This window comes from Nymphaea colorata, chromosome 8 (assembly GCF_008831285.2).
Source record: "Nymphaea colorata isolate Beijing-Zhang1983 chromosome 8, ASM883128v2, whole genome shotgun sequence".
Lineage (NCBI taxonomy): Eukaryota > Viridiplantae > Streptophyta > Magnoliopsida > Nymphaeales > Nymphaeaceae > Nymphaea > Nymphaea colorata.
In genome coordinates, this window is record NC_045145.1 from 19,040,386 (window position 1) to 19,178,732 (window position 138,347).

The 138,347-nt window shown below is 40.1% G+C and overlaps 10 protein-coding genes and 1 long non-coding RNA gene across 21 annotated transcripts; 6 read left to right on the forward strand and 5 right to left on the reverse strand.

The window, feature by feature from the left end:
- The first annotated feature begins 15,209 nt into the window (after positions 1-15,209).
- Positions 15,210-28,908, forward strand: LOC116258803 (F-box/LRR-repeat protein 15-like). Of its 2 annotated transcripts, XM_050079128.1 has the most exons (18): positions 16,357-16,498; positions 17,427-17,649; positions 19,731-19,992; positions 20,092-20,224; positions 21,682-21,781; positions 21,886-22,083; positions 22,174-22,444; positions 22,532-22,630; positions 22,740-22,828; positions 22,909-23,008; positions 23,098-23,268; positions 24,861-25,013; positions 25,605-25,765; positions 25,888-26,086; positions 26,792-27,282; positions 27,402-27,465; positions 27,748-27,834; positions 28,599-28,908. In XM_050079128.1, exons 3-18 carry the CDS (start codon positions 19,750-19,752, stop codon positions 28,668-28,670), a joined length of 2,631 nt encoding a protein of 876 aa, XP_049935085.1. In that variant the 5' UTR covers positions 16,357-16,498; positions 17,427-17,649; positions 19,731-19,749; the 3' UTR covers positions 28,671-28,908. The 2 variants fall into 2 exon arrangements, with proteins under 2 accessions (XP_031492065.1, XP_049935085.1); XM_031636205.2 differs by lacking the exon at positions 17,427-17,649 and having other exon boundaries at positions 15,210-16,498.
- Positions 28,909-32,786: 3,878 nt separating this feature from the next.
- Positions 32,787-33,764, forward strand: LOC116258526 (germin-like protein subfamily 3 member 3). Its single transcript, XM_031635701.2, has one exon. The coding sequence runs from the start codon at positions 32,870-32,872 to the stop codon at positions 33,494-33,496; it is 627 nt and encodes a 208-aa protein (XP_031491561.1). The 5' UTR covers positions 32,787-32,869; the 3' UTR covers positions 33,497-33,764.
- A 3,081-nt stretch (positions 33,765-36,845) lies between these two features.
- Positions 36,846-50,547, forward strand: LOC116259120 (MOB kinase activator-like 1A). Of its 4 annotated transcripts, none has more exons than XM_050079292.1 (7): positions 36,846-37,620; positions 39,205-39,253; positions 40,058-40,166; positions 40,370-40,463; positions 41,301-41,434; positions 41,518-41,618; positions 50,275-50,547. In XM_050079292.1, the coding sequence occupies exons 1-7, from the start codon at positions 37,595-37,597 to the stop codon at positions 50,545-50,547; spliced, it is 786 nt and encodes a 261-aa protein (XP_049935249.1). In that variant the 5' UTR covers positions 36,846-37,594. The 4 variants fall into 4 exon arrangements, with proteins under 4 accessions (XP_049935249.1, XP_049935250.1, XP_031492624.1 ...); XM_050079293.1 differs by lacking the exon at positions 50,275-50,547 and adding an exon at positions 48,245-48,765 and having other exon boundaries at positions 36,850-37,620; XM_031636764.2 differs by lacking the exon at positions 50,275-50,547 and adding an exon at positions 48,348-48,765 and having other exon boundaries at positions 36,854-37,620; positions 41,518-41,681.
- Positions 50,548-50,580: 33 nt separating this feature from the next.
- Positions 50,581-55,253, reverse strand: LOC116259025 (O-fucosyltransferase 35-like). Its single transcript, XM_031636619.2, has 9 exons — positions 54,391-55,253; positions 53,636-53,776; positions 53,477-53,549; positions 53,324-53,394; positions 53,154-53,242; positions 52,933-53,065; positions 52,611-52,843; positions 51,831-52,307; positions 50,581-50,785 (listed from the first exon to the last, which is right to left on the reverse strand). The coding sequence occupies exons 1-9, from the start codon at positions 54,883-54,885 to the stop codon at positions 50,581-50,583; spliced, it is 1,917 nt and encodes a 638-aa protein (XP_031492479.1). The 5' UTR covers positions 54,886-55,253.
- Positions 55,254-62,137: 6,884 nt separating this feature from the next.
- Positions 62,138-67,877, forward strand: LOC116258321 (uncharacterized). Of its 4 annotated transcripts, none has more exons than XM_031635411.2 (2): positions 62,138-62,874; positions 67,722-67,877. In XM_031635411.2, exon 1 carries the CDS (start codon positions 62,276-62,278, stop codon positions 62,855-62,857), a length of 582 nt encoding a protein of 193 aa, XP_031491271.1. In that variant the 5' UTR covers positions 62,138-62,275; the 3' UTR covers positions 62,858-62,874; positions 67,722-67,877. The 4 variants fall into 4 exon arrangements, with proteins under 4 accessions (XP_031491271.1, XP_031491272.1, XP_031491270.1 ...); XM_031635412.2 differs by lacking the exon at positions 67,722-67,877 and adding an exon at positions 65,607-66,320; XM_031635410.2 differs by lacking the exon at positions 67,722-67,877 and adding an exon at positions 65,625-66,320.
- A 7,476-nt stretch (positions 67,878-75,353) lies between these two features.
- On the forward strand, positions 75,354-78,365 carry LOC116258885 (protein LATERAL ROOT PRIMORDIUM 1-like). 2 transcript variants are annotated; one of them, XM_031636326.2, is made up of 2 exons: positions 75,354-76,848; positions 77,755-78,365. In XM_031636326.2, exons 1-2 carry the CDS (start codon positions 76,173-76,175, stop codon positions 78,087-78,089), a joined length of 1,011 nt encoding a protein of 336 aa, XP_031492186.1. In that variant the 5' UTR covers positions 75,354-76,172; the 3' UTR covers positions 78,090-78,365. The 2 variants fall into 2 exon arrangements, with proteins under 2 accessions (XP_031492186.1, XP_031492187.1); XM_031636327.2 differs by having other exon boundaries at positions 75,354-76,842.
- Positions 78,366-85,265: 6,900 nt separating this feature from the next.
- On the forward strand, positions 85,266-87,011 carry LOC116258388 (uncharacterized). The gene has a single exon (XM_031635519.2). The coding sequence runs from the start codon at positions 85,266-85,268 to the stop codon at positions 87,009-87,011; it is 1,746 nt and encodes a 581-aa protein (XP_031491379.1).
- A 4,830-nt stretch (positions 87,012-91,841) lies between these two features.
- LOC116259743 (uncharacterized) lies at positions 91,842-96,113 on the reverse strand. 2 transcript variants are annotated; one of them, XM_031637666.2, is made up of 9 exons: positions 95,236-96,113; positions 93,882-94,107; positions 93,723-93,775; positions 93,573-93,609; positions 92,980-93,045; positions 92,693-92,791; positions 92,435-92,585; positions 92,249-92,325; positions 91,842-92,152 (listed from the first exon to the last, which is right to left on the reverse strand). In XM_031637666.2, the coding sequence occupies exons 1-9, from the start codon at positions 95,364-95,366 to the stop codon at positions 92,060-92,062; spliced, it is 933 nt and encodes a 310-aa protein (XP_031493526.1). In that variant the 5' UTR covers positions 95,367-96,113; the 3' UTR covers positions 91,842-92,059. The 2 variants fall into 2 exon arrangements, with proteins under 2 accessions (XP_031493526.1, XP_049935243.1); XM_050079286.1 differs by lacking the exon at positions 95,236-96,113 and adding an exon at positions 94,206-94,406.
- An 813-nt stretch (positions 96,114-96,926) lies between these two features.
- On the reverse strand, positions 96,927-102,946 carry LOC116259283 (protein trichome birefringence-like 4). The gene is made up of 5 exons (XM_031637020.2): positions 101,943-102,946; positions 101,031-101,223; positions 100,656-100,849; positions 97,788-97,946; positions 96,927-97,676 (listed from the first exon to the last, which is right to left on the reverse strand). The coding sequence occupies exons 1-5, from the start codon at positions 102,827-102,829 to the stop codon at positions 97,355-97,357; spliced, it is 1,755 nt and encodes a 584-aa protein (XP_031492880.1). The 5' UTR covers positions 102,830-102,946; the 3' UTR covers positions 96,927-97,354.
- A 6,204-nt stretch (positions 102,947-109,150) lies between these two features.
- On the reverse strand, positions 109,151-112,569 carry LOC116259693 (protein trichome birefringence-like 1). The gene is made up of 5 exons (XM_031637594.2): positions 111,074-112,569; positions 110,535-110,727; positions 110,213-110,406; positions 109,688-109,846; positions 109,151-109,581 (listed from the first exon to the last, which is right to left on the reverse strand). Exons 1-5 carry the CDS (start codon positions 112,429-112,431, stop codon positions 109,257-109,259), a joined length of 2,229 nt encoding a protein of 742 aa, XP_031493454.1. The 5' UTR covers positions 112,432-112,569; the 3' UTR covers positions 109,151-109,256.
- An 18,621-nt stretch (positions 112,570-131,190) lies between these two features.
- LOC116258439 (uncharacterized) lies at positions 131,191-133,238 on the reverse strand. Of its 2 annotated transcripts, XR_007574122.1 has the most exons (6): positions 132,723-133,238; positions 132,353-132,418; positions 132,066-132,164; positions 131,808-131,958; positions 131,622-131,698; positions 131,191-131,525 (listed from the first exon to the last, which is right to left on the reverse strand). It is a non-coding gene; the product is annotated as an uncharacterized LOC116258439 (long non-coding RNA). The 2 variants fall into 2 exon arrangements; XR_004173718.2 differs by lacking the exon at positions 132,723-133,238 and having other exon boundaries at positions 132,353-132,707.
- Positions 133,239-138,347: the final 5,109 nt, after the last annotated feature.

Here is a 138,347-nt window from a genome sequence, read left to right on the forward strand (position 1 = left end):
GTTTGTGTGTGTCACCTAAATATGCAAACTGGGTTTCAAAATTTGAACAAAAAATTAGTTTTTAACAAAACTTGGTTTTTAACAAACGATGTTTTTTTAGGGTGTCGTTCAAGCATTACCTAAAGCATTCGGATTCATGCCAAAATATTCATGAAAATGGTAATATCTAATTTAAATAATTATAAAAAGCTAACTTACTATTCAGTTTTGAAGAAGCGCTGCAGCAGTCGGGATTTGAGACTCCCTCCAATCAATCTCATATCGGACGGGAAACTAAAATGGCCTTAGGGGAAAGAAAAAAAAAATGAGATTATCCAAAATATTTTAGTAAAATCTAAATAACATAGAACATACTCGTATGAATCACTTGATCAGTCTACGTTTGTGCATAGAAGGACTTATATTTATTAGATCGAATCCTACAACCCAAATTGTTCGGACAAGTAACTCTTAATCTCTTTTAGATGGTCATATCCAATAGGAGAGAGTCAATTGACTGAATTGTCTAAGAATATATATATACATATATATATTTATGTTTGATACTTTTAAGATAGGGGGCATGACAACATGGTTAGCACAATAAAATTTTTGAATTATTATTATTGTATATACGTGTGTGTGTGTATATATGACGTTGCTGCATGAGATGTCACGTGCTGTGGCTTTTTCTATGTGCAGTACTGTGCTTTGTGGGCTCTCTCTGGCTAACTCTATGCATGCCGCATGTAAAGTCCATTACATATGCGGCAGAACTTTTCTGGTTTGTTTCCTTCTGCTTTCCGGACAAAAGATAAACAGTCGCCTTCAACGAAATAGTGATGGGGGCTTTTGGATTCTACTGGTAGCTGCATGCCAGAGAGAGTGATGATGACGACGATGAAGATGCCGTGGAGCGTCGCCTGTTGTTGCTGCTTCTCTGGCCCCATCCCTCCCTCCTCCCATCCTTCCATTTATACTGATGACCTCCATGATCTCACTGACACGAAACCTACGTTGTCTTAATTAGCTGCTCTGTCGGATGTCGATCGCCCATGCCAGTTGCGACGGTAGAACTTCACATTTTCTTTATAATTTTGTTCCAGAAATTATAATTTCATGTCAACTTTTTAACTTTTAACCTTGTAGATGTGATCATCATCTACTACAGTAACTAAAATTGAAACTTTTGTATCCGTTTATGTTGCATGCATGGCTGGGACAGATCTTATAACAAAAACTGATTAATATTTTAACTGCCCTAGTCTTGGATTCTTTCATTATCATGACCTCTAATTTTCAATCCTTGTAGCCTGCATGGGGAGGCACTCTTCACAGAGTTTTCATGTTTTAAGAGGCAGTCTTATACACCGCCATAACTAAGTTGACTCAGTCATAATCTACTCATAAAGAAACCTTGAGGGGCCACCCATCGAGCTTCTACACAAGCTAACACAATTATGGACCCTATGGATATGGAGGGCAGAGGGGATCCTTACACAAGCTAACAACAATCCCGGACCTCTCTCTCTCTCTCTCTCTCTCTCTCTCTCTCTTAAGACACTAAGAGCCAAGAAGAAAAGGAAGAAGAAGACACAAGGATTTTAAGTAGTTTAGAGACAACGTTCTCCTACGTCTACGGCCTCACAGAGTTTTTTTCACTATGAAACAAAAAAGTGCCCCTCTTAAACATGGGGATAGAATAAACTCACAAAAGGCAAAAATTATAAAAATGCCCTTACTTATACCTTGGCCCATTCACACATGCGCATGCACACACACACACACACAGAGAGAGAGAGAGAGAGAGAGACCACATTTGCCTCTTGGGTCAATCAAGCTACCACATACACAAGTTTATTCATGATGTACAAGTTTATTCATGTTCGCTTAGCATTTGATCACAATTTTCTAGAACTTGAAATTTTATCATCTGATGATGAATAGGTTTAATTACTTTCAAGCATTGCAGGGTTTTGTTGATTCTTGTGAAAAATCAACGGTTTATACTTCTTGAACGTTAGGTTGCTTGTAATTTAACAATTCATCATATAGGAAGATAATAAACATACTAACCATATTCGAATGAAATTACTCCATGTTGCTGAAAACTAGATTATGAAAACAAGGATCGAGTTCCCTGTTTCTTAGTTCCTTGCCTTAAAAGCTATTGTCTTTGAGACACGAAGTGGAAAATTGTCATCTTCTTGTTCGTATTAGCCTATCCATAAGACAGAACTGGTCATGCTATTAGAAATCTTAATTCTTTAGAGGACATTTAATAACAAGAACACTAATTTACAATCTTGAAACACATTTTCAGAGTAGCATATTCTTGTTCAGAAAAAGAATAGTGTGATTATGGATACTATTCCTACACTCAAATTCCTAACATAGTCATACCGGCCCAATTCTGTAAGAGAAATATGGTGTTCTTGAATGTTCTTGAAACAAGAATTCAACATGTATTTCAGAAACACCCATTTAGTTATATATTATGTACTTTTTCTTTCTTGCCTTGTATTTTCTTTCTCCAAAGCGGTGGTGTGTTTGTGGTAGCATTCAAAGTGATTTCGCCTCTTAATATTAACCTAAGGCGACCGACGTATCCAGCTTTCTTTTATGAGCGGCCACATTATTGGAAGAATTTGCAAAAGGATACAGCATTTTTCAGAATACCTTGATGTATGTATTCAAGGGGTCGTTTGACAACAGTAACACGTTGTGATGACCCATGAATCTACCCAAAAGATAGGAAAAATTCATGAAATACTATAATGTACTATTTCATGAACATGTTCATTCTTTTAGCATATTCATAGGACAGAAACAGTGTATTGTTGTTGCTGAACAGTTCCTAAAACTGTGTGACTGGGCAATCACCATGTCATGCTCGAGTTGATTGACGGAAGGAGATTCTCCAATATCTCATTATATTGGCGCTTATCTACGAAGGTGAAAACATAATTCCCTGTTTGAAATTGATCATAAAAGGCTGTCCAAGTAAAACTTCCGTTAAAATGTTCGGACAGGATGAATCTTTTATGTTTCAGATGGCGAATAAGAAGCCTTGACCCATGTTCTTGGAATATGGATGAGGATGGTTTGTTCGTGTCCAATCTATGAATTGTTGTGAGCATTCTGTTCTTACAGCAAGAAGATTTTGTTAACTTTCGCCTACTTCTGGATTTTAGTTAAGTACTCTTCAAATCTACAGATGGTTGGGCTTAGTCCAGCGACCAGGTGCAGTTTTTTTAATCCTTATTCCTCAACCTGCCCATGTCAAGTGTTAGACTCGGACGGCCACATCAGGCGAATTTTTTAATCACTGAAAGAGCTGCAATTTCTTCATCTGCTCTGCTTAATATGTCTGCGTCTTTATAATTCTCCTCTTGGTGTTGTCAGCAAGTCTATACACTTCTGACAGCAAGAGTATCAGAGCTTGGTAAATATTTCTGTCGGTTATGCTTCCTGACTCAATAACTGAATTTTCATCAAAAGGTTCAATGCATGACTCGATAGCTTGGTCTCCAGTATTAAACTAATGAGAATTTCGAATTTGGTTTTCTGTCTAAAGGTCATTCACTCACTATTGGTATTCTACAACGAGTTTTAGAATGTTGGTTTTGTGTTGGTGGCTCTTGTAGGGCTGCTTTGTGGTACCATGGATGAGAAACCTGAGAATTTTCCTCCTCCCCAGATGAAGCCAGGAACTAAGAAGACACAGTTGAGTACAACAAATGAAACAGAGCAAAAGAAAGGGGGAAAAATTTTGTATAACATTATGATTCAAGGAGTCGTCAATAATTTTGACTTTTCTTCCCACGTGAAAGCGATGACTGAAATCTGAGAACGCTTAGAATACTAGTTATCTTTCGATGCTTGGATGATGTCCTTTGTTTGCTTGGGCGTGAGGAATCTTAGGGCACTCGATTTCCTAAGAATATTTGAAAAGCACTTTAGCTTAGTAACGAATCTTTTTAAGGTACTTTCAAATCACTATTTCCTTTCAGTGTAATAAATGATGTTCTCTTCTCTGGAATCGGAGATGTCTCTCTTTGGGTACCACCAAAAGTAAAATTTTTGGCATTTCTTCCACTGGTTTGGTGGAAAACGAATCAGCGAATGGTACCCAATTTCATGATTTTGCCCTACTGTTTCTTCTCCACCAGAGCATATTAGAATCGTATGTCTTACATATCTTCTGATTTTCTATGATGGCAGCGCACAGAGAATGAATGAGGGAAGAATATTGCAGTGGCATTTCTCTTCGGCTTTACAACACAAATTGGTACATACATGGCTATTCCGAGTTGATGAAGTGAAACTAATAAAGAATGAAGATCACTTCTTGTGAACTGGGAAATGCAAACACGTTGGAAAGAAAAAGGAAAGAAATGCTCTTCATGCATGTTGAAGAGACACATGACCAAGAAACGAGGCGTTTCTAAAGGTCGTCTGAAATGGGAAGGACAAAAATTTCTTCCTCCCCATTGTAGTGGGCCGATATAACTTATGATTTTGGTTCTTCAAGATCTAATCTTAACCCCTGAAAAATGCTTGCCATGTCCTGTTTACTTTCGATGAGTGAAAGTTGACCTGAAGACGATGCTTTAGTCCATTGTCGAGCTACCAGATATGAATTATGAGATTCGATTCGTTTGGTACATTTATTCAAGGTCGACCGTTCCACCTTGATTAAGATTCAAGACGAAAGCTGTCAAGTTTTTCTTTTCGATAGTTTCTTCACCAAATGTTCTAGCTACCCTCTTCTGCTTTATCGATGTGATATGTTCTGTTGGTCTATGTCCTTTCGATGGTCACTAATCGTCAACTTGTCATGATTCTTCCTCATTCGACAAATGGCAAGTTACGAAGACAATGGTGCGTTGGGTTCGTATCTCTGTTCCGTCTTGCAGTAAATTTGCCATCGATTTTACTGGATTTCTCTGAACTCGTCTCAGATCAGAGCATCTTGAGCACGCCAGCCAAAGGAATGTCTATTCAGCTTCGATTGTTCTTGAGCAAATCTTATAAGACCTTTTGAGGCACACAATTGGTTGCAATTGATTCATAAAAGTTGAAATTTCACGTTAGTATCCGTCGCAAGTACTGGTCTAGAGCTATAATTTTCATGAATTTTCCATTAGTTTGCTGCACTGGACTCCTCTTCTGAGCTCCCACTTGAAGAAGTTGTTTACTGTATCGTCATATTTGGCGTACTGGCGGCAAGTATAAAAAGGGTGATTAAAAACTTTACTGCAACGTCGACATGAGAGGTGGGAAAATTGTCCACAACTGCAAGAGCTGATGTAAGCCACCCTTAGACTTTCAAAAATTTAATTTTCATCATCTTTGTTTTGAAAACTCCATTGTCTTTCCTTTCATCCCCTTTCTGATTCCCCTTTTGAAATTGGTCTGTCCGGGATTGACCCGGTATTATTTGTCGGCGGATGGTTTGTTCCCGAGACCTTTCGCGCACACACACACACGTGCCTTAACAGGAGTGGATTGTCAAAAATAGTAAAGGATTTGTAAAATAGATTATTATCTGGTTGATTATTCAGCACACACGTGCCTTAACAGGAGTGGATTGTCAAAAATAGTAAAAGATTTGTAAAATAGATTATTATCTGATTGATTATTTTCGTTCTAACTTTTTTTAAGTTAAAGCCGAAACTGTTAGAGAATGGGTTAGAAGAATCCACCAAACTAAGAGAGTGAATCAAGTCATTATGCACACTATACCAAACAAACACAGTCTTGATAAGCCTTTTTTGCTCGGTATTGGTCCATCATTCCAGTATGAATGTATTTCGTAATTGCAGGAAACGTATGTGCGACTCATCGTGGACAGCTAGTTCAATCTGTTGGGTTTTCTGCCTTATCTGTGAACTGCCGCCGTTCTTATCTATCATTCTAAGTGCTTCCTTTTTTTATTTAATATATGTTAAATTAGGTAGTTCAAGATCTCATGCCTTATATGGGTTGTATCTCTGATGATGGGCTGTTATTTTACATTATAAATGACGAATGTACAGTTTATAGTTTATACATGTTGTGCATGGTCTTGTTACCTGCACATTGATCACCTTGGCTTGCACAAGCCTACAAACTCATATCTGTCGATCGATGCATGGCCTGTGATTTGTCGATGGCCTTATTTGTGAACATCCTTGCAGTTAAACTGTCCATATATACTAGACTTAATAGCCACATCGCTAGCTCTCTGATGGAATTTAATTTCCATTTTAATGGTGTCTTGTCTCTGTTAATTTTCTGAATGTTCCATTTTCCTGTATTAAAATGTCACATCTTCTTCCGCTGTTACTTATATGGTTTTCATCATGCACTTTCATTGCTGACCCATTTGCAGCAAGCCAATAGAACTGTAACTATAATTGCAATCGGCAGCCTTTGCATCATGCCATGATCTTATGTTAAGCTTCTTTTGTTTCTTAGTTTAAGGTGTTTAATCTGCATATTTCATGCTTTGTAGACAAGAATCTATTTTCTCTCCTGGACTAGAATCAGTGTGCTATCTTTCTGTGTTTGTGTGACTCTAAAGGCCATGGACAGAAGTACTGTGCTGGAATATCGTCATTTGTTTCATACAAAATTGTGGTTCTTTTTGCATGAATCTAAATATGACCAATATGAGTTTCTGATCTTATCTCCTTTGCAAACTGCATGGACATTTTAGCAGAGATTTTCCAAAATGAAGCAGCATACAACAACTGTCAGCTTCTCGGGTGAGTTGGCAAATAATTTGTCAATGGGTTTGGCACCGGTTAAGCAATCTGGTGAAGCAAAATTTGGAAATTACGAATCAAAAAGCTAAAATTTGTTGTCTGTCACTGATTTAAAAGACAGTCCATTTAGAACATGATCATATGAGAAACATTTTTGTTATGTTGATCTATTGCAGTTACCATTTTGATGTAGGAACTTTTCCTGAAGACATCCAGGAAAATATGCGAAAAAAGATAACTACCGCAGTTACGGTTTTAGCAGCTATACGAAGGGAGTTTATGTACCAAATCATTGAAGGGTGCTCAGAAGTTCATGGGAGATGGCTTTAGAGATGGCTTTATTTCAGTTTCCTGATTATGGTACTTGTTTACTTGTTTTATTGTTCAGATCCAAGCTATATTACCTTTCATGATGCACCTCCATGTATTAATTGACGCTGTAAAATTTAGTTGACCAAATTTATTGAACCTCAGATGTTTCCAGATGCAATACTTCTTGTATAGATTTTTTTTATTTTTTTTTATGTATCTAATATTTGGCAAAGAAGCATGGTTTAGCAATTGATTTGGCAGTCACTTTGCTAGACATATGGTTTTCTTCTTCATTTCAACCTTACTTTAACTGTCTTGCTTATTTGGCTGTCATCAAAACAAAAACTAGGTTTCAGAAAGTGAAAACTGGGTTTTTCTTGTCACCTAAACATCAAAAGCAAGTTTTTAAAAGCTGGTAAAAATCAGGTTTTCACAAGACCTGGTTTTCTCAAAACCCATTTTTTTAAGAGTGTCGTCCAAACGCCCCCAAAAAATAATGTGCATGGTGCCGATAAGGATCATTCTCCTATCAGCCAAGAAAGATACTTAAAATGTTGAACTATTTTTCATTCAATTTTTATTAACATATCCACCTGCAGAGGCCGATATGTGCCAAACTTGCCTCATATCGACTATTTTTTTAAGGTGCTCCTATCGGTCCCATTAGGGTCGTTAACATATCGGATTTCAAATGGGATGTATCTTTTTATCATATCTGATTTATTGGATCATCATATGTATAGATTTAAATACAATGAAGAAAATTTTATACCATGTCCAGATATGCTTTTAATTTCACGATCTAAATCCAATTTGCATCAAACTTTCATTTTCACATCTAAATCTGACTGAATATGACTTTTGAATACTCAACAGAATCGGAGCCACATTATGATACGTTCAGAAACGATTTTCAAAAATATATGGATATCAGAAGCAAAATATTTTCTAAAATTAAATTTAGGTACCAACATTAATCTAATTGAATATTTATTTGAAACCAAATCCGAATCCAATCTGACATCATTTCTTAAATCAAGATCTTAGTAGGATGTTAAATTTTTTTTTTCTAAATCCAACTGTTTAGAAACGGTTGAATTGAAAATGCAACCTAATTAAATAGGATCCATCCGATATTACGGACGATAGATGACTGTCAGCCGATGAGAGCACTTGCGTTCACGATCAGATGGATTCTACCTTCTACCTTCAATTCAGCAAAAGAAGAATCAAGTTGACAAAAGAAGGAAAGTTTATTCGTCATAATGGACAGCTAAGAAGACCAGCTAATTAACCCGCATTTAGTTCGCCAGCTTAGTTCATGGGGAGGCCGGAGTGTCCTTCCACAGTTGGCGTGGTTGAGTAGGAATATTTAAGCAGAGCAAGCATCAGAGCGTGCGTGCTCGCACCTTCATTATCCTTTCCATGGAGTCCATGACTGGGCAGCAGCCTCCAGACAACGACTGTCCAGTGGGCTCCTGTCGCTACAGAAATGGCACCTTGTCAGGACAGCGAAACCCCTTGCCATGAATGGGCTCACTGTTCACTCTGCAGACTCCCCAAGTCGGTTGACTGCACAGCACACGCTCACAGACGCAAAATAAAATAAATCCCTGCTCGGCCTTTCTTTAATCAAAAGGCGTGGCCACGTTAACCGGCAGAGACTTGAAGGAATGTACTCTTTGAGGCAACGTTGTCAGAATCCCTGTGGATGATGAATCATTAAAGAGAAGGAAGAAGGAAAGCCGGTGTTTCAGTCGATAATAAAAACTTGTTCTGCTGAGGAAGAGGTTAAAACAGACGGACGGTGCAGGGCCGAGCCGGTAGAGTCGACGCTACGAGTTGTAAATGAAGAAAAAGAAAAAGGGATCGGGATTTAATGGCCGAGTTAATGGCCGTGCCATGGCCCGTTCTTTCTGCGTAGAAACCTTAAAAGCCATTGACAGTACGGCGCTTATACGTTTACAGACGATCATCACGAGGGAATGCGAAGCGTCACATCTCTGTCCTGCCATTCAGGAGACCAGATACCATTCAGACATTGCCAAGAGATGCCAGTCTCCCCCTCTCTGGTTCCGTTTCTCTCCCTCGATCCCACCCTCTTGCCACCCCTTTCTTTCATCACTGTCACGCGTAATGATAACGAGCCATCGGCAGGAACAGAGAAAGAGAGAGAATTATGGATCAGAAAAGGGCGATGCTGCTTTTATAAAGTGTCTTTTCCACTTCTCTCTCTCAGTCTGCGCCTGTGGAGTTGCAGGTTCGTCGGTGCAGGAACTCAGGCAGCACATGGCTGCCGTCGCTTGACCGAGACGCACCCTTCTGGCCGACGAGTAGACCGGCGTCCGCTCCTCCTCGTCGGCGACGGTGGGGCCCACACTTTGAGCAAGTGGCTCACAAGAGACCGCATCATGTGCGATGCAGCGGGACAGAAGCGCGTGAATATTACTTCCAGCATATCATATTTTCCTGCGTTTATTTCAACGCTTCAGTGGGATTATATAAATAAGGATCTGAAATTCTTGAAGTTTTATGTGCCATGAAAAGTCTTGACTCTGCTTCGAATTGCTTTCAGAGTGGATTTATAAGTTTTAGATAGTGAAGGAACATAAAATTGAGCCTGTTTTCGGGTATTTTTTTGTGCAAATAGGTCGCAGTAGATCTTATTTTATTTGCATGGTCACTGCATGGAAGTGTGTATCTGCAAGGAAGCATTAATGGAGCAACGCGGGTTTCAGATCACTGTGCTTGACGTTACATGGTTCTAACAAATCAAATTTGATATCTCGATGTTTCACACAAATCTGTGCATTTCAGTTCAGAAAGGAAGATGGTCCGACTTGAGACATGATAAAAACTTGATACGTTAGTGCACATATCTTTCAAAGAAAGGATTTCATACCATTATTATTAGAAACCAAGAATTTGAAATTTTAGATCTCTTCAAAGTCTCATACCACTTCAGATCCTAGATCGCGCTTCCCTAGCCTCCATAAATTGACAGTACCATAGTTTCTTATTGACATTTTGCCTGTAATAATTTCTCATATATTGGACTTTTATACCTTATAGAAAGCTAAAACTGATGCGTTCATCAGAACATTGTGGGGTTGGGAAGGGTTTCTGATGTTACACTTTCTGTTCATCTGGACCATCTCCGTCTCTTTTCGAGAACCGGGAGGGACCGGCGTGTCTAAAAGGTTCGAACAAGATCCGGATCCGGTGGCTTCGCTCAAGCTGTGAGTGGTGGGGAGGGGACCATATTAACCCGATTTGTACCACCAATACACGTGAACGCTGAATGTGACGTTGCCATAACGTGGAAGGTCGCGTACATGTATCTAAGGTGTTCGGGATCCCATTCTCGCCTTTCTATCGTCATCATTTGTACCTAAGTTACGTATATCACAATCTTTTGCTCCTAGTGGGATTCGATCCAGGAACCATTTCAATGGAAGTGGCTGCCGTATGTCTGGTATTTCCCAGCCCGAGATGGAGGTAGGGGGAACGACACCAAGCCCACGACACCCAGCCCTCTCTTCTGGCCAGGTTTCGGATGGGTCTTTGTTACACTAGAATGGGCGGTCTGTTGAGACATCGGAAGTGTAACAACTCGATCCATTTTTGGGCTCGGGCCCCTGGTTTGACGGATTTCAACCTGTCTCTTAGCAGTTTCGACTCATGCAATGTAACAATTCGACTTATTTTTGGGCTCGGGTCACTGGTTTGACGGATTTCAACTTGTCCCTTAACAGTTTCAACTCTAACACGAAAAAAACTAAGAACTGGAACAATCATCTCACTAATGACCTCTTTTATAAGATTTTGAAGATCTCTCACAATCTTTCAATACGAGATTAAATTTTTAAGGTGTTGTAAAAAATACAATGTCATCTCTCCCTCCTGCATGCAGACGCAGCAACAGTGCTGCTGATGTGTGCCGAAAGCAAACATAGGCGTGCGATCGATTCGGTTGTTGGATGTTGCACAAGATTTGCATGCACTGCTGGAGAGTGGGCACGAGGGATTTGCATGCACTGCTGGAGAGTGGCCTGTACTGGCCTGCAGCGTGTGGTTCGGTGGCCCACCCGATCGCCGGAAGGAGGCAACGCGAATATTCCGCTACCATGGGCTTGGTGGATCGGATCCGGAGTCCGGACCCCAACCACATGGACCTAGATCCGCAGCATGCAACGAAAGGACAATCCCGTCATTTCGCTCGGAACATGAGCATGGGATGCGCTGAGGGGCAATAAATGCCGTGCTGGGAGGAAGGAGAGGGAAGGCTGGGGGAGGGGCACCATTGTCTAAATTCCACCTGCTGCCAGATTTTGTTGGCTAAAATATCCCCACCCTCTGTTCCCCTGAACCCTCCGTCGGGGGACGCAGTGTTGGTGCCAGAACAGACACGAGGCACGGTCCGGTTCTCCCTTCGTACCAAGCTGCGCCCCCGCCATCATTCTGCCCCTCTTCTTTATTCATCCCTGTCAACCGGGTCCCTTGATCGGGTCTGCGTTTGGATTTGGCCTCTGACGCCGAATCGCTGCCAGGGGCGGAAGATATTCCGACCGGCGAGATTCGCGGTCGATCTCCGGTGTGGGATTCCGAACTACTCGTCCCAAAGGTTGTTAGCATCAGAGTGGCGCCCGTTTGATGTTGATATATAATGGCTTCATTTATATGCTTTCCTTAGTTCAATAGGGGTTCACGGCACAAGCCAAATTGAAGCAAACATGTTCCAGGTGTGGGCTAGATGCATGCATGTCTCTCATAAGAACAATGAACTTAGTTCAGTAGCTTCAATGGATGTGGACGGAGTTTGTTGTTCAGTGAGGCAGATGTAGATTGGGCACATTGCAAGTTGTATGGTTTTTGCGGAACGCGTGGCTGGCCGGGGGGGTTCGTTCAATGTTCCTTAGTCTGTGGTAGGCCCATTGGGTCTCTGGCCCTGTCATGAGATGTGTGGAAGTGTTGATTTTATTTGAGTGTAACATGTTATTGAAGACTGATTATGGCAAATATCATAATTTCAATATAATGGAAGAGTAACCCAATAAGTAGGGGATACAATAATTGAAGGGAATGAAGGCACACTAGGGACATTTTCTACCAAGCTTTGTGGGCTCTTAGATAGCCTCAATTATTTAACACTGCCAATTGTGTGGACTAAATCTAAATTATTGGGGAGAATATGGATAGATTGTGACTCGGATTTTTTTTTATATAAAAAACGATCAAACATTTTCATGAAAAGACTAATATATACTAAAAAAAAACATTTTTGTGTGAGTATATCTAAACAACGCCTATTAATTGTTCGTCTAATAATTTAAAACAACGTTGCCACTGTTGACATGTTTGAAATGATGATCAGTCATAAAGTAGGTTTAACTACCCGGATCAGGATATGCAATGTGTAAAAACCAAAATTTCTTGAATCTCAATGCTTGAACTGAGTGTATAAAAGAAGGCTGCCAACATGATAACATAGGTTGTGTTTGATTTGAAATACTATAATCTCATATCCATGTATTTAAGGTCCAACCTCTTCTCCCCGATATCTATATTTTATTTTGTTTAAACTGAAGATTTCTCAAGACACACATTTTTATATAACCTTAGATATAAGATTTGAGGCTATCAAACACAATTATAATGTGGCTAAGAATCTTTTTATACAACATTAGATATAAGATTTGAGGCTATCAAACACAACCATCTTGTTAATCTAATCTAAAATCAAGACAATGTTCTCAGAAATCCCTTTTCATTTCCTTTAAAAAATTCGGCTTCCTGCTGAATCAGACTGCGAATACTATCACTTGTCCTAATGTGTTCGTTTTTCGAGAGATTCGTTTTTCTGCTTCTCGTTCACCTATTCTTCTCTCGTTGGTAACTGTAATATCGAGAGTTTTTTTTTTTTTTTTTTTTTTTTTTTTTTTTTTTTTTTACAAGAGAACGACCACTGTCTGGCTAAACAATTAATTCATGGAAGATATTTCCTTGGTCTAGGCGACAAATAAAAGGTACAAACAATAAAAGAAGCCATTAATTGAGGGCGAGAGAATCGTCAAAATGGAGACAAGCACACCATTAAGGGGGCAACTGCAGAGAGGTACAGCACAGTGTTTTGCCTAATGCATGCGTTGAAATCTGTCCTCGGAAGCAAACATGTAAAAGAATTTGCTCTTTGAGTGAAGCTTTCATGTCGCTTCGTGTGAACAAGTTTCTGCACCAGCACGCAAAAAAGTAGGACGTTTGAGTGGGTGAAGTTCGTGCATTGAAGACGTGTAAAGTCCAAGCATCTTGAGATTGAACACAGGAATAGTACTGCTTTTAGTCCTATGCTTAAAGGAGGAAGCAAAAGGGGCTGTGGGTAGTCGGCAAATGCGCGATTGGTTGAACTTTTAACTTTCTTCTACTAAAGGCTATGCTTGTTTACCTCATGTCTAAGAAATGAGGCGATCTAAGATTTCATATTCCAGGATATGAAGTTCTTAGCATATAACGTGGACATGGGTTTTGCAAACTATTGATTCCATATCGGTCAATATTTGAAATGATCAAACATACCATAAGGTTGTTTTCGGTTGACACCCTCACAAAATGACGTTTTGTGAAAAGTAGATTACGCGGTTGCCTGTATCGGAAGCAGTGGCGAAGCCACATGGTGACTGATGTGGGCATTTGCCCACACCAGTCTCTTAAAATTTATTTATTTTTAAATGGACATCGTTAAACATTTGTTCTTATATATATATACAAGTGTTTCACCAAATATGAGTATTTTTAAACGAGTGTTCCTCCAACCAAATTTTCTGGCTCTTCCACTAATTAGAATTAGAAGAACCAAATTATTTACTCCATTTTGAAAATGGCCTTCTGTCAAAATTGAAATTTTCACAAAAGTAGTTTTAACTGCCAATCCAAACATTGCGTAAACACTAGTTTGAATGCAAAATGATGTTTTTGGATAAAAAATGGCGCTTACACCAGCCTGACAAAAATGTATTGATACATTTGATTGTTATACATGTAAGTCTTCTAAAAAAATTAAATGTATTGAATGAGTGCCTTCACCAGAAAAAAATTCTGGCTCTGTCCAATGCAAATTCTTATTTAGGAAACCAAATAGGGGGTCTCGCAAAAGTGTTGATTTGAGATCAATTTATTTTGATGCTATTATCTAAATATCGAGGTAGATTCATGAAAAAGTATTGTAAAATTTTGGAGTAAATTTATAAAACAATTGCAAATTGTTTTATTTGTCAAACTAGCCCTAAGAAACCTGTTTGATAAAAGTAACAAGATGTATTTGTTTTAAAAATTGAGGTAGATTACTTTTTAATTTAAAATGTGTGATGAAGTTACACCAAAGTTTGTGGTAGATAAAAAACAACCCCTAAAAGCCTTAGGTTGAAAACCACATTCTTCATCGAATGTCAATCCACAATTGAAAAATCAAAAGGTGGTGGGTGTTGATTCAAAGCCATCAAACATAGGCCAGTTTCTTCAACTCGAAGGTCCTTTATGACAAGACGTCCGAGTTAAATGGTCGCGACCTTGCATGGGTGTGAGAGACTGGGGAGATGAAACCGCAGCCGGCGTAGCCGGTAACTTCTGCAAACACAGGACCCAAAAGAAGCCCACAATGTCAGAAAGGTGGGTAGGTGGGAGACACCCCCAAAATCCCTTCCCCCCCCCTTCTAAAATGCAACTTGCTCTTTCATTCCACTTCTTTTGGGGCCGCTTTTAAGAGGAAGCGTGTTTAGAAAGCAAGTCAGATTCAATAAATAAACAAACTGACTAAATCAGCACTCTTGCTGAGCTGCTTATTGAAAGATTTAGTGAATAAAAAAATATCTGCGGAAGACGTCGGACCGGTCATCCTAGCTTTATAAATTCTCAGGATATTATATCCAATTTAATTCTCTCTCGCGATGATATCCTCCCAAGACCCGACCGACCCCCTTTGCATTTCTTAGATTTTGGAGCACCAAAACCGGGAAAAGTCGGAAATCAGGAGGGGCTAAATGGAGAGAGCGTCTACAACGTGTCAGGCGTGTCCGTATAAATATCACTCTGTTTTTCCACACAGGCTCGTCAGAGGCAGGAGAGGAAAGGGCGGGTGGGCGGGAGAGGGAGGGTGGGAAGAAGAGAGGGAAGGAGGGGAGGGGTCCTCACCGATCGAATCTTCTTGGTGCTGGGGAGCAATCTTCTTTTTCCTATTTGGGGAGGGGTGGCATATCATTCTGTGGAAACCTGGGCAGGGTCTGCAAGATCCTATCTTCTCGGGATTTCCTGCATTCGTCCCAACCGAACGGATTCCGCTCTAGGGTTTATTTCCTCTTATCCGTTGGAGGATGTCTCTGTCTTCACTTCTTCCGGTCTTCGACCCGTGTCTCGGTCGGACGGTTACCTGTTGAGGTTCATTCGATCTGATTTCTTTGTAAAATTGTCTTGCTGTTGTTTCTTTTTCTATCTGGGGTTGTAACTTTCGCACCCATTTTGGGAATTGACTCTCTCTTTCTCTCTCTCTCTCTCTCTCTCTGTGTGTGTTGAAGGGTTATTTGGTGATTCTCTCCTGTGTTTTGTTTGGTTGGGGGTTTTCCTCTTGGGGGAAAAGAAGGCTCTTGTATTATTTTTCTTCTCGTATTCCCTTTATTTTAGTTTGTTGCTGCTTTCTGCATTTTCTTGGGTTATGGATGTTGGGGGAGGGTGTGCATCAGAGTTTTCCTGGTTGTGGTCTCGGAGTTGATCAGCTCGTGTGCCATCTCTGGCAAAGGAGTTTTTTATAGGAAGATTGGTCTTCGCCTGAAGTGTATGAGTATTCTTTTCTTGTCTGCCCTTGTGAATTGTGACTTGGGAGTCCGGGAATCTTGTATCAGAGATTGCACCTTGAATGGTAAGATGGACGGGGATTCTTCGGAGGATGATGGACTGGGATTCAATGAGAAATCGGCTTTAGATTTGGGCAACGGTGAAGGGGTCAGCTCGAGTGCAATTGCAGACGAGGTTGTACCTGATAGAATGGTAACTGACGTACATAATGCCGTCGATGCATTCAATAGTCCCGACGTTCACGTCGATGGAATGAAACCTGCAACTAGATTAGAGATGACAAATTTTCAGTATAGCGGCAGTGAAGGATCGGATAGAGTTGCCGAACGCCGGGATGTTGGGCCATCTCGGGGTTTCGAGAGGCTTTGTTCTGCTTTTGTGAGTTCTGCCCTTTCGAGAGGGGAGGGGGGACCTGATTATGTGAATGTGCTCAGACAAATGGAGAAATCATTATTGAGAGCTCCATCTTCAATGATTGAGACAGAAAGGTTTTTTCTTGCACACGCCGACCGCAGTCAGTCTCGTGAGTCGCATAAATCTGTATGTATCGGGGAGGCCAACAGGGGATGTGATACAATGCAGCACAAGCGAGCAAAGATTCTTGAACATTCGCAGTAAGTTATCCGTACTTATATGCTGCTTTAGGTTGAATCAGTGAGTGTCTGGGAGAAGAGCTCATGTGGTTGGTTCCTTTTATTCGTCATGTATTTCTTGTTAAGAGACGTTCTATTATGCTACCATAATGGGAATGCTAAAACACCGTCCAAAACAATTGCACGAAAGTACCTCCATTTCCAGCACCTCCTAGAAAATCATGGGATTTCGAATCAATGTGACTTTTGCTATTTTGCACTACCACTTGCTGAACCTTTTGACGTTTTGTTGGCGTTGCTTGTATAGACAATTAGACATGCGAGAGGAGGGAAAAAAGTAAATGAGCCTGCATATAAAAGGAGAGAGGAATGCATATCTGAACTTGAAATGCAAAGTGATAGAGATAGTTGCAGCAAATAGGTGAATGCAACTATGCAAGATGTAGGATAATAATAAGATGCTATTATTTGTTTAGTTCTCCGTTGATATTTAACATGATACTCTGAATGTTTATAATTAATGGTTAATTGCCAAGATCCAACTAATTTTGGGCACAAACAATAGAGTTCAGGTAAGAGGAATACCCAAGGAAAAATAATTCTCACCATGTAAAAGGCCAGTTTTCTCTTATTGAACCTTCCTTTGCAAGGTTGAACGTGAAAAATGAAGATGAAGAATTCTGTAGTATCACTTTATTCTTACCAAATGCATATCTTAATCCTGTGTGCGGTAAAAAGTTTTAGTAAAATATTGCATGAACATGTCTTTGTCTTTCTGCTTTACTGTAAGGTGTAAACGTTAGAACAGTTTGCATTGATTTCTAGAGAATATATATTGTTCGCTTGTTTATTTTGGCTTGTGTTTCATGTTGCTGGATGTTACATGTAAATGAGTTTGTGATTTGACTTATAATTCTAATTCTGAGGAATGTCTTGTTCTGGCTTGTAGCTGTCTACAGCCTGGCAAGTTTATGCACAACAAATCTTCTACTAGTTAGCAAGATATTCGTGATTCCTGAGAGTGTGCAGAAAGGAAAAGAACTTATGGTTATGTGGACTATGTTGTTGGGACATTGCCTAGGCGTATGCGTAGCAATGCCTGGTCGCAACTCCACCTGAATCAGCTAAGTTCAAGTACTTAGGCGATGTGGAAAATCTACTGTTGGACGCAGGTCTTCTTCTTCTCACGTCTCCAAGTTCTCTGACTCTCTCTCAAGAGCAGCGATGACCAAAGGCCCTAAACCCTATCCTTAAACCCTATCATGGAGGGAAAAAGGTCTTAAAAGCCCTAATCCTCTTTCCCTTTCCCATTTTTGCTGTTAAAAAGGAAAAAAAAAGGTTCAAAAGTGCCCTTCAAAATTTTTTCTTCACTAAAACTACCACTTTTAGAAATGAAATGGAGCATGTGCAGTTAGTTTTAATTTTTTTCAAAAAAGTACCAACAGTGCCCCTGTTTGAGCGCAGGTTTAGACAGCCACAAAAAATGTGTTTTATTCACTATTTTATCGTGATAAAAACACCATATTTATTTTTTGGCTATATTTTGAAAATATCATGATATTTCTCTGTTTTTATTGCTTTTCTTGTTTTTATCATAAATATCATGATTGAAAATATCACTATATTTGTGGCTATGATATTGGGATAAGTCATACGTGTTATATGTACATATTAGTATGTTTATGTTATGTACTTATCGTATAGTTGTATGTATGGTTAATTTGTTACACCTGTTATAAGCTTATATGTATATACTATTGTGTTAAATTGTATTGTAATACAATTTGTTATTCCTGTTATATGTATCGTAATACATGTTATATGTATATAGTTACATAGTATATACTGTTATGTGCAGCCTGTCATACCTGTTATATAGTATTGCATCAACCTATTATATGTATATACTATTAGCCTGTTATGTAGTATTGTGATACCTGTTATATGTATACATTAGTATAGTTATGTGCTTATATGTATTATTGTTGTTGTGTACTTATATGTATACTATTATGTACTGTTAGTCTTTTTTGTTATGTCTTTCTTTAAGTACAGATGGATTAAAGCCTTCTTGCGGATTTGCATTCCTTCTTTTAGAGATTAGATTTATTTATTTTTTTGTATTAGATTACATTAATAAGTAATGTTAAACTTCTTCTATTGATTTTGCATATTCAATGAAATCAACAATTAACTTTTGATTGTTTAAGTTCTTGTTATATTACTTCTCTTCACATTTCAAATATTAGTAATACTTAATCAAAATCACTTGCCATATTAACTTAACTAAAAAAATAAAAAAAAATGGTCACCTTTTTAGTCTTGGCTCGCCTAGGCCCACCTAGGCGCTGCCTGGGCGCCTTGATAACATAGGAGAAAATGCAAAGCTACATATGTAATTGGTGTGACTTATTGAAAATAAGTGCCTGTCTACGTGACACGGATACGTGGTTTTAGCACACATACCCGCTCTGATGCGCCTACACGCAGATACCGGTACGGGACATGGGTGGGGACACGCCAAAAAATAAACTATTAATTTAATATTTTTTTTCCATTTTATCATTTTTTTGTGATGCATCTAATTATTTCCATGAACAATCATTTCAAATACTCAGCACTTTTGTGATAAACAAACTTTCTTACGAGATTGTAAGAGTGAACTATTAATTTAATGTTTTTTTTTATTTTATCATTTTTGAGAATATAAAATTTGCCGTATCCGCGTATCCAAAATTTTCAAAATTGCCGTGTCCATACCCGTATCGCCGTACCCGTATCGTATCCGCACCCATGTGACATAGGTGCTTGTCATACTGGGTACACCATGCAGCCTTAAAGTACTCCATCAGTAGGTTCCACCTTAGATATGTATTTGTAATGATTTCTTATACTTAGCTTTATAGGTTTATATTTTGTTTGTTTGTAACCTATTTGTGGTGAAATTATGTTATTTGTAGTTTCATGGGGAAAGGCTAATCTTGAGTTGGTTGTTCTGATAGAAGATTGTGTATGGTTTTTTGCTTATTGCAGTTTTAAGAATATTTGTTCCTAACACATAAAGGAGATTTATGATTTTTTTTTTTGTCTGCTTCTGCAGCAAACTTTCTTGTTATCTCATCATTTAGATTTTTTGCTTTTAGGCATGTGATATAAGTTCTGTGGTGTAGATTGCAGTTTATGACCTTGTTATTCTGATGACTTATGAGTTTCTTAGGAGGATTCTAATGGGTAATTTGGTACTCATTTACAGGGAGTGCAATTATTCAGCTATGACATCTTCAGGGTCTGGAATGCCTGCATCACCATTAGATGCAGGTCAAAATCTTTCACATTGTATGTCTGTTTCAACTGAAACTGAAATGCATATGTTCCTGAACTCACCCTTTGACGAGACTAGAATCCACATGGGCTGTGGCCGTGCTGGAGGAAATGATGACGAAGATGAAAATGGTTGCTCCAAAGCAGAGGAGTACGAGGTCAAAATGGACCTTACTGATGATCTGTTGCACATGGTATGCTTTCTATATCTTCCATGTCACTTTCTTTTTTATACTTTGAGAACTGCAATTTTGGTTCATTATTTCATGAATTAGGATTTTGATATGTGGCAGGTTTTTTCCTTTCTGGACCACATTAGTTTATGCTCTGCTGCTAGAGTATGTAGGCAGTGGAGAGCAGCTAGTGCCCATGAAGACTTCTGGAGACGTTTGGACTTCAGAAACCTGAACATTGCACCATTACAATGTAAGCTTGTTGATTGTTAGAATATGACACCTCTTGAATTTTCTGCATCTTTTTTGGTACCAAGTTCTACAACCTGTTTTACCTTGTTGGGTTATAGGTTTAATTGGTTCTTCATATTGTACGTCATGTTAGATAACTATAAGATAAAATGATAAAAATACACCCCCAAACTAGTTTGAAGGGTTCAGCTAGCTGATAATATTGTGTGTAAAGCTGCACCTTGGGACATAACGAAGTGTCAAAACAAGTTATTTAACTTATTTTCTTTTGGGAACTGACAGTTGCATAAGTTTCTTAAAACTGAAACTTAAGTTAGACTTGAAAGGCATTCTTATACATCTAAAGTAGAAAACGTGAAAAACAAAATTACGGCTGATTTTGTTCAAGAAAATTAATGCTTTCTTGATTTATTTCTGTGACAGCCTATGTCTGCCCTCAAAAATAAAACTCTCGAATTTTATGACCATAAAGTTGTTTAAAGACTCTAAGTAAGGCATACAAAATGAAAACTTATGGCAGCCATTTATTGGGGGCAATATAAGTGTTCAATTTTTTATTATATCTAATAAAAGCTCATTTATAAGACTGGGCAGTAGGTCGGATCTGGATTGAAGCTCAACTCTTAGGGCCATTATAACCTGGTCCCAGCTGCTGGGTCAGTCCAGGTCATAGTTTTTGGTTCATGAGCCCTTGACAGGATCTCAGTTTGTGGTCATTTGGAAATTGTTAAGATTGTTAGATGCGTTGTTGTTTTGGTTGTATATTGGATTTATTGCATTGTTAAAATTGTTGGATCTAAGCTCATAACTAGATACTAAATGATCGCTTGATGAGACCAACTTTCTCATAACCTAATGAAAACAGTTTTTTCTTCACGAGTTGAAAGTTGAAACTGATCTGCAAGGGCTTTCTTCAAGCCCATCAGGACTTTCTCAGGTCTTGGCAGGTTGATCAACAGGCCAGCCTGGCCAGATCCAATGCACACCTTGTGCAGGCTGTTGGTGTCATATACTTGTTTAGTTTCTTATGTTTATGCAATTCATGTCTGTATGAAATCTTTCTCATAACCTAATGAAAACAGTTTTTTCTTCACGAGTTGAAAGTTGAAACTGATCTGCAAGGGCTTTCTTCAAGCCCATCAGGACTTTCTCAGGTCTTGGCAGGTTGATCAACAGGCCAGCCTGGCCAGATCCAATGCACACCTTGTGCAGGCTGTTGGTGTCATATACTTGTTTAGTTTCTTATGTTTATGCAATTCATGTCTGTATGAAATCTTTACTGTTATTTTGATTTCTTCTTCTTTTTTTTAAATAGTTGTACTTTTATGTGATGTTTTAATATATTAAAATATTAAATTGAGATCTTCTACATTGTGGTATGTATCTAACTTTGGACCCGACTGATATGGGTTACCTTATGTGTTTTACAACATTGGTATTAATCATTTTGACGTGCAGTCGCTGATATGTGCAACCGATACCCCAATGTGACAGAAGTTGACATTTTTGGTACTCGTGCTGTGGAGACTCTTGCTCAGAAAGCATTGAACTCTCTTAGGTAGTTTTTACATATGATATTCCTTCTAGAGTAGCTTCTTTATCTTATGTCTGAGCAATTTTTTTCTTGTATAATGGTGCTAAAATTTTCTGTTTCTTCTGCAGGAGTTTGGAAGTTTTAACTTTAGGTAGAGGACATTTTGGAGATGCTTTCTTTCATGCTCTTATTGATTGTCCCTTTTTGAGCAACCTGGACATCTCAGAGTCCCTTCTTGGAAATGGTATTCAAGAAATCCCTGTTTGCCATGACAGGTTGCACCATCTTAGCATGACAAAATGTCGTGTATCCCGGCTTTCAATAAGGTCCAAGTATCATCTTGCTAAGTTAGTTGTATTGATGGCTTGCGGAATGTATTATATTTTTCCTGTTGTCTGAACTGTGGCATGTTGCAGGTGTCCTCAACTAGAAACTTTGTCTTTGAAGCGTACCAATATGACACATGCCATACTCAGTTGTCCACAATTAAAAGAATTAAACATAGCCTTCTGCAACAAACTTTCAGATGCTGGGATACGATCAATAGCGACATCTTGCACTATGTTGACATCCTTGGATATTTCAAATTGTTCTCCTGTTACTGATGAAACATTGCGAGAAATTGCGCTTGCATGCCCAAATCTTCATGTTCTTGATGCCTCCTATTGTCCCAATATCTCCTTGGAGGTTTGTACTTCTTGTTATTGTTTCTTCTTTTTTGTATTTGTTCTGCTTATGTTGTTTCTGATATTTGAACCATGCTATTTTGGGAAGTCTGTTAGGCTGCCATTGCTTACGGATCTGAATCTGCGTAACTGTGAGGGTATTAACTCTGGTTCCATGACATCTTTATCATACTGCTATATGCTAGAGGTTGGTTGAATTCCTTCACTGTAACAACTAAATTATTTTTCTACTTTTATGAAGGAAAATAAAATGGTGAATTTTCTATTTTGTCTTTTTTTAATAAAAACATTTTTAGGAGTTGCAACTAGACTTCTGCTGGATTCTGACTTCGGTCAGTCTTGACTTGCCACGTCTGCGTAGCATCAGTCTTGTCCACTGCCGCAGGTATGTTACTGTGGTTCTTATTTTGTCCAAACCCTTTGTCCATATGGATTTTAGCCGAGTAAAATTATTTATGTTTTCAGGTTTGTTGATTTGAACTTGCGATGTCCATCACTTTCATCTATCACTATATGTAATTGTCCTGTGCTTAATCGGATCACTATCACCTCAAATGCTCTTCAGGTTGGTTTCTTCAGAAAATGCATCATGATCCACTGTTCTGCTTTGTTTTCTATGAGATTCTGAATGTAAATTGTACATCTTACATGCAGAAACTAGTCTTGCAAAAGCAGGAGAGTTTGGCCTCAGTTCATTTACAATGTCAAGTATTGCAAGAAGTGGACCTTAGTGAGTGTGAATCCCTTAAAAATTCTATTTGTGATGTTTTTTCCGATGGTGGAGGATGTCCCATGCTCAAATCATTGGTTCTTGATAGCTGTGAGGTATGTTAATTAAATTGTACTTTTCTAGGCCTTCTCATTAAGGTTAAACAGCCTTGTAGTTTGAGTACTGCATGCTTCTGTTTTTGGATGTCTTGTGTACTTGTTTTTACATACTAATGCATGGACCAGTCGGTGATATTCTAGCTTGTTTTGTTCTAGATGAGAGACTGACCCCGCTTATGATAGTCAGTGCGCCTAACTTAATGAGACTGCAAATTACACCAGCGAACTTGCTTCCTGTACTAGGTCAAACTTCTCATGGTTAACAAATATCTAGGTCTACTTTTGCCTTTATTGATGGAAGGGACAAGACTGGACTTTATGATTTTATTGGTTTATATTGTAGTGCTAAGCAGTTGTGGTGTTTATGAAAGTGAGGATGCATGAATTACAAGTTTTGCTTGTTTGTATATATAAAATTGATCAAGAATGTTCTAGAAATGAGGTTTTAATCTTGTATGCATAAAAAAATGCCTTTTACACTTGCATTGTGATTTCACTTCTTTCCTATGTAACGCAGGTGTTAGTGCAGAATTGTTCAATTAAAAAACATGGGTTTGGATATATATATATATTGCCCATAAACAACAAAATAAATAACTTACAATTAACAAGTTACCAGTTTATCAATGATTTAACAAGGAAAACAAAACCAAATTTTCCATTTCAGAATTCGAGCCACACCTGCAGCAGAGTTGTGTCTGTGGCAAGTTGGCAACTGTTTTGAAGAGCCAGTGTTACTACCCTATATAGTTGCATTTGTGAAAAAGGTACATATTGAATGGCCACCAAATTTGTATGCTCACATGTTTGAGCTGTCTTGAGAATACAGAAGCATGGCATCCTGTCGAAATAGCACGATGTTTTAAAAAATATTGCGATATTAACAAAAAAAGGAAGAAGACAAGAAAAGGGAAAATATCACAATATTTGGTTAAAATCGTTAAAAATCAATTTATCACGATTTTTCCAATTATTTTTTTAGTTTCTGTTTTTATTTTTTTTAACTTTTTTTCATTGTTTTATTTCCTCTTGTTTTAGGTATTTAACTTGACCTCCTAAGTGCAATATGGTACTTATTAATTTAATTTCTTGAAAAACTCCAAGATTTTTCCGAGAAAGAAAACTTTGCTGAAAATTACCCAAGAAAAACCTCGCTGATAAGAACTTGAGAATGATATTTGTGCCTATGGTTTTGATGCAAATCATGCTTAACTTTGTGACTGTTTTACCTGTAAACGAACTGTAGACTATTGGTGACTGAATGATTACTGGAGAATGCAAGACGGTGAAAATGGCAAGCTGGTTGCCTTTTTAAAATCTTGTACTTAATATTTATGTGTATTTTAAACCGTGTCCTTCACTCCTTGTTGTCTGCTTGTGGTAGCCAAACACTGGATCATGCTGTTCATTTTTCTGTCAGTTCTCACTTTTTTATATATATATTTTTACTCTACCCCAATTATGTTCCTCTGAGCTTCTCTTATGATTCGATGCAGCCATCAGTCCATGATAACTGCAATATGTGATTATATGGAAATTAGAATACATTTTATGTAACTGAGTTTATTTATTCATTTTTTGTCTCCCAGAGCTTGACAAAGGTGGGATTGAGGAGCACTTCACTAATTAGTCTTTCACTGGTTGGTTGCCGTGGCATGAAAAGCCTTGAACTTTGTTGTCCGAACCTTCAGCATGTTTTTCTGGATGGTTGTGATCATCTTGAAGATGCATCATTTTGCCCAGTGAGTGAAACGTTTCTGCTGAGAGAGTCTGTTAGCATGTTTTTAGTTTTACTGAGCATTGTTGAGGTGGAAAGTATAAGTTGTCTTGCCTTCATAAGGCCATCATATGGCAATTGAGGTGTGCTTAATGTATTTCATGAATTTATTACTGAAGTTTTTTGTTTTTTTGGGTGATCATGTTTTTTGAGCTATCTAGTTTTCATGCCCATTTGTAAGTGGGACATGGACTGTAGGAATTATTTAGTTTTGTATGTGCACATTTGGATTTATACCCGAAAGATTAGTGGCAAGAATTATTGTCTATCATGTTTTTTGAACCCAAAAGTTTTTTTTATTTATTTAAAGGTATTTAATTTTTAATGCCAAATCATAGAAAATATTGTTGTGTAGAGTACGTTTACAGGGATCATAGGATCATCATTCCTTCACGTATTGGATACCCATGTCACATTGGTTTGCCTCAACAGAGGCATGCTGCCTTAACATTCAGGGAAAAATTGTCATTTCGCAGCTTATTTCCTTTCTGCTTTTAAACCTTGAATTCATCAGTACTGTTTTCTTTATCCATCTTTAACTTTCTGGTCCTTGTAGGTGGGGCTTACATCACTTAATCTTGGGATATGTCCCAAGTTGGTAAAACTTCAGCTTGAAGCACCTCAAATGACAATATTGGAACTGAAAGGTTGTGGTGTGTTGTCTCAAGCAGCAATAAATTGTCCAAACTTGATATCCCTTGATGCATCTTTCTGCAGGTACTGGCTGCATCTACCTGATGTAATAAGTACCCTTCTTTCTTGATATTTCAGTTTCCTTCTTCTTCTGTCTAAAAATCTTTGATACGATCCTCTGGGCATGAATTGGTATATGTTTGCAGCCAACTTCAGGATGATTGCCTCTCAGCTACAACTGCTTCCTGTCCATATGTTGAATCTCTCATTTTGATGTCTTGTCCTTCTGTTGGTGCTGATGGGTTATCATCATTGTGCCGGCTTCCAAATTTGACTCTGCTGGACTTGTCATACACCTTTTTAACAAACTTGCAGCCCGTTTTTGACAGTTGTACTCAACTCGAGGTAACATTTCTGCACATCTGGCACATTTAAATTATTTAGATAACAAAGGTTGACTTCTCATTTTTTCCAGTATTAGGGTGCTTACCTGCCTAGAAATTATTTCTTTTGTTAATGTTAATCACATTAAGATTTTGTGTTTTGTCACTTATTTTTGAAACAATCGTAAGTGAAATAACAAAAACCCTCTTAGCCTCCTTATTCCTTTTCATATGATGTATTACTAAGAGATGTTTGGAAAGGTAACTATTTTTTGGTTTCTGAAAAGGCAAGGGCTATACTGAAATAATACGTAAACTGTGGATGATACTAACAAAATGCTTTTCTGATGATGCTAAGGATAAACTTTGATTAGTAAATATCACCAGACATCCGTAACCCGAGATTTAGGAAGCCCTGAAATGAACTTTTGGGCTTTTGTTACCTCAATGGGCAAGGATAATCTTAGTGAGTTTTCCTTCTCCTAAAATTTGTTCTACAAAAATTGGCTCTTGTAATTGACATTGCGAATTCTACTACTGGAAGGTCATTTTTATTTTCATATGCACTTTTTCAGTGCATGTTTTCATAAGTATGTCAATGCATTTTCATTTTATTTTATCATTTTTTCTTTTTGACATGCATGCATATGCATTTCTCCCAGTATGTGAAATATCCTTGCTTTGGAAAAGCTATTGGGACTGAATTCTTGTGAATTGCTTTTCATAGGTGCTGAAGTTGCAAGCCTGCAAGTATCTTGTTAATTCTTCCTTGGATGCTCTTCATAAGAGAGGCGCTCTTCCGGCCCTTCGCGAGCTTGATTTGTCTTACGGGAGTATCTGCCAGTCTGCCATTGAAGAGCTTCTTTCCTCTTGCACCAATCTCACGCATGTGAGCTTAAATGGATGTGCTAACATGCATGACCTTGATTGGAGCTCTGGTGTTGACCAATGTTTCCAGCTTAAGAGTGCTGATGAATCACTTCATTTGCCAAATGCTTTGGGAAATGACATCGAGACTAGTGAGGAGCATGTTCAGACTAGTGAAGAGCATGTTCGTTTGCTTCAAAACCTCAATTGTGTTGGTTGCCCAAACATAAAAAAAGTTGTTATTCCTTCATCTGCTTGCTGTGTGCATTTGTCATCATTGAACCTATCCTTGTCAGCTAATCTGAAGGAAGTGAACTTATCATGTTGCAATCTGTCTTTCTTGAATTTGAGGTTAGTCTACTCTTTCTCTGCTTGTGGAGAGACATAAGGTCAAATGCATTCATTTTTGGTTGTTTTCCTTCTTATTAATTGTATGATTTGTATGTCCTTTTTGCCTCTTCACTCTTCAGCAATTGCTGCTCATTGGAGATTTTGGTGCTCGACTGCCCTAGGTTGACAAGTCTCTTACTTCAGGTTGGTACTTTACATGTTTAAGCATTTGATTGGTATTTCAACAATCAGATTTAATTGATACTAAAAGGTCAGCAGGCATATAGCTTCTATGAGTTCATGACATATCAAGCATGTTTAGAAGACCATCCAAGTGCAATACAGTTTATTGATAGTTATAGTTATAGGGTAATTTTTGTTGGTCATGTCAATTAAGTTGAGTGTCCTCCAGCTTTCAGTTGACGTTTTCATTTTCTTGCCAAGGCATAATTCTCCTTTTTCTAATTTTCCTGACAATCGTTGCAGTCGTGTGGCATTGAGGAGAAAGTTTTGGAAGATGCCATATCACACTGCAATATGCTAGAAACACTGGACATACGGTTTTGTCCGAAGGTATGATTTCTAACCAGCCGCGTGTCGTCGTTTTCTCTGTTTTTTTGCTGTCCTATTCTTGACGTGCCAAGCGTTTTAGCCTCTTCATGATATGAACGATTGTGCATGGGTCAGGTACCTGTGTCTTTGTAAGGGGAGGGTGGTGCCCGATCCATATATATCGAAGAATGGTAGTGCTTGTTCTTTGACTCAGTTGCCACTGCACCAGATGCTAGTTATTATGTGGAAGTCATGCATTTTTCTGAATAAACATTTTTTTTTAGCGTCCACAGATAAATGGTTTACATTTCAACTTAACAAAAACAATATTTTCTTGGTTCTTAGGTCTGTAGGGCATGAAAAAACATATTTAAATATTTTTGTTTACAATCTCAGAGGTAGGAAATAGAACCTTATACAAGGAAAATGTGCTAACCTCGTGGTTTAGTATCCTCTAGTTGAAGCACAAATTTCTATAGATAATAGGAGATAAGTGGTCAATTATTCATATCCTCTAGAAATTAGTAACTCAAATTTGGTATTTGCGAATCAGTAAAAAGTTGTAAACTGTCAGTCTGGAGTCTCCACGTTTTAAAGTGGCCAACCTTGATGCAAATCGGGGCCAACCTTGATGCAAATCGATTTCGCCATGTCTTTCGTGGCTTCCGTTGAATTAGTGTTAACACGGTACACAGCACCGTCCTTGGGGCAGGTTAGCGCTGTTGCATTGAGACCGAGAAGCTTGCTCTGAAGATTTAACTTCATTTCCCATCTTCTCTTTGCAGATAACTGGAGTGGGAAATATTCGATTGGTTTGCCCTAGTCTGAAGCGCCTTTTCAGCAGCTTGTGGCCATGATTTCTCCACTCTTGCATACTGATATAATTTGGTTTTTTAGTCCATTATGAGTTTCTCGGCCGAGTCCAGTGTTCTCTGGCCAATTTAACTTCCAGTGTCCTTGTACATATGATCCTTCGACAACGGCAAGCCCTTGTGTCACCTATAAGCATCGTGTCGTTGGGATGGGGTTTTAGGCTTATACCTGATGATGTGGTTCACATATGTCTCAAGTATGTCATTCGCAATTTTTCTGTTATTTGGTTTCTGTAGCTATAGTGATGGTTGTTTGCTTTCGTTTTCTCTTTTCCGTTTGCGGAGGGAGTGGAGGGAAGTGTCTGAAATTTTTTCAGAGGTTCAAACAGGTTAAAAACGCTCGTATTTGTACAATGATTTGTTATTCTCTTGGAATAACGAGAAGGCAGCATACTCCCCACATCATTGCATCGGAAGTACTAGCGTTGGTAGATCTGGTGAAGTGGCTAATGAATGTCGCTAAAACTTCTATTGGCAGTTGGTTTTTTTTTTTTTGGCGTCTAGCGGGCTGGGGCGGTCCCTTTCATTAGATGAAATTGAGAAAGAATACAGAAGGTATGATACTCAATTTTATCGGATGTACAAAAACGTAAAGAAGAATCAGAACAACTGATTGCACCATGCTCGACTCGAACAGAAAGCTCCTCAAAGAAAAACTACAAAACAAAACTCAATCGCTCATTCAGCTATGAGATAACCTCAGAATAAATGGCTCATCGGAAACAAACAACTGCTCAAAACGTTGCCTCATACAAGGAAACCTGGCAGTAGACAACTTGTCACCTGCTTTACAATCCTGCAGCCATTTCTTCCACCTCGAATTATTGGATCTGACTTTTATGGAATGAACATGAAGGTGCAGTACCGCCAGTGCAATTTCAAGTAACTGGGTTTGACTCGGTACATAAACCTCATCAGCCATCTCCTTATGTTTCACAATAACCAAGTCATTACGCCAGACAATTACACTGCACAGTCTATTCTCTTTCATCATAAAAGATACAACTCTATCACCCAATCCTCTATGGGCTTAACCAATCACATAGAAGAGAAGATTTTCACTTTCAGCCAAAGCCCTAATGCCTCCAGCATTTGGCGAGACCACACCTGCTCGAAGAAAACTCAAAACACTCCTACCAACCTTCGTAAGTCAGATATCTCACCTCCCCATAACATCACTTCTGCACAGCTTGATTCCGGAAGGTCCAGATCTTCCACAAAACAATGTTGAAGCATGGGAGCCAACATTTCCTCCATTCTTTACAGCACAATCTCTTGCTCTTCCACCAAAATAACACGAAGCAAAAGTCATTACTAGGTAAAGAAAGCATACCAAATCATGACATCGTCATCCTCAGAGTAGCAAATCAGTATTTGTATCACACTTATCCAGCTGATCCTTAGCATCTCCGTAGTTGGACGCCCTGAAATTGGCTTGAAGAATTGGAACGTAAAATCTGTCACATTATTGAAACGGAGTTGGAGGAGGAAATGTTCAATTGCAAAGGCACTAAAAGTCTACATTCGATTAGGGATTTGTTTGAATCTTTATGGGAGTGCTTCTGGCATCAAAAGTCTAGAGTCTCCTGTCTCATGTATCGTGATTACAACTCCCATTACTTCATATGAAGGTGGAACATAATCAGCATTGGACTTTCATCAACCATGTTGCTCTTGAAGATGGTCGTAAAGGGAGTTGTCAAAAGAATAGTTCAAGGAAGGCTAGGAAGTAGTTCGGTCATTTATTTTTTAAATCTGATATGGAGCAACTGTTGAAACAAACCATTTTTACCAATATTTTCCTTACTCCAAGGGTGAACCCTTTCATGAAGCAAGTGAAGAACAGAAATGTACGTTCTTCGAAGCAATGACAAGAAGTGTTGTTCGTAATTCTCGATTCGGGAGGAGATGTGTAGGAGAGTTCATAAAGAGCCTCAATTGCATTCGGTTCCCCAATCATGTACCCACGGCGGCGCTTACGCTTAGGTAATTAGCAGCGGATACTGGATAGTGGATATTATCTTGGTGCATCCACCGAGGGCTAGACGACCTTATTTACACGCGACGGTTGTGTGCAGAAGATTGTCAACTTCCTCCGCATGATTGAAAACAAATATAATATTTTTCATTATATGGAAGGGTAAGTAGATGGTCTCTGTTGTGTGAAATCGGTTCTCTGTGAGATGTCAAGGGGGTTCTCAATTGTTTGTGGTAAGCTTCCATAAATGATAAGGAGTTGAGTAATTGGTTGCACATGTTGGAGCTTGCTGACACCGATTGGAAGTTGACAGTGGTGCTTTCTAGAAGAAACAGAAACAGAAACAGAAACAGAGTGGGCAAACAATATATGTTTGAAGGGAGGGGAAATCAGCTTGGTCATCAACAGCAGCTGGTTCTTGACAAGATGGTGCAATATTTCTCCATGATCAGATGCGTTGTGAGATTTTAAGCTCTATGCCAGGGCAATCTGCCCTGTTCCATGCACAATTTGAGTTTAGGCATGGGCACCGCGCCTTTTACCCTCTGAGATTGTGCTGCACCAGATTTTCACCTTCTACTCTTAGTCCTGATCAACTATAACTTCAAACTGTTTCATTTTTGTCTTGCAGCTTTAATATGATTAATTTTTTTCCGTAATCTATTTACTTGAACAATGTTCAAAGAACTAAAAATGTTAGAATCTGCTTTTTCTATTTGAAATTTATTTACCAAAAGCGATGTATGTATATGTTGATCCTTAACCTGCCAATGGAGGAAACGCCTTCTGCCACACGCTGATTGAATGGTCGCTGGCAATCCAAAGGACGGCGAAAGGGCCCCTGCATTAGCTGTTCTATTGGATTCTTTTGCCCCACCGCTAGCTTGCACTCGCCATGTGCGACGGCTATAGATCTTAAAGGGGGCCACCGCCTTAATTTTCCTATATTCCTGCATGGTTCTTGTCGAGAGGAAGAACACTGGGAAGGCAAAAAGGACTCTCCACGTACTGCCAACATACAGAGTATTTCAGATAGCCGTGTATAATTCTTTTCCGTGCCTGTGGGAGTATCTCATGCAGGAAGCGAATATTCTTCTATTTTCCATTGCTTGAAACTTACCAAAAGTTTGTGACGTACAATATGAAGATTATAGTGAATATTGTATTTGCTGATGCTAGTACTAGCGAACACAATGTACTATTTATCTATCGAAAAGCAGAGCAGGCTACCAAGAAGACTGCTCATTCAACGATTTCATCTACTGTTGTATGTAAGGACATGCTCAGACAGATTGGCTACTTCTAAGCTTTGGCATTACTGAAGAAAATGGAAACCGATGAAGGCATAACAAGCCCACCCATAATAAAATTGTTAGTGTTATGTCAGATTGCATTTTGCAAAGTTAATATATATGCAAACTTGTTCTTTCTGGAAGAGAAAAAAAAATATCAAAGTCGGGACCATAACAGAGGAAAAGCTTTGTTTCTGCTGCTGCAGGTTCAGGAAAAGGCTATTGAACGATTAAAGAAAGAGGTTGACACTTTTCTTGTTTCTTCTGCTTTAAGGTTTGTCGTAAGTTACGTAGGCTGAGTCTGGCGCTATGGCCTGATGACCACAAACCGAGGATTTAACCTTTCACTGGAACGGATGCATCGTTTAGAAATTACTCCATAGTCAGACCTACCAGTTCAGGACATGAGTCACTTGGCTGTCACAGAATTTGATGCAGAAACGTCGTCGTTTTAAGCTTCTCTTGACCTATTTAATCGTGTCGATTAAATTTATAGGGTATGGTTGACAATCAAACTCTACTTAATTCGTGTTTGCTGGAGAACAATTGTTGACTGGTTGTTCGTTTCTGCACAATTTGCGCTTGTTGATTTAGTTAAAGAGCTCAAACCAGGAAGATCCAATGCATAGAAGAGGGAGAGAGAGAAAGAACAATAGGACGCTTGCATCAGGGACCATTAAAAGGAAGGATGAAAAAAGCTTCCTCATGCAGAGTACCACCTTGCTCACACACAACGCTGTCGTTTCCCTTGTGTTGTTCTTCGCATTGACACGTACTGGCCTTAACGTCGTCTCTACGATATTGCTTCGCGTTCCACCACAGAAACCTCCTTCCTCTCTTGCTATAAACGGACGCCCCCATCCCTCTGAGGCAGAGAACCCCATATCGGCTGTACAGCAGCACACGTCAAGAAAATGAAGCTAATATTCTTCCTCGTTCTCTGCCATCTCCTGCTGTCCGGGACTCATGGTGCCGACTTCTGTGTCGGCGACTCGTCGAAGCCGAGCAGCCCCGCAGGCTTAGCCTGCAAGATGGTGTCCGACGTCACCGTCGACGACTTTGCCTTCAGCGGCCTGGCTGCCGCCGGCAACACCAGCAACATCATTAAAGCAGCCGTCACTGCTGCCTTCGTCACGCAGTTTCCCGCCTTAAACGGCCTCGGCGTCTCGGCCGCTCGCATTGACATAGCCGTCGGAGGAGTGATTCCGCTGCACACGCACTCGGGGGCCACGGAGTTGCTGGTGGTCCTGAAGGGGGAGATCTGCGCCGGCTTCATCTCCAACGCCAACGACGTCTATTACAAGACCGTGAAGGCGGGGGAGGTAATGGTGTTCCCCCAGGGGCTGCTGCACTTCCAGATCAACTCGGGGTCGTCGGAGGTGGAAGCCATTGCCTTCTTCAACAGCCCCAGCCCGGGCCTGCAGATTACGCCCATTGCATTGTTCGGCAACGCCCTGCCCTCCGACCTGGTGGCCGGCACCACCTTCATCAGTCTCTCTGAGATCACGAGGCTCAAGGGAATTCTTGGAGGATCCAATTAATCTTTATGGAACCACCAAGTAATCGCTAGCTGTGTTTCTGTTTGTGCTGCTCCCATCCTTTCGTCTCCTGGTTTTTCTTCTTCTTATCTGTACCGTTGGTCGATTTCCTCTCCCCAGTTCGTAGTAAGCGCTATGAGTCTCCCATGTACGAAGAATGATAGCACGTAACTAGTGAGTCTAGTCTTTTGTATTGATCCTGTGACTTGGTAAGTGGTCAATAATCCCAGCCCAGCTGCACTTACCTGATAAAAAAGTATCAGTTTATCTATATCTCAGTTATACGTGTGTCTGTGTGTATAAGGCTTTTAGAGAAATGTTTGAACGCATGCATAAACAGTTGACAATAATTAAAGACACGCTTAAGTTCTGCAACTAGCACAAAGATTGATGAGGATTATTTTCGAAAATTTAATTGTTAAATAAGTAAAAATTGACAGATTTATCATCTAAAGAGAAATATATGCCGAACTTTATTAATGCGATTAGGTTTTTGACAGAACTTTGTAACATCAATAAATATATCAGATGATAAATTTAAATGTTAATAAAAAAACTATGTTATTTGGATGTAATCAATCATTTTTTATTATTATTAACACAACTTATTGAACTTATAAACGTCTTCTCATTAAGGGTATTTTGGCTATTTGTCATATTCCCAAGCCTAGCTTTGTAATAACTAAAATTAATGAGCAGATCAATGTTCATTTCCGTTAATAGTTTAAAAATGAGGCTTTCTTTTAAGGATACGGTCGTAGTCAAATTCTCATGCATATTTTCAAAAAAATTCCCTAGCTTTAGTGACATAGGAAGCCAGTAGGCATACGATTCATTATCAACATATGTACTCAACAGGGGAAAGAACTTCTCTTCTTTCTTTTCTGGCTTCATATAAAGATCACAGGGACGCCTGTAGAAGGCACATTTCTCTGCATTTGGCGCATGATTATTCTTAGTTCATAAACGTCATCCTTGCTCTAAGTATAGCTAGTATCAGAACAAGCAACAAAGAGAATTTCATGAGCGCTGAAGCAGAAAACATCTGCAGCTAGTTGTGAGACTATAACCATGTGCATCGAAATTGGATTCGCTTGAACCTGATACAGCTAAGACCACATGTCCGAGTAACCATCGATCCTAATCGTTCAAATCCCCGGGACCATGCATCCTGTAAGTGTAATTAAAGATAAATTTCTGCATCATTCAAAGCAAGACTTCAGCCGTGATTGTGATTTAGAAACAACCTGTGGAAAGACCAGCAAGGATAAATGTAGAAGCTGACTTACACAGATCTCTTGAAGAGAAAGGACAAAAGGGCTTGAAGATGTGTGTAGAGGAGGTATACATCAAGACATGCAAGCTACCGCCTTCCAGATCTGCTTAGTGCTCAATCAATCAACCACCAAAGGCATTTGAGTTTCTTAGCATGTACACCATATATTATGTTAGATGACTGAAGTTATGATATCAAAATCTGGTTTCAGCATCGAAACGATCGAATCGAATTCCCTAAAGTAGTACTCCTTGATGCTAATTAAACCAAGTCATACCTGGTTTTAGGGATATCAAAATGGGCCATTGGATGTAATGCATGGTTACGACGCGGCAACTAGTGTTGGTCTTAGTTTGAAGCAACCAATAAGGAGAAAAAGGAACATTTTGGATTATCTCAATCTTGATGGGTTGCTCTTGGTAACAATGACCACGCCATTAACAACGACCAGGAATACAATGAACCGACTGATCTGTACCATTGATTTCGCCAACAATATCTTCACTAGATTATATCAACAGTAAACTACCGGGCGCATATATTAAACCCTTGACATTCTTTCAGCATACATTGCCATGAAATTCAATTACTAAAGCTCCTTGCTGACAGCAAATCTGGTAGGATATCTTTTTCCCCTTTTTTTTTCTGTAGGTATATAAAAGAAAGGGATGTCTTTTTCCCTTAAAATAAGTTGAGGATGATTTATGAAATTTCATATTACTTGTACCCTGAGTTGGGATCTTTATATCTGCATTTATTGTTCTACATTAAGAGAAAAATAGATTTTGCATGGTATAGTTCAAACTTGGTTTATAATTTTTCTAGTCAGACTCAAGTATGATTCTTCAGTCTTCACGTGTAAGGTTCTTTTCTTTTTTCCAATAGGCGCTACTGATATTTGGCCGGCGGATGGTGCCTGATAGCTAGCTATTAATAGCCCAACTAGGTGTGCAGCTTGTGCTGTGATTTGGATTTTATAGAAACAAAACCCCACTTAGGCGGATCTGTCTCCCGACAAATACTTTATCTGCATTTATTGTGTTTTACAATTTTGGTTATTAAGATAAATAGATTTTTTTCATTTTTCAAGCATGTACTTGTATTTTGTCTTATTCTGTTGCATAAGAACCATTATTGGGTAGTCGGGATTTGATTTCAGAAAAGTCGGTTAAATTATTCAGGCTTTGCCTTTCTGCTGACACAATGATGGCGAACAATTTTACCATTCTGAAGCATTAGTGAATCCGTGATGGGGGAGTGAATTCAATAGCAGAAAGGTACTTGCAGAGCGGTGTGAGAATATTCTCTACTGACATGATGGCTTTACCATGCAAGTGGATTTACCAAGCAAACAAGCAAAGTGAATCGTGTTTTTCATCTCGTGTGTTTATGTTTGAGACAGATCTACTGTCTGCTATCTGGATACCCTTTTGTCGGTGGACCATACTGGAGGAGGTGAACGCCATCAAGCAGCCAATGCGATCCACTCGAAGTTGCCAAATAATTGAATAAGAAGTGACATTAGAATCACTACAAGTTACAAACATGGGTTCTTCTGACGATTTTTACGATCTCTGTCTTTCCAGCTAAACAGATATGGGGACTAAAATTAAGCTCAATCAATATAAGGCTGAAATTGGGTTCTTCTCAGATGATAAGAAAAGTCGGGAAAAAAACAGAAAACGGATTTTTACTCCAGCAGTCGTCAAGTTGGAAAGTAGGACTAACCTTCTCAGTGAAATTCAATTCTGCTTTTGAATCACACATAAAAAGCAGAAGTGGTAACTTAAACGGCATGGCGTTGCTTTCTTTTCTTTGTCGTGCCAGCTATAAAGACCTGTACCTGTTATCCAAGACATGTGTTGAAGATCACGAAAATCTGTTGTACAAAGAATTTAAATTCAGCAAGCTTTTTGGGTTCATAAAATCTGATGGAGACATCATAAGTTTTTTTTTTACTGAATTACTAAAATGTTTTCAGACATCTCCAGTGAAAATGTGTCGTTGGGTTTTTGAAACTCAATCGTTCTTGCACTCAAAGTAATCGCATGGTGGGAATGTATTGAGCATGACTCGAAACCTATAAACATCGAACTCGAGGAGAAGGGGCTTCCTCCCTTCGTATTCCCTGAGCGTTGATGGTGGAGATCCGCCGGCATCTGTCTGTCTCTCTTTCTCTGTGGCGTATCAGTGGGAAAGCTTAGGCGGTGGCGGGGAAGGGGTTGAAGTTGGACAGCTAGAAGGCAGAGGGAGCAGAAGGGAGGAACGGCGCTCGACAACCACGTGACAGTGTCTGGTCCCACCTGGCGGCCACAACCATCGTCTTGTTGATGGGTGGGGGGGCCTCTCGATCTTCTTCGAATCTCTATCCCTCGCCAGCGAGCCAGGGAGGGGAGGAAGAAGGCACTGCCCACACTAGAGAGACCGTGGCACTTTCCTATTCTGCTGACCAGAGAGATAGAAGGAAACCCCATCAAGCGCCGACTCGGGTTGCATGCCGTCAGAGACAGGAGAAAACCAAAGAAGGCGACGCGGATCGGCGGGAGAGTTGCGGAATACCCGGGTCGTTGAGGGGGGTGGGGCTTCCATGCTGGCGGGTTTGCCACCCTGTCGTGCTCTGCATTTCCCTCGCCAGCTTGGAGTCCACTACCCCCCTCTCTCTCTTCGTTTCGGTTTTGTGGAAGGAGTCTTGCCATTGTTAAACATTTATTCGCTGGGAAATTTCTGGCTTTTTGCCCGGACTCGATTTAAATCGGTGGGATCTTAACTTTCTTTTTCGGCAAGGAGAAGAAGAAGAAGAAGAAGGGAGAGGGAGGGGTGGCACCATGAGCCTCTTCGGCCTCGGTAGCAGGTCAAACTCTAAATTCGTATCCCTATTTTGTCCTCTCCTTGTTTTCTGTTCCTGATTTTTGATGAACAACTGAGGAAATGCACGACTCTCGATCAAGTGCATGATTTTCTCTGTTCGATTTCGTTCTCTGGGGAGCTTTCGGTCTCCTGCGAAACCATCTCCTTTTTTGCTCTTGCCACGTCCATTTATGTTCATTTCACTTCCTCTCTCTCCCTCTGCAGTGTGATCTTCATAGCAATTGGTGATTCATAAGTTAATGTTTGATATGATGAAACATGATTCGACGAAGCTGACTTTTTTTTTTTTTTTTTTTTTTGCGTGTAAGAGACTGCTGGAGTTAGCCGGATCACCAGCTTATGCTTTTTAAACCATTAAGATAGGAAGGCAACAACTTGGGATATTTATGTTGTGCCTGTGTAACTGCCAGTTCTTTTTCCCGTTGGACCTCTGACGTGCAACTTAAACGATAGCTTCGTTTGGTGTCAATGTTTGTCGTGGTCTGGTCCCTTTGAGGACGTCTCTTTGCATGTCTTGAAGATTTTGCATGCAAAAACCTTTGGCGCTTTTGTCAATGGATACTAATTTGATCTTCTTCTTTTAGGAAAAACGTTTCGTTTCTTTCTTTCTTGTTTCAGAAGTTGGCAAGGTTGATGAATTTCTCAGTGGAACATGTGTTTAAGATTCTGTGGCCGTGATACAAACGAGCTAATGTTGCATGGTACTAAGTTAAGTGGAAGAAACCTAGTTTTGACTTTGGCCGAGGTGCTGGTGTTTGTGATAAGGCAGCCTGACAGGAATCAGTGTTTTCGTTCTTTGATTTACATCCTTATAGTTGAAGATTATGGGGTTTCATAACCATGTTAAGAATGTGAACAGCTTCACTCGACTTTATACAAGTGCCATATCCGATCCTTAGTTGATGATCAAGCTGGTTTAGGTCTTTTGAGCTTTCCACGAGCAGTCCACCTGTGTCTTACATTTCTCTCTCAAAGCTGGATATATACGGTGCTGAAGATTTAATGAATCTTGCAGAACATTTTGGTTGCTATATTGATAGATGACTCTTGAAAGAGGCTTTATGTATGTTTTTACTTTTTACTATTTATCGTCATAGGACTTACTTATGTGAAAGAGAAACACTAAATTGGACTGTACGAGAGCATACTTCCCACTGACATTTCACCACATGCCTGACCAGCATTTAGATTATATTTATCTTGTAGCAATTGTTTACTTCTTTTTTTATTTTCTTATGATTCTACATTATGAAGCACCTAAAGCTCAAACAGTAGCTTTAAACATGTTGCCTTTTCATCAATATGTAAGTGGAACTGGGAAATGATGTGGGAAGCAGAAATTAAAGTGAAACGTGAAGCAGCAACGGGAACTATTTGTTTGAAAACGTGATTGATTTTGCAGGAAACTTTTCATTGTCTCGACTAAATGTGAACCACTCATGGCCTGTCTGTTCCAGGCCAGTTATCTGAAGGCTCCTCAGAACCTTGTTGAATGTGCTAACATCTTATTTTTCATATGCCCCATGGCAGTTTTTCTAACATATGTTCTTTTGGAATTTGGATGCAGGAATCAGAAAACATTTCGTCCTAAGAAAAACACACCATCTGGCAGCAAGGTTAGCTTCCTTCTTACTTTTGCTTGAATTCATGCTATGTTGGGTACAAATATGGAGGAAACTTGTTGAGCATACTCTGTTTGAGAGTGCTCACACAAAATGAGATATCAAGAACAGAGTTAAAGACTGACGTGTTCTTTATCTGTGGAAGTGCGGAAACATGCTATAGACCTGGTGAAAGAATGGAGTGGAATTGCCTTAGGAGTTGGTTGGTACTTCATAGCCTGCTAGTTGCATAGACGTATCTAAACACATCCATTGATGCCTAACTGTGGGGACAATTTACTTCTATTTATCACATAGGGAACTGTCACATTGGATTCTTCCCAAATGCACCACAATTGGGGATGCAAACTATTGTATCCTGAGCATCAGGAAATAGCCAAACCTCATCCTGGATAGACTTATTTGTATCCCTAGGCAGAACCTTTTGTGAGACAAGATTGCATGTATTCCATCCTATCTGATCAGTTCTTTAGGGTTTGCTTTTTCTTTCTTCTTTGTTTGTTTTCCATCACAACACGTGCTGCATGGTACTCAATTTGTTGAAGAATGCTCCATGATTTGAACAGAATTGAGTAAATGGAGGGAACAATTCGTATTCCTCAACATGGTATTCCATTTATAACCAGTCCGTAGGTCAATAGATTTGAGCAATGCTATATAAGTACCATTCACATATGGCCAGTCATCAGTCAGGTGTGTTATATATCATGACTTGGATGGTCTTATCACTTATGTCATGGAAATGAATAGAATCTTTAGAAACTAACTCATAACCAATCATTTTGAATCTTGTTTCAGGGGGCACAGCTTCAACGGCACATTGATGCAACTCTAGGTAGTGGTAATTTGAGGGAAGCAGTACGCCTTCCACCAGGAGAAGATCCAAATGAGTGGCTAGCAGTAAACAGTATGTAACTCAATCTTCACGCTTTGTTAAATCAACTATGTCACGTGGCTTTCCAAATTTGGGAGTCTTCTTGTAATGAGCCATTATATGGACAACTTTGTGGATGAGTTTTTTGATTTTCTTATGGACATGAGTTTCTTTTTACCCCTTCTTATGGTGAACTCATACAAAATGATACTAATACTTGGTACTTCCTTTTACAGCTGTAGATTTCTTTAATCAGGTGAATGTGCTCTATGGTACTCTCACAGAGTTTTGTACACCTAACAGCTGTCCAACAATGACTGCGGGGCCTAAGTAATATATTATTGAGCCTGACTTTGTGTATATGCTTTATACTTTTTCCTAGAAGCAATGCACGTCTTGGTGGTTGACCATTGTTTGTTGCTATAAATTGTATTGCTGTAACTGTCACTTCAAGTTCAGACAGTCACATGGCTGCATCGTTCTTTAGCTAGCATGCATATGATACTGTGCACCAGCTGGAATCTTCCTTCCCACTGATGCAAAACGAGCATTAATTAGTTCCCTTGATGAACAGGAACAATATAACTGAAAAGCCTTAAAGGCTTAAATTGATGACCTATATTTTTCATACTTATCGTACAAACAATGTGTCATAACTTGGCTGCAGTTGGTTCCGTCAACTTTTCTAAAGTGAACAAAAGTACAGATAAAATGTGTATGTTGCAGTACACATACTCCAGATAAGCGTCTATATTACAAACTATTTACACTAAAATATGAATATCATATTTTCGAGGGTGTTTTATATGCCTTTGAGTTTGCTGCTTTTATAACTGAGAAGCACAGACGAGTACTGGATTGGCTATGGTGTATTGGCTTCTCAAGATACCTGTTTAGGTAGGATGTTTATTAAGAATGAGTGTGCTGGGGCTCAAGCATTCTTTAGAGTTGAAACTAGCATTTTCAGTACTCAAATTCTGTAAACCATATTGATAGGTAATACTTACAATGCAGCTGGACACATGAATTAACACATTCACATGCACAAAACTTTACTATGCACTAACACGTGCACATGCACAAAAGTTCACGTCAGTCTACTAAAATGCTAAACTTGAGTAAGATATTTAACAGGGAAGAAGTCTAATACAGGTGTATCTCCTGCAGGTATGAATACAGATGGGCAGATGGTGTTCAAATAAAAAAACCTATAGAGGTATCTGCACCAAAATATGTGGATTATCTGATGGACTGGATTGAAGCTCAATTGGATAATGAATCCATATTTCCTCAGAAACTTGGTAAGAGGTGATTTCTTTATGTCATATACAAGCTAGAAAATGCTCTGATATCCTTTCAATGGCTGATTAAACATTTGCTGCAGGGGCTCCATTCCCCCCTAATTTCAGGGATGTAGTTAAGACAATTTTCAAGCGTTTGTTCCGTGTTTATGCTCATATTTACCATTCGCACTTTCAGAAGATTGTAAGCCTCAAAGAAGAAGCTCATCTTAATACTTGCTTTAAACATTTTATCCTGTTTACATGTGTAAGTCTCTTTTTCCTTTTGAACTTTTGTTTTTCTATTGAAATATCTATTACAGTCACTGTTTCCTTGCTCTGTTGGTCGTCTTGTTTGCCTTTGGAGATTTCTATGGAACTGAGCCTGTTGTTAACAAGATCAATGCTATCAACAATTCCATGCAATTGTTCTTATCTTAGCAATTCAAAACTGTTCCAATTTCCGATGCATATCATCCACTCTTTCTTAACCTTGAGCTTTTTCTTTGATATTTTTCAGCAAAGTTGATTTTTGGGAAAATTTTGGAAATTGAAAAAATAAAATATACCTGCAAATAACAGCTAGAATTATGAAACTATGAGTTTCTATGTATTTCTTACAAAAATGTAGATAAAGCTTCAAAATAGTTTTTGTAGAAACACGAACAAGAAGAGGAAGAGAAACAACGATCACGATGTAACGTGGAAAAACCCTCAACAAGAGGAAAAAAACCACGAATGAGGAGGAGCCGGTGCCCACTAGCCGCCAGACTCTCTCTCTCCTTTGTCTTTCATTCACACCATAAGGATTAGGGTTACACAACTTAAATAATGCCCAACAAGGGCTACAAGTTGGATCGGATACGGATCCGGACCCGGTCCCGAGACCCATCTAACATACTTCAACACTCCCCCTCAAGTTGGGCATACATATCAAACATGCCCAACTTGGATACATTTCTCTCAAATGAGGTCGAAGATAAAGCCTTCGTCAGAACATCAGCCGTTTGGTCTTCAGATCTCATGTAAGGAAGTATAAGTTCTTTAGCATCAATTCTCTCTCGAATGAAATGTCGGTCAATCTCAACATGCTTTGTTCTGTCATGAAGCACAGGGTTGTTGGCCAAGTTAATTGCAGACTTGTTATCGCAATACATCTTCATTGGTTCTTCAACTTTTATACCAATATCAGTCAACAATACTTTCAGCCACAAAAGCTCAGAAACTCCCATAGCAACAGCTCTGTATTCTGCTTCAGCACTGGAACGCGAACAAACATCTTGCCTTTTACTTCTCCACACTATGAGATTCCCTCCCAAATAAATACAATAGCCAGAGGTGGACCTCCTAGTGTCAATACAGCCTGCCCAGTCTGCATCTGAATAACCTTCAATCCCAAGAGTGTCTTGCTTGACATATAAGAGACCTTTGCCAGGATTCCTCTTCAAGTAGCACAAGATCCTGTCAACAACCTTCAAGTGGGCATCCGTGGGAGCATGCATGAACTGGCTCATCACATTCACAGCAAAGGTAATATCAGGTCTAGTGAGAGTAAGATAAATTAACTTCCCTACAAGACATTGATATCTTCTTTTTGCCTCTTCACAGAGTGGCTCCCCGTCTCTCAGACTTAGCTTATGGCCAGCATCTAGAGGAGTAGAAGCTGGTCTACACCCTAGTTTCCCAGTCTCCTTTAACAAATCTAGAGTGTACTTCCGTTGATTTAGCACAAGGCTAGTCCCAGACCTAGCAATTTCTATGCCAAGGAAGTATTTCAACTTACCAAGGTCCTTAAGATCAAACTCGATCGCCAACAGTTTCTTTAACTTCATTATTTCATCTTCATCATCACCTGTGACAATCATATCATCAACATATACCAACAGAATAGTAACCTTTTGCTTATTTCTCTTCACAAAAAGTGTATGATCTCCATTCCCTTGATGGTATCCACATTGTCTCATGACAAGTCTGAGTCGTTCAAACCATGCTCGAGGAGATTGCTTGAGCCCATATAAAGCTTTCCTTAGCTTGCAACATTTTCCAGGTTCCTCATATCCTGGAGGCATACACATATATACTTCCTCTTCAAGGTCTCCATTGAGAAATGCGTTCTTGACATCAAGTTGGTACATCTTCCACTCCTTCATCACAGCTAAAGAGATAATGACTCTGACCGTCTTCATCTTCGCAACAGGAGCAAAGGTCTCCAAATAATCAATCCCATATTTCTGACTAAACCCCTTGGCCACAAGACGAGCTTTGTATCTTTCAACACTCCCATCTGGTTTGTACTTGATGGTGTAGACCCACTTAGATCCAACCAAGTGAGCCGCCTCAGGAATCTTTACAACTTCCCATGTCATGTTTCTTCGCAAGGCTTCCATCTCTTCTTGCATAGCATAGGTCCACTTAGGATCACTCTGAGCCTCAGCAACATTCCTGGGAATCATAGTCAAAGAAAGAGAAGATACAAAGCATTTGTAGTCCTTGCTCAGTCTAGAATATGAAACAAAGTTACCAATAGGATGTTGAGTACATGACCTGACACCCTTTCGCAGGGCGATGGGAAGCTCTTCACTAGCAGCAACAGTCTGAATCTCTTCTTCAACAGGTTGCTTCTGCGCACGACTTGGGTCATCCAGGGAAGGACTAATTGGATTGGGAGTAGAATTCTCACCACCTGTCATCTCATCTGTACAAACTCTTCGCCTAGAGTAAACTTGCCCAAATAAACGATTGCACTTCTCTTCTGCCTCAGTGGAACACTCTCCATTTTTCTCCTGTTCATGCACCTCACTAGATGGACCAACAGAGTCACGCCTGTAGTCCAAAAAATCTGTAAACTGAATTTCCTGACTCGGAGAATACTCTTCCCGTGACATAGAGTACTCCCCCTGAAGAGGATTCTCACCAAAATAGGAAACATGTTCAAGGAAAGTGACATCTTTGGTAACATAGGCCCGACCAGTGGAAGGGTCTCGACACTTGTACCCTTTTTGAGTGGGAGAATACCCTAAAAAAATGCCCTTAATAGATCTTGGATCAAGCTTTTTAATGTGAGGACTATGGTTGTGAATAAAGCAAACACAACCAAAAACTCTGAGTGGAAGAGAGAAAGGTTCACGAGTCCCCGGTAACAGAGAGTGAGGCGTCTTCCCATTCAACACGCGACTAGGCAACCGGTTTATAAGATACGCACTGGTCAACACAGCATCCCCCCAATACTTTTTTGGAACATGACGTTGAAAAAGAAGAGCCCGAGTCATATTCAATAACTGACGATTTTTTCGTTCAGCAACTCCATTTTGAGGAGGGGTATAACTACAGGAAGTCTCATGAACAATTCCCTTTTTTCGAAAGAAGCTATCAACAGACTGGCACATATACTCTCGAGCATTGTCAGATCGAAATGTCTTAACAGATGCTCCATATTGAGTTTCCACATAGGCAATGAAAGTCTCTATGACAGTAGGAACTTCACTACGGTCTTTCAGCAAGTAGACAATAGTGTTACGAGAATAATCATCTATAAAGGTGATAAAATATTGAAAACCATGACAAGAAGGAATCCCTGCAGGCCCCCACACATCAGAATGAATCATGGCAAATACCTCATTAGACCGATGGCTAGACAATGGGTACGAAGCCCTAACATGTTTGGCCAGGTGACAGACATCACAAGACACCATAGTCATATCTAACCTGGAACATATATCAGGAAACAACTGTCTAAGAAGGCCAAAAGGCAAGTGTCCAAGGCGCTCATGCCACCGTAGAAGCAACTGAAGGGAGTCCTCTCTATTCTTCGTGGCTTGGCTGATTGCCGTCATGAGAGCCTGAGCAGCACGCATAGGTAAACGATAGAGCCCGTCAGAAGCTAGGCCAATCCCAATCCTCTTCCCTGTCACCAAGTCCTGCATAACACAGCGATCAGCGGAAAATATAAGTTCGCAATTTAACTCCTTCGTGATCTTGCTAACCGACAAGAGATTCAAGGGAATATGAGGAACATGTAGAGCATTGTGGACTAAGAACTTGTTCAAAAGTGGGAGACTCCCTTTTCCAGCCACAGAGATAGATGAACCATCGGCAAGGGAAACACGATCCTTTCCTGATGAAAGCTTATACCCATGAAAGACCTTAGGATCGCCGGTCATGTGGTGAGTAGCGCCACTATCAATGATCCACTCTCCCATACGGCAATCCGCCATAACGTCTATAGATGAAGAAGCTGCCATAATCACAGATAGTCCAACAGGAGGCAACAAGAGATGCACCGATGACAACAGAGAGCACCAACGGGCAGTAATATCCGGATTCCCAATCAGCCCCAAGAGTGAACAGAATGTCGATTGGGGGAAACGATCGTCGATGTCGCTCGACGGAAGCGGTGCCTTCTCTCTCTCGGGCTGCAATCTCCCACGGGTAGAGGTTTCGCCACACGTTCTCCTTGCTGGAAACAAGATCCAAGAGCCAAAACCCAACAAGTATCAAGGTATAGAAGTGAATAGGAAATCAACTTCGAGACGAGGAAAGCCTTCACCCGTAAGACCAATTTAACCCCGGTCTTTTGTAAGGAAAGGGGGATGCGATCGCCGGAGCGCCGGCAAACGTTGAGGCAATCCTCAAGTTACGCTCCTCTCCTCCTTTACGTCCTCTACCAAGTCACGGACCAGCCACCTCTTCTTGCACGGTGGGCGCCAAACAAAAACAAGAAGATGGAATCAAAGATCAACCAAGCAATATATTGCAGGTAAGAGGCGGATGCACTTCACCGGATTTGCAAAAGACCCCTAGGAAGTGACATGAATAGGGGGAGGCAAGCTTAGGAAGCGCCTAAGCACGCATATCTTCTTTCTTCTTCGGGAAGCAAGACTACGGCGCAAAAGGCAGTGGCGCAAGGGACAACGGTGACGGCGACGGTCAACAACACAAGAGCGACGGCGCAAGAGCGACGCCGCAAGAGTGGCTGCGATGGCGATGGCGCAAAGAGTGACACCGGCGGCGGCGGAAACAGCGACAGTGGTATTGGGTACACCGGCGGCGGTGGCTGCTGCAGCAACGGCGGCGGCAGCGGCGGTGGCTGCTGCAGCAACGGCGGCTGCGGCGGCGGCAGCGGCGGCGGCGGCAGTGGCAGCGGCGGCGGCGGCAGTGGCAGCAGCGGCGGCGGCGGCGGCGGTAGTGGCAGCGGCAGCGGCGGCGGTGACTGCAGTGGTGGCGATGGTAGCGGTGAGAGATATTAGGGTTGGAACTTCACAAACCCTAAAAATTTCCCAAACTCGTCGGCTCTGATACCATGTAGAAACACGAACAAGAAGAGGAAGAGAAACAACGATCACGATGTAACGTGGAAAAACCCTCAACAAGAGGAAAAAAACCACGAATGAGGAGGAGCCGGTGCCCACTAGCCGCCAGACTCTCTCTCTCCTTTGTCTTTCATTCACACCATAAGGATTAGGGTTACACAACTTAAATAATGCCCAACAAGGGCTACAAGTTGGATCGGATACGGATCCGGACCCGGTCCCGAGACCCATCTAACATACTTCAACAGTTTTTATAAATGAGTGTGCTGGGTTTGTTTTTTGTTTTTGTTGATATTATCATGACAACAGAGGGCTAATAGAGGAAATGGAAAATAATGTTAAAACAATCTAGGCTTCTTTTTTGTTTTTGCTGATATTATCATGACATCTTTTATAATATGTTGCATGTTTAAAAGATATACAAAGTAGACAAATTTTTTTATTTGTATATTTACATTTATAGACAGAAAGAGGTATAGAACATGATACAATATATGCTTGGCATGGTAAACTTGTAAAATTATGAGAAAGGAGCAGAGTTCTACCTTGGTCGCGGAAAATCCACTGCAGGAATGGAGACAAGGAAACAAGGAATGTCTAACCAAAGAACAGTAAAAGGGTTCAGTATGGATAGCCCATCTAATTGAGAGCTTCAACAATAAGGGTTACAAGAAGATTTGTTGGGATATCCTCAGTTTGTGCATGTCATCTTCAAGCACAAAGATCATAACAAACACCACTGCTAAAAAGAAAAAAAGTGGTATCCTGCTAGGTTATGTAGATCCAAAAAATGTACTAATATGTGGATCACAAAATTAGAATTTTAGAGTTCCTGTTAGGAGTGGTCTTCCTATCATTTATGTACCACACCAGTCAACCCACCATTGGAGCTAGAAAAAAAGAGAAAAATATTCTTCTCTGACAATTATAAAACACCATGTTGCCTATACCTGTCTAAAGTCTAAACGGCTTTTGTTTATATCTCACATAGGTTCCATTGCATCTAAGTTTGTTAAGTCTTTCTTGGTTTAAGGGCTATGAGCAATCTGTTCTGAAGTGCCAATTCAAGTCAAATGGCATCGTGAAAGTATCTGCAGCTTTTTCTTCAACGTTTTGAGCTTCTATTCAATTTTGTACTTTAAAGTAATGGTCTGGCTAAATATGCTTAATTTGATGTTTGATTCATTACCTTCACAGCCATTAACACTGAAACTTACATGTTTGGCCTCGTATTTCATCCTTTTGTTAAACTTCTTTGAGAAGACCACCTTATCAAAACTGAAGTGGCTTTTTTCACATCTTGTTGGCATAGACTCCTTCCAAATTTAACTGCAAGAGACAACAGAATTGAACTATCATGCCAAAGTTTTCATTGGCATTTGCCATTTTCTTTGTATGCCCTTTTGCTGAAAAGCATTTGATCCTAATGCAATGGGTAGAGTTCATCCAAACTTTTGCTGTGCAGTGAACACGAGGCTTGAAGCCTAAGATTCTGAATGTTTTGTTTTTAACTTTGATGTAGGAATTCCATTTGATTGAGAAAGGTGAACTTGCTCCTCTGCATGACTTGATTGACTCCATTGTTCTTTCCTATTGAAATCTTCTAAACATGCTCAAAATTCCAGTGAAGAAACCAGAAAACAGTTGAAACTTGAAAGGAGTTGATGCGACAGATACATTAGTTTCACAATGTTGATAGAGCAAATCTATCGTCCTTTTCAACATTCGTATGGTGGATGCCTGTCTAACCTCTGGAGCCCAGTGCTGATGTGGGTCTGCACCGTTGTGTATATTTGGTGCACGTGATGTTTCAAGTGCTCATTCTTCTGTTCTTCCCTCGTTTGATCAGTTCTCTTCTGCACTTCCAGAGTCCTAGGTTGCTTCTGAACTTGGATGGTTATTACGTCATGCAGTGGTGTCTTCTGACTGTTGCTGTTATTGATAGTGATGTTCTTTAACTTATATAATAGCAGCCTCATATGTGATTGGAGCATGTCTTTTCTGTCACTATTGGTTATCTGAATGGCAGTATGTTGCTGTTTATGCTTGTTTTCTGATGAGGGCAGTTGGGGTTGGTGGCTAGACTCAGTTTCTTAGATGAATGAAAATCTGTCGGTTTGACAGATATGCGGGTCTCAAAATTGGCTTGCTGAATTTGATTTTTGGTGCAACAGGTTTTGATTATCAGGTGGGTTTAGACATGCCGTTGCGTGTGGGTAGTGCAAATGTGTAATGTTTTCTAGGTCAACCATGGTAAATGATATAAATCCAAGGTTGGTATATTGAACCTCGGCTTGTTTCATCGATAAGCCTAGGCGAATTCAAGTTTCATAAAGAATTGGTTCAAGATTGGACATAGTTCTAAGCTTGTGGAAACTTGAGCCAACTTCTTCAGCAGTAAGGTCAAATTGTTTCCGTGCTAAAACAAGTAGAACTTGAACTCTTAAAGCCACTCTAATAGAAAAAGAAACGTTTTGACTTTACATCTGCTTTTAGAAAGCTGCAAAATATGAGCCAACTGGTTGGTATTGTTTGTGTTTGGCATGTTGAGCTGATCACAGGGCTGTCTTTACGAGTTCTATACGAACTTTGGAAAGCTGATTAGAGCAGCTCTCTCCTTCTCCCAGCTCAGGGCACAATATCTTCTTCCAAAGATGATGTCGGGCCTATAAACACGAGCGGATATTTCCTATTTGAACCTAGGAAAAATATCAGCCTAAAGTTAAAACGTAACTGGTACATCTTCTCAAAATTACACCAAGTTTATGGCCAGTTGCCCAGAGAAAGTGTACCTTGCACTGTTTATCTTGTTGCGGTTGTTTTAATGTAAAACTTTTTGGTTCCTATTGTTTTGTTCTTGGAACTTCATTTTGGCCTGCGACAGAAGCACCATATCTAGATACCTCCAATCTGAAGGCTGTTAGCCTACTTGCCTTGCACGGTTGCAAGATCTCATCCATGGTGCAATTGCGAAATGGTGTCGAAACTTTTGTACTCTACAGATTGTTGCTAGTATGTAAATGGTGCACTCCAACATCCTTCAACTTGAAGGTCTGTTAAGTCCAACTGTTTAGCTACATGGATGAAGCGACGTTCCTTTTGGCTGTCGATGCTCGCATGTTCATGTCATACGTGTGTTTGATGTGGCGGACGAGGCAGATTTTCCCTCCTGGATGCTGCTTCTGCCCCAGAAAATGACGTTCTTTTGATCAGGAGAAAGTAATGATATAGAGGGTAATCGAGGTTCGACCGTCGTTACTATTCAACGGTATATGTCCATTTCTCTTAACCTCTCGCGCTCAAGACAAAGGCACTGTTCTTCAATAAATGATGGTAATCTTATTATCATGTAAATTCATAATACACCAGCACAATAATGACTGGTTATAGAAAAATAAAAAATAAATGAAATAGGCAAATCATACAGCAGAGTAGTAGCCGAGGGAAGAAAGAACGTAGTATCCTTTGCAACTCTCTGTACAAGTATATTCCCTGCTTCTTTCATCAAGTTGAAATATAAAGTATTAACATCCAAGTTCTTTACACCAACAGGTCGATCTTCCATCTGCTGGCCAGGGTGTGATCATACTCTCTTTGCTGCCACTGCCTCCATGCTGCAAAAGAAATTCTATCCTTTTTCCACCGCCAAATCAGCTTCAAAACACATTGACCATGACCAGTATTGTATTGGACACACGAGCTATTTTACGCAGCGACCACCATATCATCTTGCAGTTACCAACCGCCTGCTTCAAGCTGGTTGTTGACCATGACCATCGAATCATGTTGCTTCCTGTATGTGTCTTTTCATTTTTTGCAGTCTGAAAACATGTAAGTTGATCTCTGAACAGATCTCTTCTAACTGGAGTCCCTCCTACTTTCACAAATACAACCTGGCAAAGGATTTGCATAGAAGCTCTCTTCAAGCTTTGGGAATTCACCAGGCTCCCTCAAGTATGGAGCCCCATTACGTTCTTCATGCAGCCTTTTTACTTTTGAACTAAACGTCTCCCATAAGATCTTCCCTTCATCAAGCTCATCAACAAACCTTACGAAGTTCTCTCTGTCAATTGAAAGCATGTTAATAGCAGAACCAATAATTCATCTTCAGTGCAGTAATAACACTAAAAGCTAAAAGTATCATTAAATGGGTAACATACAGAAACACCCAAAAGGAAGAAGAAAATGGAAAAGGGACCTCATATGCGAGAAACCAAAACGGCTCAACAAAATGTCTGGTGTCTTTAGCATTCAACATTAGCTGAGAAAACATGGACGTCTTATCATGGTCAACCTTAACCTTGTTAGAAACGTGACTCTGTCACACTCTCTCTTAACACACCAAGAGAAGAGGAAAACAGAAGAAGAGAGAGGAAAAAGACACAAAGATTTAAGTTGTTTAGAGACAGCGTCCTCCTACATCCATGGCCGCCCCACACAGCAGGTTTTTACTATTACAGAAATATACAGAGTACAAAGAGAAATCTACCCCCTCATAAACATGGGATTAGGGCAAAACCCACAAAGCAGATTAGGCTGCACACTCCAACAATGCTCGAGGATCTTAATATCTTTCAAGAAAAACGAATTAGGTTTGACACTAGTAATGCATCCTAGCTCTTTCAGTCCCTTACCTATTTGGCTTGCAATTTTCCTCGGTCCAAAGCGAAACCAAGTCCTTGGTGCTCTCTCGTTTGGCTGTAACCTTCCTAACAGCATTGGACAATATAGCTTCGGCTTTTGAGAGGTACAGGGCCTATGGTGTCTGAAGACTGTGAACTAACTACATGCACAATAATCCACAGTCCATCGCTCCAAAGTCACATCCTTCAGACTTCTATGCGCACAATCTAAGCCACATATTTTGCTTTGTTTTTGTCCTCACTTCTGTGCAAGTCAAACAGTAGCACATCGCTATGCATGCCTAGAACATATTTTTTTTCACAACCATGGTATAGTCATCCGTATCCAGTAAATCAGAAGTACTAAATTCAACACACAGACAGGAAAACCAGAACGAACAGCCAATGGAGTATCTGGAAGAGAAGCAAGGAAGAAAATTAACTACAGCAAATACTTGGTTTGAAGTGATTGCAGAAAAAAATTACCTGTCTGGGCTTATTGTTTTTCTGAAATTCTCGAAACGTCTGTGGCCCTTGACAGCCTTTGCCATGTTCCCATCATAAGTGTATATGAACACGTCACTCTCAAGAGCAACAATATAGTCTAATCCAGCAAGCATGTTTTGGTGATTTTTAAAAGTACTTAGTTCATCCTCTGTAGCAAGAGTAGAGTGAGTATGTATGTTGGGAAAGTCATTCTTGAGATATTGCAGGCTGCCATTGCCATAAGCTTCCCCAGCTACTAAGTAAATATTAGTGGTTGAAGGGAACCCCAATGCTTTCAATAGAAGGGATGTCTCCCTGGGTGTCATGGGGCAACCTCCCTGCTTCCTTCTTTCAGCACCATCTATTTCCTTTTCCTTCCAATGGCTCACCTCATATCGCATGCGTCGAAGCTCTTCACCTTCTTCCATTGTTAAATTATGGGTGCAACCAGTGAAAGCCAGCATATCCTTTTCATACCTTCCATAATGAAAAACAAAGTGTTACTTGAATAAAAAAGAGTTCTTTTGGTCAAGTTCAGCCCAAAAAGGGAAACAATCTGCAACTTTATCACTTGTGCTACATATAGCAGTGGATACAGATCAGCAAAGGAGCAATATGCTCCACGGAACCTGTTCTGAAGCAAGCCAGTCCAGTGGCATCTTATAACAGGAAGAATTGGGGTATCCCTGCTTTATAAGCACTCTAGCATGCATCCTAAAAGGAAGCCAGAATTTCCAACAGAATTTAGGAGTCAGAAGGCTTGGACTAGCATAAAGTTACCTGAGGTGAAGAGCAATAAAGGGGCTCCCGTTTGTGTGCATTCTTGAAACCAAGGTCTTCCCCAGTTCCTGAATTGGAGCCGAATATTTCAATGCTTCGTAGCATGCTCGGCACCTTAGTTTCTGTATAGAACTTGGAAGTTCATTGTTTGCAAGCCGTGAATCAGTATGAGTTAAATACATGACTCTGTGCTGCTTTAGCAGAGGAAGAACTTCGGTTTTGTAGTAATTGACCTGAACAAAATAAACCAAAAGTCATTTTCATCAATGGCATCATAGGTTTTGAAAAATAAGAAACTGAAAAACAGGGTGTGCTAGGAGACCTTAGACCAGGAGATGGGGGTCTTCCTGAAGGGCTCAATTTCCACCAAGTCGGAGGGCAATGTCTCGACTATATTGATATCATGTTTTAGTGTGTGAATAAAGTGCTGCCAATCAAATAGGTCCTTGAAACCACTAACAATAAGAAAACGATTGATCAGACGTGCATATCCAATAAGGGCAATTTAAAAGATGAAGAAAACAGCTGATCACAGCGCAAGACCTTTCGTCAGCCCAATAGGAAGTGTGATCCAATGAAGGAAGAACAAGGGTTGCCTTCATGATTTTAGCGACAGCAGCCATGTCACATATCTGCATTGTAGGTGATGATTCAGTCAGAATCTACTTTGGAGGAAAACAAAGATTATTTCTTGAATGAGTATGTAGTTGTACCCCAAATCTCATCTGATTCAGACCACCGTTAGCATTTATTAGGAGATAACCATTTGTCTTAGTATCAGGTCCTGCATGTGGAAGGAGGACCAATAAGATAGGAATCTTTCGTATTCCTAAATAATCAACCAGAGTAGACAGTGGTGAACTTACTCTTATAGTTTTTCGGACGATCAATACATTGCTTAAAATCTTCACTATCTGGCTTGGACCAAACACCTGAATACTGAAGCAATAAACGAGATGATCAGTCGAAGAGCATCAACGCTTTGGAGCAAAAAACAGAGAAAGAGATTTGCATAGTTAACGTACATCAGATTTGGGCATCGCGCTGTCGTCTAAAACTGATGAAAACATCATCAAGGAACGCTCACCATCACTGCCCTCCGTATACCAAAGCTGGCCCTTGTTGCCTGAGATCTTATCGCCAAACGTTGCATCACCATGGAGGTTCTGAAATATCATGCAACTTGGTGAAACGAAGCACAAGGTGCCCTTTGGAAGTCACCGTATTTGCTCATTACGAGCTCTACTTTGTCACAAGTTGTATGGAATACCAACAAACTCAGCAAAGCATTCATCTTGAGAAAAAAGGTTGAAATGTAGCAACGAAGTTAAAAATTATTGATTAGCTTTTCTCAGTAAAGGCACAAAGAGTTAGTAAATGCCATAACTTGGCATTCTTAGCTAAATTTCGGGCATTTTTAGCAAGAATTAAGCCAACCACAACCCAAAATATGTTGCCAGAGACCATGATAAATTCATCGAATACTGAATTTCTAAGAAAAATTACGAGATAATTACTGGAAAACACTAAATCAGCTCCTCCCCAGAAAGGAAATTATTTATCTTTAGAAGAACTGGGTGCCCGACAAGAATATTCAGTTAACATTTCATACCGAACCCAGTTCTCCTAAGTATGAGAGTGATGAAATTCTGAAAACACAAAATCTATAACTAGAAAGTGGGAATCCTATAGATGATAAAAAAAAGGACGAAAAAAGTGGTTGCAAGAAAAAAATGCACCATGAAAGAACAAGAAATAAGAGAGATGTAATGAAACCCACCGTGAAATCATGCGTGTTTTCAATATCAGATCCATCCCAAAATAAGGTGGAGATCTTCAATATTCCAAGGAACAAGCAAGCTCCACAAAAGGCATAGAATATCAGGCGACTCAATCTCTTTTTCCCGAAGGCTCTGACTCCAAAATCTACCAGCGACGGAGAGTAAGATTTCTTCAGCAAGCCCTTGCCAAACAGGTGCCGTTGCTGGTAAGCATACCAATGATGGTAGCTGTTGGGATTGCCGCCGTCACTGACGCTGGTGGTGGCATTGCAGCAGCTGGTGGTCCTGGCCTGCGGTTCTGAATCTCCGCCAGGATGGTGATGGTGGCTGTTGTGCTTGTGTCCGGAGATTTCCGATCTTGGGGAGTGGAGCTGCAGCTCTAAATCATGGTTGGCCTTGAAGGAGTGGCCTCTCCTTGTCATTGGGCCTGAGAATCTGGGGCTGTTCACTCTGTTGGGCGCCCCTGCCTCTTCTTCCACACTGCTAGGGTGCATTCCTGTCAGTTCCTTCTGAAAGACACACCGAGAGAAAGAGAGAGGTTTCTGCCTATATAGCACGAAAGATGAAGTCGACTCGGCGATCTTGTGGTAGGTCTACTGGCGTATTGCAGCAACCCGAGAGGGGAATTTGATGGTTTTTTTCTTTCAATTTTCCACCTTTATTTCCACCTCATTCAGGGAAGAACCGCAGAAGATTCCTGCAATTATATCAGACACGGCTTCTGTTGGAAGACGAGTCTTCTCTGACATGATGTCATTCAAGTCTTCTTCCCGACTCGAAAGAGGCCTGCCTACGATCACGTCCGCCGCCAGCTCTTCGAACCATCGATACTATACCTGCAGCAAATCGAACGCACCAAATGACCACATAAACTAACTAGATCTCTCTGATGGGTTCTGTCCGTTCACCCACCAAACGTAACTCTTTGTGCCAATGGGTGAAACCAGCGGGTTTTATTTGAAGTGAATTATCTGAGGTATATGAAACTTTATATCAGACATCGACGCACCTCTTGACCTCAAAACACAAACGTAAACGGGATTTTCACTCTCATTGAAATGATACAATATTCTTCTAGTCCCACCTAAGTTTTCCCTTACTGCCAGCAGTAGTGGTAATACAGGCTCGAGTTGATCACAAACCATGCGAATTCTTCGGCTCGGTCACATGCATGAGCCTGTGATTCGAATAAACATAAGGGCAGAATCGGGTAAACGATCCCTGAGAAGAAAAAGGAAAAAGGGAAGAACGGGCTCCTCCTGGAAGTCTGCTTACTTTGAGGGACAAAAGAAACAAGCAGCACGCTTCCGAGCCACCGCCGAATTGACAAACTACCCAAACTGGTTGCGTGGTCAAACTACCAATCTCGGGGGGCCGCCCCGTGTGCCGGACGTTCTCCCGTCGCCGTCGCCATCGCCATCGCCGTCACCCGCACCTCATCAGTTAACTCTTCAACGCTAGGAAATGCCTCCACTCGTTCTGAAAGGATATTTTACTTACTAAAAACCAAAACGCGAATGCATTCATCACAATTCACTAAGAATGCCACATTCGCCGAAGGAAGTACGAAGCGGGACATTCTGGTCATTCTAAGTTCAGTCGTCCACGTGACAGATACATTGATATCGAAAACTTTTAATACCGCACGGTACAATTATTTTGCGTTAACGAATTTCTTGGTAAATTCGTTAACGAATTTCTTGGTAGGGCGCATATTCTTTTACTTTTCTATAATAACTGCTAAAAGAAAAGCGAGGAGGAAATTCGCGGTTCTTTGAAGCGTCCAAGACTCAAAATCCTTATTTTTCCAAGCTAACGCAAGTTATTATCAGTTCATTTTTATGTGAGGAAGATAAAAGGTTTATTGATTAAATGGTTTTTGAAAAAGAAAGGAATTATGAATTATAAAAAGGCTGACGTAACCTTTAAAAAGAAGAAGAAAAATTCCCTTTTTCTGCTTCCACCATCCCGCTCGCGACTCGTCGGCCGGCGACGGAAAAACTAGGTACCGCGTAGTGGGGACCACACAGAGTTCTGCTGAGTCAGCAGTTCAGTACACGAGTCTTTCTCTTATTGGCCGAGAGGGAGTAGCATCGCTGTCCACGTGGACCTTCTTGAGTTTTTTTTTTCTGAAAAAGGATTTCATATCTTGCGGGGGAGGAAGCTTCTAGATCCACGGGAGAAGGCCGAGTCCAACAACGCGGGCCGACTGCGTCCTATTCCCGGCGGCCGACAACCATTTCTTTAATTTTTTTTTTTTTTCATTTTTTTAGTGAGCGGGATGTACGAAAGTTGACGTTTTCCCATTTTCTTTTCACGTCGAAAAATCAGTTTCTTTTTAAATTGTTTTAGATGAACAAAAGAAGTAATTCATTTTATGAGAGTTGAGGAGGGTTTTGAGATGGTGGTTTTATCATACTTCAACTTGTATATTAATACCACAAAAGTATAATTTTTTAATCATTAAAAAGTTTTAAAGGAAGTGAATGTGAATCTACGTTGATGGCACAAGATCCGACTAGGTGACAACAGGAATTGCTCGAGCCAACTTGGGTCACTAAAAAAGCCTAAAGGTTGGCCCGATTCAACCCTGACTCGCTCGTGATTTACATTATGGTTATTTTAAAACTCGACGAAACCAATGAGTCAACTGGCTAGCTGATCTTATGACCTCGTCGATGGATCTGAATCTGAGTCAAGGGTTTATCAACTATGCTTAGAGTCGAGTCTAATGAAAAGGAGAGGGTTTGGAATCCGACGGTCCTCTTACGGTAGGCAGGACTGAAACCATTTTTTGGTCAAAGATTCGCCCAAAATCACAACAGCAAAGCATCAAAACCATGAGTGAACGTGACAAAGCAACTGCCATGCAGAAGTGGCGTGTCTTTCTTCGCTAACGCAATCTAAGAACCACGCGGACGTCGCCAGTAGTAGCCATCGAGGAGACTCCCACCAACTTCCGGTCGCCCAAATGATATTTTAAAGGCAGAGCAGAGAATAACTCAATCGACAACTTCCTCCAATAAAAACACTTTGATAGACCCCACCGGATTTGAGAAGACCCACTTACGAATTTGATTCTGGAAAATTAAAAGGAAATACAAGTAATTCGGTAGATGGTAGATCCCGCAGAATCCAAACGATATGCATTTTCTAGCCAACAGAATGACAGGAACCAGAACTTGAGGAGCGTTCAACTTGACACTCTGTACATACTCCTCTTACCAGCTGTTCCAACTACATATCAAGCATCTACAGATTCTACACGACAACTTGCAGCCCGGTTCGCTTTAAAGTCAGATCTTCCACCATCTATTAACAGTAATCGAAGAACGGTAATCAAAGAATTTTGAAGCCGACAAAGACCATTAACATTGTTGGCAATTTCAAGAAAAGTCTTTTTCTATAGCATCATATGGGCCTCTGGTTAAATATTTGAATTAAAAGAATGTACTTCTTCTACTAATTAAAGTACCTTGTTTAATGGATGTAAATCTCAGGTGCACCCATACCTGCGTCAAATGTCTAAGAAATTGCTCTAACAACGTTATTCTGCAGATGTCCTACCATAAACTATTCCTGAAACGTTTTCCAACCACAGGAAGATCTAACCTTCCTGAAGCACACAGAGAGAGAGAGAGAGAAGAGAGGTACTGGTTATGTCACATGGATACACCGAAAAGGGCGTCAGATAGTCATGATCTTCTGCACACAGCCATTAATGGTTAACATCAACCAAAGCCGATGCCATCAATATTGTTTCCGGCCGACAGAGGCCGATCAGAAGAACTGAAATTTTCATTATTTTACTGTTTTCAGTTTAAAGTATTCTTTTAAATGTAGAAATATGAAAAGGAGCGACATGGTCGGACCGATATCGGCTTATACTGCTCCCTCCTTCGATCATGGGGACAGGCAGGTGATGTTATTAGTTACTTGAGAAGATCATGTATCAGAAAGGGTGAGGAGCAGGAATCAGGAATATTTACAGTATAGTGCAGTCTCTGACCAAAATAGTCAATCTGGGAAAGCCTGAAAAGTCTGAAGGATACTTCATGACCTTCCGATGGATGTGTCGGTCAATATTAAAGCCATGGAAACCTCTAATATTGTAGATGAAGAACTTGTATCTCTACTGCAGAGATTTGGCTGTTTTTCGCTTTGATTCAGTTTGCTGTTTGCTTGTTAGAAGACGAGCAATATTTCGTGAAAACGAAAGAGTCTAAGGTAATATAGGATCAAGATGAGTAAGATGAAGCTTAAATGGGAGAGGAAGCCGAGAAAATAATGTGAAGGGTAAAGCTTAGATTCACCTTTTAAGGTAAGTGTTAAAATGCAAGCATGTAGGATGCAAAAGCATGTCTATAAGCTAGCGAAGGTGGTTATATATGCCGTCGCCGTGTATGAAATTTCATTTGCCATTTTAATAATAACAAAAAATGCCCATGATTAATACTATGATACCTAAAAATTTAGTCTCATATTGAATATTGTTATGAGAGATCTTGAAAGCCTTATAAAAATGGTTGCTAAATAGTTGGTTGTCTTTGTTTTGGAGTTGAAGTCCGAAATTGCTAAGGGATGGATTTGAATCTGCCAAACCAAGGGTTTGATCCCAAGAGTGGGTCAAGTTTTGTTTCATCCACGATAGCCAGATTTGGTAATGAACATAGATAATTCTTCTGAGCCTAGGAGTGGGTCAGTCGTTAGAATGGTATCAAAGTACGGTTCAACGCTTAGACCTAAGTTCCCATGCAACTTTTTGCAGTTTAACTCATTTCGATCCAAGATTTTTTATGCTACGGTCTATCTAAGTTGTTGATTTTTCACGGGGTCTTAAAAGAATAAGTATGTGCCTAAAAATAATTAATATACCCTTCTACCAAATATACCATGAGTAAACACACCCATGATCAATTTAAAATTAATGACTAAGAAACACATATTTCATATATACAATTGTTGCAGGGGCAAACTAAAAGGAGTACTGATCATAACTGGATCATCATCAGTAAATCAATTAGGAAGTAAGGAACTTCCTTTGAATGTGAAAGATGTAACAAATTTCTCCAAGCTTCTTCTTCATTGTAGCATAATTGTTGACTCAAAAGACACAAATTTCTCTAGTGGCCATGCATGGGCTACTTACTTGCCACAGACAAATAAAAAAGAAATGGTGACATATTCGGCCTACTAGTAAAATCAATCGGAATGAATGGAGCAAGGAGCTCGATTAGTCCAACGGTGTGATCTAATCAAATACCTTAATGCACTACGTGAATTTTGATACTATAGCTTTTTATATGTTAGCTATATTGAGGACAACTCCAACAGTCATCCTGAGGATAAAATTACTCGCGATCCCAATATTGATGCTACTGATAACTCCGCTAAGGAAAGTAGTGTCTGCTGTTACTGATCAGTACTTTAATAATGTTATACAAATGGTAATCATGTAGCAGATCATTTAAGAAATATTCCTCAGGTCACTGACCTTAATGTAGTTGAGTGAAGATAAGGTTCTGTGATGCATAAAATGAGACACTGGTTGAATGAAAAATATAGTCTGCAGCTATCATAAGCTGAACCACGTAAACTTGTTACTTGTGTTTCCTCTATTTGTCGTATTTTTCTCTTTAAGATAAACTATCTTACGGGAATAAGAATGTGGAATAAGGGTACTTTCTTGGATAATGCATCCAAACGAAATGGCTTTTACCTTGTGAAATGTGATGCACATATCTATATTCGTCTTAGAAATAATATTGACGTGCAAACCAAATAATTCGAAAATATTTGATATCAAGACCACTAGACAAGAGTTGAAACCACTTCACAAATTATTGCCAAGTTGGTGTTTATTGCTCATTAAGCTTTTCTCTCTTCAACTCCTAACTTTCATGGAGTAGTCCAGGAACCTCTTCAAGAAAATAAATTCCATAATATTTTATATCAACACCACTACCACTAGATAAGAATTGAAAACATGTCACAAATTATTGCCAAGTTCGTGTTTATTACTCGTTAAGCTTTTCACTTTTGAACTCCTAATTTCATTGAGTAGTCCAGGAACCTCGTCAAGAGAAATACAAAAACTCGCTTAAAATCAAAATCCAGCCAATTGTTTAATTTTCTCTGTTTCAAAATTCAAGCCCATATTTCATTCTCCCCTTTCTGCAAATCAATTTGGTCTACTATTATGGAAAACAAACGAGAAGGAAATGTGTAGAAATTCAGTCACATTGAACGGTGAATTTCAATATTGAAGTTCTTGTTCTGTTTCTTCTCTAGTCTACCATGGTAGTACAATGCACTAATGACCTTCCTATCACTTACCCAGCAACCTATTATGGTGTGTTCTTGTCGCAATATCTAACTATTAGGATTCATTGCTGTCATAAATTTTTCTTCTACAATTGCAGATAATAACAAAGGCCACTATTCCTTTTGGGCTACTCCAAATTCAACCACATATACGATACAAAACAAGAAAGCAGTATACATCTCCTTTCCTGTTTCATTTTAGTAGTCCCACTAGCAGATCGATGTTAATTTGTTCCTCATGTAAGTGACATAGCCAAACAATTTGATCTCTTTGATCGGTCAAACTTTGCCTGCACCTTAACCTACAGTGTTGTACAAAGTATCAACTCAGTATTTGAGCGCAATGCTATACGTACTTGGCTAGCTTACATGAAGGAGATCAAGCTCAAGAGGGTTGCTGTAATGGGTAGGGCTTCCATTTTCGAGAATGTCAAGAGAACTGTGTGTACAAAAACCATGAAAGACATGGCCTAAGCTAAAGGACCTTGAGGGGAAAATGGACCTTAAAGTTTCACAGTACCGTGAGTGCAAGTGAGTCGTATTAGTGCCTTGTACAGCAATCGAGAAAACATACGCATTTTACCCTCAGCGAAATGAAAAGGCGACGGCAAGAACAGGTTTGAGATCATTCGGAAGAGAGAACATGTGTTTCCCCTGTGGAGCATGTACTGACCATGCTGCTCAGGTCAGATTCTTGGTCCAAAAGAGCAGAAAATAGATTAAGCAGAACAGCTGAAGTTGTTCTTACCTCTGCACGTGTTTGCCCAAGTTGCAGCCATTGATCAGGGAGACAGAAATGGAAATGGATTCTTCTTCTTCTCCATCGCCTTTGCCTCCCCTGTGGTGGAAGGTTACTGAGTTGGGTAGGAGGGAGTGGTGATTGGTGCCGCCTCCAGCCGAGGCCTGGTTCGGGCAAGTGAATGATGCGCTCGGGACCATCATCAAAGCCATTCGCATGGCGAGCTACGGAACGCCAAGGCAGAGACTACAGGCCATCACTAATGCCATAACTCCCTCCCCTTCGTTTCTTCTCCCTTCTTCCCTCCTTTTCCTCGCGGGAAGCAACGTGGCGGCTACATTGGTCGAGAATGGCGTGCACGTATATTTGGGTCAAGGACCAAGACAGGGGATGAGATGAGCTACCGTGCCTGCCCAGATGGAGCTCACTTGGCCTTGCACCAGGTTTGAGCTCAAATTGGTGAGTCAAGTGCTTGGATGTAGTCAAGGGCACAAATTGGCTTTGCTGAACCGTTCCTACCAACTTGCATATGCTTTTCCAATGGATCAATGGAGCCATTGTTGAAATTTGTTGATTGGTCCGGTTTCATTTCAGGCGTTTGATGGCAAAGATATACATTCAGAAGTAATTTATAACTTGGAACATAAGAAAACGAAGGGTTGGATGAAAGTTTCAGCAATGGCAAAGTCTCGCTCGCTCAAGACCCTGTGTTTTGTGTGCGTTTGATTATAAGAAATGGAACGCCCCAGACAACCGTGTGTTCTTGGTGTCCTTGCTTGCCTTTCAACTGCGCGGTGGCGGAGGGGCGCTCGCAAGTCACGATGAACAGAATCAACGCAGCGAGGGCCTTGCTCTCGTCGGCGGCAGCATCTTCCTGGCGAGTTCGCCTGCTTACGACCCGCAGCAACTTCCCCGACGCCAAGACCTACAAACCCAAACGCTACAAGCTGCCGCCCTTTTACGACCCCTACGGCCCGCGGGCCCCTCCCTCCGACAAGGTCCTCCGCCTCGCCGAACGCATAGCATCTCTCTCCCCCGAGGAGCTCGAGCAGTTCGGCCCTTGCCTCAGTGAGCGGATTCGTGCACCCCGCCTCCAGCACGTCTCCGGCTCCGAAGCTGCCGCTGCCGCTGCCGCCGGGGGAATGGCCGCATCCGCCGCCGGTGAGGAGAAGAAGGCCGCCGTGGAGAAGACGGCTTTCGACGTCAAGCTGGAGAAGTTCGACGCGGCCTCCAAGATCAAGGTTATAAAGGAGGTTAGGGCGTTCACCAATCTGGGGCTGAAGGAAGCGAAGGAGCTCGTGGAGAAGGCTCCCGTTGTGTTGAAGCAGGGCGTCAGCAAGGAAGAGGCCAACGACATCTTGGAGAAGATCAAGAGCGCGGGTGGCGTAGCCGTGATGGAGTGAAGCTAACTTCGAGCAAGGTCGGTGTTCGTCCCAACTGGTTTCTGGGTTCCCATAATGCTTTGAATTGTATGAAATTCAAGCAAATTATCTCGGTTGTTTCCTGATCAGTTGCTGTAGCTTGTAATGATGTCGTGGTCGTTTTTTCGTCCACTGATCGAGAAATTTGAATTGATGAAATGGAGAGGAAATTGAGGATTTTGTTGAGGAACTGCCGGAGTTTTCTTTTTCTTTAGAATGCGGGGATAGAATTGAGGGCAATGGGGTTTGGGTTCTTCTTCCATCAACTATTTCTACATTGTGGACAAGTTGGTGCGACGGCATTGTTGTCTCTCGTCTTTATTAGTGACAGCAGGATGGCTCCTATCGTGGATGTTATCCTTGTGAAACTTCTAATAATCAACGTTATGCTTGGCTATGTTAAGTTGGCGACTAATTCGAACTCTATGAATGGATTCCTACAAAGTTCTTGAGGAGTTAAATTGATGCCCACTCCAGTATGTGTGCTGTCCAGCAACAGGTGCCCCGTTGCTTTGAGTTTTCGTCTGGTTTACATTCTTTCTGTAAACAAGAAACATGCTTAGTTGTCTGGCCCATTGCTTGTTTCTAATTTCCTGGTTTTCATGTTCGATGAAATGTTGGAAATGCTGCTAAATCTCTGGCTTCTGTGGCTTACTCATTCCCTGTTCGCTTATGCTGTTCGCACAGTGATTTCTATAAATACCTAGTGCACTACTAGAAGTTACAAAGTCTCGAGGCCAGTAAGAAATAGACTGTGCCTCATCATAATACGCAAAGAAAAGCATCAATAACCTGGTAGCTCAAATCCTAGAATAAACATAGCTTAAGTCATCAGATTGCTGTTGAAGCATATAAAATCACCGGGTGTTGTGTTTGCCGTAGGTTAGGTTTGAGTTCATGAGGTGTCACTCCACACCAACAACATGAAAACAGGCATCATATGAGTCCGGTAACTAATAGTTAGCACTGAGGACCATGATGAAATAATAAGGATTTTAAAATGGGTAATATCTCAGGTTTCTATCTTTAGATGAGGTTTTACTGGAAAAACATTGTTTAAAAATTTGATTTCCTGCATATGGGGTGGGGATACAACCTGGTGATGGTTAATATTTTACCAGTGGACCACCTTTTTCTTTTTCCCCCAGTTATACAAAAAGTAGCAGTATGTCATCAATTACGTGACGGTGCTTATGACAGGAGCTGTCTTTTTTTAGCCCTCTTAGTTCACAAAGGTCTGGGAACGTGTCGTCTTGTCAATATATGGAGATACAACTTGGTGATTGTGTTCCATTAGGATCTCCCTCTTTGCTGCTCCTAGTACTACAAATCGATGTGATTAACTATCTATCTCTCCCTTTGCCACTCCTAGTACTACAAAGGAATGTGATCAAGACAATCTGAATCCTGTGTAGCATGGGTATATGTGCTCCTTATGGTCTATAAGGAGTTGGAGGTAAGGCCAGAAAAACATAAGAGGAGGAATAAAAACAGAACACAGTATGTGACTAAAAGTAGAAAGCTGTCACGATTAGTAGTGGAGATTTGGGAAATCATGTATGAATATACCAGCATTGAAGAAAAGTATGTTAAATCATGTGAAACATGGATATTAATGAGGTAAGGGCTTTTGAAAACTAAGTAGAAATCTGTCATGATTAATAGTGGAGGATTTGGGAATTCACATATAGTCATGTACTAGCATTGAAGAAAAATATGTTAAATCATGTGAAACATAGATATTAATGGAGGTAAGGGTTTCTGAAAACTAAATATCCCTATCCTAAAAAGTCTATACATAGTGGGAGATGGACACAAGAGGAATGGTTGAGTAGACAAGTTATAATTTCTAGTCCTTCCTTGATGAAGTTTATGTTACCCATGCATTTTCTTTTAAGTTTAGAATATATTTTATTCTTCTTCTTCTCTTTTCCCCTCTCATTTCTTTATTCCCTTTGGCCTGACTAAGACCAATTACTCAAGCCTAGGCACTACCAAACCCATGACTACGCCATTGTGGGGGACTGTGATGGTTAGGTGCTGTTGCTGCTTCTAAAATATGGTTTTTGACATAATAGGTAAGTGTAGAATGTAACTATGAGCAAAGAACATCAGAAAAGATATGCTTGGTTGTGGAAATAAACATCATGGAACCTTGTTGTGTTCACACTGGACATTGTTGTTAATAGAAATTACTTTGTTGCAGGTGTCATAATGGATAAGAATAATGTTATTACTTGATACATTACGAGAAAGAAAGGCTAGATCAAGTTTTACATTTAATGTAATCTAGCAGCTTTTTATTTTGCATGTTCAGTAATTATATAGATATATATGTGTGTGTGTGTGTGTGTGTGTGTTTTTCTTCTCTACTATGACTTCCATGGAGAGTCCTGGGACATGTTACCTCAAGGTGCTTGGTAGAGCATAAAGTAGCCCCATATTGCTTATTGTTTTAGCCATCATACTTGTGGGGATTTTTACAAGATACATCTGGAACATTTTTTCTGTTTCTCAAGTGATGAACCTCATATACTTCTTACTTCACCGTGGTCAGGAAATATCTTAAATGTTTTCTTTTTTAATTTTATATGTTGTTCTCCAAATGGTTAGTTGTAGCTGTCCAATCTTCAACTAGCCTTCATTTAACTAACCTCGTTTTCTTTTAAAAATTTTAAACTCCAAAGGTCAGCCAGCTGTACACTATGGTGTTACTGAATTTCTTACTCAGGTAATGGGCGAATTTCAGGGCAGTTGAATAACCACGGAACGGCAGAACATGAACTCTCCCAGTCCACGGCGTGCATTGCCTAACAAATGTGTGCATGCAGGAAGAGCACCCGAGTGTTCCCATGTCCTGTGTAATGTAGTTTTGGTCCCCTTCCTTTGTGCAGTAAACAGACACCTGCATCTGTTCACCTGTTCTGCCAACACGAGGAACGAGCTGTCCAGTGTTCAGTTCCTTGTGTCCCACAGAACTGTTTGTAAACACCTTTCTTGTTTCCCTAAATCTGTCTGGAGTAGTCATAACTCATATCTACCTTCCCCCATGCCCAGCTATGAAGGTTTATGTTTGTTAAGAGGTGCCAAGTCCAGAGGCCTTTTAGCTGTTCATGAGTCTCTGTTTTGAAAGGTATCTCATGTTGATGTTATGTAATTTCACATTCTTTCAGTTGGTTTAGATGAACTGAACTTGGGACTATGCTAGCAGTGCTGCCTACCAGCTATTGAAATTTAGTTGACGAAGCCTCTAAAGCAAGAAATAAGGTCTTTGACCATGTTGATGTTAAAGCCTTCTAAAGATACTTCTGAGATTTAGTGAACATACCGTCTTGTAAACAATACCTTCTGCTTTAGTATCCTATTGCTCGTTAATGAGGTCAAGATCTGACATTGTCACGGCACTTCTGGAAGTTGTGATTAATTACTTATCTTCTATTCTCAACATACGTGGAACCTCTAACATGAGGTAGTCTCCATTCTATCCGTCATGGCAGGTGCAATATGTTTTTCTTTGCTGAGTACAGTGAATATTTCAATTAAGATTCTGTTGTCTATGTTTTATTCTTTGGCTTAATCTTGATGCTGCCTGCAACTTTAAATAGAACGGTAGCATCTAGTTACCTTCTCCACTTGTCCATGTCATTGAAAAATCTTTCCTTCCATACAAGCACTTGGTTGTTTTCAAAAGCAGCATGCAAGGTTCAGCGTTTTTCATCTCTTTTTCTCTTCGAATGCCAAGATGGGATCTGGAGTTTCCTTAAACCAGTTGATAAGGTATAGAGCATACTATTTTCTTTCTACCTCACCAGCAGTGACCAGCAGTCGTCAAACATCTAACATGGTGCAACCTCTATAAACCTCTCAAACCTTAGGACTTTTACAGTCGTCAAACATCTAACATGGTGCAATTTCCAGAACATATTCTGCTTTGCAGGTTGGGGAGGAGGATTTCTTTTTACCTGTTTGTGTCTTTTTATCCCCTTTTGTCAGTCGTTACTAGTTACTACTGTAATAATAATATGTATACCGCATACTCTTGGTCCTGCCAAAGTGCAATGGGGCGGTGGTTCCTCCACTTGTGGGAGAGCACTTGTAAGTGGTTTTGCGGTAGAGCTCTAAAGCTAAAGCTGACTTGGATACTGGTCCACAGCTGATCTCGTCCTGTTCCAGCACTGCAGCAGCACAATTTCTGAGAATGGGTGGTGGTTAGACATAGAGTGGGCCTTGAAGCATTGATCTTCCTTTGTGGTTTGGCTGCTGCATCTTCTGTCGTTCTATTTTCAACAGAGGATATGGAGTGATTTTTCAACCCGAACCTAACTTGGACAACTTCTCTGTCCTTTCTTCTCGACTGGACGGGACAGCTTTGGTGTTTGTTGGTTGTTGAGGAGGTGAGGCTAGGGTCGGTTATCCTGTTTTTGGTGTACTATTAAAAGAGATTGAATAGCAAACGTGGATATCCTCGATTCTACCTTCATTTCTTATCATTATATCCAGCCATGAACTTAACTATGGGCCATTTCCGAGAGAGGTGGAACAGGGAAGCGGGATTTCCTGATACTATGTCTTCACCCCCCAGCGGATTCACCACAGAGAATTAAATGGGTGATCTGAACTCCGCTGTTTGATCAGTAAAATGAGTCGTTCCATGCTGTCCAATTGATTCGAAATCATCCTTTGGAATGAGAAGGACTGTAAGAGATAAAGGAACAGAGGATTTTGGCTTGTCAAAGGGGATGGAAAACTCGTCCTTCTTACTACCAGTTTAATTATTGTAAAGAAAAAAAAAATTAGAATGTTCTACTTCCATTACTAACCATCGCTACCATATGGTTCTTACCAGGCATACGTTTCAAGGTAATGGGGAGGCATTGGGCTCTTCTGCCATTCTTGAATCGAGTTAGTCAGTGCTCCGCTTGCTTACGAGAGCATAGAGTTAAGAGATTTTTGCTGCGGGTCTGCGACACTAACGAGGCGGAGAGACAGAGAGAGCATGGGTCCTTGAGAGCACATGAAAAATGTCTAAAATGCTACCCTGGAAATTGATTTGAGGTACTTATTTATTTGAAGAATGGAGTGGACCGCATTAATATAGATGAATTTTATGGTGCAACATCTTATCCCGGAAGTTTTATGCGTTGTGATCCATTCCATTTTTGCTGCTCTCTCTCCCTGTATCTAAAACCAGGGCGAACATGTTTTTGGTGCTTCGTCTTTTCCCCCTCCATTTTCAAGGAAAAGTAGTTCGTCCCCGTGATGGTGAACAGTTTTTCAAACAGGACTCTGTAATGACAACGGAATTGAGGAAAAAGAAAAAGCTTGTCTCTGTACTAAAAGAAGACGGACTTTTAAGTGTTCGTTCTAAAGTTTAACATCCGAAATCTGACTATTAGACACTTGATTGGAAGCGAAGATAATATTGTATATCTTTTAAAACTGTCGACGCGTGAGAATACTCTGGATGTCCGATGACACCAGCCATTCGGCGGGCCCCACACTTCAGAGGAATAATTTCCCGTCATATTTTTTTCAAAGGTGGGGTCCATTGCTTCTAGCTTTCTGCACTGCTGATGAGATTCTTCGTACTTTTTGGTTTGACTTTGGTGTATGTAAGCAACTCTCGCTGGGGCCCACTGTTTGTCTCGTCGCTCCGGCTTTCTCACCTCACCTTCTAGTCAGAAGTAAGCCCAAAGAAAAAAAAAACGAAAAAGAGAACGATCATTAGGGATTTAAGTGTGTTTCACGTGAAGGAGCCTTCCCACGCGAGTGCATTCAACCGCGAGATATTCTTCTTCATAATGTTTTACAAGGCGTGACAGATGTTTGTTTTTCACCATGGGCATCCAGGAAACGTTGATTCATGCAAATCTAGGTGTTTTATTAACAAATAATTCTATAAATTCGTCCCGACTTTTAAGGGATAGATTCACGAAATATTGTAACATTGTGGTGCCGTTCTTGTTAGTTGTATTTGAGCCTTACCCTGCAGATACAGAGAAGCAGTCATTTGGTCAGGATTGGTCTTTCATTATTCTTTGTTTTTCAACATGAATGTACCTCTTGTTGATCACTAATTTTTGAATGCTGTAAAATTCTGTCTGCGTTTGGCATTCCTTCTTCGGATAACCTATGCTTATTAATATTAGTGAACCATGCGACCATACAACAGTCAAATAAATTTAAGTATAAGAGAAAGCATTAAGCCATTAATAGTAGTTAAACATTTGGTGAGTACGGGCTGATACGCAGCAAGAGAAGGGGGCTAGATCGGCCAATATAAACCAATACGACCACTTATCAGTTCGTACATTCATATGATATATTTAAAAGTTTATTTTTTACCTTTCAGTTAATTTTTTATGATTAGTACGCCTCGATACAGGCCTATGCATGTTGGGGATAAGCGCCGCTTTTCAAGGGCCATGAACATCGTCTTTCAAAGGTTGGGATACCAACCAAAGAATCTCTTTGAAAATAGATCTCCGCTTTTCGCTGCATAGAAATTAAAGACACTATAACAACGGTTTCAGACCCATCAAAAATAAACATGTCCCTAAGCATCCAACTGTTGAGTGGCACATTTTCTTACAGTTTGTCACCTTTTTCTCGTTTACATGTCCGCAAGTAAAGCCTCTCTCCCTCCATGAAGTATGCAGAGAGTTAGGTGCAGGAACTAAATTTTGATTTAAGAGGACAGGCATACACTGGTGTTGAATAATGAAGGAAAAACCATTACAGTAAAAAGCTTTTTCCTTTTCCTTTTGCTTTTGTCATGGCAGTAACTATGCAGAGAGTTAGGTGCAGGAACTAAATTTTGATTTAAGAGGACAGGCATGCACTGGTGTTGAATGATGAAGGAAAAACCATTACAGTGAAAAGCTTTTTCCTTTGCCTTTTGCTTTTGTCATGCAATAAACTTTTGTCATGAGTTTACCCTTTCGCAGAAGCTATTCTTACTGTCAGTGATGATCACTATGCAGGTAACACCAAGAAAAAAAACATTCCGACAAACTAAAACTGTTATCTGTTTCCACTCTCTCTCAGTGTAATACAAAACTGGCATTTTCAGAGTGATCGTCGCAAAGTTAACGAATAAACATAAGAAAACGTATAGCTTTGCAGATCGCTTGAGTAATTAGGAAGACGATAGTTGTGATGAAACAAGCATGTGGCCAATATTTTCTGGGCGTGTAACTTTCTGGTCTGATCATGGCGGCAAAAGCACGTAGAGATTGAGACGGCATTTCCTCTAAGAAGGGTAACACAGTCGCAGAGCATCATTGTTCGAGGGTCCCACCTCCTGTTGAAATGGTGACAGCGTCGTGTAGGCACAGTCAGAGAATGCAACCTGCTGGTTACCTCTTCTCTGATCATGTCGGGACCAGACGTACAGCTCTTTCCCCTTCCACACTCTTCTTCTGAGCCCTTTAATTCGAGACGCTTCCACCTTTGCCAATCTCAAATTTGATTTCCCTTTTTCTCTTCAAACTAAGTTCCTTATAATAGATTTGGAGTAGCTTGGTCCTGGCAAGCTCATCCTAATGTGCTAATTTGTATCTATATTTAAAATATTTAAGCGAATAAAGTAATTTATACAGCTGTTACGTTTCAGTGCTTGGCTTGTTCATCGTAATTTATATGCTATATATAAAATTTTTAAGCGAATAAAGTTTCTTATATATAGTGCAACTACATGTATAATAAAATGTGTATGTATATGGGCCTTTAGTTTAACTCATATTCAACAAATATGGCTGTCCGGTGGATGTCCAGAATTTTAGCTGGATTTCAATAGTTCTTCGTAAATTTGGGCACAGAGTGCTTGCATTTATAAAGTTAAAAAGATTTTTAACTTCTATGTATAGATTTAATTTGTGAAAGTCGAAAAAACCGCAACCACATATGACTATTTTTTGAAGCGCATATTTTTCCAATATTCTGGTTCAAGTCAGTTTTTTAGCAAAACTAGTCAGAGGGGCCAAAATGGTTAAAGAGGAGCTGAATTTCTCCAGCGATTTAAAGGTCCGTCTACTTATGGTCATCCGATGCGATTAAAAACGCCAGAGGGTTTCTTTGTTATGGAGAAAATCCACAATATATATATATATATATATATATATATATATATATATATATATATATATATATAACAAAGTAAAAGGAGAGATTCTATTCTAACAATCCACTGTTCATGTAACTCTGATCAATTTATTTTTTTGTCATTGATTGCTCAAGCTTTCATTGAACGGCAACTCGAACAATTAATGAGTTGAAAAGGACAGACTGTTCTCCAATAACAGTTTTCCTCATTAAGTTTGCCTTTTATACATACAAATTAAACACACGAAAAGAAAGATTCGTGTTTTGCTTATTGTTTAATAAGAGTTCCTCCCACCGTATCGAATCAATCATTTAATTGTTACTAGGAAACGCACGTTGTATGCAAAAGAAAAATTCAGTTCTCCACACGTATCTACAATAGAAACCTTTTCTTTTTTTTCGTTTTCTCTGTATGAGGTGCATCTTTCCAGTTTGCTTATTTCAATTTCCCACAAACGTGATGCCAAGAGTGACAGTTCTGAATCAAATTTCTACAGAACTAAAAATTCATACATTCAACCTTTTAAACTGCCGGCAAATTCATCGGCTGTAAAGGGCCGAATACACACAAACGGAAACAACACCTTCCATAGCTCTTTCTTACCATCTGTTTACTTTGGTGGCAGTCGTCAAAGTAGGATTAGACCTATCATTTTGAATGCCTTGATGTGTCGAAGTTGTACAAAACTTTATCAAAACATCAAAGAACTGAATTCTTCTGAGCAATTAAAGATGCTCTTATTTCATCGGAACAACAGGAGGTCATCGTTGGCGAGCACCGTGCATTGTGTATTTCATGGAAACAAAAGAAATTGTTCTCTATCTTTATATATATATATATAACCATTATTGGGTCCCACTCATTAAGTGCATTAGAGACAGGGTATGATTGCAGAGGATGATCAGTTGAGGTGCTTGACAGTTTGAAGGGCTCGAGGTGTTTCAGAGACGTGTCGGCTTTTTCATCCCTTCTAGGGGTTGGCAGGCTAAGCAGTCGGTTATCTCACCTCACATTTTATCTGTGTTGTGTGGATGGATCTCTGCGCCCGGGCAGGCGGCCGCAGAGATGGAGAAGAGGGTACGTGTGCCTCCTAGATCTCAAATCTAGACTATCATGAATTAATTTCGCCATCCCACCGACTCGACGAACGAAAAGTGAGGGCGGGTGCCCCCCTTGTAGAGGGCAGCCATGACCCTCCTGGCGCTGCCCCTTCCATACCTTCCTCCATCTGCCTTGCTGGACCTGCTGCTACCTTTCCCGCTTTCAATAATGGAGCTGTTAATTTCCTCAGAATCTACCGCAGGAGGCCGAGAGTTTGCTTCGAAAATTTTATGATGAAATTGTATCTTGTTTCACTCTAGTAAGTTGTTGTACTTACTGTGTGATTCTCTGTCTTCGTATTTCCGCTCAAGAATTTCTTTGCTTATTTTATTGTAGATCTCCCCAAATCAAGGGCATCGTGCTGTACAAACTTCAAAGCGTCAATTGTATTTATTCTCTCGTGTTAATGGAAAATACTGTGGGGAACTTCTTAAAACAAAACATCGTTTGTCATGCATGACAAGCTGTGGCCTGAGAAGAGATGACGTGATATGGCTCTGCCAACTTTGGTTGGATTTGCTTGCGGCCATCGTCATCTTTCTCCGCAGATTATTGTTAATTACCTATAAAAATTTACAGGGTTTAAAATTAAGAAGTCATTGGACGGCAGAGGAAGCAGGCACGTATGTATAAGCACCAAACTTACGTAACTATAATATTGATAGGGTGATGGTGGGTACTGTACTGATACCCATAAAAGAGCAGGGCCAAATTTGTGACACTCCATCTCTAAAGTCTCGTTGATTGCCACTTCCAATATGTTTCCTCGCTTCTTGAACCAAAACTCCAAATCACTGCTCATAAATTTGCAGTAACCCGTCTAACTCTCCATTCCTCCTTTAGCTAGGGAGCAGCAGACGGGTCCTCACACGGGAGAGAGAGAGAGAGAGAGAGAGCGAGAGATTTTAATTCTCCATTTCAGAGCCATGAGCAGAGCATGGAATGTGTATTGGTTTCATAAAAGAAAGTCGAACGTATGGGAAAGAAGGTTGAGGCTACAAATTTATTGACTCACAGCGCATTTTACCTTTCGAGCGCAGAAATTAATTGTGGTTCCATCAAGATCCATCAAGATGAGTGAGAATCGGTCTATTTCTTCTCAAATAGACGCACCAGTCAGTTCCTTATCTATCACAGCCAAACTGACCTGCTGTGTAAAAATAAAGTTCGCGGGCATGAGTCGCGTCCCCCCCGCAGAATGAGAAGTACTGATTTTGATGCGAAATCGCTTCTCTTTTCGTACTGAACAGAAAAAAGGAAAGAAAGAGCAACTATTTAAACGTAAAAAGAAAAAGGGTCGGTCCGGTTGAACACTTCTCATCGATGAGGCGAGTCCAATGCGCCTGCTTATAATGTGAAGGGATTAAGGAACTTTCAAGAGAAAGCTTGGTCGATCGAGCAACCAGCCACAAAGATTAAACGAGGGCCAGTTAAAAGCTGAAACGGCTTTGCTTAAACAGATTCAGATATCACTTTCGTGAAAGCGATTGTAGCGATAGGAATGCCACAGTTAAGTGGGCTCATTCATAATCTCTTTCTGCTTCTCTCTCCTCCTTGTGCTGTTGTCTGTTAATTACTCGGCCTTTCTTGCTGCTATCACATCAGGCTCACAGCAAAGCACGACGACCCGTCATTTTCACTGCATCTGCACATATCTCAGCTTTCCTCCGTCAACAAAATACGGCTGAGCTCTCGCGCGCGCGCGCGCGATGACATGGTAAGGGAGCCTGTGATCGTTGAAGCTCACCAAGCTTCGACTATATATGGCTGCGGTCGTACCAGCAGGCATGACGTGCCTTTTGGTGCTGTGCAAATCTCTCTCTCTCCCCGACCGAGGCCAAGAAACCATCGGAAGGGGCAAAGCAAATGCACGTAATGAGGATGGTGAAAAGGACAAAAGCGTTTTGCTTTACTTGCAAATCAGAAGTTTTCCTTCACCAAATTATATAAAATCCATTTAAAGTGGATTTGGTTACTTCCAACTTTAAGTTTAAGTGACTTAAGTCATTAATTAATATCTTAATTATTCTAATGGAAATTTGATATTTTTATGCTCGAAAGGTGCAAGAATTACAGAATTTATTTGTAAACCTTACATCTTGAGAACTTAAAGTTCTTTTCCTCTCAACTAGATCTATACATTTAGGTTGCCTTTGATAGCATCCGACGACGCTGCATTAAAATAGCATTGATTTAAGGCCAGGTAGGAGGTGGGGTGCGACCTTAAATTATCTCAAGTCACAGCAGATGTTTGATCGACAGTGAAATAAACAAACACAGCCTAAGCTAGCACAATGGTGATCTTCTATTTAAAGTTTTTGAGTTTTACTTGTGTTAAAATCATGGTTTTGAAATAGGCCCCTTTCCAAATCAAACTATCAATACTAAAATCAAGTAGGCAAATACCACCTTAAAATGGATTAAGCCTAGGCAAACTGGTAGGAACATTTAGCACGTTTCTTTTGTTTTCTGTTTTAAATTAGTTCAGTGCTTGGTAAAAGATGGCAATTTAAAAGCAATGGTCTTCGCTCGTGTACAAAACAAGAAAAAAAATTTACCGAGAGTGTAAAAGGATAAAGAGAAGCATGGTGAAGATGGGCAATCTTGGTGTAACGTACTTAGATGTTGTGGCAGACCATCCTTGTGAGAACGTGCAAGATTGGATCTTGTGGGAGTGATAACGTTGGCTGTTAATCCTAAAACGCCAAAACAAAAGATAGCGTTGGGGTGATAAGGTTCCTGCAATTTTTTATGCTAAAAGTAGCCGTGGGTCCGGCGGCAACACGGCAAGGGCAATGATATGCTTCTACTCGACGCGAACATTCACTATTGGTCTCCTGAAACAAGCAACACAGACCAAAATGCAGCGCCAAAAAACCAAGTCAGATTCAATCCGATTGTTCCCTGAGGTGACCAAACAGCCACTACTTGAAAAAGAGCCGAAAGTTCCTCTATTTTACAGGGTTCCGAGTTGTATCATCATCAACTATGGCAATAGTGCACTCTTTTAACGTAAGTTACAGTAAAAATTTTACCAAAACATAATGGCGATCAACGGTCTCTTTACATGGCCCTCCGGATTAAACTGAAAAATAAGAAGACCCATTTTTAATGATAGTGTTAACCTTATCAAAAGGAAGGATACGGGGAAAAAGTAAAAGAGGACCTGTCTCGTAAGTCGATCCTCTGTAATAGCCAAAAACCACCGGAGTAGCGTTGTTCATATATAAACTGGCCGACGCTTCCACTGCTAGATGCACGGCTGCCGAACGGTATCACGAGCACCATTATGGTGGACCCCACGGTTTGCATCCGACGCGAAGGGTGGTGGCGCTAAAAAGACCGGCGGTCACCGGCGGGGCTGGGTGGAAGTGGTGCTGATGATGGACGGTCGGAGGTGATATGCACCAGTCCAGCGCACTTCGACCTGCTATTATTGTTATTTAGGCAACGAGATGAGGGCGGTTCGTCGGCGGGCATAAGAAAATCCATGGGGGCCCCGCGTTGTAGACCTTTGGACAGAGGGAGAGAGAGAGATGCCCCTAGACGCGCAGCTCTCAGCCTGTAAAAAAAAGTTGATTGTTTCATCGTTCCGAGCTCTCTCTCTCTCTCTCTCTCACAGGGAGCTAGGTAGAGCTCTGAATCTAACCCTTGCAGGCCCTCGGTGCGTTAGATTCCCAGAGTCCACTTCCATTTTCCACCTGCCAAGGTCCTGACAACAATTTCCGTAATTCACAACTACGTACCGCCAAGAAGAAGGAGAAGGAGAAGAAGAAGAAGAAGAAGAAGAGCGAGAGAGAGGGGGAGGGGGGGTTGACCGCGAGGAGGAGAGAAATGCACCAGGAACGAGATGCATGAGGTTGTCTTGTTCCTGGCGGCCTCCCTTCCTTGAACCGGGCCTTCTCCTTTTTTGTCCAGGAATTTTGATGCACCCACCGTGCCGAGGAAGATCTCGGATACAGGGTGGCGAAGCAGGCTGCTGGTGCTGGAGAGAGGCGGATATGGGGCATCCCTCCGGAGCTCTGCCTGGGCTTTAATGGCGGGGGCGGAGGTGGAGAGGGGGAAGGAGGCGGAGGTGGATGGCTCCGGCCGATGGGGTACGGCTTTCCCGAGTTGGGCATCCGCGGGTTCCACCCTCTGACAGATGCAGGCGGTGCTGGCGCAGGCGTAGTTGGCGGAGCCGTGCCTCTTTACGATCAGCATAATCAGCTCCACTTCCGAGACGTCCTCGTCGTCGGCTCGGCGACATTCCACCACGCCAGCGCAGACTCTGTTGCTTCCTTGCAACCGCACGTTCCCGCGCTCCCTCTCCGCGACGACGAACAGCGCCGGTCCGTCAGTGGCGCTGGTGGATGGGAGATCAGGAAGCCGGAGGTGGGGTCGGAGGAGATTGCTGCAGCGGAGGGTGGGCGGGCCAGGCAGGAAACCCTCGGCCGCGTGGGCGGCTGCACGTGCCAGGATTGCGGGAACCAGGCGAAGAAGGATTGCGCGTACAGGCGGTGCCGTACGTGCTGCAAGGCCCGGGGTTTCGACTGCGAGACGCACATCAAGAGCACCTGGGTTCCCGCGTCCAAGCGCAAGGAGAGGCACTTGGTTGAAGCCGCCCTTGGTGCCGCAGCAGCTGCCGTTGGCTCCCCCATCGCCGGTGAAGAGCAGCTGCAGGGGGTGGGGAAGGGTTCGAAGCGTGCCCGTGCGGGCACGCTGGCTCTATCGCACAGTTCCGCCTCCGCCAATAGCTCCGATATCAGTTCCGCTCAACAAGGCTTGGGTTTCACTTCTTTGCCTTTTCCCTTCTTTTGCCATTCAATCTTTTCGTCAACTTTTATTTTGATTGGCTTACTCCTTCCGGTTTCTGGTTGTTGGTCTCCTTTCATAGTTTTCTTTCTTAGTCTTCCAATTCGTTTTCGTCGTCCATTATTCAAATGAATCGTTAAAGAGGAGCAAGTCTTTTGGTCGGCTTTTGTTCAAGCGCCATTAGACCTTCCAAGAGGGTGGATGTATTCTCGATGAAACCATGTTATTTTCAACAGATCGCTTTCGCATTCGCGTCATACGATATGAATCTGGAATACGACTCTTCTTTCGAGTTAATCTTTCATAAAAAGATGCATTTTTTTCCCATGAAATGGACTTTCCTAAGTGCCCTTGCTTCATTGAGTTTCCTCCTTTTTTAAGCCTTCAGCACCAAATGGGGTTTTAGTTTCTCGTTCTGCCCAATTGCCTGAATTTCTATGAAACCTAATTATGGCCTTTCTGTGTTGATCCTCGAGCGGATTTGTTGTCTTTGCATGCATGATTTAAGGCGGGCGACGTGTAAAGAACTTCCTTCGTTTGATTTCTATTTTAAGCTTTTCCTTGACTGTTGAGCGGGCAAAGGTAGGCATGAAAATTGCGCCTTTTGAAAATGGTGATATTTAGCTGCACTCCCCGAGAGATGCTTGACTTGAGGTCCGGGATTTCCTGTACCTCGTTATGGGATATGATTTGTAACATGTGTAGATTCATGTTGGTTTTTAGCAGCAGCCCCTCTATGCGATAAAATCGATACTTTATATGGGTTTCTAAATAGATCTTCCCATTTATTCAGAAAGATATTCATTTAGGGATTGTAGTTTTTGTCTTATAACTACATGTGATCTCATACCTATGTATTTCTCTTCTGTCTGTGGTGTAGATTTAAGCTTTAGATCGGGTTTGCCTGGGCACGTTCGGGCTCAAGCAGTGTTCAAGTGTGTTCGAGTTACTCCCATGGATGATGGGGAGGACGAGTTCGCATATCAGGCGGTTGTGAAGATCGGTGGGCATGTCTTCAAGGGTGTTCTATACGACCAGGGTAGGGAAACGAGCGAACTGCAGCCCGAGTTTTCGGAGCTACAACTCAGTGGCCGGAGTGGGAATGTAAATTCTGCATCATTGGTTCTGGAACATGTTAATGCCTATGATGGCGCTTCAGGTAGTGGTTTCATCGGTGGAGGTAATAGCTATGCTGCCGGAAATGAGGTAAGCTAATAAGTTTGTCATCTGATGTACCAGATGTAAAGGTGAGAGGTGGCAATTGTAACTTACATATTGATTCGGAATTTTTAGTGGTCTACATCTTTCATATATAACTTTTATTCCTTCTTCTGGGTTCATGTGTGTGGATCACAATTTGTAGTGGACGAAATGTGAATCCTGATGGTCATGCCTTGTAGTGCTTCTTGTAATTGGTCTGGTTCGCTGTAAGATATTCCCAACTTGGAAATCTTATTCTATTGGGGCTGGTAAAAACCAGCTTAGTATTCAGTTACAGGGTCGATCTTTCATGCCTCGTCATATACATGACAGAAATGGTGGATCGCTCCTGCGTTTGCTGCTGCGCCTGGTACTAATTCAATCGAGTGGTGCTAATAGTGATGCGAAATGTACCTTAATTCCCTGTTTGAATTTATCTTTTTTCAATTTGGAAGGTCTTAGAAGATGTGCCTTTCCCGCAAATCTTTTGCTATGGTAAAAACTGCTTCCTGGTCCTTAAATTGATCTGTTTAGCATGTTAACTACATCTCTAAACTTTGGCTGTTTATCCATGAATTTCGCTAAGGAATCCTTTGAGAAGGGGAAAAGCAAGTTGGTCATTTCAGATTGCTGTTCCCTTATTAATCGCCAAGTCAGTTTTAAAATGTTTGAGGAGGTACTTTGTAACAAATTGGCTGCTGCATATTGATGTATGGGTTGGTTCATGCAGTCGTGCTTCCATGTGTGGACACGAATCCTCTCCACTTTCTTTGTGCCTTCTGTCCTTTTCTGAACACCATGATTGAAATTTAGTTTAATTTATTCTTGGACGCTTGCTAACTTTCCTCAAGAAAAAGGTGATTGTTTTGATGCAGCTGTTAACGAGTCTGTATTTCTACTGCTCACTTCTCAACGCCTGTGCCAGATTCCTTTTCATTAAACAATATCTCAAGTTTGATTCATGATATTTATCCTGTTAAAACTCCGGCCGTTGAGTCTATGGGGTAACATCTTCTTTCAACGCATTTCGCCTTGACGCATTCCTTAGTTTTCTGCTTTTTTTTTTTTTAAACTTCCCCTACCATTTTGTCGAACTTTGACTGGTGATTCGCTGGGTGCCACGTGACAAAGTGCATTAAAAACATAATAGAAGGGCAAGTCTTGTTAACTGGCTGTGATATTGATTTCAGTTCTATGTGATTTACTTTTTGTCTTGGTTTTTCTGAATATTGCGGAATTATCACGTTTCCATCTTTTGTGACATCATCTGCTATTATGCAACTCTCGGCGCTTGTGTTCAAATGTTAAATTGCTATGGTGGTCGTAAAATATACTTCGTGTTTGATATTAAGGTATGATTTTCCCTTTGAGCGACAAATGAATGAACGGGTCCATGGTAAGCGTGTTACGAGTCTTCCTCGTGGTTGGTCGTCTATAGTTTCCTGTAGCAGAGCTCAGACAACAGTGGCAAGATTTCCGGCGAGACAGTTGATGAGAAATTTGATGTATTGGCATATCTTCGGGAGATCTGCTAGAGCAGCTTTTCTAGCTTTATGTCAGGTGTGAACATTCACAGGAGCTTGTTTGGATTGTTTTTTTCAGCTGGAATTCACTTCTTTTTTCCTTCCTGTGTCTGTGCTTAGGTGCACGTGGATGTGCCAACACGTGACTCTTGCAACGTGTAGCTTTTAGGGTGTATTTGGTTGGTCATTTTTCTCCAAAGTGCTTTATATATATATATGTGCGTGTGTGTGTGTTATGGTCAATATGAATTTTGAGTAGTTGAAATAATTGTGTATCGGGATAAGGATAACCATCTCTTCCATGGCGGTGCACAGGCTATCTCCTTCAAGCTGTAGGTGGCAGTCTAGCTTCCAGAAAACCTGATTTGGTCTATTTAGATTCTATTTCCTCTTACATTTATTTGTTTCCTGCATCATACTATTTTCTTGAATTGCATTTCTGCTAATGTAGTACTTGTTCAGAATATTCGCTTCCCTTAATATAGGTACTGCCGCTGTTGTGCGCCTCCGTGCATAGAATTTGATTCTTCCTTTCCTCTTTCCAGTAGCATGATTCCTGTCGATGGTGCTTCGTTTTCTCATTGGTCGTGGGTTGTTGGACTACTTATTAGATAAATGTGACGGGGCGTGATAGAGCTCGCTCATCTTTGATGGCAGGTCTCTCGCATTGATCTGTCATGAATGCTGCAATTGTCGGAGAAGCTCTTTAGTTCACGTAACGAATGTCTCGGCCGGTTTGAAGTTCAAGCAATTATTTCAGGCGAATGACTTCCGGAGTCGAAACGTTTCATATGTGATATCGCGTGATACAAATTAATATACTGGCTCATAGCATTTTCATCCCGTCACAAAAAACTGTTTACTCTACTCTTGTTGCCTTCATTTTTCATTTGTATACATCCACTTCTGATATTTTTCTTCCTAAGATCAGAAGATTTTGGCTTTTCTGGCAGCTGAATTTCTCCTGCTGAACAGTAGATGTTAAGACTGATTCTTTGCCTCGTGTTACGGTGAAAGTGAGGAGCGTGCATGACACCTTTGACTCCAAAACCATCTTCATCTGCTGCTGTTTTTTTCTCTCAATCTGAAATGTTACGAAAGGTGGATAATCTTTTAGTTTCGGCATGCGTATTTTAATGTTATATATACAGATTTGGTATTGTCTGCGATCCGTCAGTGCCATGTTAGTGATTATTTCTTAATATATTTAGTGCCGTGCTTCCTTTTCTTATCTTTTGACTGAAGGGCGGGATAGGGCTGCTATTAGCAGGTCGACTTTAAGGTGGCCAAACAGGAGGTTAAGGAATCGACGGGGGTTTTCTTTGATCATGTGAAGTCTAATTTATTTTTCTACTACACTTAGCCAAAAGGCTAAGAAAGGTATGAAGTATAATTTATGTTTTTAAATATTTTAAAAGTGACGGTGATTTTTGTTTTGGCATTCGTGTAATCTTGGTTAGGGTTTATTATTGCAAGTAAGAGTTAGTAAATCATTTTTTAGCGAGTTCCATAAAAATAAGACAAAGGAGAACCTGGTGTCCTTGTTGGGTGTAGGAGGATTTTTGTCGAGCCGCCATAAATTAACTTTTTTTGTGTTTTTGTTCGTTTAAGTTTTATGCGTTGTTCTTTTTATTTATGTTTGTTGCTTTTGGATCTTAGATTGGTGCAAATTCATGCTGTTTGTTCCCCTAACTGCTTGTTTCATAGCTACTGATTCCAATGGAAGAAGTGGGAACAATTAAGATAGATGAAGGAAGATTGATCAAGGTGGAGAGGCTTGATGCCAAGGACAATTTGGGTTTTGGAAGATGTTGATTGCATTGCAAACCCCCATCCCATATTATTAACAAGAAATGCAAATTGCCGAAGACTACAAAAAAAAAGGAAAACAAAAGAAAACAAAATTAAAAGCAGTAGAGCTTTAAACCTTTAACAGGAATGTGACGTACTTGACTCAAGGAAAGAGGCATATATTGAGGAATATTTCTAGATCACTAGCCCCGGCCTAGGTGCAGTCCAACTACATGTTTAGGAGCTTTGTCTCCAACGTCTCAAACAAGATGACAAAGCAAGTGTTGTCAGGTGCATATATATCAGGTTCTTCCTCCTATTAAGCGTATTTAATACATTGTCTTGTTAACTGAAGATGGTTAAGCGTTTCTTACTTGTCCCCTATTAATGTGTTCGATACGATCTTTCCAGTCGGTTTTGAGCATTCGGTTGGCATGAAGTATGAATAGATGAAGGTTAGGCGTTCATCTTATCATGATCACTTGAGAAAGTTGAGATTCCAGAATGATTGTTGTAAGTCTGTTTTCCGGAAAGTTTCGGTTCTCTGATACGAGGCACTTGATCCTTTAATGATGATATTTGGAGCAAACAACTGGGGAGCCGGTTAATACTTGTGTGAACGTTGGTGTTGCATGAAATAACAATGTTTCTCTACGAACTATAATGTATCTCTTACAACTGAGTCGAATTGTTGATGAAGAAAGACTTGGGCGTTATCTCTGATGGTTGCTTCAGTGTATGGCTGGTATGTGATACACCTTATCCAGCACAAGAAAGGGGGATGGTGAACAAGTCTGTCAAAATCCACCAAAACATCATTGGGAGGCTGTGAACCGAACCTTCAGCCGTGCATCGAAGACTTCCTTTCCTTTATCTGGGTCTCTTCTGTCTTTGCAATGGTTTGTAGATGCAAATTTCGGCGGGTGCGGACATGGACGGTAGAAAGGGATTTACTTGGTGAATTTTACATTGGCGAGTAATGCGATGGTTTGAAAATTTTTTGTATCCCAATTACGAATTTAAGCTTGTGGCACTTTCTACAACAAAAACTAAATGTGTTGCTATTGCGTAAGCACAGAGTTAAATTGGTTGAAAAGCATTCACCAATAGTTAGGTTAAAAAAATATAGAAACGATATCCTTTTCTGTGGGAATCAAAGTGTAAGTCATGAGAGGAATCCAATTATTTATGCGTGGATGAAGGATATGCAGTTCAGGTATCATTTCATTCAAGGATTGCTGGATTAAGGGGGGCACTATGTCTTGAAAAGAAACTTGAGTTTGAAAATCCTTCTCGTATGCAAAAGCTATTTTCTTATAGGGAAACCAAATTGAGGCTATGGGCAACCTTAACTAGGCTTCAGCTTCATGGATGGTTATTGAGGAGAATGGCAATTTCTTTTGATGAAGAAAACAAAACGTAGTTATTGATGGTATGGTCTAATTCAGTTTTCATTTTATCCCATTTTGGCCATACATTTATCATCGTAATCTGTGGAAGAGGCGAGGTGTTCTTACAACTAGTTTCGTAGGAAAATAAGAGAAGAGAATCTAGTGAAGCCGTGGATGTTAGGGTTTTCTTTGAACACCTAAATTGTGGTGTTGTTTATTCTTTGTTCTGGTCGTTCTTGCTTGTGAACCTTAGATTGGTGTAGATCAGTGGTCGTTTGTTTTGCTAATAGTTTGTTTTGGTTTGCGTTTAATCCCATTAACGTCCAACAAGATGAGCCCATCCATGGCTGATGGAGTCACTCGCTTGTCATTATGTGTTTGATTAAGTCAAATATATATGTCTCTCTCTCTCTTATATATATATATATATATATATATATATATAATGTTGGTATTGGGGTGAGAGGTATTTAATGGAATTCTTCATCTAATCTGGTGTCGTTCGTGTTTGCGCACTTCAATGGTTAAGTAGATGACTAAATTTTTCTTAATATTTGGGACTATTTGAAAGGCGTAAAGGCCTAAAGATCAAGTAGACCTGGCTTCACTTTGCCCCAGCCTTGAAGTTGGTACACAGCTTTTTGTAACTTGCTACTGAAAAGTCTAACCTTTCCATGGACCTGATATATAATGCAAGACGCAGTGAGGGGAACTTGTTCGGGTTTATGACAATCTATTGGTGGTTGCAGGTGATATGAGTGCGTTGCTGACAGATGAAGTTAATACTCTTCGAAGCATTAGCATAATATTAAATACTTGTTGGATACGTGGTTAGGACGCTTCCATGCACTGGTCAATCTGTTGGAGTCGTCTCAATTTGGACAGCTAGCAAACTCCACAAATTCTTGCTTCTTTCTTTCATCAGTGAGATTATTTCTCATGTCTTTATTTGTAGGCCTATTCCTTAACCAATGGAAACAAGTATCTGCACCAGAAACTGCTGCCACTACATGGATGCCTGCACTCTTGGGTTTGGTTAGAATTCCGTTTTGCTCACTGCGCCTTTCTATGGCGTCGTTGGTTTCTTCTCTTACGCTTTGTCATAAGAACGCATGATAAGAAAGTGCGAACGGGCTGATCAGCTACCAAATGAATGAAACAAACACAAGAAGTTCAACCAGAATCACTTTCTTATGTTCCTCCAAACACTGAGCAGCGCCCGTTTGCATTTTCCATCAGATTAATACAAAGGAAGAGGAAACATGTCTACTGCCCAATACCAGGAAGATTCTACCAGGGAGAGGGAAAGTGAAAGTTGCAACAGCTACGTGATAGAGAAAGATTTCCAGACCTAGTCGATTCCTTTGTGTGTGCGTGTGTATATGTGTGAGAGAGAGAGGTCAAATGAACATTAGTACTCGTCCCATTAGCTGCAAATTTCACCATAGCAGGCTCATGTTTTCTGATAGAGAAAGACTTGCAGACTTTACAGTGCTTTCGATGGTCCACATCAAACACGCAAGACAAGACACTACGCATCTTCAATTTCACAATTAAAAACCTAAAATTGCAGTGGGATGTGAAGCACTACTGATCTTAGGAAGAAAGAGAAAAGCCGAATGGCGGTTGGAAAAATTAAATTTCCCGCGATATCACTTTTTCCTTTTCTGGGTAGAGCACAATGCTCGGAGCCCAACATCATCGTTGAATATCCGTTCACTTTCTACGTCTGCCTTCACTACCTCTCACGTCTGCCTTCACTACCTCTCTCTCTCACCCAATGATACACGGTAACTCGGTGTTCCTGCCTTCCTTCCACCTTGCTGCCTCTCCTGTGGAGAGAGAAAGCGTTCTCTTCAGCTGTAGGAGCCTTGGAGGTGTCCCTGCTTCTTCCCCACTTTCCTCGCTTTCTTCAAACCGTTTCCAACGCCAGAATCCCGTTCAACTTTCTACTGACTAACTTCAAGAGGAAGAGGGAAACCTATCAACCGAAGTTTTCTACTATTTCCTTTCCTGATACAGTCGCTTCCTCCATCCCTGAGGTACGATTTTTCTGGCGTTGGAAACCATACACAAGAAGAGGGGTTGTGGCCATTCCCCATGTGTGCTTTACAGAACCGACATCAGCTGACGGAAATGGCAGTTACCCTGTATTGGCCAGGAAAAATGTGCAAGCATCACCTAGCGAGGTTGTCCATTATCTCCGGTTCCCGCTGATTGCAGTCAGTAGCTCATCTCTGTTCTGATGGCCTGCAAGGTTTCAGAAACTTGCTTGAGTGTATATGCCTTAACAGTCATGGCCTAATGGTGGAAAGGCATCGTTGCTGAAATTGGTTGAATTGGTTTTTCTTAAGTGCGTACATATCGATGAGAAGTGCACTTTTGTGGCGAACTTTAACTTGTTTTATTAGAACGGGATACAGCGTAGAAGACCCAAGAAACAGAACTTTGAGACTGGCTTGTATTGACGGCAATATCGTTAGGCAATGGCATCTTCTAGTTTCCCCTTTCTTGCCCTTCCTCCTCCTGGCAGGGATTCTCCATCATTTTGGACAATTTGCCCCTTCTGTCATTACGCTCACGAATACCTGAGGAAGTATGAGAAACTTGATCTTTGGTGCCAAATTTGTGGCAGAGCCTTCCGTGCGATACCGATGGCTTGCGCACCGCTCGTCGTTCCTGGCACACAATCTTACTACTTTGGGCCTTTTGGATATGGGGGTTATTACTCTGCCAGTCCAGGGACTCCTTGGTGGCCCTTCTGCCCTCCTCTGCCCCTACCCATGGAACCTTATGGACCCCCAAAATCTGCCCATGTAACACCACCTGAGCATCAAATTCCATCAACTACCAATCGGCAACCCCACAACCCACTGCCAGTATCTGAAGCTAATGGAGTGGACTCGTCCCACAAACTGGTTTCTAGTACGAAGATAAGGTCTGGTGAGATTGAGGTGAGCAGCAGAAAGCGAGACCATGTGGTGAACAAGGATCAAGTGAGAACTGAAACAAGGATTACACGGTCTCGGAGCGAACGGGTTGCAACTAGAACGAGATCAAGGGTGCACAAATATGCAATTCGAACTGAACCAAAGATTAGACGATCAAGGAGCAGTTCGGTTTGTCAGCTTGTACACCAACACGCGGGGCAGCTTTCTAGCTCGACTAAAGCATTAGCAATTCAAGGAAATTTACCTGAAAAGACGAGGACCTTGCTGGTGAAGAAGGCTAAGATGGAAGTCCTCAAGAATCTTCCTGAGCATCTTGAAATGGAGAGAAAGTTGGTTCCCACTGGTAATGTCCTAGCTCGTTCATTAGCCACCACTACAGCATCAATTACTACTAGAGCTCAGAATAGGAGAAAAGATAGGGTGGAACAAAAAATTTCAAATCTAAACTTTTTGAAGTCCAAGAAGACTCACAAGGGATCAAAAGGGATAAAAAGTGCTGTGAGTGAGAAGAAAGAAGCATCAAATTATAAGACACACTGTGGTGATCCTGGGGAAGGGGAATTACGTGAATTATTCCACGAGGGTTGCGAAGACATTGTTCCTCTGGAGAAATTTGATGGATCAGTCTCTACTTCCTTAATTATTGAGATTCCAGACTCTGACTTCTATAATTTTGATGATAACCGGAATGAGAGCACCTTTGAAGAAGGACATATATGGGCAATATATGATGAAGCAGACGGGATGCCTCGCATCTATGCTCGGATTCAGAAGGTTATCTCACGTAAGCCATTCTTTGTGCTGTTGAATTGGTTGCAATCCGTGACCGGTATGAATAATTCATGTGGACAATTCAAGATCGGAAGGGGCACAAGCTGCGATGTCCTTAACCTTTTCTCACATAGGGTGACGTGGGATATTTCACCATTTACTGGTGACATAAGAATCCATCCAAAGAAGAATGAGGTATGGGCAGTCTCTTATGTGGCCACTGAACATGCCTCCCTCCACCAAATAGTTGAAATACTGAATGAGTACACAGAAGAACATGGCGTTTCACTTATTTCTCTTGCTAGGGTTTCTGGATTCAAGTGTGTGTATCAAAAGCTGCATGAAGGTCTAGGTGGTTTTGCCTCTACGTGGTCTTTATCAAAGGAAGATCTGCATAAGTTTTCACACCAAATTCCAGCTATAAAAATTGCAGAAGATATTCCTGATGTGCCTGGTGATTGCTGGGAGCTTGATCCGGCTGCCATTCCAAATTGTCTTCTTGGAGCATGACTGATCAATGGATAGCAAAGGATGCACTCATGGTGGTAAAACTGATGCCCATGAGCTTTTGTACACTGCCCTTGCATGATGGAGGGTTAGTGGTTTGCAGAAATTTGTCTCTCGGAGGTTTGGCCTTTACGTGGTCCTTATCAAAGAAAGATCTGCATAAGCTTTCAACCAAATTCCAACTATAAAGATTGCAGAAGATGTGCTGTCTGAAGATTTCTGGGAGCTTGATCCTGCCGCCATTCCAACTTTTCTTTTTGAGAGCATGACTGACTAATGAATAGCAAGTCTTAAACTCATCGTGCCATGAAGCTTTTGTATACTGCCCTTGCATGATGAAGGGTCAATGATCTGCAGAAGTTTGTATCAGTTATAAACTTTTTTGATCAGTTGTAAATTTGAATACCCATATTTCTTCTAGAAGATCAACGGATAATAACATGTTTTCTAATCAGTTTAGTTTTTTTGTGAGACAAAAGTGACCATCCTTTCATTGCAATTCTTTTGTCTGTGCAATAATGGATGAGACACCTATCCGCGACCAATACTATTTCACTTTTGGAACACTATACTCGGGAGGCTTGATGTCCAAAATTTCTCTCTCTCTCTCTCTCTCTCTCTCTCTATCTGCAGATGACAGAACAAATTGAGGTCATTAACCATCTTGTCCAGAAAAAATTCTGGCTTCACATGATTCCTGGTGATCTTAGGGATGAATGACGGGCATGACAGTCCTTTCTGGTTAGTGGTTCCTTCTCTACTTGTTTACTATCCAATACAGAGAAATGTTTGCCAATTATAGTGTGACGTATAAAGTCAAGAGGGTTATGAGTTTTTTCATTGTTTTCAGATTTTTCTTCTCATACTATGACTGTTGTGTGACTAATCATTTTTTTTTGTTTTCAAGTGGTCCATATTTATTTTCCATGCCTTTGATTCGTACTGCTTACTCTGATAGTAACTTTGGTGGCTACAATTTCACAAATTTCTAATGTTATCATAATAACTATAAGGGTGAAGTTCGAGGCATTGTGCCTGTAAGGGATGCTTCTTTGTCTACCACTTTCAATTTTGTATTAGCGCCAGCTAGGATACTCATGCAGAACGATGTGTTGTGCATATAATTTGGGGCTCAAATTCATTTATGTAGCACAATTATATAAGTTTACTCACGATTCCAAAAATGGATATAGTAGCATATTGTTTTGGTTGAGTCTAGAATCATTTCATACATGCCAGTAGGCCGCCTGAAAACTGAAACGTTCGCTTGTTTTAGGGTGCGGACCCCTATGAAAGCGCAGAACGATCCAATCAAGCTCTTTCACTCTGCTATTCTTAAAGCGGGTGGATTCGCAGCTCACACAATAGGAAGAGGGAGAAGCGGTCGACAGATCGGTCTCCCATCGGAGGTGTTTGGCCCCTAAAAGGGATTGGGGTTTTAGATCCTCGGGAAGTCCTTTCAGTGTTGGAAAAATTTTGAATCATGTTTTTTGTCATGCTGATCCTGTTTTGAAGGATCTCTTTATTGTGTTTGGTAAAGGCTGCTGGTATTGATAGCTGAATGTGATCACTGGTATTGATAGCTGAATGTAATAATTTTGGTCATGACATTTCATGGGCAATCAAACTAGTGATTTACTTAGGTGCTATTTCTTTTATGACTTATGCTTTCTTGCTTTACACAAACTTGTGTTCTCTTTGTCCGAAGTCTTATCAATATGTATGCTGATTCCGGTCTCACTTCTTTTTGCTACTATGTGTCTGTCCTGGTGTTTACTGTCATGTCCCTATATTCCAATATCTGAGAATGTTGTCATATCTAGCTCCTAGATCCATATCCCTGAGAATTTGTGGTGGCAACGATGTCCTATGGGGGCCACATTAAATAGATGGATCCCCTGCAATTGTTCATGTCCAAAGAGGTGACAATTTAGTCCAATTTGCAACTGTCTTTGCATATGGTCAGCATATGATGTTCAGAATAACAGATGACTGGGGCCATCGTTGTTTGGTCAACGTCTTCTATGATCAAAGCTTTTTCCAGATTCTGGAGACCATGACCATCACTCCATGGTAGGATGACTTCAATTCCTATGTTCTCCGGTTCTCTTCACTATTACTTGAGTATAGGAGAATTAGTTAATATGCAAACAATAAAATAAATTGGTGACTAAATATGTTACTAGGAGCATATTGGGATAACCTTCACAAGTGTTGTGAATTTGGGAGAACTAAAGATAAATCGGTATCCTAAAAGTTACAAGGGCAAAGAGCACTTGTGATCACTTGGACCTCATATGTTGTCCTACTTTTGGTGGGGGTAAATGTTTACTATAATTTTCAGGGCTTGAATTTTGGGTATGGGACAGACCTTCATTACTAATGTCATCATTGCAATTGCCAGCCTAAGACTATGCTGTTTCATATAGGTAGTCTGCTTGTAAAAAGAATGTCATCACTAATTCAAATAATAATTTTCAGGATGTGTTGGTTATAAAAATCAATCATGATACTAGCAAGGACATTGTGTAAATGAGGCAGAATTGATTATGTTGGCTGTTTTCCTGAGACGCTTTCGGGATGCTAATTTTGATAGCATTATTGTAGGAGGTGTTGGCCATAACTACCCTAATGATGGCATATAGGATATGAAAATTGTCTGGTTTTGGAAGATTTTATGGTGGAAGTTTCTGTAATAACAATTCTGGTTGTCATCCTGTTTCAATTCCCAGAGGCTTTGTCTGATATTTTGATTTTTTCGTTGTGCTTTGCACCTAGACAAATCTAACAATATTTCTTCCTAACTGGGCTAATTTCTTCGGATGCTAGTAACTTACATTTTGCAGTCTGATATTTCCATGAATAATCTGTGTCATTTCAATTTTGTCATATGGTAGGACAGAAAATTGTGTGTTTCTCCTCTTTTGAGTCTTGTTCATTGCATAGTCGCGAATGTTAGCAATACTTGTAAAATATTGTGATAATATTGCCTAAAACAACTTAAACTGAAAAAGGGATTTTAACATGATATGCTCAAATTATTGCTGAACCTTTTTCATATTCTAAATATCTTTTTCTCAACATTGTAATAGTTATTTTGAATAATTATCAATCATTTTGTAAGGAAAGCGTCAGAAAATTCAGACTCGGTAATTTCCTATTGTTCATATATTTCAAAACTGTTTGAATTTAAAAATATAATATTTTTTATTAATACCCGAGAAAGATTGCGTTTATAAGAAACCTTAAAACTGTCTTTCAGTCCAAACAAAAGCTATTGTGTCACCCATTTACTGGCCATGATGCTTTATAATGGTGCACCTAAATTTTGTTCATGGCTTTCTTAACTAGTTCACTTTCTTTACTCATTCTAAATGTGGTTTTTCTAGAAGTGATGTTTGTGCCACATGAATGTTGGTAATCTCAAAGGAGTAACTTGATTCAACACTGAACTTTCATTACTAAAAAGAAAAACACAAGAGATGTCATTGTTGGTGAGCAACATCCCTACTATTTTTTGTTTGGTTAGAGTGCAATGGAGGAAGGCAGATGTGACAAATTTCCTAGCCATTCCAGCTCAATGTTCTATAAATTTTTGCGACCATTTTTTGGTGAACTCGCTTCTAGTGCTTAGTGGCAACACTATGTCAAGAACTGAAGCTGCGGGGCAAACTTTGAGTAGATGTTCAAGTTTGCTATGAAATTGGTGAAACTAGTGTTTGAGAAAGAGGAGCATCCATATGAAGGTCATGGAAGTGATAAAAGATCTCAGCTGAAAAAATTGATTGTTGTAAGTATTAATGATGATTCCTGCTACAAGTGTTGACAAAATATTACATGTGAGGCACGATGTCTACTGGTTTCTTGAGGTCCACTGGAGAGTGATTTCTTATGATGTGATGCGCATCTGATGAGCAATTCACAATCAATTAGCAGATGCTTCTGGGTCAAGTATCAAAGTAAGGAACAGCAGGCGTGTTGCCTGATCAATTCGTGTCCCAATGACATGATTGCAATTTATAATTTTCTCAATAATAGTGTTGCTTGATCTATTTTTTTGCGGAGGGATTGTGGTGACTGAACACCTGGGCTCATTTTCGAGCTAAAGGTTTGGAGATCCTGAACAAGAAATTGCATATTCCATGATTAGGTATTTGGGGCAACCTGAGCTTCATCTTCTGATAACAAAGTAAATGTATTACTAGAAAATGGGAGAAAAGGAATTTACTTTTAGCCTAGTCTACATTCTTGTGATTGCGTTTCTCCTATAGTATCTGAAATGTCTTGCTGTTTTAAGTACCGGGTGAACATTGAACTTAAGAAAGAGATTTAGTGCACGAAAAGAATTACATAGGGGAGGTTTATTTATTTTTCGCTGCTTATGTCACAAGAGAAACAATTATTTTGATATACTTCTTGAATGGATTTAATCTAAATTGCATGAATAACTTATGCTTGGTTAGAGACTGATTTCTTTCTTTATACCATTTTTTCTGTTCTGTCACAGATAGCCTGCTGCTTGCCATACTGGACGACCACTCCTTAACCTTTTCCGGGAAGCTGTGTTAGGCAGTCCGATACTGCGTTATGCAATAGTTGATCCTGGAAATTGAATTCTTGAACTTTTTTACTTGAATTTTTCAGTCCAACCCCCAGTTAGATGAATGGTGCTCTTGTTGACCACCTGGCTGATGTCTAGAGGTCTTGCATGGTCCTCTTTTTCATCCGCAAACTGTTGGTGGCTTACACATGCCTACATAAAGGGGTCTGTTTGATGGTGAAACATGCAAGTGTGAATGCTAAAATCCGTATAAAGCAATTGCAAACCAGTGATAATGCTTGGTTCCCAGTTTTTGGGTGAAACCTTGTTTCCTCAATTGCTGCCATGCTAGAACAGGGTTTGATGAAAAAGAAAAATTTCATCGACACAGAGTGGACTCTGCTCTAAAGAATGAAACTAATCAATTACAATGCAAAGCTGGTCTGCAACATTTGACTGCTTGATGATGGACAGCTCAAATAATATCTCCATTCTCCTGTACAAGTCTGGTCTAAATACGATAATGGCAGGGTGAAGTCTGTGTGTTGAAGCACAGCAGGTACTGTTGTTCAGCTAATAAATGAGGTGTTGCCTTCTCAACTGTCTGTATGGAATTACAATGAAGTCTCATGTGAGCTGTTTTTAGTTGGGAAAAATTGTGAGCTGGATACTGAAATATGTTAAGGTAAACGATCTTGACCTGAAATCCCATCTTTTCATAGAGCTGTTGTGCAGCTTTGTTGTTTTTATCTACGTGTATAAACACTTGCCTTGCACCTGTCATGTTCAGGCAAACACATCAGCTTCAAATTCGAGCAAGGTTGATAAAACAATGGAGATGGATGCATATGCACCCCTCAAATGGTAGTTGCTGAATTTGAGATACCTGATTCCTTCGCAGTTTCTATTGCTAACTGTAACATGTTACTTGCGATTCCCTGTCGTCTTGCAAATTTAGCCACAGATACATTTGCGACATACGCATATCTTTCTGTATCTCTTTGATAGAGATGCTGTATCCCAGGCTTTACATGTTCCTTTTTTCCAATTGATTGATCAACATGTTGAAGCAACAAGGCGTCAATCTCAGGTGTCTAGACATAATGTGAGAAAATACAATGGAGAAGAAGGTATTGTAACTCACCCCTGGAAAACTTTCTCCATGATGTAGGTTCCGGATACTAATGTCAAGAGTTCCGACTATACTATTCAATATCGTACGTTTAGCACCATCCTCCTTAACCTGAAATTGCATAGATGGTGTATGAGATGCTTTTCCTTTTTAAGTTCCCCAGCAGGCTATGAGAAGGAAAAATTCACAAACAGCTGCTGCAGATAGCAGTGCTGCATCAAGAATATATTATCATCAAAGATGCTAGGTTGAATAAAGTCAAGATAATGTGGGGATTAGGTCAGGTAAGACTGACATACCGCAACGATGCAGGTACATTTTGCTGTGAGCTGTCCGAGACATCGCCTTTTCAAGGTATTGTACTCCTTACCAAGGGAAAAAATTAGAGTTATTTTAAGTAAACAATCAAGAAAATTTATGGTTCATGAGGTCAAATAAAAATAGGTATTCCGGCGGTGGCCATTTTTCAAGATGATGACTAATGAAGGTGCAATCTAAATGTGACATTTCCTGGTACTTGTTACTCGCTTAGTTGGAACAAATGAACAAGCTATATTATTTGAGTTCTGAAAAATATGTTGTGCATTTTTTTCTTAACCCTTGTTTTACTGAAAGACTTAACTTTGGTCTTTACCGTTGCTAAAAGAAAAAACAGAAGCAACGGTTAAGCTGATAAATCTAACAGTTAATGCTATTTCTGAGAGCTAGAATCTCAGTGATGCTGTGGTTACTACATGAAACCTGCTATAATGTTCATGGAAGGTATCCTCTTGTATCACCTACTTTGCTATTAAGTGCTTACTGACCAATTTTGCAAATTTGAATTTTTGCAAAGTTCTAGTAAATATTAGAAGTAAAAACAAGTGATCTAACAGAAAAAGTTCCCATATACCTGCTCAGCGAACTTCCGTTTGTAACTGTCCACATAGCTGGTAGACAAAGAACAGATGAAACATGTGGTTAAAGGGGATGAGCAAATGCATGAAGCAAATCAACAAGCACGGAAACTTTGAACTAACAAGTAATGTGAATGCAGCCTAACCGGTTATGAAGTTGGCCTTCGTACCGGCTTTCAGCTCTCAACCAAGCTGCGGTCTGTCACGCATCAGGGAAACAGAAGCAAACAATTTCAGCGAAACAAATTGATGATGTAGCAATGAAGGAACGTACTGGTTGGCCGTCGATTTCTACTAGTTCTCACCCAATATTCTTCATCAACGGTGGCTTCCCGAGCGACGAAATGGCCGAACCGCTTCCGGAGCTTGCTCCCATCTTGTTGGTATGCTTCCTGTAGCTTGTCGAACTGAAGGGCCGTCGATCGCTGGACAGGGATCTCAGGGCCTGGTGGCTTGTGGAAGCGTTTCGACTCGTTTTCTCTTTCAGGATCGGCTTCCTTAAGCGTCTGGCGAGAAGTCGACACAGTTTGCCTGCAAAAAAAAAAAGTGAAGTTCAATTGAAGATTATGTGGATGTGACCGAGATTGGCCTCCAAATGAAACAAGAAGCCATCGGAATCGGAATCATACGCAGTATGAAAGAGCATGGTATTTTGAACGTATGGTTGATGTGTGTATAAATGTAAACAAATTCCGAGGCGATCCAAATACGCAAATCGATGAAAGGGCTTTGATGTAAGGACTCAAACTTGGGGACATTGGATCCTAAAGCCAAAGAAAAGAAAGAGCGCTTCGTCTCTATCGTTTGGGTAGGGATAATCTTCAGCATCCGAACCTGATCTATCGAGCGTGGACAATTCTTATACAACACGACGCTCTTTGCCCATAGTTTAATTGCACAAGCTGACAAAACTTGTATGATTCATGCATTTCGATGACACAAGATTGGTTGGTGAGTCCAGATGCTGCCAGAAGGGCCTTGGGGTGGGTGCAGCCCGAGGAGTTCGAAAGAGGTCCCGTGGCGGCAGTGCCGGAGCCGGGAGCCGGTCGAAGCGAGAGGACATAAACATTAGTCAGGAGTCAGGTCGGGTTTCAAATCACACTCCAAAGTAGATCTGGAAAGCTTCATGGACGCGTTGATTTTGCAGACTACGGGCGTAGGAAGCTCCGAAGGGAGAAGTCAAATGAGCCTCCACCGTTGACTGGGCTCAGGTGGATTTGGAAAAAAAAAAAGGAAGAAATGGAAAAATGGGCAGGGATGAAGTGGCAGTGGGGCCCACACAGGAGGGAATCTTATCTGGTCGTCCGAAGAAAAGATTGGAGAGGTGAAGGAAAATGAAGAAATGAAAGAAGAAAAAGAGGCGTCAGGTGCCTGATCATCGAATCCAACAGGCAACGCTTCTCTGCTCGCCGCCTTCGGCGAAACCTTCTTCTTTCGACTCGATTCGAAGACAGAGAAAAGAAAACGAACCAGAGAAGCGAAGGGAAGGTTTGACGTATCCATGGATGTCAGGATGAGCGAGAGAGCGAAGGGGACTCGGAGAAGAAAGCAAAGGAAAGCGCATGCCTCCTATCCTATAGGCTCAAATATTTTTACGGACCAAATGCTGCGAGAGAGAAACGAAAGGGAAGCAGAATACGACGGGAAGTAGGAACTCACAACTCGGGAGAGGCAGAGGAGGCACGAACAACAGAACGGTTGATTCTTCCGCGCCTGCCGGAGCTCTGCGGCTGGCAGAATTTGAGTCCACGGTGGAGGAGATCCGATCCTTGAAGGTTGATCGCCGACATCGAAAGATTTAAGGAACGAACTGGTTGCTGCTGTTACGGAAAAGATTCAACGCCTATACGAAGAAAAAGAAGAAGAAGAGGGACGATGGTGGTAGGTGAAGAAATGGGGAGGGGGCGTCCGCGGCGTTATATTTTCTGGTGGGTGAAGTCATGAAAGGGAGGGTGGGCAGCTCTGGTTGGAACGATCGCCACGCCTCATCCCGGACTTCATTGGATAAGGTCCACAGAAACGCGGCGATATAACAGTCAGACGCCGATTCGCTCGCCTCGAAAACCGATAAAAATCTTCCCGCCGGACCCACCTGGCTTGCGGTTTCGAGTGGCCCGGGGATCTAGCAGTTAATGCTCGACTCTCCTTGTCCCCCGCCCCACCCGCGAATCGGTGGGTCTGGAACCGATAGGATCCAACCGGCTCCAGATAGGCGACCCAAGTTCATGAACTTGATGGGATTTTGCACCCGAGTTCAAGAACCGAGTTTGGCCCGCAATTATTGGCGACGAAAATAAGAAAAAGAATCCGGGGGCCAAGTAAAACTTCCGGTGGGCAAGCGGAAACATCGGCCGCCCTCATTGGCTGCATATGACGAATTTTTGTCCCATCTTGGGGCAGCGGCAAGTGAGACGGCGCACACGACAGTGAGGGACCGCGCTCCGCCCTGTGGTGGCGCCGGGCAGGTCAGTCGATCGCATTATTATTTCATGTCGGTGCAGTTTTTTATTAGAAATGTGGGCTCCTCTCCTCACCATGTAGTCTGCTTCGTAGATAAATAATGAGACGATAAATATGTAAGCCAAACGTTAAGCGGACGGAATGAAGAATCTGTACTTTGAATCGTACTCAAGATGCATGTTTCCAGTTTAATTCTCACTCTTATGGCATGGAACTATGTTTTTACATTGAAAAATGCACGTTGATAATAGTAGGCTTGTCTTTTGTTCTTTTTTTTTTTCAAGCCACCATTTTGTGCTACTGCATTTATCATTTGGGCTGTTTGATAATAGTAGCATACTGTTTATACTATTTCGATCCTATCAATGTTGTTAAAAAATGTAAAAGATTTATAAAATAGTGTCCTCTAGTGGACAATGTGGGTTGCTTTTCTAGGTCCTGTTTGGATGGAGGGAAAGAAAGATATTCAACAATCAATCAGTCTTTTGTTTGATTGATTAATTAGTAATCAAAGAAATGAAAGAAAATTATAAAGTTTGTTTGGTTGCAAAGAAAGAAAAAAGAAAAAAAATATAATGTAAATCCAATCTCTTCAAAATTGGACGGATTCAGAAGAAAAAGAAATCTTTCTCTTTCTACCATCTATACCCCTCTCAATTTTTTAAACATTTTGAATGTTAGGGATATTGTTATAAAATATTATAAATTAATATCATTTTCTTTCTTTTTTATCCAAACAAATTTTATAATCACATCTTTCCTTTCATTTTCTTTAGATTCTCTTCTTTTCTATTCTATTTTCTGCCTTTTTTTTTCCTTTCCATCCTTTCATTTACTTTCTCTCAATCCAAACAAAGCCTTAATCTCAACAGGAGCAAAACCCCGACCCAGGTATAATTAGGAATGAAATAGCAAGTATGTGAAGCTAGGATGACCAAATAGATTAATACACCGCATCGGGGCACACTGGCTAGAGTTCCAACTTGAGCGAAAGAGTGAAGGGAAAAACCAGAGAAACTAGTCATTGAAAGTTCAACAACGAACCCGTTTCTGTTCTGTGAGATGATTTACTGTACCAGTTGATTGCTATTTGAATCAGACTTGGCGACGGCTTGAACCTAAAAGCAAGAACTCGGCAATACACAACACACTTGTACTCCCAGGTTTCCGCCGTCGGCAGCAGCTGGCTGTTTCATCTCCTTCGTCCAACTTGATAGAACTGATACCTCCACCGCTGCACCGTCGGCAACGATTTCACGGCTGCTGAAACTGGAGTCTGCATTTTATCTCATGTTAGGACGGCCTGACCCTTGTCCAGCTATGTCGTCAGCAGCTTTGCATATAAGAGTTCGTTCCACGAGTCAGGCACGCCCGGCAGGCACCAGTGGTTGCAGTCCTGAGCTTTCGGCGGTGCTTTCCTCTCTTCTGCGCTCAACTTCGGCTTCGTGTAGATGGAAGGGTGCCCGTCTTTTCTGTAGTCCGACATCTTGGTAACGTTGAGATATGAGATTGGGGTCTTCATTCCGTGGATCACAGACTCCAGCGCCTTCGCCTTCGGCGGGTGAGACGGTAGACGGCCGTTCTCCCTTATGGGCTCCGCTTGGTTGTGACAAAAACCTCCCGTATTCCATTCCCCTCCCCTTCAAGTTGGTGAAAGAGCACAGTTATTAATTAAAGACTTGCAGGAAGAAATCAGTAAACCTTGATTGCAGACGAGTTCAGTGAACAAAAAGGGAAGCTGCAGTGGTTACCAGTAATGTGCATTCGTATACCCTCTAAAGAAAACCATGGTCTTCTTCGGGTTCACGTTTGCGTCGAGCCATTTTGCCCATGTGCTAAGCGCTCTTTTGTAACCTCTAAAATCGCTCATTTTCTTGAGAACACGGTCCTTTACTTGATAGAAATCCTTCCTGCCAGAGATTCTCATGCATGTAAGGATGTTATGCTAATTCGTTAGAACACCCACAGGCTGACAATATATGCAGTTCAATATATGAAAAAGATAAGCTTAGATGGAAAACTTTATTAAAGATAAGAATGCATTTCTAGCTTACGGAAAACGGTTCATCAGGTTTTGAGAATACCCACTTGAGAATAGATGATCCTTTTGGATTCACATTCGCTTCATGGGGGCTTTCTATCTTTCCTAAACAGGCTAACTTTGCATACGATTCTACCAACTAAGCCAGTACTTGTATTCCGAAGTTTAATTTCCCGGTAACCCTAATCTGATAGTATGGATGGAGATGGCATATATGCGCTATAAGTTACATTTTTATATTTCTCTTAACCTTACCGAACTTTTTCGAATGTCTCACTCTATTAGGTGAATTTATGTTATACCTAATCTATTTATAAGCATATCTCAACTAATATCATGACTTCCGGCTCAAGTTCGTGAGATCACTAAAGCAAATATTGTAATCTTGCAAACTTGAGAAGCTTGAGTTTAGGTTAAGCTCGTCAAGTCAGACTTGAATGAGGTAAGTAGGGTTGATGATGTGATGTGTTCTCGATCGACCTATCAAGTGAATTTATAAACTGAGGCTGACATGCCTTTGTAGAGTGGTTGGCTTGCCCACCAGTTCTAACAGCTGAGTGTTGCAGGTATAAATTCCATTGATTGCACAGGATGAGAATCTCTCACATTCTCTATCCTTACGTCCTTGGTGGATATTTGGTGGAAGGAATATTTTGTCCTTGAAAAACTTTTTTTAAGAACACCCTATGCTTGTTCAAGGACGCAATACATTTGCGTCCAATAATTAATTATTGGATCCGATAATAATGATGTATAACCATATCATATTTCTGCAATAAGAGCATGGCCATTGTTGAAACATCCATCAACTGCCAACTTTAATTTGCCTTGTTGAAAAACTAGTTCGCCTGTTACTTCAATCAATTTGACTCGTTTGGATACTTATAATCCATTTAGCTAAGATGTTCCATATGCTTGATTTCATATAAATCTAAAAGTATTGGTCTGTAAATGTTTTTTAGATAGAAAATCTTATTCTATTGAAGAAATGAATAATAAGAATCGGTCATGAGATGAGCCTACAAATCGTGGCTAAGTATGAAGATGGAGTTGAAGAAACTGCCACTCTACTTTGAATCTTTTAAAAAAATTAAATCTGCATTGGAGGGAACAATTTTAGGAAATTTCCTCAAAACAAGAACAGTGTTCCCGTAAAGCACCTATTTTCTGTTATCATAATATCCCACTGTGGTGGGAGAAATACCTAACACCGAATCTATCCTCCTACTTTTATTAGCAATTTTGAAAGAGAAAACCCCAACTCAAATTATTTACTTTGGAGCACACAAAAGTTTATTTATTTTCAACTTTATTTATAAATTTAAACATATTTATCTTTTAAGTTCGACATAAATACAAAATATGTTCCCATAATTTGTTCAAGCAACACTACAGCCTCGAAGCCATATAAAATAAGTTAAAAGTTGTTACGCGATGGTAATAAGCAAAAGCAGGCGCCAGTGATAAGAAAATAAAAAAATGTGAAGCCTATCGCTGGAATTATGCAAAGATGTGAGACTCCACATGAAAATCGTTGGGGGCCCACAACGTGCTTTTCCGGATCAAGTCTCTGTTCGGATAAAAAAAAAATTATATCTACAACAAAAATGGAATCCAACAAGACCTTTTCCTAAAACATAACACTTGGCAAAAGTGAAAGGGATTGACGCAAAGATGAACGGCGGAAAGAAAATCTGAACGACTTCTGTTAAAGCAAGTCCATTAACACTAATTTTTTATTTTAGTTGTAATTGTTAAAAAGAGGAGCTACTAATCCCTTATCTACTCCAAATCATAAAATCCACACTTTAAGTTATTTTTTCAAAAAAACGGTTCCAGCTTTGCTTCTCTTAAGAGTATGAGTGGTGCCATCAAAATTTTAATGAAGGGGGTCGAATTAAAACTTTTAAATTTTAGCTAGAGTTAAAATATAATTATTTAAAATTTTTACATAAAACGGATGAAATTTTCTTAAATTTATATATGAATTTTTATTTTATTTTTGAAGGGTTAAAGCCCATGCGGGCCCTGCCTGGGTCCGCCACTCATTAAGAAGATACTGACAAGGAAGAAAAATTTAAAAGAGAAAACAACTTCTTCCTAACAAAAGTGTGCAAAGGTCAATATTTAAAAAAAGACAGGTGGCTTTTAGGAACCCATTCAAATAATTGTACGGTACAAAAGAATATATATATGAAGAAAAAAATATGATCGGTACACAATCGTTAACACTTGACTTATCCAGGGTCAACATTGGTTGTTGATCTGTCCATTACACCATTATAAAATGTTAGAAGAAAATTGAAGAGAAAAATAAGATATAAAAGATTTCACTCATCTATTATGAGTTGACAACTCTTTTTTATTAATTTTTTTTCTCAAACTTCCATCTAGATTAGTTGTAATTGACCACTAATCCTAATAAAAAAATTGCATTAGCGTGCATATCGTGAATTTTTGCCTACTTCGAGTGCCATGATTCATGGCTGCGGTAAATATATTTTAGTAAAATAATCAACGAGGTTTGCATTCTATAAGCAGAGATAGCAAAAACGAAGAGCTTTAGAGAGAAAATTACCCGTTATTTGTCTTGGAGGGAGTAAACCAGTGGCCGGAGTTGAAGACCAGGATGTCGGCGTCCTTGTAGGAGGCGGCAGCCGATGCGATGGTGTCAAGCTTCAGGGTCGCCTTGGTCGTCCCGTCGGGCATACCAGTCTTCACTTCCTCCACCAGGAAGGCCGACCAGTAGAACTCCACGGAACAATTATAGTCCTGGACAGCAGGGCATCCAAGAGAAGAGAATAATAAGCAGGGAAACAACGTCCCGATCGCTGTCGAGATAAGGAACATGAGCGTTCCGAACCAAAACTTCCAGAAAAGATTAAAAGACAAGGCAAATGAAAACCCCACTCAATCTCTTCGATTTGTTTGTGGGTTTGTGTTATTAGTTCACCATGAATGTGAAGCCGCCGGCATGTGGTGTTCCGAAGTTACGGCGGCCCATCGCCCACTGCACCCGCCTCTTGTCCTCCACCGAGCTCCAGAGGATGCAAATGAGAGATGCCCACATGTTCCTGTTGAGGGAGTCGCCCACAAACGCCAGACGCTTCCCTCTCAGCCTCTCCAGCATCCCTTTCCCCTCCAATCTAACAGCACAAGATTCGTTCCCGAATAAATCCAATCGCCATTAACACTCTGCGCTAAGCAAGAGAAGAAGACAAGGGGAGCCATTTTTTTTCTTCTTTGGTCTTAATTTTTGGAGGACTGAGCAGGCCTTTTGCGGTGAAAAGGAAAACGGAGAAACCAGTCAAATATGTTTGGTCTCCTCGAAGGAGCAAAGTTGCCCCGGAGCAAAGGAACATTTTATTTTCTCATACGAACGACCAACAGTTTTACAAGTGTAAAATTTTACATTTTGCAATGCATTCACATTCGTTAGTTAGGTTCTTATAGAATCAGATTCTAATTTCCAAGGTTCTTCAATTCTTTACCGTCGATCACCTTTTTTTTTTTTTTTTTACCACAGTAGTTATTATTATCATGAAGACTCATTCATAACAATTTAACGAAACTAACGGGCCTAAGTGAACAGGTCAGGTGGTAGCCGAGGGGCGGGAAGCTGAACAGCTGGGGTTCGTAAGGTTGATGGAACTTTTTAAAAACTTTACGAAAGCGAAGATTTCTATAAAAAATTAGGGGCTACTGGGTGGAGCTCAAGCCCTTTCATCAGTTTATCATGATCAGAAAAAGGCCGGCTCTTCTTTCAATTTTCAGGCGAAAAGGTGAGTCGATGGAGAGAAAAGGTTGCCCAAAGAAAGAGACCTACCGGATTCTCAGCACTCCGGCGTAGAGAATGGTGCTTTACCTGGGGATATTGCAATCTTTGGGCTGCCATCTCCATTTCTCGTAAAGGCTGTCCGGCCGGCCGTTCTTAATACAATTGACGGGCTCGTGTACGAAGGGACACGACCCGGCGGCGTAGAGAGGGTAGGAATCATCCCTCACCCACCTCCCCTCAAATATATTGCATTCTGCATTTCCTCCGTCTCCTCCGGCGCCCGGCCTCCTGCTAGTATTCGTCGGCCACCTTCTGCTTCGGCGTCTACGACTGGCACGACCTTCTCCAAGACCCGTGGAGGCATTACCTCCATTGATCTCCTTGATCACCATGGAGGCGTCGCCGGAAGTCGTGCCGCTGTCTCCGGCCAGAGTCACTACCGGAGCACTTGGCGTCTTGCTCGGGCTGTCCGGAACTGCCTCTCTCTCAAAGTTAGTGACCTGGGAGAATTTCCCAGTACCATTGAGTGACTCCCTCCGGTCCTCCCATTTGCCCGCGGCACTATTCCTTCCTTCTTCAGCTGGAGCAGCGACAATTCGAATCTCGTTCTCGGGGTTCAGAGCTTCATGGGTTTCCGTCAGATTCATGGTGGCAGGAGGGGGCGGAAGAAATTGTTCTTGTTGGTAACTTCTGTAGAAAGTAGAAATGCATCGGTTTGCAGAAACAGAGTGGACAGCACTTCCCAGGAGTATCTCTTCAGTGAGCAAAATATTCCCAGTGGAGTCGTGGCCATTGCGGTCGCCGCTGGGCTTCGTGGAGATAGAGAAGGCAAGGAAGATGGTGAAGAATACGAAAGCGGTCAGGAAACCGTACGCGAAGGCCACGGTCTTCCCCGTCGTGAGGAAGGAACGGAAGCTCCTAAGCTGCTTGAGTAGCATTGTGGAGTCGGCGGGAGCCTTCCTGGTTCCCTCCATCGAAGAAGCAGAGGAAGAGACGTGGAGCGAAGGAAAGAAAGCGATCACCGGTTCCCTAGGACACAATTTCTTCTTGGAGCCCTTATGAACAGATTGGAGTTGGTACTTCTCTCATTAATTTATCACTGCCGTAACTCGCAGCAGCGTTAGAAGCATTCATGGCGTTTTTTACCATAAGGTTAGGTGTTTGAGAATTTGACTGCTTGCAATTTTGTTTATGGTGCGTCTCCAAGAATATTATGTTGATATGAAAGCTGATTACTTGTAAATACTTTATTAAAAGAAATACACCTAACGCAGATTCGTACACGAAAATAATGTTGCGTGGATCGTATGGAGCTGGGCATTGGTAAGCGTGGCACTCGACTATTAGACTACCGGGAGAAGTTGCTATCGTTTGTTTGGCTTCTTGTGCTTCTAATTAAGACGTCTGACCGAAATATTAGTATCTACATGGCTGACTACGTAACAATCACTCTCAAATTATCTAGTTAATTCCGTATGGGCAGCTCGAGGAGGACCATCTATTAACAATTCCTAGTGTATTCTGGACGTCGGAAGGGAATTAATTGAAGCCTGAATCCTCTACAAACTCCTTAGCTGTGCTTCCTCGATTTCTAAGCGTACGTACGTGCATGATATTAGTCTGAGCTGAGACTTGAACCATTTGGTTCATTTTGCTCAATAAAGTTGTAGCATAATCTGATAAACAATCTAAGACATCAAGGGCAGTTCATGTATTTGCGGATCTTATTATGATTGAAAGGGCTTTTGTAATGCAGAAAAACCCTCATAACTCCCCGCATTATCATGTTCTTATTAAGGAGAATATTCTACCTGATCATCTTCTCTTCTAATGGTAAAACTTTTTTTTTTTCCTTTCTCTTGCAGTGAGCTGGGAGGAGGGGTTTCAAAAGATTCTTGTTAAGGAGCAGTAATTATAAAAATTTTAACAAGAAAAGTGATCTTAGCTATATATCTATATATATTATATATATTTGCGGATCTACAATTACGGACACAGTGTCTACATCTAGCGTCGCCTCTACCACATCATGAGCGCTCATGGGCTTGCACACATGGTACCTTATGAACAGTGTTAAAGGCACGACGAATACTGCCAATCACATTTTTACCTTATGAACAGTGTTTGCTGATTACACTTTTCAAATTTTTTGTGGGGAAAAAGATTTAATAACTATGATTGATTAATTTGTGAATGCTTATGAAAGAAAATTACGTTTTTAACTAATGATACAATTGTCTGCTTTGGGTATATTTCAACATTTAAGACTGGTAACGTTTTGTGCTTTGAGTTATTTTACAATTCAGGTGGTCATTTGTAATATCTCAAACATGAAACTTTCATCTGTAGATATAGCAAAAGTTGAGCAGTTATGATTATGACTTTTCTTGAATTAATCGTCCAAAGGGTCAAAGGGATATGGCTATACGGCCCATGGGTCTTATCATGTTCTTAATAATCCTGTAACCATGAGTACATATATGTTAAAGTACTATAATTACTTAACCTTCGTAAGTCCAGATCATGTTCATAATTTTTTCTTTTCTTTTGGCCATCGGATGACTTGGTCACAGAATCAAGATACCCATCCTCTTCCGTATTTGTTTGCAGGAAATTAATATCCGAGCGCGTTTCGAAATGATTCAAGATCGAGGAAGCAGGCGCGAACTTACATCAACATCCAACCGCGTCGTCGATGGAGTCGACCTTCTTGTCTCTGCTTCCGACTTGATGAAATTGACGATATATCTATAATCTGTAATTAATTTGTTGATGGCTGATCAACCTGGAGGGAAGGGCGTTTTCCGGCATGTGGGATTCATGACACTTCTACCTGACCCTTACTCCTGCTACGTCACCGGTAGCTCTTCACGGACAGCGGACCAATGACTGCAATCCTGAATTCTCAACGGAGATCTCTCAGGCGTTCGGGAGATATTGGCCGGAAGGGTAGGCGACCTTTCTGTTGTCCGTCGTCTTGGTTATATATGTTGAGACACGAGACTGCCATTTTTCGTTCCCTTCATTGTGACACAGTAGCCACTACCATTCCATTTCCGTCCGCTTCAAGTACTTCCAGAGGAGAGGAGAAGTTGAAAACTTACAGGAATTGCAGGAAGTAGTGGTGAACACAATTCCAGGGAATTCGGACCAGAAAAAGGGAAGTTAGTACCTAGCAGTAGTGAAAAACCTCGAAAGAAGCAAGGGTCATGTTGGGGTTCAAACTTGCGCGTTTAATCGGTTAGCCCCTGTTTTAATGCACCTTTCCTCTTGAGAGCTCTTCCAAGCTCCAAATAGGCGCCGTGGTTGACGGATTGGTAGTAATTTAAGTATTTTTCACCCGCTTCGAGTTGCTAGATCCGGAGGTGAAAAGAGCAGTTGAAAACTTTAAAGAGTTGCAGAAAGCAGTAATGAACACAATTCCGGAGAGTTCGAACCAGAAAAAGAGGGAGAAATGTGCAGTAGCAGTACATGTATAATGGTCACATGACTACCCTCGAACGAAGACCCTGGTCTTGCACGTGCCCTGCGGGCTCATGTTCTCGTGGACTTCCTCTGAGCTCTTTCAATATATGTGTATATATATTAATCTTCCTGCCAGAGTCTCCACCCAGAAAGAAGACAATGCTTCAGAATTATTCAATGACAAGCCGAGTGTGGGGTTTGCTTTTTCTTTCTTTTTTCTGAAACAATTCGTCTGCAACATTTTCCATCACCAAGTGAGTGATTACAAATGAATGGGATGGACGATGGAGGTCATAGGATTCTGATCAGCCTCATAATTTCTTCGTATTATGGGGATCTCTGCAAGGGAATCATATTGACCATTCCATCTCTACCTCCCTAAAGGAAAAGGACGGTCGAAGTTAATTGTATCTGTTGCAGTTCAGAAATGCGACTCCCACATGCATAATGAAACTTTGATTTCTTGCAAACGCCGAGACCATTTCACATTTCATTTGGTTTGGCTGGCCTGACACCATTAATTTCCTATTTTAATCGAACCTATCTACCTAAAGTTGAACAATAGTTGAGAAAAAAAAAATTAAGTTGATGAAGTAGAAGTTTGTGGAAAGAAGATATGGAAGACATTGTCACAAAAAAAGTGTACGATTATTCGATACGATCAGTAAAAAAAATTGGTATAATACGATAAAGTTGTATATTTTGATAATAAAACGGAAAAATTTCGGTAAATTTTTAAAAAATTTAAAAAATTTTAAAAATTTTAAAAATTATAAAAAATAAAAAAATCATAAAAAATACAAAAATGCAAAAATAAGTGTATAATACACCTATAATACGCGCTTTATTCATTTTTTTTATTTTCTAGTGTTTTTTTTTAAAAAGGCGTCTTTTTAATGTTTAATGCGATTGAAGCATTTTTGGCATATTATATGCGTCTTTTTGACAAAAAAAAAGACACGAACACAAACTTTTGTTGTATCCAATTTTATCAAAATAAAATTGATTTGGTACCCGTTTGATGGGAATTTGCCAATTTTCAAGATGATTCGGACCCATTTTTACATTAAATGTTGATAAAGATTATGAGTAGCAGGTAGATACGCACATGCTTCACCGAAGCAATTATTGGAAAAAAATTAATGCACAGGTCCCGGAAGTGAGGTTACAAAGGAAAATGAACGGTATGTCGTATTTTCAGTTGATTTGACAAAACGTTTTGACTAGCGGGGGAAACAGTAATATAAAAACTACAGAGTCAAAAGACAAAACACTGTGTTATATGTTTTTAAAGTATCAATGAGTTTTGTGGGGCTGGTTGATTCTTACAACAACATCAACAGGCTCTCATGTTTTTACTCCTTAGGGCACTCATAAATGGAAAGACGAGCGCTTAATTTTGCTTGAATTACGGTTAAAGGTTGAGATCTGGTGAAGTTTCCGTGGAAAAAGTATAGGATTTGTTGCAGAGGATGCTTACTCTGCACAGTCCTTTCGATCGGGTTCCACCATTCTCTTGAGATAAAGATATAAAAAGATGTTGGCGTGCTTGAAGATGGAGATGTGGCCAAGACATAAAGTCTCGTTGTTTCTCCTGTTGGGCAGAGGAGTCTTCAATTATTGTACCAGAAAACTTAACCAGGAGAACTCTACTGAGCAATCGTACTCGTATCTATAGACGGCAAAATCTTCGGGCCACTGCTGGGTATCTTCTGCTTCCAAGTTAACATATTTTCACCAACACAGTAGAATGTAGGAGTAGTAAAAGGTTCGACAGTTAGTATTCTGTGCATAGGTTAAAAAGAAGCAAAATATAGTATTCCTAATAAAGCTCACATCACTATTACCAACAAGTTCATAAGAATAAACTTTTCTGTTGTTTATCACAGTGGAGGCAAACGGATTTATGACGCCTGAATTGACACAAGTGTCTTCATTTTCTTGTGAGCTTAACTAGTCAGCTTTCAACTTCGAAAGGCGGCAAAGGAAAATCCAAGTTTCTTGTTTTCTTTTACAATTTTGAAGGAGACAGGCTAATTTAATTTGGAAACCAGTTTTGTTTCCTTCTGGAAATTTTGGCAATATTTTTCTCTTTAATGGTTGATCAATAAGAATTCCCCATGGCAAACAGGAAAAGAATTAAGCTTCTTTGGTGTAGTTTCTTGCTTCTTCTTGGGAAATTATATCGTTGCCATATTTACATTCTCCTCTGGTCGTCCCTCATCGATCTCCCATCCAATATGTCTTTTATCCAAATGTACAATATTTCTAGCTCCTACCGTCGTTCTAGATAAAGCTTTATCTCTGTAGCATTGCCATGCTTTGCATTAACCATGGCGGCATTACCGGAGAGTCGTATCCGGCAGGGTCACTGCGCGCGACGGTCCCCACCGTGCCGGACAGTGTCCGTCGCCCTCCTCTTCTTTACCCCTCGTAAACTTCACAATATTTCTGGTGCTCAAACAAATTAACTATGAAGCATTCGTTTTAGCTCTTCCGAAACGTCCAATTGCCAGTTGAAAGAAAACTGTGGCAGGACATAGTTTGCAAAAGACGAACATTTCGATTCAGTCCGTTTCATTCGTGGACGGGTGTCAAGCAAAACGTCGCTCTCCCCGCCCCCACCATCATTTTCTGAAGGGTTGCAGTCACAATTAATAAGAACAAGATATATATTCCTCTCGAGATCTTTCACCGGGATCTTTGTTTCTAAGAACGAAGTGTACATTTGCTTCCCACTTCACATGGTTATATATATATCAGAACCAAATCAGAAGAAGATCGATCTCTTCTCTAACTTCTTATTCCTAACTTCACTGAGCGGTTGAATTCCGAGGCAGAAATCGAGCCAGCTGGAAAGCGAATTTCATGGTTAAATTGTGTGGAGTGGTGCATGATCATTGTAGGACAAAGCGATGGCGAAATAATTTTGTCAAGGGATCCGTCTAATATTTGTCGGATTAGTTGATACAGTCCACAAGAGGTGTCATTGTCGATCGATCAGTGACATGATTTCTACCATGTGGTGCCTCGCCGAAAATCGACGAAACTTCAATTTCAGGTGCAAGAGGAGCTCATCCACTCATGGGATTCGGAATGAAAATTATTTGCCACAACTTTTCTAATTCGAATTCCAGGTTTACTTACTCCACGAAGAACAATCAATCAAAGTAATAAAGCTTATGTCAGAAGCAAATGGCCAAAAGTGTCGTAGGCTTCAACGGTGAATAAGTGAAGCAGATTAACTTCAAAGTAATTCTTTGTTTCTTCTGACTGAATCTTGGTAACATCTATAGATTCCTCGTGAAGGTAGAAAACCATCAGGTTTAGGCGTCTATAAGAAACTTTCCAATTCTTGGGCATGTTATGAGTTTAGTTATGTTGCTCACTATTTAATCAAAAGTACTTCTTGCACCCCACTCTGTACATTCTTCAAAATACATGAAATTGTCCGAACTGTTATACTGTTTTTTCTAGTCATTCATGAAAACGAGTTTTGTCAGATAGTTAGTTTAGTTTCCGGAAATAGTGGTGCCACATTATATCAGCAAAAAGGGGCTTCTGCTCCGGCCTTTTTAGGCCAACTGAGGATTACTGGTTAAAAAGCTAGACTTGAAAGATTAATGGCTAAAAGTGATAAAGAGTTCGCGGGGTGTCTTTTTTCCGGCTGACTTTATGGCCGAGGTCTCGTGCCCGCTAAGCTTGAAATGAGAATATTTAAATGACAGTTCATTCTCCAAAGAGAACTTATGAAGCCATTTTTTGTCAAAAAATCGAGGTCTGGCCTTGGATATTCAAGGGATGAACTGTAATATGCACATTTCTTGGGGTCATCAAATTTGAATTTAATGGTACATCTAGACCACCAATATAATAAGTGTAATGTAATGTTCTGGTCAAGCAGGTCCCACGGAGTTGAACTGTGGGCAGTTGGACCTAATCCGGTTGGTCCAGCTTTGTCTTCATTATTAGCATCGCGTACAGGAGTTCGTTCCATGTGTCCGGAATGCCGGGCAGACACCAGTGACTACAGTCCTGAAACTTCTCCGGGACGATCTTGGGCGAAGTGTAGATGGAAGGATGTGCATCTTTTCTGTAGTCTGTCAGTTTAGTTATGTTGAGATACGTGACCGGAGTTCTCATTTTGCCGATAACCTTCTCCGCCAACTTCATTTCTCGTGGTTGTGGAGAGAGGTAAGCGTCGTTCATTATTGGTTCTACTTCTTTGTGGCAATGTCCACCAGAATTCCATTGCCCACCTCTTCAAGAAAATAAACAACCATCGGATTGCAAAAATTAAGTAGAAGTCAACACCAAAGTGTCAGAGAATCAATTGAACCAACCAAACGAAAGTGGCAGCAGTTTACCTGTAATGTACATTTGAAAAAGCTCTGAAAAAAACTGCGGTCTTGTTGGGGTTCACATTTGCATCGACCCATTCAGCCCATGTCATGAGTGCCCTCAAGTAAGCTCTTTCACCTTCAAGATAACCATACATACTGTTTCCGAGTTCAAAAAAGTCCTTCCTGCCACAATTCCGCATGTTAATTACACCAATAATCTTTAGGAAAAAAGCAGCATCCGGAGTGCCTTTGAGGAAACTGCATTGTACTTTCTTTTGTTTCTTTCTCTTTTGGTTGGAACAGTTTATATTCATCAGGCACTTTAAGCTCCATTTTTGGCGACTTCCGAATTTGCCAATTTATATGTCACGTTAAAGGTAACTGAAAATATTTAGCACTATTAAATTGAAGCCAAGAAAAATAGTCTAACTCACTAATGTTTTCATAAAATTATGGATGAAATTTGCTTGTTTATCATTGGACACCAGCAGAAAAGAATTTTTTTTCGGCATATTTTAATATGTGGTATCTAGAGAGGTAAAATTTTACCCGTTATTGGTCTTGGCAGGAACCCACCAATGGCCAGAGTTGAAGATCAAAATATCAGCATTCTTGTAGCTAGGCGCAAAAGTCGCGATGTTGTCGAGCCTGAGCTTTTTTCTGATAGTGCCATTGGGGTGAGAAATCTCCTGTTCGTCGACTAAAAATGCCGACCAAAAGAACTCCAAGGTGCACTGGTAATCCTATACCATCAGGATCAACAAACAGAGAATACAAACATCTCAATGATTCATTCAAAAGGAGAACAAAAATATTTATATTTACAGACAAAAAGTTGAAGAAATCTAGAAAGGTGGGTTTCAAAACTAACCAAAAATCTGAATACAGTTGCTTTGGATGTTCCAAGTTCATGAAGGCCGGACACTCCAACCATCCTCGTCTTGTCTTCAAGAGAGCTCCAAAGAAGACAAATGAGAGACCTCCACATGTTTCGGTTGAGGGAATCACCTACGAACGCTAGACGCTTCCCTCTTAGTCTCTCCAACATATCCTTTGGATCCAACCTTGAATAATTCGAAGCCACAACAGTCATATAAATAAGCTTTTGGCAAACAAAGAACAGGAGGAGCTCTCTTTTGTCAAATGTTCAAGACTCACTTCCGATCACAAATATAATAAAAATCTGAATTTGTTGATGCACACCGCCTTTTTTTTTTTTTTTTTTGCTGAATGACTTCTTTTACAATTGCTCTACAATTAAACATTTTTCTCCTATGAAATTAAGAAATGTATTCACTTTTTATTTTTGCCAAAACAACCTTTATTCTTTTAAAATGTAACACTGAAAAACGTGACTCGTTTTCAAGAAAATAAAAAAAAGAAAGTGAATGATATTATTTATTGTTTTACCTTGGGATATTGCAGCCATTCGGCTGCCATCTCCATTTCTCGTAATTTCTCTCTCGCCGCCCATTTTTATAGCAATTGGTGGCGGTTTCTACGTATGGGCAAGACCCTGCAGGATAGTGAGGATAGGACTCATCCCACACCCACCTCCCATCGAATATGTCGCATTCCATCTTCGACTTGTCTGGGCCGACCGTTTTGGTGATCAACGGCCTCTCTCTTCCGGCGCCTTCACTCCTCAAACCAGTCTTCATCCGCCAACCTTCGCTACTCACACCCGTCTTAATCCGCCACCCTGATCTCCTACCCTCTCTCCTTCCTTCTCTTCTCCCTTCTCTGCGCTTGCGTTGAACTTGCTGAATCTTTACAGGGACATCACCATCGTTCTCCTTCACGACATTGGTGGCGTTGCCGGTGAACGTGCCGTTTTCTCCGGGGAGAGTCACTGTTGGACTGCTAGTCATATTGCTAACGCTGTCTGGACTTATCTCCACCTCCAAGTCACGCTTCACGAAATTGGTGGCGTTCCCGGTGAACGTGCTGTTTTCTTCGGGGAAAGTCACTATGAGAGTGCTAGTCATATTGGTAACGCTGTCTGAAGTTCTCTCCGTCTCCACGTTTTCCCCGGTGAGAGTCACCGTGGGGGTGCTGGTCAAATTGTCCTCGCTATCTGGACTTCTCTCCACCTCCAAATCACCGACCACAAAAGCGTTGCCACCGTATCGATATTGCCGCAAAATCTCTCGTTCTCGCGCCGAGATATTGTACCTTTCATTAGCCGCAACAAGCAGCTTTTCAAGCTCGTCTTCGACATCCAGAGAATGGAGGCGGCTGTCGTCAGTTGAGCCTGCGTCGTCGCCGGAGACTCCATTAACGGTTTGAGTCGCATTCCCAGTGGACGACGGGGACGCAATTGGAGAAGCGCTATTTGGTTCTTGCTGGTAGCTGCCGGAGGGAATAGAATCATTCCCATCATCGTGGACCTTGAGCGAGAGAGGCGGGTCCACCTGCCTCGTCTCCACCTCGTCAGAATTTAGTTCTTTTTCCTTGGAGATTCCGCTGCGATGTCCGTCATTAAGTTTTTCAGAAGCACAGACGTTGGGATCAGGGAGTGCGTAAGAGGAGGCGGCCAACAACGAAGAAGAAGTAGAAGAGAGAGGGGCGGTCGTTCTGGAGGAGGAGAAAGAGAACGAAAAAGGAGCCTTCGCAGGACTGCACATTGCTAGGAAGAGTGTGAAGAACATAAAAGCCGTCATGAAACCATAAGCAAAGGAAAGGGCATTCCTCGACGCGCGCAGACTAAGAAGGCGCTTGAGCCGGAGGGTGAGGACGGCCGGCAGGTCCTTCTTCGCTCCGTCCATGGGAAGCAAAAGGCTTAGAGAATGAAAGGAGAAGGGATGAGAAGAGAAGCTACGACATGAATAAGTGTGTGGAGTGAAGTTGGGGTTAAGTGATTTAATAGCGGTTGTACATACGCCAACTGCCTATTTTTCATCGCTTCCTTGAGTTTTTTCCATTCGGGTTGTCCTTTTATAGGCCCTACGTTTGTCTCTTATTTCTAAAACTGATCAACAAAGACCACATTTTACAAAAAACTTTCTCTATCATTTTTTTGTTTCCCAAGTTACCCGAATTTCACTCCAGACAGATTTCATGCAAATTGTGGTCCTTATTGCACGAAGTTAAAGGCAGAAAAGTTAAGATTGAAACTGAAAATTCCACTGTTTCAGTTCTTGTATACCTTCTTGGCAGGAACTAGTAGTCTTGAGTTACATGGAATCACGCATAATTATGAGAAGATGACGGTTACCTACCCTTGAGCAAAATGTGTAATTTTGAGAAGATGACGGTTCCATTTAACTGTAGAAAAATCAACAGTTGAGAATTTCGCTGCATACTTAAAATCAAAAGTAAGTTGGTTCTTTTTCTCATAGAATAATATCAGAGGTCAAAATGTTTCCGAGCATATGAACTGTATCGGTCACACGCCCATCTGCCAAATACAGTAAAAAAAAAAAGATTCTCATCCACATGCAGTCGATATATTTCCTGGTTTGATGTTTTTACATCTCAGTTATCGATTTTTACAAGGCACAATAATTCAATGGCGGAGAAGGGGTGCATGTCATGAAACCCCAAAAATATAGCTTCTACATTAGCTGACCAAGCATTGTCTTTTCAACTTGACCACATGATGGGGTTCGCATATGCAGGCATTAATAAGGACGTATATCTTTTAGATCTTCTTACTCTCGAACCTTAGGTCCAGGATTGGATGTTGATTTCGAAAGGCTCCAAAAGTGGGGTTTCCACATCAGGATTTGGTTCATATAAAATCCAAAAAAACTTAAGAATTTAAAGTCGAATTGTTCTAAAAAACAAGTAGAGAGAAAACTTTTAGCCGTATGATCACAATTAGCTTCCTTGTTAGAATGTCGATAATCGTACACGCAGAAGCATGAAAATCTCACGCAACTCAAAGTTGGCACCACCAAACCAGATTCCATCGCTATGATAAAGCTCAATCGGAGATGACTTTATGGGGGTCATCGTTTCCAGCGTAAGCGGATAGAGATGTGCATGATGAATGGAAGGTAGCGGACGGCAATGGCCGTGGTTGCTTCAAAGTTCAGTGAAACCGTGAAATGAAAAACTAATAAAAGAAGCAACTTTTGTACACCTAAAGAGTCCTTTCTGGTGACCAACCGATACTTATTTAATACGTCGCAGCTGGCGCATAACAATTGAGGAACGCCGAGAGGACTTTTAGCTCCATATCACTCGCCGTTCATTATTCTCTTAATTCGATTTACGTGGCCATTTCATCAAGGCCTTCTTCAATATAATTACTTTGCGTTTCTCATGTCAGTTTTACTCTTGTAAGTGAATTTCCTTTTCTTAAATCTTCTTTAACATATCTTCATCAGGTTAGATCATCCAAGCAAAGGTCGAAACCTTTCCCTTCTGTTTCCGACGGGTACTCCAAATGTACTTCAACTTGTGCGGCACCCTTTTGTTTGCAGCACAGAAAGATGACACTCTAGATTCTCGAATTACTGATGGGTACCCAGTCGTTAATCCCTTGAGCAAACCCTCTCAAAATATTTATCATATTCTATGTTAATCAAATTCAACGAAAGAACAGGGTAAAATTTTGGCGTAGAACTTTGACACAAAATAATTCCGCCTAATAAATTGGGCAGCCGACGGATGGAAGGATGGTGACTTGGAAAGGAATCCCACTAGCACCTTCTTATCGTATAGAGCAGGTGGTTGGAGGGGCCCCCGTTCTAAGTGTTCAGCTGAGGGGAAGCACCCATCTCTTCCACATGCTCTTGCTGCAGTACGACTATGGGTTCAATTCATCCAACATCAACTACTGCTACAGTAAAATATGTCTGCTTTTTAGTAAGGTTTTTTGTTGACGGAGTACTTCCATTTTCACCCCGAGTCTCCTTGTTTTTCAATCGACGCCAGTCATTCCTACCAGTCTTAGTTTCTCTTTCACTTTTTGCCTTATTGTACTTTCATTTCGTTTTGTGCTACTGCTTGTTGGTACAAGGGAATCAAGAAGGGCCGTAAACGACGTTTAAGTTTAGTGATTCGTAAATTATTTTCATTTCAACGTCGTTACATACTTTAGTCCACATGGACTCCGTTCAAAGGTGAAATGCCTTGTGGACCAATGATAAGTTCTTGATGATTTTAAATCAAGAGAATATTAGGATTAGTTTATATTTTCTTCTCCCACTTGCATTTTTTTTTTGGGTATAAGTACCTTTTGTTTTCTCTTTGAGATGTATTCTTACCTATGTGTTTGGGCACTAGTACATTAAATGAAATGCGAGGGCCACGCTGTTAGTGATTGACCTAACACGTGGTCAAGTTGCTTTTCCTTCTCTTCGAATCTTCTCCTTTTCTTTTTTTGAAGGGGGAAATTGTCTCATGGACCATATTACCAATTCACTTCTTTTAAAAAGGGTGGCTCGCATATATTTTCGTGAGTTAAATCGCATATATTTTCTGTCGTTGTTGCATGTAAAGCCTCATTCGCATTGAGGCATTTCTTTAAACAAGCAAGTCGGATGTACGACTAAAGAAAGTATCGTAACTCGCATTCCGCATCTGCAATTGCTGTACTTGACGCAATATGATATTTTCTGAACCACATGTTTGCAACTCCAATTCGTAAGCACCATATCTCCTTCACCACTGCACGAAATCAAAATAGAATGCAAAAATTGATTGAGAGAAAAATAATTCAAGAGTCCTTCTTCCATTCCATTTTCTATGCTTCAAAGCAATACATGGGCCCAACTTTAATTTGCAAAATCACCTCTAACGACAAAACTTGTACCATTTTATCTACTCACAATGGTTTCTATCGATGCTGCTAACCCTTCAACTAAAATTATTTCAAAGAGGTAAATAATAGACCAAAAAAGGTATTGTTTCTTTCGAATTAGCTGTCTCCTTATAGTACTCCCACTCCACTACGCACTGCATTATTAAAAATATACGACAACCAACTTGAATTGCATAAACATCAGCAATTATGAAAAAAGATGACAACTATATAATGGAGTGGCATGAGGCCGTGGGAAACTGGCGAAGCTAATCGAGCATGATTTTCAAATAAATTGTACGTTTGAAACAAATTATGATGAGACACTGTGATCTCACATGTAAGACGAGGAAGGATGGATGGGGACATGGAGCGTGTGAGGAGGCCTGCTTTGATTATTGAAGTCACCAAAAAATATTAATTGACATCAAGTTATAGGTTATGCAATGATTGAGATTAGTTTATTGAATTTTGAGTTGTTTATAAGTAGTAAGCGGTAGCTTGTGGGCATCTCGGATCCGAGCAATCCCATACGCCTTGAGAAACATTTTTAAATGTGATCTTAACCTAATTTGAGCATATAAATATGCTAATAATTTCTCATTCGCTGTAAGATGCGCTTTGTCTCTATATACTAATGCATAGGAATCTTGACCTTGGGCTATCATTGCAAACAAACATGTGCTAATTGCTACAAGTTGAACTGTAAATTCGCACCTGAATGGCTAATTTTTTGGATAGGATAAGCTACAGCCACTTGTTCAGATGCGAGTATATTTGAATGTTATATATCAGTAGCTTTACTTTGGAGTTAGCACATACGCGAGTCATGGTTTCTTAAGTTCATGTATATATATGTGTGTGTGTGTGTGTTAAGAAAAAGCATGAAACACAATTTACATCATTTATCTAACAGACGGTTTCAAGAACAAAAGGCAAAAAGAGAACTACTGTCTATCATCCATTGATCGTAATATGAAGAAACAATATTTCAGAAGTAAGAGATAAAAGATATGGGCAAATTCAAATGTATAGCATGGTTAAACTGTCCCCAATTCTGTGGTGAGGGATGAAGAAAGGTGTACCTAGGCAGTTTAGCTATGTTACAGGTTCGGATGTTCATATTTCGTTCATTTGAATCATTTCCTCCTTTTAAGAACTCATTCATTAGATCTCTCATGCCTGCAGTCTGCTTTGGAAATTCTGCCCATTAAGAGACGAAAAGGAAAGAAGTTCATTCGTCCAGAACATACAGAAAAAAGGCATTTCAATGCCATAACTGGCACGTGTATTTTACTTCTTATTTTGTGTCGGTGGATACATGCATAGACATGAGGACCACGTAGATGTGACAACAGAAGCTAGTTTAGCTGCCTATATAGAAAGACTAACTTTAACCTTCCCCATTTATCATCAGTTTTTTTAACGAAATCAATGCTCAAAATCCACCAAATTTTGTGTGCATCAAAGGGACATTCTTTTTTCAGGGTAAGAAACCACCAGCCAGAGTTAATCTCTATTTTTTGCCACGTTAAATATTGGTTTATGGGTTTCGAGGAGCATAGCGCAATCAGGCGACAGGATGGAGGTTGAAATCCTATAGTTGTTGTCACATTTTGGTGCGTTGTTCTTTTGAGTTTGGAAACAAACCATAACCTTCGAGGTATAAAGGTATAGCTTTGGGATTTTCATGCCCAAGGCAATTTCCTCCAAATAAACATTAAGGAAAAAACGTTGCTTCGCGATCGTTTAGCTGATCGATTTGATCACATGGGGTGAAAGGTGAAAACATAAAAGTGAAACCACTCTGGATTAGTGGTTAATAAAAATGACAACCGTTCATGAATTCTTTTAGGTTAATAAGAATGAAAACCGTTCATAAAAGTTTTTACTTTCCTGCAGTACTTTCCGCAACGAAAGTTGCCACCATCACGTTCCCATATATGCCACTAAGAAAAGTATATTTCCATTTTAACTTTCAGGAGGCGTTGCAATGGCACAATCATCCCATCCAGTTTTGTAAAAACTTGGTTTTATAAGAGCCAAAATTTTGTAACGAGTTCTGTAACCTTGATTCTGATAATGGGTTCCTTGCCCTCCACTTTCACTTTTAAAGTTGAAAATATGGGTTGTCAACTTCAAAAAGTTGCAGAAAGCAGCATCAGCAAACATCATAACAGATGGTTTTGATGAAAATGTATTGCTGAAAACCCTCTCGAGAACCATGGTTTTCTGACGTCCTAAGAGCAGTCTAATCTGCACCTGTCTCATCCAGTTGGTCATGAACATGGCTCACTCTATTTGACAGAAAACCATCAGCTGCCACAGTTCCACTGATAATGATGCTACACAATCATTGAATTCAGAAAGTAACCACACGCCTAGTCTACTGTAAATTGTTAGGAAGAAGGCATGGGTTGTTAGCAGAAACATTACATCAGAAGTGCTGTTACCAACCCAAGTTGAGAAATATATAGTGGATGGGTTGGACATGGAGGTGATTATTCTCAATCAGCCTGCATAAAGTTTTCATTTCCATGGTGAACCTGTAACTTCTCCCCTCATCATCCCATCATCTCTTATGTCACACAGTTGTGGAGAGAGGAGACACTGTGGCGTGACATGGACTGGTGGTTCGAAAAAAATAAAGAGGAGACAAAGGTGTGGAAAGATCCAAGAGAATTTGCTTCTGAAAGGTCAGTCACAACAATGGCTTTGTCTTCTGCAAATGAAAACAACATGGACACATGCACATGGGGCCTTTATATTCATGGGATTTTGCCCCACCAAAAAAAAAAATCATTTCTTTGAGCTGCCACATGAATTCACGCAGTATTCAATTCTGAGAGAAACGTCTTAGGGACATAACTAAAAAGTAGAAACCATAATTCTTAAGAGTCCTTTTTGCCTCTAGTAGAATATACGATTTCGAATTATCTTAACTAAAGTGTCTCATTAAATCTATATGTGTACATAGCATGGATAATTATGAACGTGGATTTATATATTTGTAGAATATAGACATCTTGCCGACCATGTGTCAGTAGTAGAACTGCGACTGTGGATAGAGCAACAAACCGGGGTGAATTTATGAACCAACCGCACGCCTATAATCCGGTGATAGTTTTGAAGAAAAACGAGTAAATTTTTTGTAGAACAAAGAATCTACGAGTGACGCTATGTTGAGATGTTATGATATATACATGTCGCAAGCTTTTTAATTTTGCTCTGTCAGTCTGTTTTGGATTTCACCAATGTCCTGTGCTTAATTGAGACCAGATATCGGCATCTTTGAAGACGAAGGAAGAGATAGAAATGGAAAAGAAGAGGAAAACTGCACAGTAGCCATTGAGACTACATTCTTACAGCCTACAAGATTTTGCCTCTTGTGATTGCCGTTTACTGTTGAACACAATGGAAGAACCATTGCTGGTTGCAATTTAAATCCAAAAGTTTGGTGTTGAAAATTTTATTTATCTATCTTGTCCCATATTTCTGCTGATTTCTATTCTATTTAGAAATAATTAAATAGTCTGATATCAAGTTGCGTATAGCGTTTGGGCCATATCAATATTCAGTCGTATGGTGCACTTAATCTTTATCAGTGCTGCGCAGTTTCAAGGTAAACATTAATTAAGTAATTAATGAAATCTCATAGATTGCGGACTTGGTTAGCAAGTAAGAAGTTCAGCGTACCTATCGAGGTCGATTTCATGGGGTCTGGTTTATGACAATTTAATTTTTTTGGCAGTTGGACAACTGGCCTGCAAAAGGCCAAAAATGGCATAGGAATCAGTTGTAAAGGAGCAAAGAAACAAGGGTGGAGGTAGATTTTTTTTATGAAAGGGGTCCGCATAATTAAAGTTTCTAAAATTTGATTAGGGCCAAAATATTATTTTTCAAAAATTTTATATGAAAAAAGTAAAATCTTTAAAAATTTACATGTAACTTTTCTTTTTTAAAAAATTGAGGTGAAGAGGTGAAGCCAGGGCCCATGCAAAACCTACCTTGACCCTGCCCCTATATTGATGAGTACAAAAACTCCTCCTATATGAGTTTCAGCAGCAGATGTAAGTTGAGGACCGCGTTGAGTAATAATATCGGACTTGGAAGTGAATCTTATTTTGCAACGATATTGTTTTAATAATGCACGAGTAGCCGAAATTCCCCTTGTACCTAAGACCTAAGATTATATATGTGACTCTGAGTGTAGGGACAATGCACCTTTAGGCCCCACCTTATAGAACCCTGCCAACATAACCACATAAATTTGGCCGCCTGACATTTTAGCTTTAGCCTGTAGAAAAAACAGCAAAAACTATTTAATCTATTTCAATCTTCCGAATCCCAACTATTTACGACTCTATACAAGGAACGGTGGCGGCTACACAAAGCACAATTATTATTGAAACGTACATGCTAAAGTGATCTTTTATACTCGATTAAATTGCAGCGTGGCTTGAGCTCATGGGATTGAAATAAAGCAGCCTCAATCATGGGGAAATTATTGAATAACTCTGTTTGATATTTCCCTTAGTTTTATGAAATTGATGTCCGCATATGGATGGGCGACGACGAATGACAGGTACGTGTTTGGCAGTGAATCATTTTACGTCGGAGAATTTAAACTGAAGTTGCGGAGAACTACTCACATTTTTTATGCCTTGTATGATGAATATACCTTTCTCAGTATCAGAAAGATAGTCGAATCATTGAAAGGGCATGTTTGATCTATCTGGATAGGGCTTGTCAAGTTTAATTGAAAGCACTTAAGAGAGTAAATCAGATCCAGGTCGGACTCGGGCGCTGATTTATGCTGGTCTTCCCCTGTTTGGAGAAGGCGTAATTTGATGCTCTCAGCAAACTATACGTATTGGAAGGAAATATCTTCAAAGCTTCCTATCATGCATGTAGTAGTTCTTTTTCTTTATATATTGTTTGAGTATGCAGGAGGGCTTTTATATTTAATTTTTACAGACCCAAAACGCCTTCAATATTGTATTGCGCCTTTTAGATGAGATTTGCTTTGATACTTGTCCACATGAAGCGGTTACATGCGTAAGAGAAGAAAAATCCAGTCCAAACAAAGAGAAGAAAAATCCAGTAACAGGAGACAACGGCCTTTCTTTTTTTTTTTTTTTTCAGAGATTTTCTTTATAAACAGGAAATGTAGCTCACATACATCAACTTTCGAAGAGGAAGACGGGAGGAAACAAGAGAAAAATTAAAAACAACACCAGTCTCAACTACCAAGGAGATATTTGGACAATGAAACCGATGGTAACTAAACAATCCAAGACTTCACTTCCCGTGTTGACTACCGTCGATTGTCGATCCTTTCTCCCAAATGCTTGGCCTTGCGGCTATATCATTACTAGCTTTGCGTATAGGAGCTCGTTCCATGCATCAGGAATTCCGGGCAGACACCAGTGGATGCAATCCTCAAACTTCTCAGGCTTTCTCGTCTCTTCCTCACTCATCTTGTGCTTCTGCTTCCTGTAGACGGAAGGATGGCCATCCTTTCTATAGGCCGTCATCTTTGTTACGTTCAGACACGAGATTGGTGTCCTCATTTCGCCCAGCAGAGAGTCCACCACCCTCATTTTCTCTGGGTACGGCTCGAGATGAGTATCATTCGTTATGGGTTCTACTTCATTGTGACAGCGCCCACCGGTATTCCATTGCCCTGCCCTTCGTATTCCAAAGATGAAAAAGAAGAGGACTGTAAATTCTACTGGAATTTTGTTGACAGAATTAACACTGAGCAACATCTGCAAATGATTTGGAAGATTTAAAAAGAAACAAATTAATAGCAATTTACCTGTAATGTTTACTGGAATATCCTCTAAAGAAAACCTTGGTCTTCTTTGGATTCACGTTCGCGTCAACCCATTTGGCCCAAGTGTTAAGTGCAATTCTGTAAGCGCCAACATGCTCCATCATCTCGTAAACGTGTTCTCCTACTCGATAGTAATTCTTCCTGCAGGAGTTTGACATGTAAAAATGCTCTTTTCTTCCACATAATGAATAAGCAGAACGACCTTCACATCAGACTGTCACTGAAAAAGATGGTATGCAGCTACACAAATACTTTTAACATTTAAATTTTCATTTTGTTCTTCCAACATCCTAGGCCTATACGGTTTATATAGTTTAAAAGCAACTTTCATATATTACTCCCTCCGTTACTCCATCCTTCCCATTTTATCCAAATCGTTCCATGATAATGCAAGTCAAGAGCCGAATCTTGGTTTCAGAGACACTTTCATTTAATGCAGCATCATATTAGTAAAATTAAGGCGGTCAGTTCTTTATATTTTGTTATAATTAACCATAGAGCTGTGACTTTCGAGTCCAAAAGCCTAGTAAATTGTGTGTCTTCTTTTTTATTGTGCAATTGAATTTGAAGAGCCAAGGAAGTTCGGCCATCGATCTTAAGATTTTTAGAATATGTGCACTGAAAATAATATTTTTTTCTATTGATTCTTTGGTTTTCCAACATAGAGGTCACATTCCTCAAGTTAGTTTTATGAAAAATTACTCATACATAGGTTATCCCCATACCTTTTTTAACGTTCAAAATTTTTCTCCATTCAAGGATCGTATTGCAAGCCTTTTAACGAAATCAAATGGTTTCAAGTGTTCAATTAATGGCCTTTAATGTCATCGAGAGATTTATTGGATTTAGGAAAAGTGAAGGATAGATTTCGAAGACTCGAAAATAGAAGGGCAAATTACGAAAATAGCTGGCTAGGTGGAGAATATTGAAAATTTTCCATTTTAAAGCATATAATTAATTATTTGAACGTATAAATTAATGTGATTTTATGAAGTTCATGTTTGACCATGTAAGTTTCTTGTATTTTTTTTCTACTATAAAACTCATCTACACATTGCTATCTAAAAACTTTTTTATTGAGACATAAGGACATTATTGGGTAGCATTAAATGCTAGATCGAGTACTCAAATTAAACCTGTGGAAGGTTGATGAGCGAATCCTGCTTTCAAGCCAAGCTGATTAATTCGTTAATCTTTAATCTTCTTTTAAAGTACCAATAGAAAAGTTTAGAGAGATTAATAAGGAATTGAACTAAGAGAAATGAAGATTCTAATACATGACCTGTCAAAGGGACATGGTTATGTGCATGGGCCTTAATGCACTGCATTTGTCCCAACAACCCACTTTTATTGGGTTCCTTACTCATTTTTAAGGGTATGTGTTATGCACGTACACATGCACACAATGCAAAAGTGCATAGGACTGTGCTTATAACCAGCTTCGCCTATTATAAATTAATATATATAATTGTAAAATTCTATTAATTTTTATGCAATTTATCCCCATTTTTCTCATCATGCACATAATAAAGGATGATTAGTGAAGTTGTCATGTTCTAGTTTTCAAGCAGTATATATCACGATATACTCAACTCAGCTCTTCTGTAGAGCACATGTGCTTAAATTCGGCATGAAGTATTCTCGAAAGTGGCACAATTAAATTACTCTGAAAGTGGAAGATTTCAATTTTCTTTATTGAGGTCATATCAACCACAGATCTCTCACATCTAAGAATTAATTTACAGCAAAAGGGAACCAACACTATATGAGAGGAGCATTTTCTCAGGAAATAAAATGCGCTCACATATGAAGGCTGTAGGAGAATGCCAGATTAGGCTTGATACTGGCTTTCTTTTGGATCTTCAAGATGTTTTCTTTGTTCCATCATATAGTAGAAACTTAATTTCTGTATCAAGACTGGACAAATTTGATTTCTGTTTAAAGTTTAAAAATTCAAAAATGTTGATTTATAAAGATCTTGTTGAAATTAGTTCTGCTATTTTATATGATGGTTTATACAAGTTGAATGTGAAGATCCAATCTCCTGAATCGTTGGTTTCTAGTTATAATATAATTGGCAATAAGCGTAGTACCATAAAGGATGATTCATACATGCTATGGCACCACCGTTTCGGTCATATCTCTGAAAAAGGAATAAGGAGACTCTTAAATGAAGGGATCTTACGATCTCTTGATTTTACAGATAACGACATATGTGTAGATTGCATAAAGGCAAAGCAAACTAACATATATAAATAAGGTGCCGAGCGATGTACTGAAAGATTAGGAATTGTTCACACAGATGTTTGTGGACCTTTCCCTCCTTGTTACACAGGCGAAAAGTATTTTGTCACCTTTATAGATGACTATTCTCGGTATTTGTATCTGTACTTAATCTTTGAAAAATCTGATGTGTGTCAAGTTTTCAAATACTATAAGAAAGAAGTAGAGAAACAAACCGGTGAGGTTATCAAATTATGGTAGGTTCACTGAGATGGGACAAAGGGAGGGACCATTAGCACGATTTCTAAAGGAAGAAAGCATTGTGCCTCAATACACTATGCCAGGCAGTGCCTACCAAAATGGTGTTGCTGAAAGAAGAAATTGTACGCTTAAAGAAATGGTTCGAGCTATGTTAAATTACTCTACTCTCCCTCTAACCTTGTGGGGTGAAGCGTTCAGGACAACAGTGCATATACAGAATAGGGTTCCTACTAAGGCTGTTCCCACAACCCCTTAAGAGTTATGGACAGGTAGGAAACCTTCTCTTTCTTATATGCACATATGGGGATGTCCTGTTGAAGCTAAATTGTATAATTCCTACATAAAAACCTTTGATCCTAGAACAACCAGTGGTTTCTTTATTGGTTATCCAGAAAGATCGAAAGGCTATAGGTTTTATTGTCCATTTCATACACCACATATTGTGGAAACAGATAAGGCTAAGTTCCTGGAAGATGGCTCATTTGGGTTAGATGTATTACAAAACCTCAATTTTGAGGAAATACATGATACTGAAAGTAGACCTGATAAAGAGAATATAAATGTGTATGATTATGTTGTCTCCCAGGATGACATGAATGCAAATCATACAGGCAATGCATCAGATCCAGATGAATTAAGTGTAGATCATACTGATGAACACGAACAGGATGTGGACATACAAATTAAAAATGATCAGTTCGTAGATCTACAAGGGCTAGGAGATCTGCCATATCATCAGATTATGTGGTATACCTACAAGAACCTAGTGATTTCATAGATGTTGGTGATGATCCTTTCACATTTATTGAAGCCATTGAAAGCAAACAATATAGACACTGGATTAATGCCATGAAAGAAGAACTTGACTCTATGGCTAAGAACTAGACATGGAGCCTTGTGTCGTTGCTTGAAGGAGTAAAACCCGTAGGGTGTAAATGGGTCTATAAGACCAAGAGGGACTCTAAAGGCAACATAGAGAGATACAAGGCAAGATTGGTTGCTAAAGGATTCACACAAATGGAAGGCATTGACTATAATGAGACATATTCACCTGTCTCTGCCAAAGAGTCAATGAGGATTGTCCTTGTACTTGTAGCTCATTTTGACTTAAAGCTACATCAGATGGATGTGAAAACGACTTTCTTGAATGGTGATTTGGATGAAGAGGTATATATGGATCAACCTCAAGGGTTTTCTGAGAGTGGTAAAGATCATTTGGTTTGCAAGCTTAATAAAGCGATTTATGAACTTAAACAGACCTCACGTCAATGGTACATTAAGTTTTCTAAAGTCATTACAACTTTTGGGTTTACAGAAAACATCATTGATCGATGTGTGTATCTTAAGACATGTGGGAGTAAGTTCATAATTTTGACTTTATATGTGGATGACATTTTGCTTGCTTCAAATGATCTTCAATTCCTAACAAAAACTAAACATTTTCTTGCATCTCATTTTGAGATGAAGGATATGGGTGAGGCTTCATTTGTTCTTGGCATTGAGATTCGTCGAGACAGATCTAAATGTGTTTTAAGTCTCTCCCAATCAGCATACATCAATAAAGTTCTTAAGAGATATGAGATGGAGAATTGTTCTCCTGTTTCGGCACCCATAGCTAAAAGGGATAAATTGAGCCTAAATGATTGTCCAAAGGACAAATTTGAAAAGGCACAAATGATCAACATTCCATATGCATCTGCGGTTGGCAGCTTGCAGTATGCGCAGATTTGTACTAGGCCAGACATTTCCTTTGCTGTTGGCATGCTTGGTAGATTTCAATCTAATCCAAGTATGGCACATTGGAAGGTCGTAAAGAGAGTCATGCGGTACTTGCAAGGGACAAAAGATTACATGTTGACATATCGCAAGGTGGACCATTTAGAAATGATTGGCTATTGTGATGCCGATCTTGGAGGATGTACCGATAGTAGAAAGTCTACTACTGGTTTTGTTTTCCTTCTATCAGGAGGTGCCATCTCATGGGGGAGCAAAAAGCAGACTGTGACTGCTGCTCACACTATGGAAGCAGAATTCATTGCATTATATGAGACTACATCACAGGCAATTTGGATAAAGAATTTCATTTCACAGCTCAAGATAGTGGATTCTATTGATAGACCACTTAAGGTTCACTGTGATAATGAAGCTACAGTGTCCTTTTCCAACAACAACAAAAGTACTACTTCTTGTAAGCATATGGAACTTAAGTATTTTGTTGGTAAGGAAAGGACAGAAAATCAACTAGTGTGTATTCAACACATTGGGACTACAGATATGGTTGCAGATCCTCTTACTAAAGCGCTAGCATCTGGTATGTTCTTTGAACATGTTAAGAGGATGACTTTGTGTAGTTCAATGTAAACACACTATTATGCAAACATTTATGAATGTGATCACATACAGTTTGTTGATTCTCATTAAACTTGCTGTTTATTTATTTTGTATTCTCATTTGTTTGTTGAGAAGTTTTGTAAGACAACAAGGTGAGACCTTGGAATGGATTTTAAGGCTAGTCCATTCATTTTGTTTACCCTCGATATCGACTTCGACTAGTGGGAGATTGTTGGATTTCTCCATCTGGATAGTCCTGCGTCGATACGGGTCCATATCTGTTTCGGACCCTTAAGTATAAATACTCGTGTCTTGTGATGGTGTGAGTTACATAAAGTTTTACCGTCTGGGTAATCGGTCCCCTTAGCCATATGTGAATTGCCTGTCCCCATCACTGGGCTGGTATGGCTGAGGAGAGAAACCCATTGCCGCCGCTGCCGCCGCCGCCGCCGCCACTACCTCTGCTGGGGAACGACTGTATGGGGACTGTAGCCGTTCTTCCCACAGCCGCCGACATTCAGTCGGCGGTGGCCTCTACAGGTTTTTCTTCCGCCCCATATGAAACACATGAATCATGAATGTCTCCTTTGATTTCTACATTTTCGTTTGTGCGCTATCTAGATTCCTTGCAAAGCTTCAACAAGAAGCACATTACTTATATATATGAATGGTTTTGTTTTTTTCTTCTTTCTTTCCGACGTAAAAGAAAAAATGTTATGTGGCGATAGAACTGTTTCCTCCTTGCCACAGACGACCCCAAGAACATTTAAAAAGGCTACTGAAATTTATATTTCTTTGCTGTAAATTAACTACTTGAAAAAAAAAGGTAAAATTTTCCTCGCATGATGAATAGGGGAATATTAAGACATGCTTCATTTGTTCTTAAGGTTAATTCCAAAATCCAAGTGAAAATAGGAATTCTTAAGCATGTACTATCTTGCTCATTGTTTTTCAAATCCAACTCTTCAATTGGAAGCAAGTATCGCTGAAAAGGAAAATGACCTAGCTTGCTTAATTACCAATTTAATACACAGATACTTGCTTAATTACCAATTTAATACACAGATATTTGATAATCTTCTTTTTCTTCTAGCACTTCATTATAATCAAAGCCAATGTTGTAAAATATCGTAATGTATTGTAACTATATCGTATTTTAAAAAAATAATTAAAAATCTAAAAAAATCAGTAAAAAGTGAACAATAATATGCTCTTCACAAAAAACATGTTTTACAGAATCATAAACTTATTATTGATATAAAGTTATGTATCATTACTTCATCATTCATAAACATCAAAATTCATAACAACATGTCAATATCAATCTACAAAGCACAACAATGAATATAACTATAAGTACATAACATATCATAACTGTATCGTAACATATTATAATTGTATCGTAACTGTATCATATATGGCAGACTATTTCACTTTTGGAACACTATACTCGGGAGGCTTGATGTCCAAATTTTCTCTCTCTCTCTCTCTCTCTCTCGCTATCTGCAGATGACAGAACAAATTGAGGTCATTAACCATCTTGTCCAGAAAAAATTCTGGCTTCACATGCTTCCTAGTGATCTTAGGGATGAATGATGGGCATGAAAGTCCTTTCTGATTAGTGGTTCCTTCTCTACTTGTTTACTGTCCAATACAGAGAAATGTTTGCCAATTATAGTGTGACCTATAAAGTCAAGAGGGTTATGAGTTTTTTTATTGTTCTTTGTCTACCACTTTCAATTGTGCCTGTAAGGGATGCTTCTTTGTCTACCACTTTCAATTTTGTATTAGCGCCAGCTAGGATACTCATGCAGAACCATGTGTTGTGCATATAATTCGGGGCTCAAATTCATTTATGTAGCACAATTATATAAGTTTACTCACGCATCCAAAAATGGTATAGTAGCATATTGTTTTGGTTGAGTCTAGAATCATTTCATACATGCCAGTAGGCCGCCTGAAAACTGAAACGTTTGCTTGTTTTAGGGTGCGGACCCCTATGAAAGCGCAGAACGATCCAATCAAGCTCTTTCACTCTGCTATTCTTAAAGCGGGTGGATTCGCAGCTCACACAATAGGAAGAGGGAGAAGCGGTCGACAGATCAGTCTCCAATCGGAGGTGTTTGGCCCCTAAAAGGGATTGGGGTTTTAGATCCTCGGGAAGTCCTTTCAGTGTTGGAAAAAATTTGAATCATGTTTTCTGTCATGCTGATCCTGTTTTGAAGGATCTCTTTATTGTGTTTGGTAAAGGCTGCTGGTATTGATAGCTGAATGTGATCACTGGTATTGATAGCTGAATGTAATAATTTTGGTCATGACATTTCATGGGCAATCAAACTAGTGATTTACTTAGGTGCTATTTCTTTTATGACTTATGCTTTCTTGCTTTACACAAACTTGTGTTCTCTTTGTCCGAAGTCTTATCAATATGTATGCTGATTCCGGTCTCACTTCTTTTTGCTACTATGTGTCTGTCCTGGTGTTTACTGTCATGTCCCTATATTCCAATATCTGAGAATGTTGTCATATCTAGCTCCTAGATCCATATCCCTGAGAATTTGTGGTGGCAACGATGTCCTATGGGGGCCACATTAAATAGATGGATCCCCTGCAATTGTTCATGTCCAAAGAGGTGACAATTTAGTCCAATTTGCAACTGTCTTTGCATATGGTCAGCATATGATGTTCAGAATAACAGATGACTGGGGCCATCGTTGTTTGGTCAACGTCTTCTATGATCAAAGCTTTTTCCAGATTCTGGAGACCATGACCATCACTCCATGGTAGGATGACTTCAATTCCTATGTTCTCCGGTTCTCTTCACTATTACTTGAGTATAGGAGAATTAGTTAATATGCAAACAATAAAATAAATTGGTGACTAAATATGTTACTAGGAGCATATTGGGATAACCTTCACAAGTGTTGTGAATTTGGGAGAACTAAAGATAAATCGGTATCCTAAAAGTTACAAGGGCAAAGAGCACTTGTGATCACTTGGACCTCATATGTTGTCCTACTTTTGGTGGGGGTAAATGTTTACTATAATTTTCAGGGCTTGAATTTTGGGTATGGGACAGACCTTCATTACTAATGTCATCATTGCAATTGCCAGCCTAAGACTATGCTGTTTCATATAGGTAGTCTTTGTAAAAAGAATGTCATCACTAATTCAAATAATAATTTTCAGGATGTGTTGGTTATAGAAATCAATCATGATACTAGCAAGGACATTGTGTAAATGAGGAAGAATTGATTATGTTGGCAGTTTTCCTGAGACGCTTTCGGGATGCTAATTTTGATAGCATTATTGTAGGAGGTGTTGGCCATAACTACCCTAATGATGGCATATAGGATATGAAAATTGTCTGGTTTTGGAAGATTTTATGGTGGAAGTTTCTGTAATAACAATTCTGGTTGTCATCCTGTTTCAATTCCCAGAGGCTTTGGCAGATATTTTGATTTTTTCGTTGTGCTTTGCACCTAGACAAATCTAACAATATTTCTTCCTAACTGGGCTAATTTCTTTGGATGCTAGTAACTTACATTTTGCAGTCTGATATTTCCATGAATAATCTGTGTCATTTCAATTTTGTCATATGGTAGGACAGAAAATTGTGTGTTTCTCCTCTTTGTTCATTGCATAATCGCGAATGTTAGCAATACTTGTAAAATATTGTGATAATATTGCCTAAAACAACTTAAACTGAAAAAGGGATTTTAACATGATATGCTCAAATTATTGCTGAACCTTTTTCATATTCTAAATATCTTTTTCTCAACATTGTAATAGTTATTTTGAATAATTATCAATCATTTTGTAAGGAAAGCGTCAGAAAATTCAGACTCAGTAATTTCCTATTGTTCATATATTTCAAAACTGTTTGAATTTAAAAATATAATATTTTTTATTAATACCTGAGAAAGATTGCGTTTATAAGAAACCTTAAAACTGACTTTCTGGCCAAACAAAAGCTATTGTGTCGCCCATTTACTGGCCATGATGCACCTAAATTTTGTTCATAGCTTTCTTAACTAGTTCACTTTCTTTATTCCTTCTAAATGTAGTTTTTTTAGAAGTGATGTTTGTGCCACATGAATGTTGGTAATCTCAAAGGAGTAACTTGATTCAACACTGAACTTTCATTACTAAAAAGAAAAACACAAGAGATGTCATTGTTGGTGAGCAACATCCCTACTATTTTTTGTTTGGTTAGAGTGCAATTGAAGAAGGCAGATGTGACAAATTTCCTAGCCATTCCAGCTCAATGTTCTATAATTTTTTGCGACCGTTTTTTGGTGAACTTGCTTCTAGTGCTTAGTGGCAACACTATGTCAAGAACTGAAGCTGCGGGGCGAACTTTGAGTAGATGTTCAAGTTTGTTATGAAATTGGTGAAAATAGTGTTTGAGAAAGAGGATCTCAGTGGACCTCAAGGTTTGGAGATCCTGAACAAGAAATTGCATATTCCATGATTAGGTACTTGGGGCACCTGAGCTTCATCTTCTGATAACAAAGTAATGTATTACTGGAAAATGGGAGAAATTTAGCCCAGTCTACATTCTTGTGATTGCGTTTCTCCTATAGTATCTGAAATGTCTTGCTGTTTTAAGTACCGGGTGAACATTGAACTTAAGAAAGAGATTTAGTGCACGAAAAGAATTACATAGAGGAGGTTTATTTCTTTTTCGCTGCTTATGTCACAAGAGAAACAATTATTTTGATATACTTGAATGGATTTAATCTAAATTGCATGAATAACTCATGCTTGGTTAGAGACTGATTTCTTTCTTCATACCAATTTTTCTGTTCTGTCACAGATAGACTGCTGCTTGCCATACTGGACGACCACTCCTTAACCTTTTCCGGGAAGCTGTGTTAGGCAGTCCAATACTGCGTTATGCAATAGTTGATCCTGGAAATTGAATTCTTGAACTTTTTTACTTGAATTTTTCAGTCCAACCCCCAGTTAGATGAATGGTGCTCTTGTTGACCACCTGGCTGATGTCTAGAGGTCTTGCATGGTCCTCTTTTCCATCCCCTAACTGTTTGTAGCTTACTCATGCCTACATAAAGCGGTCTGTTTGATGGTGGAACATGCAAGTGTGAATGCTAAAATCTGTATAAAGCAATTGCAAACCAGTGATAATGCTTGGTTCCCAATTTTTGGGTGAAACCTTGTTTCCTCAATTGCTGCCATGCTAGAACAGGGTTTGATGAAAAAGAAAAATTTCGTCGACACAGAGTGGACTCTGCTCTAAAGAATGAAACTAATCAATTACAATGCAAAGCTGGTCTGCAACATTTGACTGCTTGATGATGGACAGCTCAAATAATATCTCGATTCTCCTGTACAAGTCTGGTCTAAATATGATAATGGCAGGGTGAAGTCTGTGTGTTGAAGCACATCAGGTACTGTTGTTCAGCTAATAAATGAGGTGTTGCCTTCTCAACTGTCTGTATGGAATTACAATGAAGTCTCATGTGAGCTGTTTTTAGTTGGGAAAAATTGTGAGCTGGATACTGAAATATGTTAAGGTAAACGATCTTGACCTGAAATCCCATCTTTTCATACAGCTGTTGTGCAGCTTTGTTGTTTTTATCTACGAGTATAAACACTTGCCTTGCACCTGTCATGTTCAGGCAAACACATCAGCTTCAAATTCGAGCAAGGTTGATAAAACAATGGAGATGGATGCATATGCACCTCTCAAATGGTAGTTGCTGAATTTGAGATACCTGATTCCTTGGCAGTTTCTATTGCTAACTGTAACATGTTACTTGCGATTCCCTGTCGTCTTGCAAATTTAGCCACACATACATTTGCGACATACGCATATCTTTCTGTATCTCTTTGATAGAGATGCTGTATCCCAGGCTTTACATGTTCCTTTTTTCCGATTGAATGATCAACATGTTGAAGCAACAAGGCGTCAATCTCAGGTGTCCAAACATAATGTGAGAAAATACAATGGAGAAGAAGGTATTGTAACTCACCCCTGGAAAACTTTCTCCATGATGTAGGTTCCGGATACTAATGTCGAGAGTTCCGACTATACTATTCAATATCGTACGTTTAGCACCATCGTCCTTAACCTGAAATTGCATAGATGGTGTATGAGATGCTTTTCCTTTTTAAGTTCCCCAGCAGGCTATGAGAAGGAAAAATTCACAAACAGCTGCTGCAGATAGCAGTGCTGCATCAAGAATATATGATCATCAAAGATGCTAGGTTGAATAAAGTCGAGATAATGTGGGGATTAGGTCAGGTAAGACTGACTTACCGCAACGATGCAGGTACATTTTGCTGTGAGCTGTCCGAGACATCGCCTTTTCAAGGTATTGTACTCCTTATCAAGGGAAAAAATTAGAGTTATTTTAAGTAAACAATCAAGAAAATTTATGGTTCATGAGGTCAAATAAAAATAGGTATTCCGGCGGTGGCCATTTTTCAAGATGATGACTAATGAAGGTGCAATCTAAATGTGACATTTCCTGGTACTTGTTACTCGCTTAGTTGGAACAAATGAACAAGCTATATTATTTGAGTTCTGAAAAATATGTTGTGCATTTTTTTCTTAACCCTTGTTTTACTGAAAGACTTAACTTTGGTCTTTACCTTTGCTAAAAGAAAAAACAGAAGCAACGGTTAACCTGATAAATCTAACAGTTATAGTCCTCCCATTTGCCCGCGGCACTATTTCTTCCTTCTTCAGCTGGAGCAGCGACAATTCGAATCTCGTTCTCGGGGTTCAGAGCTTCATGGGTTTCCGTCAGATTCATTGTGGCAGGAGGGGGCGGAAGAAATTGTTCTTGTTGGTTACTTCTGTAGAAAGTAGAAATGCATCGGTTTGCAGAAACAGAGTGGACAGCACTTCCCAGGAGTATCTCTTCAGTGAGCAAAATATTCCCAGTGGAGTCGTGGCCATTGCGGTCGCCGCTGGGCTTCGTGGAGACAGAGAAGGCAAGGAAGATGGTGAAGAATACGAAAGCGGTCAGGAAACCGTACGCAAAGGCCACGGTCTTCCCCGTCGTGAGGAAGGAACGGAAGCTCCTAAGCTGCTTGAGTAGCATTGTGGAGCCGGCGGGAGCCTTCCTGGTTCCCTCCATCGAAGAAGCAGAGGAAGAGACGTGGAGCGAAGGAAAGAAAGCGATCACCGGTTCCCTAAGACACAATTTCTTCTTGGAGCCCTTATGAACAGATTGGAGCTGGTACTTCTCTCATTAATTTATCACTGCCGTAACTCGCAGCAGCGTTAGAAGCATTCATGGCGTTTTTTACCATAAGGTTAAGTGTTTGAGAATTTGACTGCTTGCAATTTTATTTCTGGTGCGTCCCGAAGAATATTATGTTGATATGGAAGCTGATTACTTGTAAATACTTTATTAAAAGAAATACACCTAACGCAGATTCGTACACGAAAATAATGTTGCGTGGATCGTATGGAGCTGGGCGTTGGTAAGCGTGGCACTCGACCATTAGACTACCGGGAGAAGTTGCTATCGTTTGATTGGCTTCTTGTGCATCTATTTAAGACGCCTGACCGAAAGATTAGTATCTACATGACTGACTACGTAACAATCACTCTCAAATTATACAGTTAATTCCCTATGGGCAGCTCGAGGAGGACCATCTATTAACAATTCCTACTGTATTCTGGACGTCGGAAGGGAATTAATTGAAGCCTGAATCCTCTACCAACTCCTTAGCTGTGCTTCCTCGATTTCTAAGCGTGCGTACGTGCATGATATTAGTCTGAGCTGAGACTTGAACCATTTGGTTCATTTTGCTCAATAAAGTTGTACCATAATCTGATAAACAATCTAAGACATCAAAGGCAGTTCATGCCTCTTGTTGATCTTATTATGTTTGAAAGGGCTTTTGTAATGCAGGAAAACCTTCATAACTCTCTGCATTATCGTGTTCTTATGAAGGAGAATATTCTACCTGATCATCTTCTCTCTTAATGGTAAAACCTTTTTTTTTTCCTTTCTTTTGCAGTGAACTGGGAGGAGGGGTTTCAAAAGATTCTTGTTAAGGAGCAGTAGTTATAAAAATTTTAACAAGAAAAGTGATCTTAGCTATATATATATATATATATATATATATATATATATATATATATATATATATATATATATATATTTGCGGATCTACAATTGCCGACATAGTGTCTACATCTAGCGTCGCCTCTACCACATCATGAGCGCTCATGGGCTTGCACACATGGTACCACTAGCGAGAAGCCAAAAATATTAAAGGCATGACGAATACTGCCAATCACATTTTTACCTTATGAACAGTGTTTGCTGATTACACTTTTCAAATTTTTTGTGGGGAAAAAGATTTAATAACTATGATTGATTAATCTGTGAATGCTTATGAAAGAAAATTACGTTTTTAACTAATGATACAATTGTCTGCTTTGGGTATATATCAACATTTAAGACTGGTAACGTTTTGTGCATTGAGTTATTTTACAGTTCAGGTGATAATTTGTAATTTCTCAAACATGAAACTTTCATCTGTAGATATAGCAAAAGTTGAGCAGTTATGATTATGACTTTTCTTGAATTAATCGTCCAAAGGGTCAAAGGGATATGGCTATACGGCCCATGGGTCTTATCATGTTCTTAATAATCCTGTAACCATAAGTACAAAATCGAACGAAGACCCTGGTCTTGCACGTGCCCTGCGGGCTCATGTTCTCGTGGACTTCCTCTGAGCTCTTTCAATATATGTGTATATATATTAATCTTCCTGCCAGAGTCTCCACCCAGAAAGAAGACAATGCTTCAGAATTATTCAATGACAAGCCGAGTGTGGGGTTTGCTTTTTCTTTCTTTTTTCTGAAACAATTCGTCTGCAACATTTTCCATCACCAAGTGAGTGATTACAAATGAATGGGATGGACGATGGAGGTCATAGGATTCTGATCAGCCTCATAATTTCTTCGTATTATGGGGATCTCTGCAAGGGAATCATATTGACCATTCCATCTCTACCTCCTTAAAGGAAAAGGACGGTCGAAGTTAATTGTATCTGTTGCAGTTCAGAAATGCAACTCCCACATGCATAATGGAACTTTAATTTCTTGCAAACGCCGAGACCATTTCACATTTCATTTTGTTTGGCTGGCCAGACACTATTAATTTCCTATTTTAATCGAACCTATCTACCTAAAGTTGACCAATAGTTGAGAAAAAGAAATAAGTTGATGACAGTAGAAGTTTGTGGAAAGAAGATATAACGACATTGTTACAAAAAAACGTGTATGTTATAGGATCAGTAAAAAAAATCAGTATAATACGGTTGTATATTTCGATAATAAAACGAAAAAATCTCGGTAAATTTTCAAAAAATTTAAAACATTTAATAAATTCTAAAATTTTTTAAAAAATCATAAAAAATACAAAAACGCAAAAAAAAGTGTATAAATACACCTATAATACGCGCTTTATTCAAATTTTTTATTTTCTAGTGTTTTTTTAAAAAAGAAGCGTCTTTTTAATGTTTAATGCGATTGAAGCATTTTTGGCATATTATATGCGTCTTTTTGAAAAAAAGACACGATCCACGACAAGTAAGGTGCTACTTCGAAACGAAAAAGACCAAAGAGCATGGTCTAGTGCTTGTAGAAATAAAAAATTAAACGAAATTGGCCTGGCTGCCCATTCGCTGCACAGTTCGATCCAGTGCTTCAGTTGAATCAGTTTTTAACCAACAAAAACTTTTGTTGTATCCAAGTTTATCAAAATAAAATTGATTTGGTACCCGTTTTATTGGAATTTGCCAATTTTCAAGATGATTCGGACCCATTTTTACATGAAATATTGATAAAGATTATGAGTAGCAGGTAGATACGCACATGCTTCGGCTATCGTGAGAGTAATTGAATTCATACTTCACCGAAGCAATTCTTGGAAAAAGTTAATGCACAGGTCCCGGAAGTGAGGTTACAAAGGAAAATGAACGATATGTCGTATTTTCAGTTGATTTGACAAAACGTTTTGACTAGCGGGGGAAACAGTAATATAAAAACTACAGAGTCAAAAGACAAAACACTGTGTTATATGTTTTTAAAGTATCAATGAGATTTTGTGGGGCTGGTTGATTCTTACAACAACATCAACAGGCTCTCATGTTTTTACTCCTTAGGCTAAGTAAGCACTCATAAATGGAAAGACGAGCGCTTAATTTTGCTTGAATTACGGTTAAAGGTTGAGATCTGGAGAAGTTTCCGGGGAAAAACTATAGGATTTGTTGCAGGATGCTTACTCTGCACAGTCCTTTCGGTCGGGTTCCACCGTTCTCTTGAGATAAAGATATAAAAAGATGTTGGCGTGCTTGAGCTTGAAGATGGAGATGTGGCCAAGACATAAAGTCTCGTTGTTTCTCCTGTTGGGCAGAGGAGTCTTCAATTATTGTACCAGAAAACTTAACCAGGAGAACTCTACTGAGCAATCGTACTCGTATCTATAGACGGCAAAATCTTCGGGCCACTGCAGGGTATCTTCTGCTTCCAAGTTAACATATTTTCACCAACACAGTAGAATGTAGGAGTATTAAAAGGTTCGACAGTTAGTATTCTGTGCATAGGTTAAAAAGAAGCAAAATATAGTATTCCTAATAAAGCTCACATCACTATTACCAACAAGTTCATAAGAATAAACTTTTCTGTTGTTTATCACAGTGGAGGCAAACGGATTTATGACGCCTGAATTGACACAAGTGTCTTCATTTTCTTGTGAGGTTAACTAGTCAGCTTTCAACTTCGAAAGGCGGCAAAGGAAAATCCAAGTTTCTTGTTTTCTTTTACAATTTTGAAGGAGACAGGCTAATTTAATTTGGAAACCAGTTTTGTTTCCTTCTGGAAATTTTGGCAATATTTTTCTCTTTAATGGTTGATCAATAAGAATTCCCCATGGCAAACAGGAAAAGAATTAAGCTTCTTTGGTGTAGTTTCTTGCTTCTTCTTGGGAAATTATATCGTGGCCATATTTACATTCTCCTCTGGTCGTCCCTCATCGATCTCCCATCCAATATGTCTTTTATCCAAATGTACAATATTTCTAGCTCCTACCGTCGTTCTAGATAAAGCTTTATCTCTGTAGCATTGCCATGCTTTGCATTAACCATGGCGGCATTACCGGAGAGTCGTATCCGGCAGGGTCACTGCGCGCGACGGTCCCCACCGTGCCGGACAGTGTCCGTCGCCCTCCTCTTCTTTACCCCTCGTAAACTTCACAATATTTCTGGTGCTCAAACAAATTAACTATGAAGCATTCGTTTTAGCTCTTCCGAAACGTCCAATTGCCAGTTGAAAGAAAACTGTGGCAGGACATGGTTTGCAAAAGACGAACATTTCGATTCAGTCCGTTTCATTCGTGGACGGGTGTCAAGCAAAACGTCGCTCTCCCCGCCCCCACCATCATTTTCTGAAGGGTTGCAGTCACAATTAATAAGAACAAGATATATATTCCTCTCGAGATCTTTCACCGGGATCTTTGTTTCTAAGAACGAAGTGTACATTTGCTTCCCACTTCACATGGTTATATATATATCAGAACCAAATCAGAAGAAGATCGATCTCTTCTCTAACTTCTTATTCCTAACTTCACCGAGCGGTTGAATTCCGAGGCAGAAATCGAGCCAGCTGGAAAGCGAATTTCATGGTTAAATTGTGTGGAGTGCTGCATGATCATTGTAGGACAAAGCGATGCCGAAATAATTTTGTCAAGGGATCCGTCTAATATTTGTCGGATTAGTTGATACAGTCCACAAGAGGTGTCATTGTCGATCGATCAGTGACATGATTTCTACCACGTGGTGCCTCGCCGAAAATCGACGAAACTTCAATTTCAGGTGCAAGAGGAGCTCATCCACTCATGGGATTCGGAATGAAAATTATTTGCCACAACTTTTCTAATTCGAATTCCAGGTTTACTTACTCCACGAAGATCAATCAAAGTAATAAAGCTTATGTCAGAAGCAAATGGCCAAAAGTGTCGTAGGCTTCAACGGTGAATAAGTGAAGCAGATTAACTTCAAAGTAATTCTTTGTTTCTTCTGACTGAATCTTGGTAACATCTATAGATTCCTCGTGAAGGTAGAAAACCATCAGGTTTAGGCGTCTATAAGAAACTTTCCAATTCTTGGGCATGTGCTCACTATTTAATCAAAAGTATTTCTTGCACCCCACTCTGTACATTCTTCAAAATACATGAAATTGTCCGAACTGTTATACTGTTTTTTCTAGTCATTCATGAAAACGAGTT

What these genes read in the sequence shown, in the direction of transcription:
- LOC116258803 (XM_031636205.2), top strand. Translation starts at nt 15,867, where the DNA reads ATGAGTATTCTTTTCTTGTCTGCCCTTGTGAATTGTGACTTGGGAGTC. An exon ending in CTGTCTTTCTTGAATTTGAG is followed by an intron (nt 27,283 to 27,401) that starts GTTAGTCTACTC and finishes TTCACTCTTCAG; the next exon opens with CAATTGCTGCTCATTGGAGA. An exon ending in TGACAAGTCTCTTACTTCAG is followed by an intron (nt 27,466 to 27,747) that starts GTTGGTACTTTA and finishes CAATCGTTGCAG; the next exon opens with TCGTGTGGCATTGAGGAGAA.
- LOC116258526 (XM_031635701.2), top strand. Translation starts at nt 32,870, where the DNA reads ATGAAGCTAATATTCTTCCTCGTTCTCTGCCATCTCCTGCTGTCCGGG.
- LOC116259120 (XM_050079292.1), top strand. Translation starts at nt 37,595, where the DNA reads ATGAGCCTCTTCGGCCTCGGTAGCAG. An exon ending in CATATTTCCTCAGAAACTTG is followed by an intron (nt 41,435 to 41,517) that starts GTAAGAGGTGAT and finishes CATTTGCTGCAG; the next exon opens with GGGCTCCATTCCCCCCTAAT. An exon ending in ATTCGCACTTTCAGAAGATT is followed by an intron (nt 41,619 to 50,274) that starts GTAAGCCTCAAA and finishes TTACACCAACAG; the next exon opens with GTCGATCTTCCATCTGCTGG.
- LOC116259025 (XM_031636619.2), bottom strand. Translation starts at nt 54,885, where the DNA reads ATGCACCCTAGCAGTGTGGAAGAAGAGGCAGGGGCGCCCAACAGAGTG. An exon ending in AAAACACGCATGATTTCACG is followed by an intron (nt 53,777 to 54,390) that starts GTGGGTTTCATT and finishes ATGATATTTCAG; the next exon opens with AACCTCCATGGTGATGCAAC. An exon ending in TCGTCCGAAAAACTATAAGA is followed by an intron (nt 53,395 to 53,476) that starts GTAAGTTCACCA and finishes TTCCACATGCAG; the next exon opens with GACCTGATACTAAGACAAAT.
- LOC116258321 (XM_031635411.2), top strand. Translation starts at nt 62,276, where the DNA reads ATGAACAGAATCAACGCAGCGAGGGCCTTGCTCTCGTCGGCGGCAGCA.
- LOC116258885 (XM_031636326.2), top strand. Translation starts at nt 76,173, where the DNA reads ATGGGGTACGGCTTTCCCGAGTTGGGCATCCGCGGGTTCCACCCTCTG. An exon ending in TTCCGCTCAACAAGGCTTGG is followed by an intron (nt 76,849 to 77,754) that starts GTTTCACTTCTT and finishes TCTGTGGTGTAG; the next exon opens with ATTTAAGCTTTAGATCGGGT.
- LOC116258388 (XM_031635519.2), top strand. Translation starts at nt 85,266, where the DNA reads ATGGCATCTTCTAGTTTCCCCTTTCTTGCCCTTCCTCCTCCTGGCAGG.
- LOC116259743 (XM_031637666.2), bottom strand. Translation starts at nt 95,366, where the DNA reads ATGTCGGCGATCAACCTTCAAGGATCGGATCTCCTCCACCGTGGACTC. An exon ending in TCCTCTGCCTCTCCCGAGTT is followed by an intron (nt 94,108 to 95,235) that starts GTGAGTTCCTAC and finishes TTTTTTTTGCAG; the next exon opens with GCAAACTGTGTCGACTTCTC. An exon ending in ATGGAGAAAGTTTTCCAGGG is followed by an intron (nt 92,586 to 92,692) that starts GTGAGTTACAAT and finishes ATTGGAAAAAAG; the next exon opens with GAACATGTAAAGCCTGGGAT.
- LOC116259283 (XM_031637020.2), bottom strand. Translation starts at nt 102,829, where the DNA reads ATGGAGGGAACCAGGAAGGCTCCCGCCGACTCCACAATGCTACTCAAG. An exon ending in AAAGATTGCAATATCCCCAG is followed by an intron (nt 101,224 to 101,942) that starts GTAAAGCACCAT and finishes TTGTGCTGTTAG; the next exon opens with ATTGGAGGGGAAAGGGATGC. An exon ending in TATACGAATGCACATTACTG is followed by an intron (nt 97,677 to 97,787) that starts GTAACCACTGCA and finishes ACCAACTTGAAG; the next exon opens with GGGAGGGGAATGGAATACGG.
- LOC116259693 (XM_031637594.2), bottom strand. Translation starts at nt 112,431, where the DNA reads ATGGACGGAGCGAAGAAGGACCTGCCGGCCGTCCTCACCCTCCGGCTC. An exon ending in AATGGCTGCAATATCCCAAG is followed by an intron (nt 110,728 to 111,073) that starts GTAAAACAATAA and finishes GAATTATTCAAG; the next exon opens with GTTGGATCCAAAGGATATGT. An exon ending in CAACTGTATTCAGATTTTTG is followed by an intron (nt 110,407 to 110,534) that starts GTTAGTTTTGAA and finishes CTGATGGTATAG; the next exon opens with GATTACCAGTGCACCTTGGA.